The sequence below is a fragment of the Chiloscyllium plagiosum genome, unplaced genomic scaffold (genome assembly GCF_037043375.1).
Source record: "Chiloscyllium plagiosum isolate Xiang-an unplaced genomic scaffold, Cpla_swu_hap1 HiC_scaffold_42, whole genome shotgun sequence".
Lineage (NCBI taxonomy): Eukaryota > Metazoa > Chordata > Chondrichthyes > Orectolobiformes > Hemiscylliidae > Chiloscyllium > Chiloscyllium plagiosum.
The window spans coordinates 61,541,511-61,685,689 of record NW_028270180.1 but is presented as its reverse complement, the minus strand read 5'-3'; positions in this window follow the sequence as shown (position 1 = coordinate 61,685,689).

The following is a 144,179-nucleotide window of genomic DNA, read 5'->3' as shown; positions in this document are numbered from 1 at the left end:
CATCTGGAATTTGGAAGATGGCAAGCAAAGTATCCATTATTCCCATGGCCACCTTCTTTAGGAATCAGAGATATAGATTAACATTCCATGGGGATTTATCAGATTTCAGTACTCATAATATCTCCAAAATTGCTTATTTAGTGATTTGATTGCATTTCCTTTCTTTCTCAGTAGACCTAGAATTGTTTGGAAGCATTTTTTTAAAATCCTATCAGGAAGGCAGAACTGAAGTAGATGCTTCATAGTCTGCCATTTTCCTGTTCTCCATTCGTTGGTTTTACTGTAAGGAAGCTACAATTATCTTCTCCAACATTTCACCTTGGTATATTGTACATTGAGAAGATTTTACATTTCATGCTTGTTAATGTACTCTTCCAAAACCCATTACTTCCTATCTTAAGCTGTTCAATGATTGACCTTCCACAGCCATACAATCACAGAAGGATAGACTCTGTACCATCAAAAATACAGCACGATCTATATTATTCCAAATTCCCTACATCGGTCCCGTAGCCATGAATGGTATGACACTTCAAGTGCTCATCCAAATAATTTTTAATGGTTGTGATTAGATTAGATTCGATTACTTACAGTCTGGAAATAGACCCTTTGGCCCAACGAGTCCACACCACCCCGCCGAAGCGCAACCCACCCATACCCCTACATTTACCCCTTACCTAACACTACGGGATGACGTGTGATAACTGCCCCCTTAGGAGTGCATTCCAAATCCAATGACACTCTGGGTGAAGAACAATCCTTGAATCATCTCTGAACCTCAAATCCTTCCCTTTAAAAGTGTGCTCCCCTGTTCTTGGCCACTGCTGTCTATCGATCCTGTCCATGTCCCTCGTAATCTTATACTTCTGAATCACGTCCCCCTCAGCCTTCTCTCATTCAAACTAAACAACCCGATCTTATCCAGCCTCTCTCCATAGCTGATATGCTCCATCACTGGAAACATCCAGGTGAATCTCTGCACCCCCTCCAGAATAATCACATATTTCCTGTAATGTGGCTCCCAGAACTCCACACAGTATTCCATATTGGCCTCACCAAAGTGCTACATAGATCTTGTAAACTATGCCTCGATGAGTAAATGTTATGCCTACTGCTTCCATTGACTTCTTACGTAACCTTTTATCCTCCCGCGTCACACTCGAGAATGTGTGGAAAATCTCCCTATGAGCTTTCTTGTGTTACAATTCATTGCGTATTCCCCATTTAGTTCCTTCTTCCAAAGTGCATCACCTCAGTTATCAGACTTACCTTCCATCTGCCATTGATCCACCCATCTGACCATTGCATCTGTATCTTACTGTAACATAAGACTTTCCTCCTCACTGCCAACCACCCGGTCAATCTTTGTATCAAACACAGACTTACTTATCACACTCACACTCCCCCTCTACATTCACACCTGCACCATTTATGAATACCACAAGTAATAAGGGACACAGCACTTATCACTGTGGTATACCAGGGGACACTGGTCTCCAGTCACACAAACAGCCTCCTACCTCCACCTATTTTGTGCAAAATTTTCTTTAACACTGATCTGAAACACACTGGTGTATAGTTCCCTGCTCTATCTCTACAACCCTTCCTATAAAGCGTGTTCTCCTGTCCTCGGAAACCTCACCTGTGACCACATTCTGTTTAATCATTTGCATCAGCGCCTTTCATCCCTTGTCTCCAAGAGCAGCCTGAGATGTAACTGATCTCTACATGGGCATTGGTCCAATTTTATATTCGCCAATTCATCAATCCCTGCTCACATCTTACATCAATCGTAAAAGAGCTTCCCAGTCCATCTTCTTGAATTCTGTACCTGCCTCCTCCTTTTCCCAAGTAAAACAGACGTGAAGTTGTCATATAACAATCAATCAGCGTCTCCAGTTTCACACACAAATTTCCGCCTTGATCCTAGTCCAAGTCTCCTCAGCAGACAATCGTGCCATCTCAGGAATTGATCTGGAGAAAGCCCATTCAGTATATGTGATCAGTATATTTTACTTAGATCACAACATCAAAATTGTACAGGTACAGTCTCCCCAACTCTTTGTGTTACTCGTGCAGAATGTTTTTACTTCTAATGGGAGCAAATCACTGCAGAAGCATAATCTGTACTGAAACAATCACATGCTCGAGATCGCAGTTAGTCAGACAGCATCGTAAAGAGAAAGCAATCTAACACTTTGAGTCGAGTTGATTCTTCATCGTCTGTATTCGGATTCCCTTTAAATGAAGGCGTTTAAAGGGACACAGCACTGAAACCTGCGACTCACCAGCGTACACCGGTCTTCAGTCACACAAACAACCTTCTACCACCACCTATGTTCTCCAATAATTTCTCTAATGCTTACCTTCCCCCGTTTGCATATGTTCCTCTCAATACACTTTGCTTTAATGTTTCCTGCTAATTTACTGCGTGTGCTGATTAAACCTCCTCCTGAATATCTGACTGTACCACATTCACTGATTCGCCATTGTTTACAAATACAAGAGATATCTTCAAGAAAAAATTTGTAAATTATAACTTCCCTTTCATAAATGCAGAACAATTCACTTGAAATTTGCTATTGCTTTCTCAGTGTCCAATAAGATCTTCGTTACAATAGGTTGCAACAGATTCCCTACTGTGGATAACAACTAACTGGCCTGTAGTCCTCCACTCTCCCACTTCTTCCCTTCGTAATTCATTTGAATGCATTTATAACCTTCCGAAGTGAATACAGAGAAATACAGTGGCCCCTAATGCAATCAATATGTGTATTGCTGTATTCTCTGAAATTTCAGTTTGAATTATATCTGGTCTGTTAGACTTATCAATACTCATCCCAGTTCTGTTTCCAAATACTACCTCATAACTGCATGTGAATTATTTTAGTCTTTAGTTAGAAAGGTTCCGTGGTGACTTGGTTTAAGTGGACTTGTGCCTCACGACGCACTTCACATTCAACAACCAGATATACGAACAAATCAACGGAACACCCATGGGATCACCAATCTTGGGACTCATAGCAGAGGCAGTTATGCAAAGGTTAGAACAAACAGTCCTACCACAAATTCAACCCAAACTCTGGGTCAGATATGTCGATGACACGTTTGTAATCATTAAAAACACGGAAATAGAAAAAACACACCGGATCATCAACGACACACTCACAGGAATTCGATTCAAGAGAGAAGAAGAAAAGGATAGCCAACTCCCATTCCTAGATGTGATGGTACAGAGAACACCGAACAGAGAATTCACTACAAGGGTATACAGGAAAGCCACACACACAGACCAAGTCCTAAACTATGAAAGTAACCACCCCAACACACACAAACGAAGCTGCAACAGGACACTATTCAAAAGGGCCACAACACACTGCAGTACACCAGAACTGCAAAAAGGAGAGGAACACCTATACAAGGTATTCGCCAAAAACGGATACCCGCGCAACTTCATCAACAGATGCCTAAGAGAAAGACCATGGAACGAGGACATACCACAACCAAAAGGACTAGCCACACTATCATACATCAGGAGCATCTCGGAACTGACAGCCAGACTACTGCGACCCCTTGGACTCATAACGGCACACAAACCAACAGCCACGCTCAGACAACAACTCACCAGAACGAAGGACCCGATACCCAACATAAGCAAAACTAATGTAGTGTACAAAATACCATGCAAGGACTGCACAAAACACTATATAGGACAAACAGGAAGACAGCTAACAATCCGCATACATGAACATCAACTAGCCACGAAACGACACGACCAGCTCTCCTTAGTAGCCACACACGCAGACAACAAGCAACATGAATTCGACTGGGACAACACTACTATCATAGGGCAGGCCAGACAGAGAACAGCCAGGGAATTCCTAGAGGCATGGCATTCATCCACAAACTCCATCAACAAACACATCGACCTGGACCCAATATACCAACCACTACAGCAGACAGCTGAAACTGACAACCGGAAGCGGCAGGGACAGACCACTATAAACACCGGAGGAAACATCAAAGAAGCGCTTCGCAGGAGGCTCCCAAGCACTGATGATGTCGCCTAGCCAGGGGACGAAACGTTTGCAACAAAAACTTCCAGCTCGGCGAACAGAACCACAACAACGAGCACCCGAGCTACAAATCTTCGCACAAACTTTGAACTCTTAAGTTTATATAATGCAGGAAGGAAAGTATGTTGTATGCCTTCTTGATCATTCAATCGACCTGCCACTTTTAGCGAACAATGGACCTGAACATCCAGGTCTCTCTGTACATCAATATTCCCCAGGGCTTTTTCCAGTTACTGTATATTTCCTTCTCGAATTGGATCTTCCAAAATGCATCACCTCACATCTGCCCTTTCTCCACCCAACTCTCCAATCTATCTACATTCAGCTGTGTTCTCTGACAGTCCCCTCAACTTTCTGCTACTCTACCAATCATAGTGTAATCTTCAAACTTGCTCATCTGACCACCTATACCTTCCTTCAGATCATGTAAGTATATCACAACAAACAGTGGTCCCAGGACGGATCCCTATGAAACACCACACAGAACAGTTGTCCATTTTGAGAAACTCCCTTCCATTACTATTCTCTGTCTCCTGTTGCCCAGCCAGTTTTCTAATCCATCTAGCTAGTACACCATGGACCTTCTCCATCAGTCCATTTCATAAAACGCCTGACTGAAGTCCATGTATATGACATCTACATCCCTTTCTCCACTATCAACTTTGTCATTCCTCAAAGAATTCTATTATGTTTGCAAAGATGTGACCTTCTCTGCACAAATCATGGAAGGTCTTGTGTGGAGTCCGACTTGTTTTACCCAGGAGTAATACTGGTTTTATTTCCAAAGCAGGAATTTATAAATTGCCACAATGATTGTCTGCGTACAAATTGAATGTTGTTTTGAACAATATACAATCTATCCACAAATATAAATCTGCAAACGCAAATTCGCCCCTCAGATTTATAGGTGTGTCTGTGCGAGAGATGCGGAGTGTGTGTGTGTGTTTGTGTATTTTGGGTGGGGGGGGGGTGGCGTGCGAGTGAGAGAGAGAGGATGTGTATGTTTGTTTCCATGTGTGTGGGCGAAAGAGGGTGTGTGTATGTGTATGTTTAAGGATGAGAGTGAGAGCCTGTGCTCACGTTAAGACACAGGCAGATTTGGCAGATCCCTTTCCCCACACACACCCAGTCCGTGGTTTCAGAGCTTCCATGCTCTGCACCCTCTGCTCCATTTATTGTTCATGTTACAGACACTGATGCTGTAACTACAGTGCACATGCTCCATCCAGAGTTGGCTCACTAAATCCTCTGGGCTCCCTGGATGTCTAAGGTCGCTCACAGCACAACCTCCAGCAAACCATCCCCATCCCCTCCGCTAACTTTTCAATAACAGGAGACAATCAGATTTCCCTCCACTAAAAGGGAGACAGCTACTCCTTTATAATTATACTTCAGAATCCTCCTCATGTTTCTGACCACGCGATCAGCTGTGAGGGACAAACACAGGCGTTCAGTGGACAGGCACAGACCAAGTTTTTAAAGACATGTGTGTCAAAGATGCTGAAACTCCCTGTCCAACATGGAGCACCACTTGGGACACACCGGGAACTGAACAACAGCCCGAAACACAACCCCCTGTCCATGGAGCACCACATGGGATACACCAGCAACAGTCCAGCACACGCACCGCTGTCCAACATGGAGCACAACGTGGAACACACCGGGAAGTGAACAACTGTCCTACACACACACACCTCTTCATGAAGCACCTTAAGGGACACACCAGGAAGTGAATAACAGCCCGTCACACACTCCCCTGTCCATGGAGTAACACATGGGACACAGCGGAAAGTGAACAATAGCCTGACACACACCATCACATTATTTCTGAACTTCATGATACCAGCATTCGATACAATACACAACCAAAAACCAAGGTCAGAGAAAGATAGAGAGGGACAGAGATATTCACATTAAAGATAGAAACGGACAATTTATGCAGAAACAGATCATGTTGTTGAAATATGAGGAACAAACAAGGGAGTGGGTCTAACTGGAGCAGTAAGACCTTGGCGGCTCAAATCACAAGAATGAGAATATTGAATAATGGCATTGCCAGATCAGTTGACCAAATTTGTTCCACTAAATTCTGAATTTGCCTCACAGAACAAACGCAGAAACTATACACTGTGACAAGTAGACAACCCACCGTGGAGAGCTGTGCAGCTTATGCCAGTGTATTGCTCACTAAACCGGACTATCTGCCCAGCATGGGGAGCTATGCAGACTATCCCAGTGTTTTGCTCAGTTCGCTGTAATATCTGGCCAGCATGGGGAGCTGTGCAGACTGTGCCAGTGCATTGATCAATAAACTGAACTATTTGCTCAACATGGGGGGCTGTGCAATCTATCACAGTGTATTGCTCGGTAAGGTGGACTATCTGATCAGCACGGGGAGCTATGCAGACTATGCTAGTGTATTGCTCAGTAAGCTGGACCAGCTGCCCAGCATGGGGAGTATTGCAAAACTTTGCCAGTATATTGCTGCTACATTTGCATTACGTAGCTGACTCATACGGGACAATTTGCCGCCCATACTGAGATTGACAGTAAATGGGCTCCCACAAATTAATGTGTGGGAGCCCAAATTAATTGATGTTTCTTCATGCATCAGTTCGAGGCAAGGGTTTTATGTGTGCATGTGTGTGTGGTTCTGGGGCAGTGTGAGATGTGAAAATCATTGTCTAAGAGAGAGCACACATGGTTTAAATCAGTTTAAATGTGAACAACTGTTAGGGTTTGGTATAAGGAACAGAGAGAGATAGTTCATGGGCAGCTGTTAATGACGTGTTTGAGAATATTAAAGTAAAGGCATTGCCGGACCCAATAGCATTATAGGTCAGTACACACAGGAATGATGGATGGATGGGGAGTTCTGTGTGATATCAGATATGAGCTGTGGAGTATTGACTCAGATTTGTTTCTGCAGTTTTGCAGCTGAGTGTCAGCAACAGACGAATGCCATCTTTAAGACCGTATTTCACAGCTCATGGTTCAAATAGCAGATGGGATGAGCCAGTGAAGTATATGCTGGATTTATCAGTAGTTTCAATTAGGGATGGTCAGGGTGTAGTGTCAGGATTTGGTTCATGGCCAAAGTGATCACCACTGTTGTCATTTGTCTATTTTGGCCAGGGATGATATGGCGTCAGAGGAAGGAAATGCAGTTTGTAACCAGAACAGAAGATAGTGACCTCAATGCTTTCAATATTTAGATAGCAAATGCAGTGATACAACGAATCATGGTTCACAGCTGAAACTGAGCAAGTCAACATAGCAACCCATGAGTAACACTGCCAGAAGCAAGGAGGGAGAGAGTGAATTAACAATTTAGCAGTGATTTGTCAGGTGAATATCTGGATTCAGAGTCATAGCAGGAACAATAACAGTGGCAAGGAGAGCAGAGTGAATGAAAGATCAGTATTATTGTCAAACATGATTTATAGAATTAATGACTGAACAGTGAGACTTACCAGGTACACCAACAAAAGCCAGGGTTGGATAATAAAAATATTGCCAAATGTAAAGTACATATTTGATCCGCCACGATAATGACCTTCGATCATAATATGTAGAAAGATACCAAACATCCCAGTTTAAACTCCTGTCCATTCTTGGGACATTCCAGTCTAATGTTCTCAGAGTGTGATCCATTGCGGTAACATTCCAGTCTAATGTTCTCAGATTCTGATTAATTGTTGAAACAATCCAGACTCTTGTGCTCAGTCTCTGATCTCTCCCCTGTCTCTCTGGAGCTGCTGATTCCTGTTAACACTGTCGGCGATGCTCCCACAATAATGTGCGATAACACATTGAATGGAGCCCACTTATCATTAAAAGATGGAAACCGTCCACTGGGGGAATTGCAAACCATGGAGACTAACATTAATCACAGTCACTGAACAAATAGGTCCAGTTAACCCCTTCCTGACATCACCTTACATATCCCAATAAAAGGGAACATTTTCTCGGTATGGGTGGAATGGATGGGCGTTGCTGAGGGATGGACCATAAATCTTTCAATCTTCTTATTGTTTCTTACATGTATGTGTGAGTAGTGCCAGAACACTTCAGGACTGTGTATATTACATACTGTTTATAAAGGGCGACAGTGAAAAAGTAACAGACCGGTTGCATAAGGTAACTGGTGGGGTAATTTCCAGAGCCAATAAACCAGTGAATATATTTATTGTCCATTGACTTTGTGTAACGTTGCTCCTGGTTTTATGTGCACTGTTGACAAATTCTTCCATAACCTTGGGACATCATTCAGAGCATCGAGACTGCTGCGCAGGAACAGGAGGAATTAATTCTGTCCACACGCCCCTGTTACAAAAGGAAAGGGAAGGGCATTCAGGTCTCTCAAATCTGTTAGAGAGGGACAGGAGGAGGCCATTATGCTTCTTGAGCCTGTTATGCAGTAACTATTAGTTGTAAAATACTTATGGAGAAGAGTCGTCCTAATATAATTTTTAAAGTTTTAAATTGAGTCAGGCCAACTTTGAACGATTTATGTTGGCACTTTGCATAGCTTCTTTGGGGAAGCTATTGGCAGGAAAGTGGGAGGCCTTCACAAATCAGTTACTGAATCTAGCGAAAGCATGTTCCTGTCTATGAGCAGGGTAAGGCTGGTAAGTGGAGGGAATGCTGAATGGTGAGCAGAATGATAGGTACAGACAGTGGGGATCGAGTGAATCCATCGTGGAGTACCAGGGATGTAGGCTAATACCAAAGATGGAAATCAGGAGGGCAAAATGGGGACATAAGATATCTTTCGAAAGTAGGGTAAGGGACATTCCAAAGAGATTGTGCAAATATTTTAAGGTCAAAAGAGTAACTAGGGAGAGAACAGGACCCCTTAAAGATCAGCAAAGTGACCTATGGGTGGAACTACAGGACATCTGTGAGATACTAAATTAATATTTTGCATCAGTATTTACTGGGGAGTAGGATATGGAAGGTAGAGAACGTGGGGAAATAATTAGTAATGCCATGAAAATTGTCCATATTACAGAAGATGAGGAGCTGGATATTTTAAAATGCATTAAGGTGGATAAACCCCTCTGACTTTTTAAGTGAATCTTGGCTAGGCACATGGATTTTAGTACAATGAAGGTTAGTCTGACCTTAGAGTAGAATAAACTGCCGGCACAACATCAACAGCTTAAGGGCCTGTACTGTGCTGCACTGATCTATGAACTAATCAGATATACCCCAGATCCGTTGGGAGGCTCGGGAAGTAATTGTTCAGTCTCCGGCTGAGATATTTGTATCATGGATAGTCACAGGTAAGGTTGTGCAATTGTTTAAGAACAGTTGGTAAGAAAAAGCCAGGATAGTGTAGACAAGTGGGACTGACATCATTGATGGGTAAGTTGTTGGAGTGGATTCTGAGGGACAGCATTTACTTGTGTTTGGAAATGTAAATTCCGATTAGTGATAGTCAACATGACTTTGTGTGTGGGAAATTGTGTCCCACTAATTTAATTTAGCATTTTGAAGAAGTGACGAAAAAGTTTGATGAAGACACAGAAATATAACTGTGGAATAGAATATAGACTTTAGCAAGGCATTCAAAAAGGTTCTGCATGGTAAACTGGTCAGCATGGTGAGATCACATGGAATACAGGGAGAGTTGGAGGTAATTGGCTCGAAGGTAATAGACGAAGGAAATGTTTGTGAACTGTTATTTTTTTTGGACTGGAGGCCTGTGATCCGCAGTGTACCACAAGTATCTAATGAATTTTGTCATTTTATATAAATGATTTGGATGTGAATACAATAGGAATGGTTAGTGACTATGCAGATAACATCGATATTGGTGAGGTAGTGGACAGTGAAGATGGTTAACTCAGAGTAAAACGGGACGCTGATCAGATAGGCTGAAGGGCCGTGGAGTGGCGGATGGAGTTCATGTTAGACAAATGGAAGGTGTAACATTTTGTTGAGGCACATTGTGTTAGCACTTCTAGGTAGGATCTTGGGAAGTGTTTTCAAACACGGACAGCTACATAGAAATTATAGAAGCCCTGCAGTGTGGAACCAGGCCTTTTGGCCCACCGAGTCCACACTGACCCTCCAGATATCATCCAGATCAACAATCCCAAACGTTACCCCGCTAACTCTACATTTCCCATAGACAATCCACCGAACCTGCACATCGCTGGATACTGTGGATCAATTCAGTGAGGACACTAAACCTAAACTGGACATTTTTGGACTGTGAGAGGAAAACCAGACACCCAGAGAAAGCTCACGCACACACAGGCAGAAGGTGCAAACACCACACAGAGAGTCACCAAAGGGTGGAATCGAACCCAGGTAATTAATGTTGTAAAGCAGTATTGCTAGCCATTGTGCCACTCAATAACCAGCTGCGAGCGAGTCTGCATCCTCCCACATTCTCTGGATCCGTCACATCTGTTCAAATGATGTAAAATTCCAGTGCGGTGAATCCGACAAGCCTTCCTTTACCTCCACCACAGATTTCACATTCTGAATGACAGGGCCTTAAGCTGTGACTGACACATTGCCTGCTGTTCTGCCCTCACCCCTTCCCCTTCTTCCCAGATCAAATTGTCCATTAATACTGCAGCATGCAAGATAATTGCTGATCTAAAATAAAACAAAGAGCTGCATATACTGGAGATCGGAAACAAAAAGTGTTCTGACGAAGAATCCCCAAATTAAAAATGTTGACTCACTCTCTTCCTACAGAGGATTAGGAAAACGTGAATTCTGGAATGAATTCCTGATGAATGGCTTACGACCGAAACATCGACATTCCTGCTCCTTGGATGTGGCCTGACCTGCTGTTGTATTCGAGGGCCAAACTTTCGACTTTCATGTTTCAAATAGTACCAGACCCGTGGAGTTTTTCCTGCAAACGCTTGTGTATCTAATTTCCTGTTTATAACATATACATTTTTTTTCCCTGCAGTTTTTACTTCCATACACATCTCCCACCAGTGTTGGTTTCTACTTATTGTTTATAACCTCCAGTCAATTTGTTTCTGTGTAATCTGATTGCTGGCGTGAGATAAATGGTAGATTCGGTGAAATCTTTCCGGAGGCCTTTCTTGATGTCACAAAACCTCGCTGCACTTTGTTCGAACAATATATGGAATTGAAAGGCAGAGAAGGATATGTGCCAAGTGCACGGAAATGGGGTTAATGTGGACGGACATTTTGGTTATTAAGGACCAGTTTTGGCTGAATGACCTGTCTCTGTGCATGACTGCAAAGGAAAATGGTTTTGGATTTAGACAGAGAAGATGAGATTGAGAAAATATGTTACGGAAGGATGTAATCACAGGTTTCAGAATGCTGAAATATAGACATCTCAACACCTCCGGCAAAATATGCCAGTATTACCAGGAATGATGGTGAACAGGATATAGGTGTGAGTTCAGATGATGGAGAGTTTTGGATGAGGATTTGTTCTGCAGATTTGTACCTGGGAGTGGTTCAGCAGAGTCTTCAATTCATTGGGCTGAATCCAAGAGTAATTCATCTTTGTGTGATTTTCATTGAGTGTGATAGGGGTATTGTCTGCACGAGGCCGAGCTAGTTCCCTGGTGCTTTCTTATCGAACTCACCTCATTAACTACCCATCCTACCCCATGGTATCCCTCTCATTCAATGCCATCCCAATTCTCCCACCCGTCTTGGCTGGAGGTACCCACCATCGACCCTTATGCCCCTGGATATTCCATGATCCCTGGCACTGGTGCCATCTATAAAAGGACAATGGGCACACGATTGAGCTTTCCTCAGTTTGGAGCTGCCCTGTACAATTTACCCAGAGCATGGCAGATAAGGCCGATTACACCACGGGTTGTCAACAGGGTCACGGATGTCCTGGTGGATTTGTTAGTACGTCTCTTCCCAGAGTGGGCCACACCACCAGACCCACCGAGCATGGTCTGAGCTCACCACCGAGCTCCAGTGCAGTATCTGCGGTCTGAAGAATGTTCAGTAACACACGACAAGCATCAATAACCTTCCCCATTTTGTCAGCATAAGGGTCACTGTATTCTCTCTGCTTCCTTACACTCACTGTATATCTGTTATAGCACCGACCCCGAACAAGGCTCATGCTCCATCACTCTCACTCCTGCAAGCATGCACCTACCCACCTCTCTCTCTCTCCCCCTCTATTGCTTACCTTTGTAATACCCCCACAGATTGTAGAATGCTCTGGAAAATGCTGATTATGCCATGTTCCAGATAATATTTCAAATAATTCCCAGTTTTAGGAAAATGGCAGTGCCTCTTTGTGTAAAACATGAGGGGAAGAAACAGAGTATTTTTTAATCACTTGCAATTAAAATCCATAATCGGCCATTCAGCCCTTCTGTATCATTTAATAAGATCATTTAATATGTGCTGTATCATTTAATAAGATCATTTAATATGTGCTGTATCATTTAGTAAGATCGGGGGCGATCTGACTGTCTCCTGAGCTTCACGTTGCAGGAACTTTCGATCACTCACCCCCCTGGTTTCCTGTCACTGACCAAATGACACTCAGGCACTTTGATACCACGAGTTTCTTCAAGCATGTGTTCGGGAGGCATTTCCCATGGGGATGGACCCTCCAAAAAATATGCTCCATCAGCTTTTTACTTTCATGCGATGCTTAGCATTCTTCACACAGACCAATCAAAAATATACTCTTAATTTACGGTTATCGATATCTAATCACAATTAATAATTCTGGTAATTTCGCTTGTGTCACATTATTATATTCAACCAAAGAAAGCATCTAATCACCTGTCTCGTTATAAAATACAATTTCCAGCGGCTTTTTTCTTTCCTCAGCCATTATCTTGACCGACATCTGAATTGTACCTTTTCCCTTCTTATCAAAGTTTATACTTTATTTTGAGTTTGTTTTTTTCTGTCTATAGTAATTATGCAGTCTCCCACTCTATTGGCTGGCTGGCTGGCTTGTGATGCAGAGGAAGACCAACAGCGCAGGTTAAATTCCCCAAACTGACGGAGGTTACCATGAAGGGGACGTCCTCCCAACCTTACCCTGTCACCCGAGATGTAATGACCCTGAGGATAAACCACAATTTGTGGTCTCACGAATGAGAAAGTGGTCCTTTGGGACTCTATTCTATCCAGGATAACATGTTATTTTTTCAAAGATATTGTTATTGAGAGAAAATATTATTAATGCTACAATGAACCAATAAGTACCCAACTCAAAAGAAATGCAAATTGAACAAAATTACACCATTGTGCATGTACATACAAAACAAAAAGGTAAATAAACGGGCAGAAGAAAAAAACAAAAATAAAAACAAATGAATAATACAACTCAGTGTGACAAAACTTTGTCTCTCAACCTACAGGAGCATTAACTAATACACGTTCATTTGCCCGTAATTATTCCTGCCTGGACTTTAGCATCATTAGTAAAGTTTGTCATAGCTATATAAAAGTCCTTATTAGAGTAGCCGATCGGCCTGTATCTTGGTAATTCAAAAAGGGCTGCCATGTCTTATAAGAATCCTGTATTTTCTGCTGCACCATACCTTTGAAAAAGTTCAAAGGGCTATGCTCCATGACGAGCTTGCGAAAACTCAACAGACCAAGGGGGCTTTCAGGCACCAAACACAACAGAATGTTTTTCTGAACACAGAGAGCGAGGGTATTGAAGTATTTTTTTTCCGATGCACAATGGAGTAAGGTACACTGGGCAGGCCCACAAAAAGGGAAACCAGATCCATCTCCAATTCTGTCCCCAAGATCCTCTCCATAACACACCGCTCATATAGCGCTGGTGCAAGGTCAACAAGTAATGAGTAAGAGTGCCTATAGTCATTCTATGTTTGAGACATGCTCCCATTTTGAATTTTGAGGGAGGATATGGGGCCAGATAGACTCTATGAAGAATTTTCACCTACATGGCAAGAGTATTCTTACAGATTGAAATCCTTCTTGCATTTTCATAAATATCCTCCCCTGTGTCCAAAGAGATCTGAACGCCCAACTCTCTTTGCAGACCTCAGAAAGGCACAAAGTCTCGTCTGAGAGGCCACTCTCCAACAAGGGTACTGACAGACAGTGTGTTCTTAGCACTAAGCACCCTCTTCTATGTATCGGATCTGTACGGGTCTGTTAAAAGCGTGGTTCTTTTTTAAATCACATCTCTGATCTGATAAAAAGAAAACAGAAGACATCTCTGCTCGGTCGTCTATAGTTACGACTTATTTGACCAAAGAAAATCCTTGTTTCTCCCTCAGATAAATCATCAAAGCAAGATACACCGATGAGTTGCCCATAGTTTAAACATGGAATCCAGTATCCCCGGTCGGAAACACGGTATACCACGTTTTGGGATAAGAAATGAGGTTTGACTATATTGCCTTCGATCGGACACATTGCCCTCAATGTTTTAAAATTATTGATACTCATTGGGAAATGTCAATACTCCATAACAGTCCTCATTTTGTCTATGAATAGCAGACTAATAAGGGAGCGCTTTGCCTGAGAAGGTTCAATATCTAACCATTTTGACGCTGAGGCCACACTAACATCGGGTAAAGAAGAGCTTTATTGATAGCTTTTAATATCCGGGAGATCTACTCCCCGCAAACTGTGGGGTCTTTGTAATTTGGTTAACTTGATAAGGGATCGCTTATGGTGACAAATCAAAGAGCTAAATCAACCATTAAGTCTCCTAAATGTCTGTCCGGGAAACATCAAATAAGGTATTCACATGGGGGAGAGCAAACAAGGGAGGGAATTCATTTTAATAAGAGCTATCTGATCTAGCCAGGATATTGGAAGTGCCTCCCATCTTCGAAGGTCTTGTTTAAGTTTGTCAAACAAATGGACAAATTCCAATTTAAATATAAGTTCAAAGATAAGATTAATGAATACACCTAAATAGGGAATATCCCCATACCCCTGGGATCATTGAAAAAGAAATCAGGTTTCTCCATCGACTTCAGGTATTTCCCCAACATCGCCCATACACATGGCCTCAGACTTTGTAAAATTAATGGTATTAACGTGACTTCTCTCCCACTTCTGGGGCAGATAGTTTGGGGTCCCTGCAGATGGCCTTCACCAGTGGCTCAATGACCAACGTAATCAACACTGGCGAAAGGGGTCTACCTTGGACTGCCTCTTGGAATATTAATGTTATAGGATCTCAAAACATTGGTGAGAAACGTGGCCAGAGGATCGCTTTCAAGGACACTCACCCACTTCATAAAAACTTTGCCTCGACCAAACCATTCTAAGTTATAGAAGACATACAGCCACTCAACCCAATCAAATGCCTTCTCTGCGTCTAAAGGGATCACTAATACCTATATAATTTGTTCTGGACACGCTTGGACCATATTGAGTAATCTTCTAATGTTGTTGGAGTATCTGCAGCCCATTATAAGCTGGTGTGGTCCAGTTTGACAATGGAAGGAAACCCTTTTTCCAGCCGTAATGTAAGGGTCTCAGACAGGATCTTGAAGTCAACATTTAAAAGTGAGTTGGGCCTCTAAGAAGCACAATCTTCCAGTGTCTTCGTTTTTTTAAGAATAAGAGAGACATGAAACTCTCTTAAGGATGGTGGGAGTCAATCGTGACCGTGTGAGTGTCTAACATGGTAAGCATCGGCCCTGACAATAAGTTTATAAATTTCACATAAAATTCACTTGGAAATCTGTCAGGACCGGGCGCCTTTCCGCCCTGAAGCTGCTTTATACTCTTCAGCACTGACAATGGTGCATTAAGGCAAGACACTCATTTGGGGGTTACCCCTGGAAGTTCTTGAAGAAAGATTCCTTCTTAATCCTCATAATGCTCAGTTTGATATAATTCGGAGTAAAATCTCCGAAATGCTGCTTTAACATTTATGGGATTGCAGCTAAGGGTTCCAGTACCTTCCCTAATTGAGGTAATGGCTTTGTGGCTCTCTTTTTACTCGCAAGATATGCTAAATACTTGCCCGGCTTATCACCATGCTCAAACAGCCTTTATTTTGCAAAAGTAAGTTTCTTCTTGGCTGTCTGTGTGAGCATAGAATTCACTGTAGACCGATGTATTGCGATTCTCTGCAGCCGAGCCACCGAGGGTCTATCACAATATGCCCTCATGGCTGCCTTCAACTGTGCCTGGAGCAAGCGTTCCTGCTCCAGTATCTGCCGCATCCTAAGAAATAATTATTCCTTTGGCATAAGCCTTAGCCCTTTTCCATAGAATGGATGGGTTAGTGTTTGAATCTGAATTAATGGCTAAGAAAAATCTGAATTCATTACAGAAATACTAAATGAACTTACTATCCTGAAGAATAAAGAGATCCATTCGCCAGTGTCTCGAACCTGCTATATTGCCCTTAATCTTAACCAATAAGTATACTGTTGCATGGTCAGAAATGGTAATATTCTCAATTGTACAGAACACCACCGAATCGAAGATCGCTGCAAGGTGAGGAAGAGATCAACCCTAGTGTGGCCTTTCTGCGGGTTAAAGAAGAAAGTAAAATCCCTATACATGAGGTGGATCTGCCTCCAAACATCTACCAGCCACAGTTCCACACAAAATTTGCTTAGATTGTTAAGATGGTACTGGGGGCTTTTGGCCATTCTGTCCACCGTCGGTGCAAATGACAATTGAAATCTCCTCCTACAATAATGTGCTGCGAAGAAAGATAACTTAATTTGGAAAATGCATCTATCAGGAATTTAAGGCTGTGTGCCAGGGGCCTTAAACATTCAAAATACCGTTTTCAATCCCCATATATCTTTGAGGATTATGATCCTCCCGTGGGTGTCTCATACAATCTCGTAATTTAAGTGGAAGATTCTTCCTCACCAGTATGTCTTCTCCTCTAATCCGAGTATCAAAAGACGAGAAATAAACCCGATCAACCCATCCTCCTGTAACGTGAAATGTTCCTTGTCATCAAGGTGCATCTCCTGCAGTAGGACAATAACCACGCTCTCCTTTTTAAGGCTAGACCGTACCCTTTTCCTATTAACTGGCTCCCCTTAATGCTCCAGATACACCATTTAAGCATGACATTGGCCACAAAACACTGGAACAACATTTGAACTCCAGAGAGGAAGAACTCGAATTACAAATCGCAGAGCATCAATGAAAAAAAAACTCATAGAGCCTAAAAAAGACTAACTAAAGCTACTACAACTAACAAGCTCTCAAACGTTCCATAACTAAATACATACAAAGACAACAAAAAACAGGATACAATGGCTCTCAGGAGGGGCATTTATCCCCGCCCACTGGAGGCATTTGCACGTCAGAAATCTTTATCTTCTGCCCCATTGGTAATACTGCATCCAGGGCAATTAATCACAAACATCGGGATTGAACTGCCCTTAGGTAGGCATTCAGTCATCACGATCACCTTCATAACTCCCTCCAGCTTGAGCCGAAACTGACACACAATCTAAGCAAGAGAAAAACTAGTAGTAATATTTATGAAGTTAAAAGTGTGTACTCTACCCATCCCCAACTATAATTTAATAGCAGAAAGATTCAACAAACTTCCTTTAAAACGAGAGAAGCATGATTATCGATATCCATGAAAGCATCCAGCCTGCTTTATAGTGTCTACAAACTTTTCACGTCCTCTGGAGGGTCAATGGATCTACTGAAAGATTCACCAGTGCGGAGATCTATTGAAAGCATACGGAGCACTGCTGGGTTCATTAAGGAATACTGAATTTCAAGTTCCCTGAGTATTCTCTTGATATCATCAAAAGAATTTCTTTTTTGAATCACTGCCGCTGAAAAGACCTGGAAGAACATAATTCTGGAGCCCTTGTTGGATCTTTTCCCTGTGTTCTGGAAGCTTCCATAAGTCTTTGAATGCCCCTGCAACCACGTATTCGCACAAGGACAGGGTGAGGGCGTTAGTCTGAGTCTGACCTACGCGCCGTAACCCGATGAACTGTCTCACTCTTCACCCGTCCCTCTTTAGCTTCGAAGTGAAGGAATCACAGCAGCCAGTTCTCGAAAAAAAATCACTGGCTGAACACCTTATGTCTCCAGCAGACGATGATATGAACATTCTTCATTCTGCCCTGTTCTCGAGGTCGTCACCGTGTTCAGTTAAGGTACGGATATGTTTTCCAAGGGCAAGGATCCGCTCCTTAGAGGAATCGATCACAGTCTCTGCCCCTGCAGTTTGGCGCTCGACCTCATCCGTTCTGTTTCCAAGGCTTTCAAGTTGCTCGTCATGTTTTTAGAGCACGGCTGAGAGTGGTTCTAGTTTCCTGCTGAACTTTTCTTCAATCATAGCTTCAATCATTTCACGGAACTTGGTGAACTCGGTGACCAAGGCCTGGTGAGTAACTGGGTCCATCGAACGAGCAGAGGGGGTTACAGCTACAGCCTCAGGCATGCTGAAAGCTTCTGAAGTTACTCGATCCTTTCCCGTGTTTTGTCATTTCCACTTGACAAAACGAAATTAGTGAGGATTCTATAGCTCATTGTGTGTTCAATTTTAAGTAAATGACTGTGGTGGGGTAGGTTAGATTATCACTGTGATTCAGAGCCCAGCAAAGTAGACTTTTCATATCGCTGCCATCTTGTTTCCCCCTTAAAACCTTATCGATGTTATCATTTCGTTTAATTCCTAGATATTCTGGAGCCGTGCCATTCAGTTCCACTGTCTACAGTTTCCCCACAAGGCACATTGCTGCCCACTCCTCAATAATCCTTGACTTCTTTGTGATTCGTGAACCTGCCTCAAAAATATTCAATATCTCTGCCTCGAATAGTCTGCCGGAAAGAGTGTTCCAAAGACTCACTACACCCTGAGAAAATGAACATAAACCAACTCATCGATGTTTGAGATTAGTTTTATTTTTGTATCCTTATCTAAGAAAGGATATAGTAATATTGGAAGCAGTTCATATGTGCTTCCCTTCACTTATTCCATGGATGAAGGGCTGACAATATGCAGACTTTAACAGGTTACCCTTGGAATGAGAGCTGATCTTATTGAAATATACAATGCCTTGAGGTGAATGGATCAACTAGATGCCCACTGGGTGTTTGCATAGTCCAAACTTGAAGTCATTGTCATAGAACCCCTACAGTGTGGAAGCAGGGCATTTTGCCCATCGAGTCCACACAAATCCACCGAACAGTATCCTCCCCAGACCTGTCCCCCTACCCTACCCATGTAACCTTGCATTTCCTATGACGAACCCACTTAAGCTACACATTCCTGGTCACTCTGAGTAATTTAGCATGGCCTATCACTCTAAGCTGCACATCTTTGGAATATGAGAGGAAACTGGAGAACTGGGTAGAAACCCACACAGACACGGGAAGAATGTTCCAACTTGACATAGAGGGTCGGATGAGGTTGGAATTGACCTCAACCCATTGCTGATATGAGGTAGCAGTGCTAACCACAAATCCACCATACTGCTCCATTTGCCCTATTAGTTACGTGCCGCTGATGAAAGAAATCTGCCTGACTTGTTCCTGTCACTGAATCTGGCCCAGTCTAAAACCTTTATAATCGGTCATATCACCAACCTGGTTACTTTCAAAATGTGTTATGAGCAGTGGGACGAGAAAAGGAAACTGTTGACACCCTCCAACTTCAGTCACAACCGGATTCAGGAGTAATTCTCAAAGTTGGATTTCATTAAAGTGTGAATTCTCTTTCTCAGAAGTTTGGGATGGTTGAATCTTTATATTAAAGCAAGGCTGGCCTCGTTTGATTGTTTATAGTCAGGTGAATCAGGGATAATAGTGCATGGAGAGAAAAGTGCAGCTGGGAACACAATGAGATGGGCCACGACCTTGTTTACGTGTGGAGTCGTGTCAAAGGTCCAAATGACCCCCTTGTGTCCCTCAGCCCTGTGTTCTGATGCTCCATTCAGCCCTTGGGACCTGCTACACAGGGGCAGATCGAGACCACTCCAATGGTGAGGTGCAGTTTCAGAACTGTACTTAGAAAATCCAGGCTGGGCCAGAAAGTGACCACCAACCTCAATCCTTCTTAGCAGGCTTCCCCTGTCTGTAACTTTTACTCCATATGTGAGTCATGTTCCAGAACCAGATTCACAGTGAATAAAGTCACCATACCCCACCAAGGGTTAACTCAAACAAATCTTCTGCTCTCCCTGAATGCGATAGGGAGATGCGTACAATACGATTTCCAGGAAAATAACCCGTTACTTTCCAAAAACATAACATAAAAATGCAAGAAAAAAGAACAGGATTCGGCCATTCGGCCTCTCAAGCCTGAACGCTCATTTAATAAGAACATGGCTGATCGGCTCCAGGTCTGAACTCCGCTTTCCCACGCAATTCGTTGTATCCCTCCACAACTCTTTTGGAATACGGAATTTCAGACAGTCACTACGTTCTGAGAGAAGATTGAAATTGATGTTCCTTATTCGGTATCTATCTCCTTGAGTTCGAGGCTCAGGGGAAACACCTTCTCAGCATTGACCTTGTCAAGCCCTCTCTATATCTTGTACATTTCAGTAATATCACCCGTATGCATTTCAACCACAATGAATAATCGCCTCACCATTTTCGATGCACTCAATAAATCAACCTTTTCATGTCAGGAACCCGCCTCATGAACCAACCTAGCTACTTGCAACATCTGCATGTTGACGCTACGTTTCATGCACAGAAACACTCCAATCCCTTTGTACTGCTCCTTTTTTTGGGAGTCCTCTCCATTAAATAACAGCCTGAATTTTGGTTCTCAGTGTCATCCTCAAACTCGGATGTATATTGCACTCAGCTCCTGCCGTCAGGCTATCAGTGTAGATTTTAAATAACTGATGCTATCGGCCTGATATTTGTGGTAATCCAGTAGATACACCTTTCTCATGAAGATCCATTAATTCTGACTCTCCGATTTCTATGTGTTAACCCACCGTCAATCCATGCTAATATATTATCCATCAAACTAAAAGTCTCTGTCTTGTGTCAGAACGTTTATTTTGTGATACCTTGTGGAAAATCTCTGCAAAGCCTTATGTTGATCAGTTCCCTTTATCAAGGCTGTTTGTCACATTCTCAGGAGTTCCTGATGAAGGGCTCTTGCCCGAAACATTGACTTTCCTTCTCCTTGGATGCTGCCTGACCTATTGTACTTTTCCAGCATGACTCTAATTTTGACATTCTCAGGAATCTTCAGAAAAAAAAAGTATGATTTTACAGAACAAAAGTAGTTTCCCTTTCACAAAACCATGCCAACTCTGGGTTTAGCTTTTCTAACTGCCCTGCAATTCCTTCCTTACCAACAGGCTCTAGAAGATTCCCAGCAATAATGGTTAGGCAAAATGGTTCCTACTTTCTGTCTCATTCGTTTCTTGAAGGCAGGCGCCACATTGGAGGGTCTCCAGTTTCGCTGGAACACTCCTGTAATCCAGAGTGTTATGGAATATTTCCCACAGTGCCGCTAGTCACTCTATGACCACTTCTTTCAAAATTAACTATGAATTACTGCTGACCGGCTATCCTTATTCTTATCTGTTAGTTTAAAACCTTGTTACTTTTGTTACAGACAGTTCAAGAAATCCCTCCTATTACCATTTTGTTTATACCATTTAAATGCTTACAGTACTTTCCCCATGAGGAACGATTTAAAATACTGGTGTAAGTTATTTGCCTGTTCCCTGTGGCCAGTTCCCGAGTTACACCCTCCATATGGCCTCAATGTATTTTCCTTACTGTACTTCTGCCTCAGCTCACAAACATTTTTTTTTACACAGACGGAAAAGCTCGTGATGCTTGCTTTTATATTTCTTGCAAATGTATTACATCATATCTTTTCGTACATTATCCTCGCTTTCAAGATTCATACAGTCATATCGTGCACAAACAGACCATTTGGCCCAATTTGTCCATGCTGACCAGGTGTTTTCTAAACTAAACTACTTGCACTTGGCCCATATGCCTCTAAACGCTTCCCATTCATATGTTTGTCCAAATGTCTTTGAAATATTGTAGCTGTTATTGCATCTACGACTGCTCCTCTGGCAGCTCATTCCACACTAACATCACCCTCTGTGTAAATAAAGTTGCCCCTTTATACCTTTCAAGTTTTCCCTCTTTTACTTTAAAGCTATGCATCTACGTTTGAACTACCCGATCATGCAGAAAAGACCTTGACTATTCACCCTATCCATGCCTCCCATGACATTATAAACTTAGAGAATGTCACCCCTCAACCTCCTACACTCCATCTGATACTAATTTCAAGATAAAATGTTTAACAATAAGCACTTCAAATTTGAAAGAATTATAAAGATGACTGGTAAAGAAAATAGCCCAAACTTCATACTGTCAGTTTTTCTCTATGTTACAAAACTAGGGCAGATTGAAACTCTTACTAGTGCCAATATGAGGTCAATCACCTGAATTCCTTAGCGTGAAGGAGGTGATGATCTATAGAGTGAAAACCTATCTCTTGCTAGATCTATATAATACCACATGGTCAACATTCTCTCACCTGTTCTCTCTGTGACCTTGTGTGGTTGTTTTCTTTATCTTACACTCAGAGAGAACCCCCTTCCCTCATTCACATCTTAATTTAAACCCATTTTGCACCATCTTCTCGTTCACAACTGTTGATAGCCCGTTTATCTTATACCATGCCCTATTTTTCAAGTCATGCATCCCCCAATTCTGGTAAGGGATTAAAAAGCCCAGTTTCCAACCTTTTTCAGTTCTGAACAAGCCACACGGACTTGGAAGGCTAATGCTGTTCCTCTGTCTCTGCAGATGCTGCCAGACCTGCTGGGCTTCTCCAGAAACGAATAGACACAGCACAAATTTTCAATTAAAGAAATAGCGAAGGACACTGGAACTAAAAACACAAAAATTGCTGGAGAAACTGAGAGCTTCTAAAAAAGTCACTGGACCCAAAAGATTAACTCTACATTCACTACAAAAGACGCCCGCAGACCTGCTTTGTTTCTTCAGCAATTTTTGAACAAGTTCCAATTTGTGAAAGCTTCTCAAATGTCCTGTCCTACACGGAGCGTCGTACCCTGGGAACTGAACGGTAATGCTAAGTGCACATATGCATTGGCTCTGAAATTGCATATGGCTGGCATCACTGACACCACAGAGCTCTTCATCATGGTCAGGGAGAAAACCAGAGAGAAACACATTCAATTCAACCGCAGAAGGTGACATTAAGATAAAGGAGAAGATTCAGATGAATATGTTAAAGGGTTTGAGTAATGTAACAAATTGGAAACATGACACCAAGGAGAGACCCTCAGCAGAATGAGAGTAGGAAAATGGAAGTATTACCGCATCAGAAACCAGGTGATGTCACTGAGTTCACGGCTGATGGGTGAATGGGTCTCGATGTGAACTGGGGGACAGTCAGTAGAATTGAATTGCAGGAATTGCAGCTCAAACTGGGCTATCACGTGATGCTGTTGAAAACAGCAGCAATAGAAGCAGGATTGCACTCAAACATAATGGATATCATTTTCCCCATGATATTCCATCAGTCTACAATTACCACCAAGCCGAGTGATGGTTCAATGATGTGTGTGGGTGAACATGCCAATGTCAGGACCAGGAGCACCTAAAGCTGATGACAAACCATTAAAGCTACCGCACTTGAATGGTTTCATTCCAAACAGCAGAACTAACATCTGATAGAGAGGACGAAATGATCCCAAGACCAACAGATAAGATCTAAGGTCTGCAGTCCTGCCACATCCAGACATAAATGTTGGTGTACTACTAAACAATTTACTGGAGGAAAGGACTCAAGAAATATCCCCATTTTAAGTAATGGAACAGCCCTGCACATTAATGAAAAAGACAAGGGTGTAGTATCTGCACCATCCTCAGCCAGAGGTGTTGAATCGATGATACACGTCACCCTCGTCATGATGCCCACAGAATCATAGATGCCAGGCTTCAACGAATTCGATTCGCTGCACTTGACATGAAGAAACAGTTGGACACGTAGATACGACAAAGGCAATGGGCCCTGACACCATTCCCGCAATGGTACTGAAGACTTGTGCTGCACAACAAGCCGTGTCCCTGGGGAAGCTTTTCCATTCCAGCTCCAACTCTGACCACTCCATAGCATTGTGGAAAATTACTCAACTATGTCCCGTCCTATAATAGATTAATAATTACATTCTGACCATTTAACACTCCCTCAGTGCTTTCACGATAATCACATTGGTGGGAGTTCATTTTGACAGAGCTGTCAAGCAGTACAGAAATAACGCGCTCAGTGTGATTTCGGATAGGTTCCTTTGTGGACATGGTGCTGTTGTGGGAATGTCACTGGATTGCTAATCCAATACAGGATAATGCTCTTGGCAGCTGGTGGAAGTTAAAAAAAGTAATAAAATATCACGATCTAGAATCTGGTGATGGTAACAGTGACCTTGCATCCAATGTTGATTGTAAACATCGATCTCCTTCCCCAATTCAGGAAGTGAATCTCCCGTGCTTTCTTGGTCTGGCCTAAAAATAACTCCAGACACAGAGCCATGTGATAAAGTCTTCAATGGTCCCTGAAACGACCAAGCAAGACACTCAATTGTATCACACTGCTCCAAAGTCTTAAAGGATAAAACCAGACAGAATACCCAGCACCAGCCTCGATATCAAAAAAGGGAACGGGAGTCACAGTCCTGTTGATCCTGCAGAGTCCACCTTCCTAATACCTGAGAGCTTGTGACAACATTGACAGAGCTTTCTCACAGGCTGCACGGAAACATCGGGAAAGGAGTAGGCCATTCAACACATTGAGCCTTCCCCATTCTAGTTCATTGAGAAAATCTCCTCAATGCAGTTTTCCTGACACAGTGTTCATACCTATTAATATGTTTAAACATTGTGAAATATAAAATAAGAACTGTTGTAGTCCCTTCAGTCCATCAATCTTGCTCCTCGATTCAATATACAAGCAGTTCTCTGATAACGCGGGTTTATTAAACGTGACTTGACTGCAATGCGATTCCTGAATTCTGCACCTTTTTTCTATAAAGTGAGCTCCCGTTCACTGTGATGCGATTCCTTGCCAGGCACCACCTGAACAACAAAACCCAGCTTCAGGATCCTCTGTCTGCAAAATGCACCCTCTGAGTGTTCAGCCAAAACAGGAATGCAATCCGCTCTGCAAAGCCTTGAACCTGAGCCTGAAACGGGGAATTGCACTCTCCAATTAGAAGGAACTTTATTTCAAACCGGGGGAGAATCTTCAGGAGAACTGGAATTCCATGTTGGCATCACGTGGTCAGTCAGCCCTGCGCACTTTCTGATGAAGAGTTTGTTGAAAGTTACAGGGATGTAGCCAGTGAATGTATTGTGAAAGTGTTGCATTTACAGCACTATTTCATTACCATATATGATTTAAAGGTTTAATTAGACTGTGCTAGTGTGTGTGTGTTAGACGAACTTTAATTTTGGTTTTTTACTGATATTTTGCGGTTTGCCCATTATTCTGTTTTCCCCATAGACCACATTATTAATATTGCATGATTTTCTGCAATACAATGATGCACAGGAACACAGCTACCACGTTATTTGAGAGCAACCTGTAATGATATCTGATCCTCTATCTTCATATCATACCCTGCTCTCTCCCTAGCCCTTTAGTTTCCAGAAATCCATTTTTATATCCAGTGCCTTGGTTTCCACAGTCTGATCTGGGAGATAATTCCCCAGGTTCACCAGTCTCTGAGTGCAGACATTTATTCTCATCTCAATGCAGAGTGGTCTGTCTTTACCTAATACTGTGGCCCCTTCTTCTGATGTCCCAGCCAGGAGAATTGCCACCCCTGCTTCCAATCTGTCTTGTCCTGACAGAGTATTATATATTTCACTGATATCTCCACTCATTTTCCAAAAGCCCATGGAATTCAGGCCCAGCCGCCCCAGATTCTGCTCCCACAACAGCGATCAGTCTGGTTATCTTCGCTGCTCTCCCTCAATGTCAGGTTTGTCCTTTATTAGGTAAAGAGACCAAAACTGTACATAATACTGCACAGTGTTCGAGATGAGGTCTCACCAATGCCCTGTACAGCTGCAGTAAAACACCCTTACTCGTGTATTCAAATCCCCCTGAAATGAAGGCGAATACACGATTTATCTGCCTATCTGCTTTCTGCTCCTGCAATATTGCTTTCAGTGACTGGTGTACAGGGAGATCCAGATCCTTTTTCAATGTTACAGCTCCCCACTTGTTGGGTCTGTGTACACTGGTCAGCGTGCCAATGCCATTCCCAGCATTGACTTCATGATTCAGATCTCATTGCCCTACACTGACTTTGGAGGGCTGCACAGAAGAAACAAACATGCAGCTTAAGTTCCTTTATAGATCAACAGTTTTCAACCAATCCCTTTTCAAATGATAGGCTCCAGTTCTGTTTTTCCCATCAAAGGTCACAATATCACATATCCCACGCCTCCCCTCCCCATTGCTCCTAATGTGCCACGTATTTGCCCAGGCACTCCACTTGTCTCAATCGTCTTGGAGCACTTTGACATCCTGCTCACCCACTAGCAATCTGATATTGTTTAGTGCCATCTGCAAACTTGAAAATATTGTATTTGATCCACTCAATCAAATATATGATGTGTATTGGGAATAGCTGCGGCCTAAACCCCGATCCCTGCTATATCCTCCAACCCTTCCATTAGAAAAAATACATAGTTTTATTTCTACTCACTGCTTCCTGCCAACTCTCCCATTCTAAAACCATATTAGTCCCAGTCCCATAGGATTTGAATTTGCATAATAGGCTTTATCAAAAATGTGGGCAGCACGGTGGCACAGTGGTTAGCACTGCTTCCTCACAGCGCCTGAGACCTGGGTTCAATTCTCGCCTCAGGCGACTGACTGTGTGGAGTTTGCACATTCTCCCCGTGTCTGCGTGGGTTTCCTCTGGGTGGTCCGGTTTCCTCCCACAGTCCAAAGATGTGCAGGTTAGGTGAACTGGCCATGCTAAATTGCCCGTAGTGTAAGGTAAGGGGTAAATGTAGGAGTATGGGTGGGTTGCGCTTCAGCGTGGACTTGTTGGGCCGAAGGGCCTGTTTCCACACTGTAATATAATCTAATCTTTCTGAAAATGCACATATTTCATTGATTGCTTCTCCATTATTATGCTAAAGGCACTTTCTGAAATATGATTCCCATTTGTTCAATCTCTGTTGACTTTGTCTATGCTCATTACTTTCAGTTCCAATACTTCCTCTAAAACTATTAGTTGCTAATTTCATTCTATTCCCTTTTTCTAAACAGACTAATGTTCACTAGTTTTGATGGGAAGTTTTCTTTTTTGTTTCGTTTTCTTATGTGAAGACATAACTGAAGTATTTGGTCCACAGTTCTGCCTTTTCCCTGTCCTCAATTCTCTGGTATCAGACTGTAAGAAAGCTGCACCTTTTTTCCCCGTAATTTTGCCATTGACATATTTTCAGAAGAGATTACAAGTTCAATCTTAAAACCCTTGTTAATATACTCTTCAGAAACCCATCAATTCCTACCTTAAGCTACTCAATGATTGACCTTCCACAGCCATACAAACACAGAAGCACAGACTTTGTCCCATCAACAATACAGCACGGTCTACATTAGCCGCACTTTCCGACACAAAACCGTTGCCGTGAATCTTACGGCATTTCAAGTTCACAACCGTGTATTTTTAAATGGTTGTGAAGTTACCATGACAATTCTTCTCTCAGGAAGTGCATTCCTGACCCCAGCACCCTCTGAGTGAAAAACAATCCTCAATTCCTCTCCACTTCTCAAACCTTTCACTTTAAAATGTGCTCCATTGTTCTTGGCCCTTTGACTAAAAGGAACAGCTGCTATCTATCCATCTTGTCCATGTCCCTCGTAATCCTATCCTCTGAATCTCGGCCCACTCAGCCTCTCTCCTCCAAACTTAACAGCCCGAGCTTATCCAGTCTCTCTCCATAGCGACTATGCTCCATCCCAGCGAACATCCTGGTGAATCTCCTCTGAGCGCCCTCCACTACAATCACATTCTTCCCGTAATTTGGCTCCCAGAACTACAATCAGTATTCCATCTTGGCAAAAGCAAACCTCCGCATAGCTCTTATAACCTATGCCTTGATGAATAAAGGTTATGAATACGGTCCCTTATGCTTTCTCAAATTGTGCACTAACCAGTTTCGCCACATTCAGGGATTTGTGGAGAAGCACCCTCTGAGCTTCCTCGTGTGCGGCCATTCATTGAGTTCTCCCCAGTACAGTTCCTTCTTCCAAAGTGCATCATTTCATATTCATTAAGGTTACATTCCATCTGCCATTGGTCCACCCTTTGACCATTCCATCTGTATCTTCCTGTAACCTAAGACCTTCCTCCTCACTGCCAACCACTCGGCCAATCTTTGTATCAAACACACACTTAGTTGTCACACTACCGCCACCCCCGTCTATATTCACAGCTGGATCATTTATGAATACCACAAATAATCAGGTTAAAGATGACACAACACCAGGTTATAGTCCAACAGGTTTATTCGGAGGCACTAGCTTGGAAGAGTTGCTTCTTCATCAGGTGATTGTGCGCTTTGAAATCTCATGCCTCTGAATAAACCTGCTGGACTATCACCTGGTGTTATGTGATTTTTAAGTTTATCCACCCCAGTCCAACACCAACACCTCCGTATCACAAATAATAAGGGACACAATACTGATCCCTGTGATACACCATTGGACACCGGTCTCAGTCACACTAACAGCCTTCAACCACTACCCTCTGTCTCCTAACAATAAGGTGATTTCGATGCAACTTGGCAAGTCACGAATGAGTCCGACCTGTTCCTTTGTTATTCTTTTCCGCTTGACACACTTGCAGAATATCTGGGGATTCTCCCTAATCTTGCCCTACCAGCAGGTTTCTATGCCCCTGTTTTAGGCAGTTCTCACCAAGTGAAGAATTTCCTCATTATTGCGGTCTTAAATGGTCTGTCCCTGAAACTGCAATTATTTGCCTTGAATGTGGAACTGACAGCCAGGGAAACGTCCTGTTTATTTCCAACTTGGCATATGTTTTGTGAAGTTTCCAAGTTTCATTGTGACCCTCCTCTCATTCTTTCAAACTCTAAAGAACAGAGGCCGAATTTCCTCATTAGGCAATCTCGCCATCTGAGTGATTAATCTGGACAATGTCCATTGCACTTTTATGTGGTCAGTATATTCTTTCTCAGAAGGGCATGTGCCCGAAACGTCGAATCTTCTGTTCCCTAGATGCTGCCTGACCTGCTGTGCTGTTCCAGCAATAAAGTTTCAGCCACCAACACTTTGCACAATGGATGTAGGTTTGCTCGCTACATTTCCAGAAGTTTCGTTATCTTACTAGGTAACATCTCCAGTGGACCTCATGCGAAACAATGCTTAAAATTCCTGCTTTCCATTTATATGTTTGGATTTCTTTGTATTGGTGATGCTATTTCCTGTGGCGAAGTCACTTCCTGTTCCTTTTCTCAGACGTTGGTTGATGGGGTCTAAAAACTAATAGCACATCGAGTTGGACATCTGTCAGAAATACAAATGGATTTTCTCCATTCTTTCTGTTAATTACTAAATATCCAATATCACATGCTGTATAATAGATTCCAACAGTTTCCAACTTGCCGATGTCAAGTTAATTGTTCAGCAGTTCTCCAAACTATGTCTTCTTCCCTTTTTAGATGCTTGGATTCCTTCCATTAATCTATAGTGCTTGGACCACGTTTGCTAACTTCCATTTATCCACAATGGCTTCCAGTCTCTGCAGAATGCACAGGAAAATGAAAATCAATCATCGACAGTGCAATTAATATTTCTATTGCCGATTTATGTCTGACATTTTAATATGAAGTACATTAGGTTTGGCAGACTTCACATTGCTCAATCAAGTTACATTCTCAAATACCACCTTGTTACTGATATAAGTTGACTTTATGTCTTCAGTTGCACAATCCCTACATGATCACTTGGAATTTCTGGGTGATTTTGTGGATCTTCCTCCATGAAGACAGATGCAAAATAACTAGTTATTTTCTTGGCCATTTCCCTGTTTTTCACAATAAACTCTCCTCTCCCAATTACCAATTTCCATATTCGACCTTGCTTTTACTTTGTTTCCTTTGAAATACAGATTGTAGATTTATGCAGTGTTTTTGTTCCTGTTTGTTAGCATTCATGTTCTGTTTTTGATTTCCTTATCAATTTCATGACCCTTGTTTCTAGATCGTGAATTTCTCAGAATTCCCAGGTTTCCACAATGACTGAAATTCTTCCGACGCCACTTCCTATGATTAATACGTTTTCTAATTTGTTATATTAAACATCATTGTGCCACTTTCCCTTTCTTTGGTGTTTATACCTGAAATAAATAGACGTATTATTCAGACTTTGCATTATTTCTATAAATCTCCTGGTCTTGACCAGATATATTCAGGAACACTGCAGGAGCACAGCGATGGAATTGCGGGAGTCCTGGCTGATATTGTTGCATCATCGCTGGCCAACGGGTGAGGTCCCGGAGGACTGGAGGGTTGCGAATGCTGTGCCCTTACTCAAGAAGGGCTAAAAAGAAAAACTTGGGAACTATGGACCACTAAACCTAAAATCTGTAGCAGGTAGTTTACTTGAAAAGGTTCTGAGAGATAAGATATACGTGCATTAGGAAAGACAGGGTGTGATTCGGAGGAAGATTAGAGTGGTGCTAGAAAAGCACAGCAGAGCAAGCAGCATCCGAAGAACAGGAAAATCAATGTTTCGGGCAAGAGTCTATCATCTAAGTCAGCACGACTTTGTGCATCGGACACTATAGCTCACAAATTTGTTCGAATTCTTTGACGAAGTGACCAGCAACATTGAGGAGGTCAGGGTGGTATGCGAGGTCTTAATGGATTCAAGTAAGGCCTTCAATAAGCTTCTACATGGTGCGCTACTCTGGAAGGTTAGATCGCATGAAACTGAGGAGGACCTGCCAAATTAGATACAACATTGGCTTGATGGTAGGAAGCAAAGAGTAATAGTGGAAGGATGCTTGTCAGACTGGAGGCCTGGGACTAATGGAATGCATCGGGGCGATGCTGGCACCACTATATATTACATATATCTATAATTTAGATGAGAATGTACGTGCATGATTTGTAAGTTTGAAGGTGACAATAAAATAGGCGGTTACATGGAGAATGACAAAGGTTATCAGAAATTTCAGAACTTACAGCAGTACCTTGATCAGCTAGGAAAGTGGGCCGAGAAATGGTAAATGGATTTTAATGCAGATCAGTGCAAGTTCTTGCATTTTAGAAACTCAAATCAATATCGGAATTTTATGGTGAATGGCTGGGTCTTAAGGAATGTAGTGGAACAGAGGGACCTTGGAATTCAGGTACATGGTTCTCTGAAAGTTGATTTAGAGGTAGACAGGGTAATGAAGAAGACTGTTGGCACACTGGCATTCATCAGTCAGGGCACTAAGTAGCGAATTTGGGGAACAGGAGAATCCACGTTTCGGGCATAAGCCCTTCTGCGCTTTTCCAGCAACACATTTACAGCTCTGATCTCCAGTATCTGCAGACCTCACTTTCTCCTCAGCGAATTTGGGGAGAAATGCTGCAGAATTCGGGGCACTGATGAGGCCATACTTACAGCGTTATGTTCAGTTTTGTTAACTTTGCTATAGGAATGATGTTATTAAACTGGAATGAATGCAGAAGAAATTTACAAGGATGTTGCCAAAGACTCAAGGCTCTGAGTTATAGGGAGAGGTTGGAAAAGCTAGGACTTTTTACTTTTGCATGTATGAGACTGGGGAGAGGATCTTATTGAAGGGTATAAGATCATAACAGGCATGGATAGAGTGAATGCAGTCAGCCTTTACTTCCCGGGATTGGACAATCACGGACTAGAGGGCATCAGTTTAAGGTCAGAGGGGTAAAAACAAAAGGGAACCTGAGGAGCAACGTTTTTACACACAGGGTGATATGCATATGGAATGAGCTAACAGCAGAAGTAGTTAAGGTGGGTAGAGTCACTACATTTAAAATGCATTTTGACAAATACAGGATTGGAAAGGATTAGTAGGATACGGGGCAATGGCTGGGAATAGGGTTAGTGTGAATTGACATTTTGGTCGGAATGGATCAGTTTAAGCCGAAGGGCCTATAGGACTCTATGACGCTAACAACCATTGCTTATCTCCCACTGAATGTTATTTTGTATTTTCTCAATTCACTGAAATAAACTTGACCCTCTCGGCTCCATGCTTCCATCATGTTTGACCAAAATGTACAAACGTTCTATATTGTATGCTGACGACGTGTAAAATACAACATATTAATGTCACTACTCCTCCAAAGCTGCTTCAGAGCAAGGATATTGATTAGTCGTCCTGACGACACAACACTAAATCCGAAAAAAAACTTGATCTCTAGTTTGGTTCAATGCATACTCTTCAACCCACCTGATATACATTTAGGGAATTTATTTTTCACAGCATGAGCAGTCACTTAGTTAACGCAGTTGAGATGCATTTGAGACCATCCAATAAGACTGCAGTATCCATGATATTTGCATGTCTAATTTTCAGAGCATATAGCGCACAGAATTTCTGCAACAGTTTTAGTTTCGATATATAATACACCAATGTTTGCTTCTCCTTGTTATTTGTAAGCTCTTCTTAAACTGAATCTGAGGGACATGGTCTGTGGCGTTATTGGTGATAGACTTGGATAAGACATTCCAGAAGGGTCACTTTGATGCTGTGATACAGGACAAGCGTCAATAACCTTCTCCGCTCTGTCAGGATAAGGGTCACCATATTCTATCTGCTCCTTCACACTCACTGTATACCTGTTATAGCACTGACCCCCGAACAAGGCTCGCACTCTATTTCCAAATAAGGCTCAGGCATTTCGAAACTCACTATTGAATTCAACAACTTTCTTCCTCACTTTCTCTGTCACCTACACAATACCCCCTACACTAATAATACTAAATTTATTTACAACTGTCGACTGACTCATTCCGGACAGCTCATCATTCCCCCCAGCCCCACCTCCAGCAACAGTAACAGCAGGGTCACCCATTTCCACTCTCCCTCCCTCTCTCCCTTTCTTCTGTTCCAGGAGAAACTGTCTGAAATGGGACAGAAAGGGCCAAGCCGGTTGGTGTTGTGCCTGATATCTGTTCCCTCACACCCCCTTCTCTCGCCATGTGGGGAGGAACCTGGCATGAGCCGGACAGAAACAAGATGGCTCATGTGGAGCTTCTGAAACATCCACTTCCCATCAACTGAGTAAAGAGCAACATTCAGTTCTCACTTTAAACCCGCTGTCAGTTCCAACGTCAGTCCATTCACTCTCAAACAAAAACAGATACCTCACTGCACAGAGATGCAGACACTGAAATGCACAGACGTATTAGTAAACACCCCAACATACTAACATGCACAACACATTTAAGGAGATAGGCATACACACACATTGCAACACACAAAGACATATACAGTTACACACAAATAGACACAAACACAGATAGAAACACAGAGGCTGATACATAGGTACATAGATGTAGACACACAAATACACAGAAAACAAGCACATGGACACACACATACGGACACACACACACACACACATATATATACATACACACAGAGACACAAGCACTAGTGTCATTAAGACATAAATCGGCACGTTTTTGGTTTATAAAGAGATCAAGGATTCTAGGGAAAAGGCATGAGAATGCGTTTGGGGTACATATAAGAAATTATTGAATGGCATATCAGACTCGATGGGCCGAATGGACTAATTCTGCTCCTTTTTTCATGCTCATGTGGTGTTATGCTGTCAAGTATTCATTTTCTGAGATTGCAGCAGAGGCTGTATTTGATACATATTTGACTGGAAAGAGTCCGTGGGAATGTGGGACAGGCTTGGAGGGCAGAATGGTTTATGGTTATTCATAATTACTATATCCTTAAGTATGAAAAGAGGTGGTGATTTGATGTGAGGTTAGCACAGTTTTAATGTAACGGGTCCGACAATGAAATAAAGATGACCCTTTCCATTTAGTGCCTGGCGGTCTGTGGTATCCTCATCCTCAGGGAATAGGGAAGACTCTGTTATTGAGGATATTCTAGGCTGAGCTCGACTGATCTTTGCTGGACAGGAGAGTCAATGTTTATCGGGAACTGACAGGAGAAGGATGATCAGAGACAATTGGACCAACCATGATCATTCTGAATGTGTTGTTATCTCAATCCACCCTCGATGCTGTTATAGAGATATACTGCTGCCCCTACCCCATGTGTAGTTCCCTCAATCCACCATCGAGGCTGTTATGGAGATATACTGCTGCCCGGAACCCATGTGTTGTTCCTTCAATCCACTCCTCGATGTTGTTTCAGGGTAGGGTACCACCCCAATCCGTCAGACAGGATCGCTACAATGAGACAAGAGGAGACCATTCTGCCCGTCTAAGAAATTACACAGGAATATAGAATTAAAAAGTAATTCAGATCGTTGATTACATTACACAGCCCAGGACGAGGCCATTCAACCCGCCTGAACGGCTACACAGAACAGAAAATATGTCGTTAGCAGGAAATAGATAGTAGAGAGAAATGTTTACTTTCAGGCTGCAAAGCTCTAACTGATGGAGTGCCTCAGAGATCACTGTGGCGTCATCAATGACCAATAATCTGTATCAATAATTTGGAGGAAGGGGAGAGAATGGCTTGGAGCTCAATTAGCTCGTACACCAAGATGGTCATTCATTGTGTCGTCAAATTGAGATCCTGAGTCTGCAATATGCCCGAAACGTCGATTTTGCCTGTCCTCGGATGCTGCCTGAATTGCTGTGCTCTTCCAGCACCACTGATCCAGAATATGATTATAGATAGGGAAGGTTAGTCCGGAAACCGTCAGTTGAAATAACATAAGGTAAATTGTCTATTTTGGCATGAAGGATAAAATAATGGTAATCAATGTAATTGGAGAGAGATTGCAGAACTCTGTGATACACGCGGTTTCCATGTTTCTGGGACATGAATCATGTGAAGCCAGTCTGCAGATGCAGCAAGTGATTTGGAAGGTAAGTGGAATGATGCTGTTTTTGACAAATGCTTAAGGTTTAATTGCAGGAATGTTTTACTGCAGCTGTACAGGGCATTGCTGAGACCACATCTGATGCACTGTGTGCAGTTTTGATCCCCTAACACTAAAATAAAAGGATATAATTATTTTTGAAATTTTCAAAGAGGTTTCCCTTTTCTCATTCCTGGGATGGCGGCCTTTGGTTATGGGGGATAATCAGTTCTGATCTTAGCCTAGAAATAGGATTGAACCACCATGACTTTCAGAAAAGTGCATCAGCTGGATGCATATTATCTCTTGTCAGGGAGACTAAAGCTAGAGAATAAATTTGAATAAAAAGATGCATTGCTATTAACACTCATAGTATGAAGACACCTACCAGTATTTACAAATTAGACAGACACGTGTAAGCATGTCATCAAATTATAAAATGGGGACATTTTATGAGAATGAATGGAATTGTGTACAACAAGAGCAATGATGCCCCTGCATATAATCCATAATCAGATTTTCCAGAGAATGATCCAGGAGAGCACACATGGTCCAGTTTGGCGTTCAGTTGACATCATTGTATGTTTCAATACAGAGAGGGAGAAAATTGTTCCCTGCCTGAGAAGCAACAGCCGGTTGATTCCTTTCTCTTACTTTGTTCCACCAGATAGCAAATTGTCAGTCTCTAAAATCCCTGCGTTATCTTTGCCACTTGTGATGGATTCCTGGTGAGGATTCATTGGAAACTCTCATATGCCCGAAACAAAGGGAATTCAGCCAAATCCAACTGTTCCAGAAAACAATCCCACAACCGGTACCTTATTTGAACAGAATAACTTCAAAGGCAGAATAACATTTGGAGCACTCTGTCATTTTACCATTTGATATGAGTTCAACGTTCTGTGTCTTACATTTTTTTTCTAGAAAATGACCTACTCTGAGACCGATATCATGGGCCACATCATTAAACTGGTTACATTTAAGACTGGTGTAACCAGTAGAGGAGTGGGACGGAAAAGGAAACAGTGACCCTCCAACATTGGCTGGAACACAAATGAGAAATTTACAAAGGGCTGTCCAAGTGGAAATTCCCTCCCCAGAAGTTTGTGGTGCCTGGATGTTTACATTTATTCAAAGTTGTATTTATTGACATTTGACAGAGAAGTGAATGTAGAAAATGGAGTACAGACAGAAAAGTGCTGGGGAGACCACAATAACATGACCCCATAATCTTTGTGCATGGTGGAGCGGTGACAAAGTGTCTAATGGCACACTCCTGCTGCTCAGTCTTATGTTCCTATGTTCCATCCAACCACTCACAGTTCCTGCAAGGAGCAGTTGGAGGCCATGTGCTCCAAATACCTGATCCACAGTAACACAGCATTTCATTCAGTCCCTCAAGACTGTCACACACACGCGGTTATGGGTTGGAAAATGCTATTTGGAAATCCAGACTGGGTTCAAAAGACGCCTCTGGTCTCTTTGCAGAGTGTCTCCTCTCTGCAACTTGTGCTTTATTTGTTGGTCATAATACAGGCCCAGATTCACTGTGAGTACAACCCTCATATCTCACCCAGAGATGACTCACAAAATACTTTGCTGTGTCTGACTGCAACATCCAATAACAGAACGTTCAGGAAAATTACAACCATTAACTTTGTAATTACAGAATATGAGGACATAAGGAACCGGATCAGCTAAGTCGGACGGTCAAGCTATTGTCTACCATCATGGCTGATCTATTATTGGCATTAACTCCTTTTTAATGCCCAATTCTTCACATCCCATAGCTGTCTGACAGGTCAAAAATCCATCTCCCTACTCCTTAAATACTTTCAGTGATGTAGCTCCCATAACTCGCTAGCCCAGATAATTCCTGACATTGATTACCCGCTGTGAGAGGAAAACATTCCCTACACATACATCGTCAACTAATTGATATGAACGAGAGGTGAACACAGGGGCTCAGCAAACAGTGAATGGCTTTGATATCAAGTGAGTATTTGACTGAGGATGGCATCAGGACCACCCACTTATTTGAGCTGAATGGAAATCAAGTGTAACCTCCCACTTGTCTGGATCTTTCCGAGCACAAAGAAAGATGCTTGTGGTCGGTGGCCAACAGCCCTAACAGTTCCGGGATAACTCTGCAGGAGATCCTCAGGTGAGCCTCCTCAGCACAAACATCTTCAACTGCTATATCAATGCCTTTCCCCATCATAAGATCTGAAGTAGGGATGATGACTGAAGATCACATAATATTCAGAGATTTTGTGCCTCCTCAGCTCCTGAACCATCTTGTGTCCATGTGCAGCAAGACCTGGGCAGCATTCAGTTTGTGCTGTTAAAGTGTCGGTAACATTCATGTAACAGTGCTGCCAGACACTGCACATTTCCAGTTAATAAAGGAGCTCAATCAGCATCCTAGGCTGGTTGCACACTGATATGTGGAAGCCATTGAGCCCGTGGAAACTACTGAACAAGAAGAGGGACATTCAATCCACCTACCTATTCCACAGGAAGAGAAGGGGTCTGGTCAGTACATCGAGCTGTTAAACAGGAACAGGCAGGGCCCAATCAGACCCTTAAACCTGTTCCATGAGACCAGGAGGAGGCTATTCAGCCCCACGAGATAGTTATACAGAAACAGGAGGGCGTCATTGATACTCTAACATGACAAACCAATGAAACCGAGACTGCATTGAGAGGGGGCTCCATGGTGTTAATCACGGTTCCATTGTTTGTAGAACATGTGCTACCTTAACATGGTTTGCTGGCAGTGATAAGGGAAACAAAATATTTTGTGTAAAGTCTCAAGGAGGAATCTTCCATCTCCGAGAAGACACTCCCATTTGCTCTATGTAGGTCAGAAGTTGCTGGGAAGAGTTAACTCTTTTATAATGAAGGTACTGTTGCTGCTGTCGGGATTATGGATAGCATGACGTTCATTACAGGATCACGCACCAATTGAGCTGGATTAACGTTGGGAGAGTTTTTTTTTTCAAAAACCTGAACCTCTCTCTCTCTCTCTGAATCAAAATAGGGAGTGAGGGTGGTTGGGTGGAACGTTCTCAGGGGCTCTTAAACTATCGAGAATCATGTAACCCGAGTGAAAAAAAGCCATGGAATTTATCACCGTAATAGTGTCTGTTTAGAACATCATAAGTGATTGTACATCCCCCTTAATGTTCAATGCAATCACCTTATTCTCTCATTGAGCTTCACTCACTATTCATGTTGCCATCATCCCAGGGATTAGTCTGGTGAGACTTGAGAGAAAGTCTATCCACCGTACCCCAAATACTGCCTCAACACACTCAGGGATGATCACAATAATCCTTTTCTCTCACTTAGACATCGCCTTCCCTTCCTGTGTTATGAAACGCTATTATTGCTTTATGCACTACGACTGACATGGAATTTATAAGTCCCTTACATCTGTACGTCAGCATCAATAAAGCCAGCACCAGGGTTGCCTATGGAGATGTGCATCACACTCGGGCAGAATTTCAATGAGATCGAATACACCGAAAAGATGTAATGATCACCTACCTGAATAGAAATGAGCCGTACAAATACGGAAAACAGGTAGAGGAAGGGAGCTATCTTTACTTTTGTTCTTCTCTGGGAGAAAGTGAGGTCTGCAGATGCTGGAGATCAAAGTTGAAACTTTATTGCTGGAACAGCACAGCAGGTCAGGCAGCATCCAGGGAACAGGAGATTCGACGTTTCAACAGAAGATAAAAGGTAGGGAGGAGGGACTTGGAGGAGGGGCGTTGGAAATGTCTCCAAGTCCCTCCTCCCTACGTTTTATCTTCTCCTGCTGAACACTCTCTGCTCATTCCTGAAGAAGGGCCTGTGCCCGAAACTGCCTGACCTGCTGTGCTGTTCCAGCAATAAAGTTTCAACTTTGATCTCCAGCATCTGCAGACCTCACTTTCTTCTCTCACAGGATGCATGCATCCCTGGTCAGGGCAGCATGTTACGCCAATCTTAAACTGAGTGGCTGGTTCAGTTGTTCCACAGGACAGTAAAGAGTAAAGAGTAAAACACATTGCTGGGGGTTTGTGGTGTTATAACTCAGGATAAATTCTTCTGCTTAATTATAACCAGCATCACAGAAAAGATTTATCCAATGCAGTAATATGTGATAATTCTACAGTCTAAGAACTATTTAAAGTAAAAATTAACAACTTTATTTCTTAAAGTATTACAGAGAATAATAATCGAACGAATATTTACGACTTCTTCCTCTAATCTAACTTTGACCTTTCCCCCTCCACAATACGAGTCCGATAAGACTCCTAATTATGATTTACAAAATAAAACTTCTTATCTCAAAACCAGGAAGCTTTCAGTTCTTCTCCAGAGTCCTGTCTTCTTTTCTTCTGGGGGATTCTGCTTCACTGGTTACTAATCAATGAATATACTTTTAAAGGAGCTATATTTCAGGCAGTCTTTGTATGCTGGTAGCTTGGGAGCTCTCCTCTCAACTGTTCAATTTTCCATGGTCTTGTACCTCCAAACTATTGGATTGTGTCATTGGCTTTTAAGATTATCAATATATTACATTCAAACTTGATTGGAGGTGGGTCATTTGGGGTATAATTTAAACTGTTTGGCTGAATTTGTTTTTGTCTCAAGACAATGAGCTAATCGAGTTGTTCAACCAAATGTTAAATTATATCTATTTTTCAGAAGACTCGGTGCTGTCAGGTAGTTAAAAGGTGCAGTACACCCACATGTTCATCACTGAAGTCACACGGAAACCTGACTAGGGAAGGTTGACACATTGACTTACCTAAAGGACTTCAGGCAGGCAGATGGGCTTTTATAACAAATGATAATGGTTGCTTTTAAATTCCACCACTTTCCTTCATGAGATATCAACAGACTATTATTCTGTGGCTCTAGATTATGAGTCAATGACTTTATTACCATAAACTGTCTTCCTGTACGTGCAGGGAACACGTCAAACATCCTCAAGAGCAATTATTTAGTGACGGACATGTGATTAGAAGGCACTTGAAACTGTTGCATCCAGATTGAACAAAGGCAAAAATCATGGTTCATTCAGAAGTTACACTGAGACTGCAGACGAGACTGAGATATCATGATGGTGTTTTGGACATGATTGGTGAGTGGGGAGGACATGGAGATGTAAATCCGTGAAGGACAAAATGGATTATGGAGTTTGAGAACATTCTGTGTACTTCTCGCATATCAGTGAGCAATTTATAAATAGTAGTTTGATAGTTATATTTTTTGTTTGGAACTGAAGACATTGACTTGCACTTTCCAAAATTCAAATATCATGAGCAGAAATTGAGTTCAACCCAGTTTAGTAGACAAATATAATGACTTACCAGGAACACCAACTATCGCAAGGATGGGGTAGTAGCCACCTTGAATAATCCAAAGGATATCCTGGATCCGTGATGCTAATGATATCCAAGGCCGAGAAAGCCAGTAAAGACCAGAGGATAAACTCCTGTCCATTGTTGGAACATTCCAGTGTAGTGTTCTCAGATTCTGTTCCATTGTTGGAATATTCCAGTCTAATGTTCTCAGATTCTGATCCACTGTTGGAACATTCCAGTCTAATGTTCTCAGATTCTGATCTCTCCTCCCGCGCTCTCTCTCGAGCTGCTGATCCCTGTTAGTGCTGTCAGTGATGCTCCTACTCACACTATGTGATAGCACATTGAACAGAGCCCATTTATATTTCAACCTTGGGAACTCTCCACTGCCATAATTAGGATTCACTGAGATTGATGTTAATCACAGTCACTGAAAAATAGCTCCAGTTAACCCCTTTGAATTCAATAATGATTTTATTAAAATTTAAAAGATTTTTTAAAGTTTACACATTTGGCATGGGATATGTGTGGTGGGTGAACAGGAAGAAATGTTTGAGATGGTAGATTGATTGAATGTAATCATTCAATCTGCCTTAGATATGGCAGTAATGTCAAAGGATTGTCAGAACTTAAACAACTTTCTCGGCTTAGAAAGCGAAACATATAGTCTGTAACTACTGATCAGTGATTATAATATCAGTAAAATATGTAGAGAACTTTCCTAGTCCATAATCTGACAGAAAATTCCTTTTGACAACATGAGTGATAACAGACAAATGGCATGGATATGATAACAGAGAATATGATGTGACATACAATTCAGATAGTTATTCAAGGATCAGAGAGGGCAGGTAAGGATCATGCTGTTAATTTTATCAATGTCAATCAACTGTATTGAAGTGAATTTCACTGGATTTTAATTGCAGTGTGATTATGATATCGGGCCATGGCTGCTGAGACTGGAGGGAGGGAACATGATATTTCCCAACCATCAATATTGGAATTTTATTCTTCATAAATCATATGAAGATGAAATTTAAGGATACATCTCCAATGAGGAATGAGCAGAGCCAATATTAACCATACAACCAGAAGATATTGGAACAGAAATTTCACCATTATGCCCATTGAGCCTACTCCGCCATTCCATGATGGCTGTTATTCTTCTCAACCCCATTCTCACACTTTCTACCAGTAACCCTTGATCCCCTTTACAGTCAAGAGCCCATCCGTCTCATTCCTTTTCCTCCGCTACATCGATGACTGTATCGGCGCTGCCTCGTGCTCGCACGAGGAGGTTGAACAGTTCATCCACTTTACCAACACCTTCCACCCCGACCTCAAATTCACCTGGACCGTTTCAGACTCCTCCCTCCCCTTCCTAGACCTTTCCATTTCTATCTCGGATGACGGAATCGGACATTTACTATAAACCGACCGACTCCCACAGCTACCTAGACTACACCTCCTCCCACCCTGCCCCCTGTAAAAACGCCATCCCATATTCCAATTTTCTTCAACTCCGCCGCATCTTCTCCCAGGAGGACCAGTTCCAAAACCGTACAACCCAGATGGCCTCCTTCTTCAAGGACCGCAATTTCCCACCACACGTAGTCGACAATGCCCTCCACCGCATCTCTTCCACTTCCCGCTCCTCCGCCCTTGAGCCCCGCCCCTCCAACCGCCACCAGGACAGAACCCCACTGGTCCTCACCTACCACCCCACCAAACTCCATGTTCAACGTATCATCCGCTGTTATTTCCGCCACCTCCAAACGGACCCCACCACCAGGGATATATTTCCCTCCCCTATCAGCGTTCCGAAAAGACCACTCCCTCCGTGACTCCCTCGTCAGGTCCACACCCCCCACCAGGTGCCACTCAGGTGGATAGAGCTTGTAAGAAGGCCTATGGTGTATTAGCGTTCTTTAGTAGAGGGATTGAATTCAAGAGTCGTTAAGTGATGTTACAGCTGTACAGGTTAGGCCACATTTGGAGTACTGTGTGCAGTTCTGGTCGCCTCACTTTAGGAAAGATGTGGAAGCTTTGGAGAGGATGCAGAGAAGATTTACCAGGATATTGCCTGGAATGGAGAATTGGTCGTCCGACGATAGGTTGAGAGTGCTAGGCCTTTTCTCGTTGGAACGGAGAAGGATGAGGGGTGACTTGATAGAGGTTTATACAATGATCAGGGGAATAGATCGAGTAGACAATCATAAACTTTTTCCCCGGGTACAACAGAGTGTTGCAAGGAGACATAAATTTAAGGTGAAGGGTGGAAGGTATAGGGGAGATGTCAGGGGTAGGTTCTTTACCCAGAGAGTGGTGGTGGCATGGAATGCGCTGCCTGTGGAATGGCAGAGTCAGAATCATTGGCGAACTTTAAGTGGCAATTGGATAGGTACATGGATGGGTGCTTAAGCTAGGACAAATGTTCGGCACAACATCGTGGGCTGCAGGGCCTGTTCTGTGATGTATTGTTCTATGTTCTATGGTCTATGTTAACCCAACCTCCACTCCCGGCACCTTCCCCTGCAAACGCAAGAAATGCAAAACTTGCGCCCACACCTCCCCCCTTACTTCCCTCCAAGGCCCCACGGGACACTTCCATATCCGCCACATATTAACCTGCACCTCCAAACACATCATCTATTGCATCTGCTGCACCCGACATGGCCTGCTCTATATTGGGGAGACAGGCCGCCTATTTGCGGAACGTTTCAGAGAACACCTCTGGGAGATCCGAACCAACCAACCCAACCACCCCGTAGCCCAACACTTTAACTCCCCCTCCCACTCCACCAGGGACATGCAGGTCCTTGGAATCCTCCATTGCCAGACCATGGCAACACGACGGTTGGAGGAAGAGCGCCTCATCTTCTGCCTGGTAACCCTCCAACCACAAGGGATGAAGTCAGATTTCTCCAGTTTCCTCATTTCCCCTCCCCCCACCTTGTCTCAGTCAAATCCGTCGAACTCAGCACCGCCTTCCTAACCTGCAATCTTCTTCCAGACCTCTCTGCCCCAGCTCACTCCGGCCTATCACCCTCACCTTGACCTCCCTCCACCTATCGCATTTCCAACGCCCCTCCCCCAAGTCCTTCCTCCCTACGTTTTATCTTAGCCTGCTGGACACACTTTCCTCATTCTTGAAGAAGGGCTTATGTCCGAAGCGTCGATTCCCCTGTTCCTTGGATGCTGCCTGACCTCCTGCGCTTTTCCAGCAGCACATTTTCAGCTCTGATCTCCAGCATCTGCAGCCCTCACTTTCTCCATTCCAAAATATACTCAATGAGCTGGACTCGACAGCCCTCTGTAGCAGTGAATTCCATAGATTCACCGCTGTCTGGCTGAAGAGGTTTCTCCTTATCTTTTTTCGAAAAGGTCTTCTATTTCCACTGTCCCCTCGGTTACTAGTCTCTCCTACATTGGATACATCTCCCCAAAATCTCCTGTCTCCCAGTTCATTTCGTATTCTGTAATTTTCAATTAGTCCTCCTAACATCCTTCTGAATTCAACAAATACAGACCCAGAGCCCTCAAATATTTTTTATATGTTAAGCTTTTATTTCCTGGCACCATTCTCGTGAATCTCTTTGGAAAACGCTCCAAGACCAGTACATCCTTCCAGAGATTTGGGACGCAAAACTGCGCACAATAATCCAAATGTTGCATGGTTAGATCTGGGATCAGGTGGCGGGAGGGGAGATAAGGAAACGGGTGAATTTGTCCTTGATACCGTGTGTTTGGAGGGTCCCAAGGTAGAAGATGATGCATTCTTCCTCCAGAAGTCAGGTGGCTAGAATTTGGCAGTGGAGGAGGCCAAAAGCTTGCAGGACTTTGGCGGAGTGGGAGGGGGAGTTGAAGTATTCGGCCACAGGGAAGTGGGGTTTATGTGTCCAAGAGTGTTCCCTGAACCGGTCTGTAAGTTGACATCCTGTCTCGCCAATGTATAGGAGACAGGAGCAATGGACTGACGAGAAGAGGTGTTTGAATGCACAAGGATGTTCTCTGCCTGATGTGGTAGGATCCTTTGGGGCCTTGGGTGGAGGTGCGGAGAGAGGTGTTGGCACAGGTTTCTTATCTCTTGCAGTGTCAAGGGATGGTGTTGGGAGTGGAAGGTGGCTTGGTGAGGGCATGTGGACCTAACGAGGGAGTTGTGAGGGAATGGTCTCAGCAGTATGATGATAGGGGTGGGGAGCGAAGTATATCTCTGGTGTTGGGGTCTGACTGTTGGTGGCAGAAATGGCGGAGGATGATGCGTTGTAACCCGAGGTGGATGGGATGGAAGGCGAACACCAGAGAGGTTCTAATTTGTTGTCGTTGGAAGGGTGGAGTGCAAGGGCGGAGGTGTGGAAAGTTGAGGAGATGCACGAGAGCACCCTCCTGCAGCCGAACCACCTCTTCAATGCTACCTGTCCCTCTATCTATCTTTGCACTGTTTGAAAGCTTAGCCAGAATGCCCTCAGTTCCTTCATATAGATAATGAATGCACAAAGTGAAAAGTTGTGGTCCCAACACTGAGTTTTGTGGAACACCACCTGTTACTGGTTGCCATCCTGAGAAAAACACTTTTATCTCCACTCTATGCTTTCTCTCAGGCAGCCAAACTTCTATCCATGCTAGCACCTTGTCTCTAATACCATGGGACCATACCTTTCTCAATAGCCTCATGCATGGCATTTTGTGAAAGGATTCTTGCGTGCAGAAGGATAACATCTATTGGTTCTCCTTGATCCAATCTGCTCATTACTCCCTCACTGTTTTCTAGCCGGTTTGGCAGGACTGATCTCCCCTTGATGAAACCATGCTGACTCTGTCCTATTTTACCAAACACCTCCAAGTATCAGAAATCCCATCCTTCACGATGGATTCCAGGATGTTACCCACAACCAAGGTAAGACTAATCAGTCTGCAGTTTTCCATCTTCTACCTAACTCCCTTATTAAATGTGGTGTCATGTTAGCAATTATACAGCCACTTTGCCGTTTCCTGATTTTAGTCATTCCTGAAAGATTACCACTTACGCTTGCACTAACTCTTCAGTTATCTCCCTTAAAGGCTGGGGTTTACTTCAACTGGTCCAGGTGAGCTATCCACATTCAGGCCATTCCGTTTTCTAACATGCTCTTCTTGGCGATGACCACCATATTCAGGACTGCCCTCTCACTCTCTTCAATTCTTGAGAAATTACTCGTGTCTTCCACTGTGAAGGCTGATGCAAAGTTCCTCAGCCATTTCCTTGTTTCCCACTACTGTCTCTCCAGCATCATTTTCCAGTGGTCCATATTCACTTTTACCTCTCTTTTGCACTTTATATATCTAAAGAATCTCTTAAAGTTTCCTTTATATTACTGGTTAGCTTCCCCCCATATTTAATCTTCTCCCACTTTATTTATTTTTCCTTGCCTTCTGTTGGCCCCATTCTCCAGTTTCCCTTTGCCCTTCACATTGCTTGCGCTTTTACTTATATGAAATCCCTGACTTCCCTCGTCAGCCCTGGTTGCCTCATTCTCCCTGTACCATGCCTTTATTCAGCAGGTCTCTCTGCAGTGTCTCCTGAATTAATCTTGGAATTTCCTGCCATTACTGTTCCCCTGTCTTTCCTGCTAGACCCCTGTCCCGGTCAATTCTACCCAGCTTCTCCCTTGTGCCTCTCCAGTTGCCTTTATTCAGCTGAAATACTGTTTACTTTGATTCTACTTTCTCTCTCTCAAATTGCAGAATAAATTCAACCATGTTCTAATCACTGCTTCTGAAGTTTTCTTTCACCTTAAGCTCCCTTATCTAGCCTGCGTCATTAAATCCAGTGTCATCTGTTCCCGAGTGGGCTCCACCACATGATGCTCCAAAAAGCCATCCCAGAGACATTTCTCAAATTCCTTTTCTTGCGATCCACTCCCAAAATGGGTTCCCATTGCACTTGCATATTGAAATCCCCCATGATCACTGTAACTTTGTCTTTCCTACAGATCTTTTCTATCTCCTGGTGTATCTTGTACCCCCGCTCCTGACTACTCTTTGGAGGCCTGTGCAAGTCTCCAACTCTGATTGTCTTACCTTTGTGATTCCTCAATTCTACCCACGCAGATTCTACACCATCTGACTTTACTTCCTTTCTTACTATTGATTTAATTTCATTTATTAATAATGTAAACCCACTCCCTCTGCTAACTGTCTTTTCGATAGGATATATGTCCTTGACTATCCTGATCCCCTTGCAACCACTTCTCTGTGATGCACATCACGTCATACCTACCAATTTCAATCTGTGCCACAAGTTCATTTACTCTATTCCTTATACTGCGTGCATTCAGATATAACCCCTTCAATCTTGTATTAACGGTTCCTCTTCTCATTTTCATTTGTTTGTCCAGTGTGCTTGAAGTCTGATTGCTTACACTTTCCATACACTCTGTCTTATTTGCGTCTGTGCTGGAGATTTTAATAACCTCTCCTGAGCTCTGTACATTTACATCCTCTTTTCTAATTAAACCCTATAACGGACCCCCCAACCCTGCCAACACACACACACTCCTAATCAGTTTCGACCTCTGTCTACAGCCTTAGTTAGGATTCAATCGGACTCTGGTCCCAACACAAAATAAAGGGACAAAAAACAAGCTTTTCTGTTCCTACCAAAACATGAAAACTACAAAGATGCAAGTTTGTGGAGTTATATGAATTGAAATGTGAATTTAAAAACCACAGCCGAGGTTTTCAACTTTTATCAGTCATTATTTGACCCACAGCTGAGATGCTGATCTCCCCCCTGTCAGTGATCCCCCTCACTGAGAATCTCTCGCCCTGTCTCTCACACCGTGTCTAGAGGGACTACAAGTTCCTATTGGCCCAGAATATTAAAATTAATTCACCTTCTCCCTGGAACTAATCTATTGTTCATTTGGATCCTTTTCAGCGTCAGCACCCCGGTTCTGTGAAATTATTGGAGATAAGTGATCTGGGATGACAGCATAGTGCTCACAGAGTACGGCACCAGACAAAGGGCTTGCAGTCTGTGGGAGTTTCTAAATGAAATTTCTGTGTATTTCTCCTCATGCTATCTTCTGATATAACTTCAGACTCGTCTGACACCTCTTGTTCTCACTCACTCTGTGGCTCCGTGTTCTCTCCATTCCTTTTATCTCTCTTCACTTCCTTTTTTCTCTGTTAATTTTTCTCTCTCTCACGCACACACGCACAGACACAGACATTCTGTAATCTGTTGACAAATTGTGCTGCTGGAGAGCTCGTCGGTGTACAATGGGCTAAATGGCCTCCTTCAGTGCTCTATCAATTCTGAAGTTCTCTGACCCACAATAAAGACTTCAGGTGCCTGGAGAGATAGGCTGATCCTGCGAAGGACACAATGCAGAATCATCCTTTATCTCTTCCTGTTGTCTGATAAGCAGTGGACTTGAAATATCAGTTCAAAAAAAAGATAGAAATTCGAGCAGTTCACCAGATGATTTTGCTGTCAGGATTTAACAAGCAGTTCCCACATACAAAATTGGATTTGCCTGATAGCAGTCCTCCCAATTGACACGTCCGAGCTCTGCCTGATACTGACGTAATTTGCCTTCCGCCAATTCAGTAGATTCCCACAAGGTCTTGACATATCCGTGTTCATAGCTATCTTAAATCTGAAGGAACGGTGACCACTGTTTCTAAAATTATGTCTCACTGAAAGGTCAGTCACCTGTCCAGGCTCAATAGCCAGTACGAGGTTCAGTATGGTTTTTCCTCTCGTTGGACTATCTTTCTACTGCTGCAGTTAACAAATTCTGCCCCGTCTAAGCCGCTTGCTCTAATGGACTTCCAGTCATTATTGGGGATATTAAAGTCACTCACTATGACCACTTTTTTTTTAATACACCTTTCCTTAATCGACATACATATCTGTTCGTCAATCCCTCCGTGGTGTTGGAGAGATTACAGTAACGCAGTGCTTGCATCCATCTTATTTTTGACCTTGACCCATATTGCTGCACTGGATGGTCCCTCCTGTATGTCCCGTTCACGTGCAGATGTAGCATTCTCCCTGATCAGTAAAATAACTCGTCCACATCTTTTAGCTTCTTCTCTGTCTCGCCTAATCCAATGAAACCCTGGATACTTTGAACGGTCAGTCCTTTCCCTCTCTCAAGCAAGTCTCTGTAAAGCCGCAACATCAGAGACCGATGTATGGATTCAGGCTCCCAGATCATCATCCTTACCCATACTCTTGCATTGAAATAAATACACTTTAGCCAAGCTCCATCAGATCCTGACCTGATATTTGGTTTGAGTTTCCCTGATGTACATTCTCCTCGTCTATTCTCTGGTAACAGGAGATTACAAAGGACTGTCAGTAAAGCGTAAAATATTGTAAACAGACAATTTCAGTTTCCTCCCTTGTCCCTTTAATCTGTACATTGCATCCCATTCTGTCCAATTCCAATAAACTGCTGGGTAATTATTTTGCTCAAACAACCATCTCCAGCCTCTCACTGCACATTCTTCAACTCGCTCTGGACCCATTGGATTGACAGTTTTCTGATCCCTCTCTCAACCAAATCTCTAATATTTGTATCATAGTTATATATACTTATCTGCCTTGCCTGTCACACTGCTCACATTAAAATCAGCATACTTCAGACTTCCAGTCCCATTGTGTCAGTTTGTTGCTGGTCTTAGTTGTACTGGAATTAGTCTCCAACTGCTCTTCAGTCACTGTGCTTGTGGACGTACTGCTCTGGCTCCACCCTCCCTCCCCCACCGCCACACCAGTTAAAACCCTCCTGAGTGACAATAGCAAACCTGCCTGCCAGGAGATTGCTGCCAGTTCACGTCCATCCCGTCTTTCTTGTGTATTTCATACTGACCCAGGATTCCCAATGACCCACATATCTGAGATTGCTGCCAGTTCAGCTGCATCCCGTCCTTCTTATGTTTATTCTACCGACCTGGGAATCCCAATGATCCACATATTGGAAGTGCTGCCTACCCTACCAGCTGTTTGGCCATGTTTTTTAACTATACTGCCTTCCTATTCCTAACCTCACTGGCACGTAGCATAGTATAGTTTCCCCAGTATTCAAATACGCTTTCAGCACAACTCCAGCAAGACCTTTACTTTAAAATTAATAGACTTGACAATAAAAACTTAAGTGTGATCTCATTAACTAGGAAAGTGGAGCCCAACGAATCAGTCGTAATGACCATAGGATCTGATATCTGTCACCTCCACAAGACCGATGTGACAAGATATACTTATGGAGCATCTATTTGTACATGGACGGGGATAAACAGAAATTAGTCCAAAAGACCTGAAAATGTCACAACAGATGGGTGCCAGTTAGACTGTTTACTCTGCTTTGCTGTTCAATTGGATTTTAGCTATTCTGTTCCTTTTAATGGCTGGATCTTTACCCGGATACCTCGCGCGTCAGAAAGTGCCCAGTGTCTTTGTGCGCTCACTGCGTAGGGAGCATCCAGTGCCAGGCAATGGGGTGTGGGGAATCCCGGGGTGGCTCGATGAAAGGCTGCATGCAGTGACGGATGGACTCAGGGATTGAGAGAGACAGAGTAGGTAATCAGGGACATGCACTCACATACGTGGCTGGGCAAGATTCCCAAGCACTCAGGAAGCCTGAGGACCAGAGCTGCTTTTACAATAAACACGTCATATTTGCAGCAATTCTCCATCAAACACAAGCAAATATACTGTAGATGGCAGAAACCTGAAACAAACACAGAAACATACTGTGGAGAGAGAAAAGAGGAAATTCTCCCAATGCAGAGATTGCAAAATCTCCGGAAAGACAGGGTCCAGAGATTGGAATTGAACCCGAGTCCCTGGCACTGTGAGGCAGCAGTGTTGTGTCACCATGCACTCTAATGATGCACAATTGGAGTAGGACAGTTACATTAGTATATTTTCGACAGTGATTTAACAGGAATGCTCTCACGCAGCCTGACTAAGATTGGGAAGCCTTTATACAGCAGCAGAGGACAATTCAAGAAGCATTAAAGTGATGAACACGAAACATGTAAGCTAGCTTGCCTTAGAAAAGGAGATTGCAGGAGTTTTGATAAGATATATAAAAGGGGAGAGCGAAAATTGGACAACCAGAAATTGAGGCTGGCTTCAGAGAAATGGAAAACAAAGAATTGGAGAATGACCTGAATAGGTACTTTCCGTCAATCCTCACACTGGTAAATACTATGAACATTCCAGAACTTCAAGCGAGTCAAGGGTGAGGAATGGATGTAGTGATCAGCGCTGAGGAGAAGGTACTAGGGAAGCTGCATTGTTTGAAAATGGATAAATCACACAGACTGGAAGGATAACAACCAATGTTCTGAAGGAATTAGCGGAGGAGATTGTGAAACCATTGATCGCGACTGTTCAGGAATAACTATCATCAAACAAAGTCCCAGAGAACTGGGAAATGGACAATTTAATATCTCTGTGTAAGAAGGAAGAAAGGCAAAATACAGGAAATCATAGGGCAGTATGGCCTGGCATCGGCCGTTATTAGGGATTTAGAGTGCACTGCTAGCAATGAGATTGAAGAGTACCTGGAGGTGCATGGTAAAATAGGGCTGAGTCAGCATGGCTTCATCAAGAAGTGGTCCCGCTGACAAGTCTGTCAGAATTCTTTCAGAAGATAATGAGCAGATTTGACAAAGGGAGGAAGTGATCTGATTTGCTAATAGGGAGTGTGTTAAATTTGAATCTGTGTTAAATTGAATCATGTTAATTTATTGGTTGTAACTTGCATAAGCAGATGTACAAAAACAACTCAAAATTGTAAAGGAACAATTCAATTGTAGTTAAATAAAGTAAGGATGGAGGGTCGGGTGATGTGTTGTTTCAGTGGGCTCCACCACTCCCATGACATGGGAGTGGTGGATCCCACTGTGGTTCCCAGTGACCATGTCTGGAATAAATGTTGCATGCTAGAAGAACTCTGGCTCAGAGTCGATGAGCTGGAGTTTAAGCTTCAAACATTGTGAGGCATCAGGGAGAGGGAGAGTTCCCTGGATGCTGTAATTCAAGAGACAGTTACACTCCTTAGGTGAACTGACTCAAAGTCAGCCAGTGGTTAGAAAGCGGAGGGTTTGGCTATGAGTGAGGCAGGTAGAGGGATACAGGAGGTAGAGATGCAGGAGCCTCAGCAACTGTCCATGTCTAACAGGTTCAAGAAACTTGTTCCCTGTGTGGATGAGAATGGAGACTGCAGGGAGGGTAAGCTGATTGGCCTCAGCACCGAGTTGAGTGAAACTTTCAAGCGGGACAAGAGAAGATAAATATTATTGTAATTGGGGATAGTATAGTTAGACACTGTTCTCTGTGATCGCGATTGAGAGTCCTGAAAGCTGCGTCACCTACTGGTGTTTGGGTGAGGGATACCTCACCTGGGCTGCAGAGGAACTTCGAGTGGGAGGGTAAAGATCCATTGGTCATGGTCTGTGTAGGTACCAACGACAGAGATAAAACTAGGGCAGAGTTTCTGCTAAGGGATACGAAGATCTCGGAGCTAAATTAGAAAACAGAACCAGAAAGGAAATAATCTCTGGATTACGGCCTGAGCCATGAGCTAATTAGCACACGGTCAGCAGGAAAATGCGTGGCTCAAAGTTTGGTGTGGGAGAAATGGGCTTGTATCATGGGACATTGACACCAGTATTGGTGTCAACCCTAACCCTAACCCTAACCCTAACCCTATGCTTTCCTTTATTGGTCAGAGTACCGAGTACAGGAGTTAGGAGGACATGTTGCAGCTGTACAAGACATTGGTTAGGCCACTGTCAGAATATTGCATGCAATTATGGTCTCCTTCCTATTGGAAGATGTTATGAAACTTGAAAGGGTTCAGAAAAGATTTACAAGGATGTTGCCAGGGTTGAGAATTTGAGCTCCATGGAAAGGCTGAACGGGCTGGGGCTGTTTTCCCTGGAGCGTCGGAGGCTGAGGGGTGACCTGAAAGATGTTCACTAAATTATGAGGGGCATGGATAGGGTAAATAGGCAAAGTATTTTCCCTGGGGTCGGGGAGTCCAGAACTAGAGAGCACAGGTTTTGGGTGAGAGGGTAAAGATATAAAAGAGACCTAAGAGACAACTTTTTCACGCAGAAGGTGGTACGTATATGGAGTGAGCTGCCAGAGGAAGTGGTGGAGGCTGGTACAATTGCAACATTCAAGCGGCATTTGGATGGGTTTATGAATAAGAAGGGTTTGGAGGGATATGGGCCGGTTGCTGGCAGGTGGGACTAGATTGGGTTGGGATAGCTGATCGGCATGGACGGGTTTGACCGAAGGCTCTGTTTCCATGCTATAAATCTCTATGATTCTATGACTCCAAGTTATTCAAATCTCCAGCACAGACGCAGCACCATACACAGGGAGTATGGAAAGTGTGAGCCATCAAACTTCAAACACACAGGACAAACAAATGACAATGAGAAGAGGACTGGCTATTACAGGGTTGAACTGTTATATCGGAATACATGCAGTATAACGAATAAATTAAAAATGCTTGTGACCCATACACAAATTGGCAGGTCGCCATCACGGAGACGTCGCTGCAAGAGGATCAGAATTGGCAGCTGAATATTCAAGGATCTGCATCTTATCAAAAGATAGGCAGTTAGATAGAAGGGATGAGGCTCTCTTATTAGAAAGAAATGAAATTAAATCAATAATAAGAAATGAAGTAAGGTCAAGTGGTGTGGAATCTGTATCGGTAGACTTGAGGAATTAAAAAGCTTAAAAAAAATGTAGTTGGAGCTCTGTTCAGGCCTCGAAACAGTAGTCAGGAGCTGAGGTGCAAGATATACCAGGAGCTAGAAAGATGTGCAGGAAAGACAAAGTTAAAGTGATCATGTGGGATTACATGACGGAGGTGGGCTGGGAATTCAGGTAGGTAGTGGTTTGCAGGAAAAGAAATTTGTGGAATGTCGATGAGTTGGTTTTTTGGAGCAGCTTGTGCAGGCATTTTAGGTAAGGGAGTTTAAGGAGAAGGAAATAATAGGAGGCAATGATTATAATATGATTGAATTTACTCTGCAATTTCAGATGGCAAAGTTAGAATCAGAGGTAACGGTATTAGAGCTGAATAAAGGCAATTATAGAGGCATGAGAGAGGAGCTGGGTAGAATTGACTGGTAGAAGGGCCCAGCAGGAAAGACACTGGAGCAGCAATGGCAGGAGATTTTTGGAGTAATTCAGGATGCAACAGAGATTTACACCGAGTAAAAAGAGGCATGATACATGGAGAATGAGGTAACCGTGACTGACGAGGGAAGTCAGGTATAGCTTTAAAGCAAAAGAGAAAGGACGTAATGTGGCAAAGCGCAGTGGGAAACCAGAGGGTTGGGAAACTTACAAAGACAAAACAGAGGGCAAACAAAATAAAATAAGGAGGGAGATTATTAAATATCACGGTAAGCCAGCCAGTAATATAAATGAAGAAATGTAAGAGTTTCTTTCGATATATAAAGTACAAAAGAGAGTCAAAATATGGCATTGGATTGCTGGAAAATGACACTGGAGAGATAGTAGTGGGACAAAGAAAATGGCCGAGGAATTGGATAATTACTGTGCATAGGTTTCATGGTGGAAGACACAAATAATATCTCAAACATTCAGGAGAGTGAGTGGATGAGATTTCTGAATACTTGGAAGTATTTGGCAAAATAGGGCAACGTTAGCATGGTTCCATCAAGGGAAGGTCATGCCTGACAAATTTGTTGGAAATCTTTGAAGAAAAAATGAGCAGGCTCGATCAAGTACAGCCAATGGATGTTATCCACCTGGAGGTCAAGAAGGCCTTTGGCAAGGTGTCACACAGGAGATTATTGATTAAGATAAGGGTCCGTGGTGTTGGCGGCAAGGTAGAGGCGTGAATAGAAGCTTGCCTGTCTGACAGAAAGCAGAGAGTGGGGATAAAATGGTCCTTCTCAGGATGGCAGGAGGTGACAAGTGGTGGTCAGCAAGGCACAGTATTGGTACCATAACTTTTTATCTTATACGTTAGCAATCTAGATGATGGAACTGACGGCACTCTGGTTAAGTTTGCAGACGAAACTAAGATACGTAGAGGGTCAGGTCGGAGAGAGGAGGCAGAGAGGCTGAAGAAGGAATTGGCCAGGTAAAGGGTTGGCAGATGCATTCCAACGTCTGAAAGTTTTAGGTCATGCTCTTTGGCATGAAGAATAGAGGCATGGTCTATTTCCTAAATGGGGAGAAAATTCATAAATCCGAAGTGCAAAGGGAATTGGGAGTTCTAGTGCAGGATTCACTTAAGATAAGCTTGCTGGCTGAGGTAGTAGTTAGCAGTGCAATTGCAGTCATTATTGATGGCATTTATTACGAGAGAAATTGAATATAAGAACAGGCTGTATACAGCTTTGGTCAGACTACATTTGGAGTGTTGCGCGTACTGTTGAGCTCCATATCTCAGGAAGGATGTACTGTCCCTGGAGCATGTTCAGAAGGTTTTCACGTGAATAATCATAGGAGTGAAAAAGTGTATTGTATGAGGAATGTTTGAGTCTTTGGGTCTAGACTTGATAAAGTTTATAAGGAAGAGAGGAAATGTAATTGAAACATACAGAATACTGAATGACCTGAACCGAGTGGATGTTCATAAGATGTTTCCATTGGTAGGAGACACTAAGACGAAAGGATACAGCCTTAGCTTAAAGCGAACATCTTTTAGAACGTTGATAAGGAGACTTCTTTAACCAGCGAATGGTGAATCTTTGCAATTTATTGCCAGAGAAGGCTGTGGGGCCAGGTCATTGAATATATTTGAGACGGAGATAGATTTTTGATTATCCAGGGGATCAAGGATTATGGGCAGAAGGTCGGAGAATGGGTTTTAGAAACTTATCAGCGATGATTGAATGGTGGAGTAGACTCAATAGGCAAACTTGCCTAATTTCTGCTCCTATGTCTTATAGTCGTGTGGTCAAAACCTTAAGGAGGCACCTTACATCTCTGATGATATGGATTCATGCTATTCATGAAGGTCAGAAGCTGGTGGAAATAGTTGACTGTTATAGAATGAAGATATTGTGGCTGCTGCCGGGGTGGTGGATAATATGACATTCAGTGCAAGATCACACACCAACTGCACTGTATTAATGTGGGGAGAGTTTATTCAAAACCTGGATCTCTCTATCTCTGTCAATCGCCGTAGTGAGTGGGTGTTTTTGTGGGTAGGCGTAACGTCCACAGAGGCACTTAAACTATCCAGCATCATGCATCCTGAGTGAAATACAGTCATAGAACTTATCACATTCTCATTGTATGTTTAGATTATAAGGGGTGATTGTCCATCCCCCTCAAGGTTCAATGCAATCATCTCTTATTATCTCACAGCGCTACAGATGTACCTTTATTCACTCCTCATGGTGCCATCATCCCAGGGAAAAATCCAGTGAAACTCCTGTTCATTCTCTCTGTCATAAGGAGATCACTCCTTATAAAGGAGATAAAATCTGTCTACAATACCCCAAACACTGCCACAACAACGCTCTCAGAGTTGATCACAATAATTCCTTCCATCGCTTAGCTGTCTCCATTTCCTTCATGTGACACAGGAAACCATTCATTTACAATGCACTGCCACTGATGTGGAACTTAAAGCATCCTTACATCTGTAGGTTAGCAACAATAAAGCCAGCACCAGAGGTGCCTTACGAGATTGACATCCCTCTTGGGGAGAGACACAATCACAAAGAATACATCTAAAATAGTGAATGGCCACCTATCTGAAAGGAATTCAGCTGCAGGAATATGGGATACACGCAGAGGGAGGGAATTATCTTTCCTTTTGATCTGCCCTCACGGGATGTGTGCAGCCCTGGTCAGGCCAGCATGTGGTACCGACCTTGAACTTAGTGGCTGGTTCATCTGTTCTACAGGACAGTAAAGAGTAAAACACAGTGCCGTAGGTTTGCAGTCACACGGAGAGTTGACCAGGGAAGAATGACCCATTGCCTTCTTTAATGGGCATGAGGCAAGCCGATATCAACTGATTATTATTTTGTGGCTCTTGATTCTGACTACACTGTCTTCCCATCTTTCCCATCTTTCCATATTTGTGCAGAGAACGTAAACATCTCAAGTGCAATTATTTTGCAATGGATACGTGGTAAAAAGGGACTTGAAACAGCTGTCTGTGGAGATGAAAAAAAGCACAAACAATGGTTTATCCAGGAGTTGTACTGAGGCTGAGGCGGAGACTGGGATGTCACGATGGTGGTAGTGGACAGGATTGTTGAGTGGAGAGGATATGGAAATGTAAACTTGTGCAGGAGAAAATGAACCAAGGAGAACAGTCTTTTTAATCCTCGCATATTGGTGCGTAATTTGTAAATAATCATTTGCTAGTTATCATTTGTAAGGAATGGAATCTTTGATTGGAACTAAAAACACTGACTTGCACCTTTCCAAAGTTTACATATTATGACCATCAATTCAGTTCAGACCGTTTCACTAACCAATCTACAAACTGCAGATGCATCTGTCCATGACAGCATCAGTAAAACTGACCACCGCACTGTCGTTGAGGAGACAAAGTCTCACGGTCACATTGAGGTCAAACTATATTGTGTTGTGTGGCACTATCACCACGCTAAATGGCACAGACTTCAAACAGATCTCGCAACTCAAGACTGAGCAACCATAAGACGCTGTGGTCCATCGATATCAGAACAATACTCCAGCACAATCTGTCATGTCAGGACACAGCATTTAAACCACTCGATCATTACCATCAAGCCAGAGGATTAACCCTAGTGCAATAGAGAGTGAAACAATGGGAAAAAAAGTGCTCAAGTATTTTCTGTACATAAAACGCAGGACAAATTCAACCCAGCCAAATACCACCAAATCACTCTACTCCCCATCATCAAGAAAGTGATGGAAGGGTTCATCAATAGTGCTATCAAGCAGCACCAGCTCAGCAATAACCTGCTCAATTACGCCCAGTTTGGGTTATACCAAGGTCACTCAGCACCTGACCTCATCACAGCTTTTGTTCAAACATAGACAAATGAACTGAATTCCAGCACTTGAAAATCAAGGCTGCATTCTTTCAAATGTGACATCAAGGAACCCAAGCAAAAAGGATATTGTGAGTAATTACTTCAAATTGGAGTTATACCTGACAGATAGGAAAACGGTCATTGTTGTTGGAGGTCAGTCATCTCTCTTCCAGAATATCTCTGCAGTGGTCCCTCAGGATAATGTGGACGTAGGTTTGCTCCATGAGCTGGAATGGTCATTTCCAGACGTTTCATCACCATACTAGGTAACATCTTCAGTTGCCCTCTGGATGAAACCTAGATCCAAACATCTTCTGTTGCTTCATCAATGGCCTTCTCTCCATCATAAGGCCAGAATGGGGATATTCGACGATGACTGCACAATATTCAGCACCATTCGCAAGTGCTCAAGTACGGAAGCAGTCCGTGCCAAAATGCAACAAGGTCTGGACAATATCCAGGTTGGGCTAATAAGTGAGAAGTAACACTCGCACCACTCAAATGCCAGACAATGGCGATCACCAATAAGAAACAAAATAACCATTTCGTATTCAGCAGCATATTTGTCACTAAATTCCCCTCCCCACCAGCCAATCAATACACTTGGGGTTACCATTGACCAGAAACTCAACTGGACTCGCCACATAAATATCAGAGCAGATCAAAGACTAGGAATACTGCGCGAGTAACTCACCTCCAGTCTTCCCAAAGCATGTTCACCATCTACAAGGCACAAGTCAGGAATGAGATGGAATACTCCCCAAATTGCCTGAATGAGTGCAGCCACAACGATACTAAAGATGCTTGACACCATCCAGGACAAAACAGCCCAATTGATTGGCACCACATCCACAAGCATTCACTCCATTGATCACCAACGTGTGTACTATCTACAAGACTCCACCTTCCAATCCTACGAACACTTCCGTCTTGAATGATAAGGGCAGCAGGCTTTTGCGAATACCACCACCTTCAAACTTCCCTCCAAACCAGTCAACATCCTGAGTTGGAAATATATCACCATTCTTGCACTGTTGCTGGGTCAAAACCCTAGAATTCCCTCCCTCGTAGCATTGTGGATCAACGCACAGCTGGTGGACTGCAGCGGTATAAGAAGGCAGCTCAGCACCACCTTCTCAAGGGGGCAACTAGGGACGGACAAGAAATAATGGGCCCATCCAGCGATTCCCATAACCGAAAAATAAGTTTAAAAAGTTCCAAGTTGAACACCTCGATGTGACAGGTTGTCTAATTTGAACATGAACAGAAAAGCAGTGGTTCTGATACTGGACATTTTAGACCATTCTGTCATTAGATGTGTGTTCAGTGTTCCATGACATATTGTTGCTGAGTGCTGTGACAAATTGCACCTGTTTTGTTAAATTCAACAACACTAGCGTAACAGAATCGATCCTTCAAAAATACCAAACTGAAAATGACAATCATCGTAGAGACAATGTACTCCCGCCAGATGAGACTCACAGGTAGCAGCTTATATTCAACATATTACTGCGCTACTGACTGGCACTGAATTCTCCCACCGTCCAAATTACAGAGGTTACCATTGACCAGAAGGTGAAGTCAAATCAACGTACAGATACAAGGGTTACAAAAGCAGATCTGAGACTTTCAACTCTGCACTGAATAATAGACTGTATGACCATAAGGGCATGAGATATAGCAATAGATTCAGGATATTCAGCCTATCTCTTCAGTCTGAAACGGCGCCATTTTGTCTTAGTCGCTCAGACAAGTGGAAATATCTTCTTTACTCTAACTGTATCAATCTTTGCAGTAGTCGGTCAGTTTCAATCAGATACGCCACCCCCTCTATTCTTATAAATTCCATTGACTACAGGCACAGAGTCCTCAACTGCCGCTCATATGACAAGCCATCATTCCCAGGATAAATCATGTCCAACACCCGTCGATCCTTCCCCAGAACAGCTCACAATAATCCAAATGCCATCTGACCATAGTCCATTATATTCTGATCAGTTTGTCTCCGCTTTTGTATTCTCACTCTCTTGAAATGAATGCTAACATTGCATTTGCTTTCCTAACTGCCAACTGAACCTGTGCATTAACCGTACGAGAGGGCGATGACTCCAAACTGCTTTTTTGCTTCAGATTTCATGAAGCCTTTTAGAACACAGTATCTGCCTGTATTCCGCCTACTGAAGTGCATAATATCACATGTTTCCATATTGTGTTCCATGAGCAATGTGATTTCCCAGCGTCCTAAACTATCCAAGTCTTTCTGCAGCCTCTCCACTTCCTCAATATCACCTGCCCATCCAATCATCATTGTATCATCTACAAACCTAGCAAAACTGCCATCAGGTCAGATGGTTCACGTAAATGGCACCTCCTGACTACCTAAGGACTGTCCACCATTGAAAAGGCACAAAGCTCAAGATGCTTGGCTCCATTAAGGTTTAAGCAGTGGCTTGACTGGAATTACACCTGCAAAGTCTTCACTCCTTGCACCACTGGCACTAACACCCTGCCCACCATTTTATTATGAATTTACCCCATTCTGGAGATGCAGAACTTGATGGCGCATGATCCCAGTCTATTAATGGCAATTTGTCTCAATGCTGACTGTGTGGTGCTCACACCAACCAATGTCATTGTGTGTGAAGACGACAGAGGGAGGTGGGGGTGAGGATGTCGATCGTAAATGACTTTGTGACTGTCACTGAGGGCTGACACTTGCCGTGAAAGCCCCAGATGTACCTGTGTCTGTTGTCACCACTGCAGGTATGGTCAGTCTTTCAGTGAGTCAAATCAAAGAAAGTGATGGGCCTGAAGAGTGTTCCTGGCTGAGCACTCAGATCCTGTTTGCACCAACTAGCAGAGGTATTCACATACAACTTCAGCCTCTCCCTCAAGAAGCCGAAGTCGCAATCTGATTCAAGAAGGCCATCATCATCCGCGTATGTGAGAAAGCACATGGAACGTGTCCTTATAGACGATGAAGTGCTTTGAGAGGCTGGTTATGGCCTACACCAACTCCAGTCTCCCAGCCTGACCTGCTGTCCTATAATGTGCCGACTCATGTAACGGGTTCACAACAGATGCCATACCCGAGCCTGCACGCCTCCGTGGAACATCTGGACAACAAGGACACCTACACCCGATTCTGCTCATTGACTAAAGCTCCACCTTCAAAATCATTATCCTTTACAGACTAATCACAAATCTCCGCGACCTTGGTCTCGGTTCGATCATCTGCAACTGGCTCCTCAGGCTTTTGACACACAATCATGTAGATAGGTAAAAACACCTTTTCCACAATAACAATCACCACTACTGCTGCTGAAGGATGTGTTCTCAACACCTAAAAATACTCCCTCTACACCCACGGCTGTACCGTCATCCCACTACTGTCCTCCCTGTACACCCTAGGCTGTGCCCTCAGCACCTTACTGTACGCCCTGTCCACCCACGGCTGTGTCCTTAGCCCCCCCTCCACTGTCCTCCATGCACACCGACGTCTGTGCCCTTAGCCCCTTACTGTATTCCATGTACACCCACATCTGTGCCCTCAGCCGCTTACGGTACTCCAGCTACACTCACGGCTGTGACCTCAGCTCCTTAGTGTGTTCCCTGTTCATTCCACGGCTGTGCCTTCAACCAACCACTGTGCTCCCTGTACACACACGGTTGTTTCTGCAGCCCCCTACTGTTCTCCCTGTACTCACATGGCTGTGTCCTCAGCCCCTTAATGTCCTCCCTGTACAACCACGGCTGAGTCCTCAGCCCCCTACATACACCCTGTACAGCCACGGCTGAGTTTCCAAATTCCAAACAACGCCAGCTACAAGTTCGCTGATGACATCACTATAGTAGTACAGATATTAAACAATAACGCGTCAGAATCTAGAAAGGCGATAGAGAGCTCGGTGGCATGATCTGTGGATAATGACCTCTCTCTCTAATCCGGCAAACATAAAGGACTGATCACTGACTTTAAGAAGAAAGGAGGGGAACATACCCCATCTACATCAACCGTTTGAGTGAGTGCAGCGCATCAAGTGCATCGGAGTGATGATAACTCACAACCTGTCCTGAACTTCTCACATAGGTCCGACAGTTGGGAAGGTTCAACAATGCCTCTCCTTCCTGAGGTAATACAGGAAATTCAGCATGCGCTACATCTACAGATGCACCATTGAGAGCGTACTGTCCCGGTGCATAACAGCCTGGTATGGCAACTGCTCTACTCAGGACCATGAGAAACTACAGAAGGTTGGATGCACAGCTCTGACCAACAGGGACTCTAACATCCCAACCATCGATTCCATTTACATGGCTCGTTGCCGCAGAAAGGCTGCCAACATCTAGCCCAGATTACTGAGGGAAGGGAGATAGGAAATAGCTGGGGCATTAACAGATATCTTTGGAGCATCCTTGAACACGGCTGATGTCCCGGAAGACTGGACAATTGTTAATCCCCTTGTTTAAGAAAGATAGTAGGGATAATCCAGTCAATTATAGACCGGTGAGACTGATATCAGGGGTAGGGAACCTGCTGGAGAAGATACTGAGGGATAGGATCTACTCTCATTTGGATAGACAGTGATAGACAACATAGTTTTGTGCAGGGAAGGTCATGTCTTAGCAACTCAATAGAATTCTTTGAGGAGGTACAAAGTTGATTGATGAGGGAGAAACTGTAGATGTCATCTACATGGACTTCAGGAAGGCGTTTGGTATGTTTCCCCACGGTCGGGCTATGGAGAAATTGAAGTCACATTGTGCGCTAGCTACGTGGAGAAAGAACTGGCTGGGCAACATAAGACAGAAAATAGTAGTGGGAGGGAGTTTCTCAAAATGGTGAACTGTGACCAGTGGTTCCATTTAAGATGTTTCTGGAAATATACATGAATGAGAAGAGAGCTAATGGATACAGATCCTTAGAAAATAGGCGACAGGTTTAGATGGAAGATTTGGATCGGCGAAGGCTTGGACCATTGAATGGCCTGTTTCTGTGCTAGAATGTTTTGTTCCAACATTATCAAAGACCAATCACACCCCAGTAATGGTCTCCCACAACCTCTTCATCAGGCTAAAAGATATGGAAGCTTGAAAGCACAGAGCAGCTGGTTAATTAAAAATTGCTTCCTGACTGTTATTAGACTGATGAATGTACTCTCTAATCTCAGATAATGCTGATCTTGTTCATGTTGATCTCGCATCGCGCACGCCCTGTACAACGTAACCTGAATGCCTCTCAGACATGTTTTATAGCAATCGTTCTGCACATCCTTGCTTACTATGATCTGCCTGTACACCTTGGTACAGGTCATAGTAAATCCTCATCTTCCTCCCCCCAGCTCACTCCGAGATCTCGCTGTTCCCACACCCAGCACCTTCCATTCCCCGTCCTCAGCTCACTGTGTGCTTTGTATCTAACTATTTCTCTCACACTGTCTGCTTCCTTGTATTTTCCTTTTCTCTATCTTCTGTTTCTTTCCCTGAACTTATAATCTCCCCTTCTCCCTGTCCATGTGACTGTTTGTTTCTTGTTTTGTTTCCTTTCTCTGTTTTTTTTGACTGTCCTTCTGTTTCCCTCGCTGTTTTCTCTCTCTCCTTAAACGTATCTGTCTATTTCTCCCTCGTTGTGATGGTGATGGCGTCTCTATTCTCTTGAAGCATGTGATGGCTCTTTGGTTGGACGTTGGCAATAAAATAAACTCGATTTTGGTATCTTGGACATAATTTAAATTTATTGGTTAAATTTCAATTGTTGTCCAAACAGCAAGCAGAACTTGGATATCCATTTAACAACCAATTCTTACATCTAAATATTTTGGAACTACCTCCTCTCAGTGCTCTGCATACTGGCAACTGAAAGCATTCTATTCACGTGCATAATAGTGTGACGGTAACAGCTCTTCCCATGACCATAAGAAACTACAGACTGTTGTGTGCACAGCCCAGACTATCATGGAAGACAATCTTCCATCCATTTAGACTTCTCATTGCCAGCCTTTCGCTGGCATCAAATATCTCTCCAAAACTGATAATGATCTCCTACAACCTCTTCCAAAAGGGAGGAGATACAGAGGCTTGAAAACATGGACCAGCATGCTCAGGAACACCTTCTTCCCCACCGTAATTACCCTGGCGAATTGAAGTCTCTAACTTTTCAAATAATATTAATCTTGCGAAAGTCGCTCTTGCTTTGCACACCTCCTGTGCAGCTGTCACCTTGTATGCCTCACTCTGTCTAAGTGCCCTGTGAGGCTCAAGGTCTTCTCAAGGGCAATCAAATAAGAGAACTAATGCTGGCACAGCCAGCGATACCTATATCACATTAATAAATTTAAGAAGATGACGACACTCAGGGAAGACAGACAGTTGGGATCAAATCGCTTTAAACATGATCTTAGATATATATAGTTTCCCTGAGTATCTGAAAGTAGAGTGTTCCTACAAAACCTTTCATAAGCTGATATGGCGTAAAGTGAAGTAGCATTAATTTATGTGGGAAAAAAAATCATCTTTCTTGGTAAAAGTGAAAATCCTCTTCGGATTTCTTTTAGTTAGCGAAAACAGGACGTAATGGAGGTTTTTCGGAAAGCGAAGTGGCAAAAAGCGATTTTTTGAAAAGCGGGGTATACATGTACTGGCATGGGCAAGACATTCAGGAAGATGGGAAAAGCCAAAAATAAATGAGGTGAATCTCACATTTTATTTCCATTCCAGCTGATCATCATTCCTGTTGTTTGCTCTTTTTCTTCTATCGCTCTCTTTCTCTATCGATTTAGCTCACTCCTTCTCCCTTTCAAAGCAGACTTCCCTGTCACCAGCATTATTCACACAATTTTCCAACTGTTTTCAGTTCAGGAAAGCTCCTCGCACTTTCTGTTCTTTGCTTTGCATTTTTTATGCAATTTCAGATCTCCAGCATCTTCTTTTATTTGGTTTAAACTTCAAATTTGTTATTCCATGGGAAGTCGGCATCACTGCCAGGACAGCATTTGTTACTCATCACTAATTGCCCTGACTGTGAGGCCATTCCACAAGCCAATATAAAATCAAGCGCATTGATATGGGTCTGATGTCACACTTAACCAAAACCGGGTAGTAACGTTAGATTTCTTTAAGGTCATCAATGAAACAGCAAGATTTTCAGACAAAATCTGGGTTTTATGGTTGTTTTTCGTGAAATGCACTTTATTCGAATTCTTATCATTTTTATTGAAGTTCTGCCATCAGTTGTGGTAGGACTTGAAACAAGTCGCTTGAAACAATGTCTTTCGTTTAATAAGCTTTGCTCCTGAATTATATCCAGCGACATTCCTACTCTGATACATTGTCCTAATCATGAAGTAACGTCCGAGACAAGATCAATTTTGAGATTGAGATACTTGCAACTGGAAAAGTGGCCAGAAGAAAGCTTAAAATATAAAGTCTGAATTTTACCAACGTGCGGACAATGGTTTGTTCAGACACAGCACTGACGCAGAGATGGAGATTGGGGACATTATGATCTGGTAGTAGACAGGGTTGGTGACAGAGAGAGGACGAGACATAAATCAATTCAGGGCCAAAAGGGATCTTGAGGTTGTCCACAGTTTTGTTCTCAGATGTTTGTAAGGGAGTGGTCTGCAATTCAGATGAATGGAGACTGCAATTTGTGAAGATTATAGTTTCTTTCTCTGACAAATATAAATAAGAGAAATTGCAATGAAGTTCAAAATTGTTTATGGGATTAATGAATGGACAGAGGTAGAGAACACCAATAATAGCGAGAATAGGTTAGTAACACACCCTCCACCCCGCCCAGAATAATAATCAGTACTGCTGATATCCGATAAGGTAGAAATTCCCAATAGAGGGAAATGTTGAAAAGGCCCAAGGAAAGCCTCTTCTCTATTGGTGTAATTATCCAGTCCATTATTCTCAGATTCAGATCTGTCCTCTCCACGTCTGTGCAGCTGCTGATCTTTGTTAATGTTCGAGCTGATACATCTGCTCCTACACTGGGATAGCGCACTGAGTGAAGCCCCTCACCAATAAGAGAGGGAAACGCTCCAGTGACACAGTTACAATGCATGCAGACTGATATCAATCACAGTCACTGAGCAAACAGTTCTAGCTTTCAATACAACACTTTCAGTTCGCAATATAACTGGACTGGATGCTGACATCACTGGCTATTGGTCACATCTCCCATCACTAATTGCTCTCGTGAAGTCAGTTGTGAGGGAGAATGATGGATGCTTTCTTATACCAGGCTAGATGACTCTGCTCTGTTGTACGTTTGCAATGCTGTAACCATCTTACCCCGAATTTCCACCCCTCCACAAAAAATACGAAACACAATCAGGACTTGTTACTGTGCTGATCTCTTCTCCACGGGAACAAACGCCAGCCAACACATTGTCACTGGGCACAGTTGCTCTGCAAATAGACAGGAAGTGTGGACTTACCTGAATGTTCCTCCCCCTGCTCTAATAAAGAAACGTTGGACCTTCCATTCATAATATGTTTCAGTAATTAATTTATACAAATTGACAAACATCTTAATGCAGTGTTATTTGCTATAAAGCAACAATTTTTACACTTTTTTTCCCTCAGTCCAAAACCAAAAGTGAGCTTATTCTTTAAGACTTGTAAATTAATGAGTCACGTTTGGCTGGGAGATAGGACAGAATGGGGGCAGTGGCTGTGGAGACTGCATGGGGAGTACAATGATATTCCCCAGTCATCATCACTCTTAACGTCAGATAGAATTAAATATAGTTCACAACAAGGATATTTTATAATTTATATTTTATGTACACACCATTTAATCATTGGGAATACAGATTGAGTAGGGTCACCGCATCTGAAGCATAAATGTTGATTTCTCTTCACAGATACTGCCAGACCTGCTGAACATTCCCTACAAAGTCTGTTTTTGTTTGAAATTGATCATATTGTTCATATCTTGCAGGATGCTTACAATTAAAAACCGATACTAATAACAAAATGTGCAGGGCTATGGGGACAATACAGGAGAATAATAGTAGAGATATCGGTCATTCCAAACTGGAAGAGACAATGGGCTGAATTTTCACACCTTTGCTGTAATAATTCTATGTTATGCATTGAAAGCTTTTGGAGAGTGGGGAGACAAGCTTGTTCAATGAAGGACACAGAGTGTTCCATCATCAAAAATCTATCCCGATTATTTCATGGAGTTCAGCTGCCTCTAAAATGCATTTTAAAAAAATAGATTTCCAGAGATTTACAAGATGTTCAGAATTTTGTTTTACTTTCTATCTTAAAGAAGAAACGGATTTCGGCTGTAATTCTGGTGTCACAGACACACCAACTGTAATAGAAACAAGAAAGGACCACATTGTCCAAATTCCTCTGTTTGACAGGGCTCTAAATATCGATAATGTATTGTATTGTGAGAACTTGTGATGAAAATGTTGAAACAAAACAAACGTTGCTGTAAATGCTCAGCAGGTCTGGCAGCATCTGTGCAGAGAAATCAGAGTTAACGTTGCATGTCCAGTGCCCCTTCCTCAGAACTGATGGTTATACGGAAAATGTTGGTTTATATGCAGAAGGGACTGGATGGTGAGATTGGATGAGAAACCATCTCTGTTCAAGAAAATCGGGATCTGGATTCCATTCAAAATTAAGAAAAGATTTCTTGTACTCTCTCTTCTATCGCTTGATTCTTGTTCAGGTTGTACATGTACTATATATTTCTATATCTCCATCAAGTGCAGACGACATGTTTTTTTTTCTCCCCTACTGTGGTGTTTCAACATTTTTGATTATTTTCCAGTATGTATTTGCTTCCAATTCAAGGTGGATATGAGAATATGGTTTGATCTTCTGCAGTTTGCCTATAACATCGAATTTAATTGAATATTTATCCCCATCACACTCGCTGATTTAAACAAACAATGAATGAGTCCACGTCCATCCTGCAGATGAAAAATGTCTTCAGCTCTGGCTATTGCAGGGAATGTTACAAAGAACAGTGCCACGCAAAATGCACTGGCTTATCCCAAATTATTACAAGGTTTATAAATAAAACATGCAGAGAGGCAGAGTGTAAAAGGTGAATTCAACAAAGGTGTCGGAAATGCTATTTGTGGCTCCCTCATAAAATGTGTTCATTACATCACTTATAAATTCACCAAAATAGGGAAAGCAAGAAACTGGAATTGTCAAACCATCCTCTGAATAACATCTGAAGGACAGGAAGGAAATCACGGGTTGTTTGTGATATTCAGAAATGACGATTGTGAGAATGTGGAGGTGGGGATCAGTGGAATGATGATCAATGTTGTGGATGACACAAAGATGTGCTGGGTGGATCACAGTCAGGAGGAAAGTGTTAGGTTACAGGAGGATATAACCAAATTATTCAAATAGCCAGAACAATGGCCTGATGAAATTTAACACAGATAAATTTGAAAGATGCAAGTCAGAAGTAACAAGGCAAGTGAGTACTCAAAAGTGAGTATGAAAGAGGACGGCTAAATTTGCTTGTTTTTCTTTGCAGCAGGAAAGGTTGAGGAGGGAATATGGTACAGGTGGACAAGAGCATAAGGGGTATGGAGAGGATGGACATACAACAGCTGTTTTCCTTAGTCAACGGGTCAAAAATAAAGGGACTCACTTTTAAAGAGAAAGCGAGGGGTTTGAGAGAGGATCTGGGAATGTGTTTCGAACTGAGAGGATAGTATGAATCTGGAATGCATTGTCCAGGAGGGTGGTTAAGGCAGGTAACCTCTCAAACGTTTAAAAAGCCATTGGATATGCACTTGCTGGCACAGACGTGATAGGCCTGTTTTTCATTGCATGATTCTTTGCAGTGACCCCCATGAACACTCTGGTATATTCTGAAACAATAAGCAATGGCAGTTGCTGCTTTGTTCCTTTGACTGTACTCAGTCAGTAGCTATATTACAAAGCAGCAGCATCTCATGCAGCTTCAGCACTTACTCAACCAAAGTCAGCCCAGCCATCTCATCCAGGGTAATTTACATGCTCTGTGCAAGCATTGTCCAACAACAGCACTGATAATATTCCAACTGTTTGCGACCATTATTATAGTTACAGCCATAATTTGAACACAGCTTTTCCTCCATTATAATACAGATCTTTAGCAATAAGGATGTTATTTCTCTGAAATATAATAAATTATTTCCCAGGTATTCCCTTTGACAAACAGCAAGTTTTCCTGTGTTTTCTTCTGCCAGTTGTTTCTCACAGAATTCCCCACCCCAACCTCTTTCCACTTTATCATTTTCTTGTGCACTGTCTCCCTGATCTCACACACCTCACTCCCTCACATCTCCCACACTCTCCATTCTTATTTTTTAATCCCTGATAAACCTGCGCCTAATCTCGATAATTTATTACAACTACCAACTCACATTTTGGACTGATTTGATTCCTTCTCTCGGCATGGTCATTAGACTGGTCGTGTCTGATGTCCTACTCATCTCGATCTTCTACTCAGTTCCTGATCTGCTGCTTTGGTTCTCACTCTCCTGGTTTATTCAAATCCATCTGACTTGCACTAACAAACCTCACAACAAGGATGTTGGTGCTCGTCCAGTTAAGATACAACCTGTCTTTTTTGTACAGGTGCTCGTTGCCTTGCAAGAGGTCCCATTGTTCCAAACATCTGAAACCCCCACCCTTGAACTAGCTTGTTAACAATATCTTAAGCGAGACTGTCTTCCTCATCATTCCCTCTTTTCCACATGGCACGGGGAGTAATCCAGAGATTACAGAGGATTGTTTTCTTTCCCTCTCTCTCCCCCCCTCTCTCCCTCACCCTCTCTCTCTCTCTCTCGCACCAACACCCCCCAACACAACACACAGAAGACAGAAAGACAGACACCAAATTACTTTGCAGAAGAATACAAATAACCTTAAAATAATCGGAATGATAACTCGAATGAAGGATTTAGTTAAAGGGAGGATGAGAGAAATTGCGCTTCTTCTGGATGTCAGTTTACTCGCTGAGCTGGAGAGTTCATTTTCAGATGGTTCATCACTGTACTAGGGAACATTATCAGTGAGCCTCTGGTGAAGTGCTGGTGTTATGTCATGGTGCTATTTATGTGTTTAGGTTTCCTTGAGTCAGTGATGTAATTTCCAGTATTGGTGATTTTATGTCCGGTTCTTTTTCTCAGAGAGTGTTAGATGGAATTAAAATCGATGTGTTTGTTGATAGAGTTCAGGTTGGAATGCTCTGCTTCTAGGAATTCTCGTGCATGTTTCTGTTTGGCTTGTCCTAGGTGGACCCAGTCGAAATGGTGTACTTCCTCATCTGTATGTAAGGATACAGACTCACTAGATAGTGGGTCATGTCTTTTTTTCTAGATATCTGTTGTTCATGTATCCAGGTAGCTAGTTTTCTGCCTGTTTTTCCGATGAAGTGTTTGTTACAGTTCTTGCAATGCTTATTCTTCCTGGAGAAGAACAGACAAATATGTGAACTTACTGCGGTGCTCAAAAGTATGAAAAAATGTTATAGAGTAAAACAGGAATACTCTGTTTCCGTTAGTTGGCATGACAGCATCATTGATTTCTAGTTTCAATATTTTTAGCAAAAGACCCAGGTTTGAGATAAGGAAAAACTTCTTTATTGAGAGAGTTGTTAGGATTTGGAATGGACGGCCTGGGAGAGTTGTGGATGAAGATTAAAAAGAGATCTGGATGTGTATTTGGAAATATGAATTTAACAGGCTGCAAAGTTAAGGCTAGCAAATGGGAAGGGCTTTGGAGACATTCCTGGAGCCGATGCACACACAGTGGCCAATGGCCTCCTCCTGTACTTTAAAGTTTTGCACTCTATCATGTGTCTGATGTGAATAAAAGTCAGTATCCGATTATTTCCCATTGTAAATGCTCGCGCATATCTGATCATTCAGTGCAGCATAAGCATTTAAAATGCAAGTATTGCAAGACCATCTTCATTATATAGTCCAATTATTGCTCAGAACATGAATATTTTAAACGTTGTATTCCAATTACGAAAACAAATCGGTCATTGCTTTGGCACAAGTCTCTTTGAACAGGTTTGACTTTTCACTCACACGATAAAATGTGTATCGTTTTTGTTCACTGCCTGCATTTCAAATTAAATAACTTTTTTTCTAAAATTAAACGTTTTCAAATTATTGTTCACTGACATTTGATAACACAAATCATTTATTTAGTTTAATATTCACAGTGCATGTTGAATTATAGCCATTTCTAATTCGCTGGCAAATGGCTGCAGCTTGTACATTTCAGTGAGAAATTAAACTGATTGATTGTGTATAAATGTATAAGAACGCTGATTCTATTTGATTGTTCAATCGTTTGCTCACCCTGAACATTTAATCATTCAGAAGCCAACCGCTTTCAAAATGTTGGAGTGACAATGCATTGTTTTGAATCCTGACATTGTGTATGTAATTCTGATCGCCAAAAAAGTTAGATCCATGTTGGTTGTTCGATAGAAAATAAAATATACATTCTTTATTTCTGTGTCTGAAAATCTTGACTGGAGTTTATATTTTAGACCCATAAATATAGAATCAAGCTAATGTTTTTCAGAGATTATAGTACAGTCGAATAATCATAGTTGACGTCTTATTTTTGCCCAATTCACGCAACTTAGCAAACATCTGATTAAGAGATGGGTCACCCAACAGATTGTATCTGAAGAAAACAGCAGCAAATTACAAGTCAAGAATCACGTTAATAACTGAAAGTGGCGGAGCCTACCTGGTGTAGGACACCACACATAGTGTAATGGCATTCAGGTGAATGGAACAATCAACAACATAACTGGAAGTTTTGGGCTAACGCCCCTCCCCAGCTTCCTGATCTCACACACATCACCCCCTCACACATTCAACAATTGATAAGAATACACAAGCTGGGTGACATATAAAACACAGAACAGTACAGCACATTGCAGACCCTTCGATCCTTGACGTCCTGCCGATCTTTTATCCTACTCGAAGATCAGACTAACTGACATACCCAGACATGCTGGTCCGGTGACACGAACAGTGCACAGTCAGCCATTCTTACTTCCTGTTCTTTTCTGATGTGCAGCTGCCTTGAAATGTCTGTTCAAACGAAACGGATTGAATGAAATTCAAACAGTCGAGAGGACGTTCATGACTGTGTATTTCAATAAGGATTTAATGAAGGATGAGATTCCAGAATAACATAAGCAATGAATGTAAAACAAGGTAACACAAGAAATAGCAGCTGAGTACGGCATGTGGTTCCAAGTAGGTCTCCTGATATAACCGATAGGTTATCAATCCAGACAATCAGCTCTTGTTCTTTGGACCCAGGTTCAAATCCCGCCACTGCAGATGGTGGCAAATCAATTCAATAATTTTAAAATATCCCTAGAATTAAGAATCTACCTATGAGAATAGAACCATTGTCGATTTTCAGAAAAATCCATCTGGATCACTAATATCCTTCAATGAAGGAATCTTCCATCCTCACCTGGTCTGGCTGACATGCAACTCCAGACGCATAGCAATGTCATTGACTCTCAATCGCCCCCTGAAATGGTCTAGTGAGTCATTCAGTTGTACCAATCTTTACAAAGTTTCAAAGAAATGAAACCAGCTGGACCACCTGGCATCAAACTGTGCACTGGAAAAGTCAGCATTAGAAACATCACTGTAGAACCTCTAAAGTCTTCCTTACTATCATCTAAGGGGTAGTGCCAAAATTGGGACAACTGCCTTACAGACTAGTCAAGCAACAGCCTGACAGAGTCATACTCACGGAATCATAACTTACAAAATTAACCCAGCCACCACCATTACCATGCCTGGATATGTCTTGCCCCAAAGGCAGGACTGATCCAGCAGAGGGGGCAGCTCAGTGAGAGAGAGTGGGGAGGTAGTTGGTCTGGTAGCCTCCAGAATTAACTCCAGACCTAACGAAGTCCCATGGCTTCATATTAAACATGGACAAAGAATTCTCTTACTGATTACTATGTAACGTCGTTCCTCATCTGAATCAGTGCTCCTCTATGTTAAACAACACTTGGAGAAAGCACTGACTGTGGCAAGGGCACAAAGCATATTCTGGGAGATTTCAAAGTCGATCACCAAGAATAGTTTGGCAGCAGTACTACTGATCACGCTGGTCATGTCCTAAAGGACATAGATTCTAGATTGGGTCTGCAGCAGGTGGTGAGGGAAAGAACAAGAGGGAAAAAAATCATACATGACCTCATCCTTACCAATCTACCAACTGCAGATGTATCTGTCCATGTCAGTATCGGTAAAAGTATCGTGTGACGTTCTGAATAAACTCTATTGTGTTGTGTGGCACTAACAACATGCTAAATGGCACAGATTTCGAAGAGATCTAGCAACTCAAGACTGAGCGTCCATAAGACACTGTGGATCATTAATATCAGCAGAACTGCACTCAAGCACAAACTGTAATGTCACGGCCCATCATATCCCCCCTCTCAACAATTACCATCAACTCTGGTTCAATGGAGAGTGCAGGAGGGCATGCCAGGAGCAGAAACAGGAATATACAAAGATAAAATGTTAATCTGCTGAAGCTTCCAAACAGAAATACTTGCGTGCCAAATAACATAAACAACAAGGGACAGACAGAACTGAGCTATCCCACAACGAATGCATCAGATTTAAGCTCTGCAGTCCTCCTAACCTGATCATGGATGGTGGTGGACGATCAAAAAACTCACTAGAGTAGGAGTCTCCACAAATATCCCCAACCTCAACGATGGAAAAGCCCAGAACATCAGTGCAAAAGATAAGGCTGAAGCTTTCGCAGAAATCTTCAGTCAGAAATTTTGAGTGGATGATCCATTTCGGCCTCCTCTCCTGGTCCCCATCATTACAGATAGCAGTCATCAGTCAATTCGATTGACTGATATCAAGAAACAGTTGAAGGCACTGGATACTGCAAAGGCTATAACCCTGATAACATGCCGGCAATAGTCCTGAAGACTTGTACTCCAGAAATTCCCGCTTCCCTAGACAAGCTGTTCCAGTATGGTTAAAAACCGACAATGGGGAAAACTGCTCAAGTATGTTCTGTACATGAATCGCAGGACAAAGTCAACACATCCAAACACCGCCTCATACGTGTACTCTCCATCATCAGTAAAGTGATGGAAGGGCTCATCAACAGTGTTATCAAACAGCACCTGCTCAACTATAACCTACTCAGTGACGCCCATTTTGTGTTCCACCAGGGTCACTCAGCTCCTGACTTCATCACAGCCTTGGTTCAAACATAGAAAAAGGAACTAAATTCCAGCCCTTGACATCAAGGCTGCATTCTGACAAATATGACATCAAGGACCCCAAACAAAAAGGGTATCACGGGCCAACACTCCATTATGTGAGTTATACCTGACAGATAGGAAGATGGTCATTGTTGTTGGAGGTCAGTCATCTCAGCTCCAGAACATCTCTGCTGTAGTCCCTTAGGATAATGTTCTAGGTCCAAACGTCTTCAGCAGCTTCAACATTGACCTTCCTTCCATCATAAGGTCGGAAGTGGGGATTATCAAGGCTTGGGCTGACAAGTGGCAAGTACCACTCGTGCCACACAAATCCAGACAATGACCATCACCAATAAGAAACAATATAATCACTTCTTATTCAGCAGCATTATGGTAACTAAGTTTCCCCACTATCAAAATCCTGGGGGGTATCATTGACCATAAACTCAACTGGACTCGCCACAGATAAGTGCAGATCAGAGGCTAGGAATACTGCAAATATCTCACCTCCTGACTTCCCAAAGCCGGTCCAACATTTACACGGCACAAGTCAGGAATCAGATGGAATAATCCTCACTTGCCTGACTGAGTGCAGCCCCAACAACACTAAAGAAGCTTGACACCATCCAGGACAAAGCAGCCCATTTGATTTGCACCACATCCACAAGCATTCACTCCCTTTCACCACGATCGCTCAGGAACAGCAGTGTGTACTATCTACTAAACACATTGCAGAAATTCCACAAAGATCCTCAGAGAGCTCCTTCCAATTTCACGAACACTTCCATGTCGAATGACAAGGGCAGTAGACTTTTGAGAACACCACCAACTTCACATTCCCCTGCAATCCAGTCAACATCCTGATTTGGAAATATATCGACGTTCCTTCCCTTTTGCTGGTTCAAAACACTAGAATTCCCTCCTTAATCACTAGTGAGTCAACGCACAGCACGTAGATTGCACCAGTTCGAGAATGTAGCTCACCACCACCTTCTCAAGGGCAACTCGGAAGGGAAAGAAATACTGGGCTCATCCAGTGATGCCCACATCCAAAAAAGATTTTTTTTTAAAAAGTAGTTCCAAGTTGAGCATCTCGATGGGTCAGGTTATCTGGTTTGAACACGAACAGGAAAGCAGTGTTTCTAATATTGAACATTTTAGACTTTTTCTGTTATTCGAAGAGTGTTCCATATTCGATGACATATTGTTGATTAGTGCTGTGATAAATTTAACTTTTTAATTAAAATCAACAATACTGGTGTAACAGGCTCAATCCTTCGAAATGACCAGATTGCAAATGACAATCATCGTAGAGACAATGTACTCCATCCCGGTGAGACTCACAGATAGTAGCTTACATTCAACAGATTAATGGACTACTGGCTACACTGAATCCTCCCACCGTCTATTTCACAGGGGTTACCATTGACCAGAACGTGAAGTCAAATCAACTTACAAATACAAGAGCAGATCAGAGACTTACAATTATGCACTGTGCTGTTTTAGCATTGTCTCTCTGTCTTGTGGAAATATGTTCTACACACTGACTGTATCAATCTTTGCAGTAATCGATCAGTTTCAATCAGATGCCCCCCGCCATTCTTCGAAGTTCCATCGAGTACACACAGCTGCTCATATGACAAGCCGTCATCCCTCAGCAGTTCACAATATGCCAAATGCCGTCTGACCATTGCCCATTACATTCTCAACAGTATGTCTCCTCTCTTGTATTCTTGTTCTCATGAAATGAACGCGAACATTGCATTTGCTTTCGTAACTGCCAACTGAACCCGCACATTAACCATAAGGGAGGACGAGTGCTTCAAAATCCTTTTGTGCTTCAGATTGAATGGATCCTATTAGAACATAGTGTCTGTCTCTATTCCGCCTATCAAAGTGCATATTCTCACACGATTCCATATTGTGTTCCATCAGCCACATGTTTTCCCACAGTCCAAAACTGTCCAAGTCTTTCTGCAGCCTCCCCATTTCCTCAATATCATCTGCGCACCAAACCATCACTGCATCATCTTCAAAATTAGCAAAACTTTCCTCAGATCCTTTGTCCAGTTTGTCCATGTATAATACATTTCCTGGCTCCCTAAGGACTGTCACCATCTACAAGGCACAACACTCAAGGTGCTTGACTCTATTCATGTTGAAGCAGTGGCTTAAGTGGAATTACACCTGCAAAGTCTTCACTCCCGGCCCCACTGACTCTCAGTAGAAGCACAACCTGCCCCGTTTTGTTGTGAGTTTACTTCATTATGGCGCACAATCCCAGTCTATTGATGGCATTCTGTCTGGCCACTAACTGTGTGGTGTCTACACCAACCAATGTCACTGTGTGTTGATAACGATGGAGGGAGTTGGGGAAAGGAATGTCTATAATAAATAACTGTGTGACTGCCAGGTTGAAACCTGCCCCGACAGCCTCGGATGTATCTGTGCCCGCTGTCACCGCTGCAGACATGATCGGTTTTCCTGAGAGTCAAGGCAAGGGAAGTGATGGACCTGGACGATGTTCGCGGTTGTGTACTCAGATCCTGTGAGGACCAACTGGTAGAGGTATTCACATACAACTTCAGCTTCGCCGTCTTACAAGCCGAAGTGCCAACCTGCATCGAGAAGATCACCATCATCCTCGTAAGTGAGAAAGCTCATGTAACATGCCTTAATGACTACCGCCCAGTGGCTCTAACCTCAATAAACATGGAGTGATTTGAAAGGCTGGTTATGGCTCACATCACCTCCAGTCTCCCAGACTGACCTGATCCCTTATAATTTGCCGACAGATGTAACAAGTCCAGACCGGATGCCATACCCCGATCTCTGTACTCATTCATGGGACATCTGGACAACAAGGACACCTACACCAGACTCCGGCTCATTGACAACAGCTCCACCTTAAACATCATTGTCCCCTCCAGACTGATCTCAAAATTCTGTAACCTTAATCGCGGCTCCAACCTCTGCAACTGATCCTCCGGTTTCTGACCAACAGACCGCAATTAGTGAAGATAGGTATTTGCACTTCGACCACAATCACATTCAACACTGTATACCCCAAGAATGCGTCCTCAGCCCCCTACTGTACTCCCTGTACAAACACGGCTGTGTTGCCAAATTCCAAACAATGCCAGCTGCAAGTTCGCTGATGACATGCCCACGTAAATACAGATATCCACTGCTTTTCAGAAGTTCACTTTTCACCGCTTCCCTTTCCAGATGATCTACATTAGGACCTGTTTTCGCTAATCAAAAGAAATCCGAAGAGGATTTTCACTTTTTTTTTCCCCCATACAAATGAATGCGTCTTCACTTTACACCATATCAGCTTATGAAAGGAATACTGTACTTTCAGATAGTGCAGGAAACCGGTATATGTCTAAGACAATGTTTAAAGCGATTTTATCTCCCTGTCTCTATTCCCTGAGTGTGGTCATCTTCTTATATTCCTAAATGGGATATGGGTATCATTGGCTGGGCCAGCATTCTTCACTTTTCCAGCTGTTCTTGAGAAGACCGTGAGCCATTGTATTCCACGTGTTTTATTTGATTTGATTTGATTTATTTTTAGTCAAATGTACAATGGAAAGCTTTGTTTTGTGAGTCGTGCAGGAACATGATAGTAGACAAAAAACACAGCTCCTGGGGTACTTCAAGAGAGTGAGGCATATTAGGTTACAGCTGCACAGGAGATGTGCAAAGCAAGATCGCTATTAGCAAGACAAGTATTATTTGAAGTTAGAGATGTCAATTCGTCAGTCTAATTACGGTAGGGAAGAAAGTGTTCCTGAGTATGCTGGTCGATGTTTTCAAGCCTTTCTATCTTCTTGCTGTTTGAAGAGGTTGTAGGAGATCATTACCGGTTTGGGAGAGATTTTTTTCTTGCTACCAGCCTTTCGGCGACAATGAGAAGTAAAAATGGATGGAAGGTTGCCTTCCGTGATGACCTGTGCTGTGCACACAATCGTCTGTAGTTTCTTATGGTCCTGGGCAGAGCAGTTACCATGTAACGCGAATAGAATGCTTTCAGTTGCCAGTATAGAGAATAACAGTCAGAGAAACAGGTCATTCTAAGCTGGACGAGACAATGGGTTGAGTTTCCTCAACCTTTGCTGCAATAATTCTGTGATATGCATTGAAAGCTTCTGGACGGGGGTGATAAGCTTGTTCATTGAAGGACACAGACTGTTCCATCATCAAAAATCAATTCTTATTATGTCATGAAGTTCAGTTGCCTCTAAAAAGTGTTTTAAAACAAAGTGTTTTTCTGAGATTTAAAGGATATTCAGAAACATGTTTTTTTTCTCTTTTAATCTTATGGAAGAAACAGATTTCGGCCTTAATACACGTGTTACAGACACACCAACTGTAATAAGACCACAGTGTCCAAATACAACCAAGGTCAACATATGGACCTGTCAAGAAACATGAGATATAATGATATGCAAACATGCGGTACAAACTGAAAATGGTGGAGAAGCAAAATAAAAAGATGAGGAAGTATCTGCAGAGAGAAACACAGTTAACATATTGATTATGATGTGACACTTCTGAAAAGTCAAAGGTTAATTCTGTGCATCTCTGCTCAGATTGTGCCAGATTTGTGGAGTTTTGCTCCAACTCTTTCGAGCAAAGCCCCTGTCTCACTTGGATCTCCAGTAATTTTTTATGGAGATTAAATGAAAAATTACAAAGTTTCTATGTTTGACAAGGCTCTAAATATTGATGACGCATTGGATTGTGAGAACTTGCCATAAAAATGTTGAAACAAAAACAGATGTTGCTTCTAAAGCTCAGTAGGTCTGGGAGCATATGTGCAGAGAAATCACAGTTAACGTTTCGGGTCCAGTGACCCTTCCTCAGAACTGATGGTAGCTCGGAAAATGTTGGTTGATGTGCAGAAGAGGCTGGACAGCTGTTAATGGAGATAGAGGGTGAGTAATGGAAGGCGATGTGAGAACTAGGCCTGGTGTATTATTGATCGGAGAAGAGGACATTGGGGAGTTCAGGGCCGAAAGCTATTGAACTTGATTTTGAGTCTGAAGGGCTGTAGGGTCCGCAAATGGTAAATGTGGCGTTGTTCTTCCACTTTGCAATGACTTTTCCTGGAACACGACAGCAAGCCTGACTCAGAGATATTGGCCAGGGAACAGGATGCGGTATTAAACTGACAGGCAACTGGAAGCTCAGAGTCATTTGTATAGGTACACTTTGGACGTTCAGTGAAGCGGTCACCCAGTCTACCATTAGTTTCCCCAGTGTAGAGGAGACCACATTGTGAGCAGCGAATCTATTAGACTACATTGTGGGAAACATCGCTAAGGTGCTGCTTCATTGGTGCGGTGTGGTTGAGCCCTTGGACAGTGAGAAAGGAGGACAGAAGTGCGAAAGTGTTACACCTTCGGCAGGGGCAAGAGAAGTGCATCTGTGGTGTGGGGTGAGGGCGGAATAGTGGGAGTGAATAAAGAGTGAAAAAGGTGTCCTGGTCCCTCCAGAAGGCGGACAAGAGAGAGGAGGGAAATATATATCTGGTGATGACATCTTTCTGGAGGTGGGCGAAATAGCGGCTGATGATCCTCTTCATGTGAACGCTGGTGGAATGGAAAGCCAGGACAAAGAGGAATTCTCTCGCTGTTGCAGGAGGCAAGAGGGGGGTGAGGATAGAAGTGGAGGAGGTGGGTCAGACCTGGTTGAGGGCCCTGTCAAGAACATTGCTAGGGAAATCCTCAGTTGAGGAAGAAGGTGGACATATTGGAGACCACATTTCTGAAATTGACATCATCAGAAGCAATGCGATGGAGACAGAATAACTGGTGGAATGGAATGGAGTCTTTGCAGCAAACAGGGTGTGAGGATATATACTCCAGGTAGCTGTGAGCGTCGGTGAGTTATACTAGATGTTAGTGGCCTGTCGATCCCCAGAAATGGAAACAGAGATACCGAGGAAAGGAAGGGATGAGTCAGAGAAAGACTAGGTGAAAGTGAGGGAGGGAAGCAAATTGGAAGTGAAATCGATGTTTATTTCCATTTCAGGAAAGAGAGGGAAGCAGATTCCATTATATTATTTATGTATTGGAGAAAGAGTTGTGGATGGGGCTGAAAGGAACTGGAACAGGGAATGGTCAACGTACCCCATGAAGAAACGGGTTTGACTGGGGCGTATCCATGCACCCCCCTCTGTGTGGCAGGAGCAGGCTGAAGCAATGGGTCTGCCCGGGCAGTTCTGTTTGTGGATTTTCAGGAGGAGATTCAAGTGAGCTCTGCTATCAGCGGACCATCAGCTTGGGGACTGTTATGTGGGGGCAAGTAGAGTGGGAGTGACCAGATCAAATGTGGTCAGTTTATCATAGTTGATACAATGGCCTGATGTGCCATTGTAACGACAATGGTCATGGACCAGCTGGTGACATGAGGAGGTATCTGAGAGCTGGTGCTCAGTCTCTGCAATGTAGAGGTTAGTCCACCAGACTACAGCAACACCACCCTTACCAGCACAGGCTGAATAACAAAGTCAGGGTTGGATCAAAGCACACGGTGTACAGCCTGTTCAGAGTGTAATTTGTGGATTGGGTGAGGGGATGCAGAGAAACTAAAACAACCAATGTCACATCGAGCATTCCCAATGAACAGATTGAGTTCAAGCAAACACCAGACCGAAAGGTTCAGGTGGGCGGAGAGTATTGGAACTTGGCAAAGTGTCTGTGGGACAGAGAGTGGAATATTTGCCCAAAGAAATGGGCACCAAGGAGAAGACGGAGGAAGAAGAGTTCAGCATCATGCCGTGCCCGAAATTCATTAAAGTGGGGACAGAGCGGGATAAAGTTGAAACCTTTTCTAAGTACAGAACATTCAACATCAGAGTGTGGAAGGTTTGGAGGGATGGTGCAGATACGACAGCAGACAGCAGGTGCATTTGGGGGAGGGGATTCAGTCAGAGTGCAGGGCACGGGTCGGGAGGCAGGGTTCAAGGGGTCATAGGCATCTCTGTATTATTGCATCTTGTGGGCCTCATATATCTGATGAGCATGGCGAATGACCGGAGAAAGAAATAGAATTGGGGAGTGGTGCAGCCTTGAGCCAATGGGATGTGATGCTTTTGGACAGATAAAATGTTGATATCACTGGCACTGACATCACAGGATCAGTCCTCAACAAGTAACTGGTTGAAAATAATCTGAATCGTAATATTATTGTAATGCCCTGATTTCATTGGGGTGACACTCAACCAGCAAGGTCTTACTTTTCTGAGATTTTAGACCAAACTGTAAAAACATAATATATGTTGATATTATTAACAGGACAAAGTCATCATGTTTTTGGAAGGTACTAGAAGGACATAGCGTATTTGTCATTTCCAAAAGCTCTGGGGAAGGTGTCATTGCTCAGTGAGGAAATTGCCAGCACAGAATTTCCTCCGATTCCCATTGACCACAGTTTACTCAGGGTCCCTGATGCCACATGAGTCAAACACTACTTTGATTCAAGGGAAGTGACTCTGATCTCACCTCAAATGACATTGGAAAATCCTTAAAATAATAAAAAGCAAAAGGATAGAACATGGCTTGTTTGAACAGTGTGTTCACTGTCCTCACAAAATTTAAAGGAAAGCTGATACATGGACTTCTGATTCTGAGGAGAGATTGATCCTATTTGTGATGAGGCTGTTTGGTTAAGTACTGTGACACAGAGACAGAAAAACACTCCACTCTGTACCATGGGGAACAAAACCATCCTGTTCACGGTGCATCAGGCAGTGACAGAAACACACTCTTGTCTGTTCCGATTGGACATTGATCATCCCAATCTCATCATTTACTAATGATTAATAGCAGCACAGAAGCCAGCAGCTCCCATCATCCCAGTTGGAAAGCAAAAAGTGAACGCGATGGTCAGATGAAGTGGGAGTAACCGGGGAATTGGTGTAACTTACGGTGGGAGTGGCAGAAGAAAGGTATAAGGGAGATCATCAGTGGAAGAGTATGTAGCAGCAGAAGGGGTAGTGCAAGGAAAGTAGGAGTGTAAGAAAAGAGTAGGACGGAGGACGAAGAATGGCGGATGAAGTTTTAGTGACAGGGAAAAGCTTGTTTTTGAGGAAGCGGGATTGTGTGCAAAAACATCACTGTTCAGGAAAATCAAGATCTGGTTTCTATTCAAAATTAAGAAAAGAATTCATGTACTTACTTTTCTATCACTTGATTCTTGTTCAGATTGCACATGTACACTATATTTCTGTATCTCCATCAAGTGCAGACGACATGATTTTTTTTCTCATCTAGTGTGGTGTTTTTGAATTTTTTACAGTATGTATTTGCTTCAAATTCAAGGTAGACATGACAATATGATTTGATCTTGTGCAGTTTGTCCATAACATAGAATTTAATTGCATATTTATCTCCTCACACTGGCTGATTTAAAGAAACAATGAATTAGTCTGAGTCCATCCTGCAGATGAAAAGTTTCTTCTTTTCTGGATATTGCAGTGAATGTAACAAAGAACAGTGCCTCCAAAATACTAATGTTCCAGTGCAAGGTGCCAAAAACTAGTTCATCCTAAATTATTTACATGCTTTATGACTCAAACATGCAGAGGGGCAAAGTGTAAATGGTGAATCCAACTCTGTGTTGAAAATGTTATTTGTGGCTTCCTCATAGAAGATGTTAGCCACATCACTCTGCACATTGACCAAAATAAGAAAAGCCAGAGACTGGAATTCTCAAATCTTCCTCTAAATAAGATCTGGACAACAGGAAGGAAATCACGGTTGATTTGTGATATTCATAAATGATGATGGTGAGGATGTGGAAGATGTGGGTGGCCGGTGGCAGTGGAATGATAAACAATGTTGTGGATGACACAAAGCTGAGCTGGGTGGCTCACAGTCAGGAGGAAAGGGTTAAGCTACAGGAGGATAGAAACAGATTATTCAGATAACCAGATAAATGGCCGATGAAATTTAACACTGATAAATGTGGGATGATGCATGTCAGAAGTAATAAGACAAGTGAGTACTCAAACTATGAATGGGGAGGGCTAAATTTACTCGTTTTTCCTTTGCAGCAGGGAAGGTTGAGGAGGGAATATGGTACAGGTGTACAAGTGCAAAAGGGATATGGAGAGGCTGAACAGACAGAAGCTGTTTCCCTTAGTCAAAGGGGCAATAACAAAGGGACGCATTTTTGAAGTGAAAGGCAGGGAATTGAGAGAGGATTTGTGGAATGTGTTTCGCACTGAGAGGGTGGTATGAATCTGGAATTCATTGTCCAGGAGGGTCGTTGAAGGAGGTAACCTCACAAACATTTAAGAAGCCTTTGGATGTGCACTTGCTGGTGCAGACGTGATAGGCCTTTTCTTTGTTGCATGATTCTATGTTGTGGCAGCCATGAAGACTCTAATATATTCTGAGGCAATAAGGAATGGCAGTTGCTGGTTTGTTCCTTTGACTGGACTCAGTAAGTGGTGAGATTACAAACCGACATCATCTCATGCAAGTTCTCACAATGCACTTACTCAACCGAGGGCATCTCTGGGAACATTCAGGATAATTCACATGCTCGTTGCAAGCATTGTCCAACAACAGCACGACCACTTTTCCAACTATTATTATAGCGACAGCAATATCATGGACATAGCTTCTCGTTAAATATAATGCAGACTTTTAGCTATGAGGGTTCTAGTTCTCTGAAGCATAATAAATTCCTTCCCAGGTATTCACTTTGACAGAAAGCAAGCTTTCCTGTTTTTTGGAGCCAATTATTTATCACAGAATTCCCCACCCCACTACACCCCGACTTCTTTCCCCTTTAATATTTTCTTGTGCACAGTCTTCCTGATCTCACACATCTCAATCTCTCACAGCCCCCACACTCTCCATCCTTATTTGTGAATCCCTGATAAGTCTGCACCTCTTCTCTATTATTTATTCCAACTTACATCTCACAATGTGAACTGATATGATTCCTTCCCTCAGCGTGGTCATTAGACTGGCTGTGCCTGATGTCCTGTTCACCTCGACCTTCTACTCAGTTACTGAGCTGCTGTTTTGGTTCCCACACTCCTGCTTAATTAGTTAAAATCCATTCGACTTGCACTAGCAAACTTCCCCACAAGGACTTTGCTGCTCCTCCAGTTAAGATGCAACCTGTCTTTCCTGTCCTGAAAGAATTCCAGATGATCCACAAATCTGAAACCATCAATCCTGAACTAGCTTTTTAACAACATGTTAAGCTATACTGCCTTCCTAATCCTTGCCTCTTTTTCACATGGCACGGGGAGTAATTCAGAGATTAAAGAGGATTGTTTGGTCTCTCTCACACACACATTCACACAGACAGACAGACAGACAGATGCCACATTGCTTTGCAGAAGAATACCAATAAACTTATAAATAATCGGAATGATAACTGGAATGAATAACTTAGTTAAAGAAAGGATGAGAGAAATTGCGTTTCTTCTGGATGTCAGTTTGCTCGCTGAGTTGGAGAGTTCATTATCAGACGGTTCATCACTATACTAGGGAACATTATCAGTGAGCCCCCGGTGAAGTGCAAGTGTTTTGTTTCGAATTTCTATTTCAGTGTTTAGGTTTCCTTGTGTCAGTGATGTAACTTCCAGTATTGCTGATTTCCTGTCCGGTTTTTTTTATCTCAGAGAGTGTTAGTTGGAATCAAAATCGATGTGTTTCTTGATGGAGTTCCCATTGGAATGCCATATTCTAGGAATTCTCATGCGTGTCTTTGTTTGGCTTGTCCAAGATGGATGTGCAGACCCAGTAAAAATGGTATACTACCTCATCCATATGCAGGGATACTAGTAATAGTGGGTTATGTCTTTTTTCTGGCTAGTTGTTGTTCATGTATCCAGGTGGTTTATTTTTCTGCCTGTTTGTCCAATGTAGTGTTTGTTACAGTTCTTGCAAGTCTTATACTTCCTGGAGCAGAACAGACAAATACGTGAACTTATTGCGATGCTTAAAATTATGAAAAAAATGTTGCAGAGTAAAACATGATTACTCCGTTTCCGTTAGTTGTCATTACAGCACCATTCATTTCTAATTTCAAGATTTTCAGCAAAAGATCGAAGAGTGAGATAAGGAAAAACGTCTTTATTGAGAGTTGTTAGGATTTGGAATGGACTGCCTGGGAGAGTTGTGGATGAAGATTAAAAAGAGAACTGGTTATGTATTTGGAAATATGAATTTAACAGGCTGCAGATAGGGCTGGCAAATGGGAGACGCTTGGGAGACATTATTGAGCTGGTGCGCACACAGTGGCCAATGGCTGCTCCCGAATTTTAAAGTTTTGTATTCTATCATGTGTCTGATGCGAATAAAAGTCAGTATCCGATTATTTCCCATTGTAAATGCTCGCAAATACCTGATTATTTGGTGCAGCATAAGCATTTCAAATGCAAGTACTACAAGGTCAGCTTCATTATGAAGTCTAACTATTACTTAGAACATGAATATTTCAAAAATTGTATTCCAATTACTAAAACAAATCTGTCAATGTTTTGGCAAAAAATCTCTTTGAAAAGGTCTGACTTATCACTCACACGATAATATGCTCATCGTTTTTGTTCATTGTCGACATTTCATATTAAATATCATTCCTTCTCAAAATTATAATTTTAAAATTGTTGTTCGCTAAAATTTGATAACACAAATCATTTATTTAGCTTAATATTCACAGTGCTTTTTGAATTATATCCATTTCTAAATCGCTGGCAAATAGCTGAAGCTTGGACATTTCAGTGAGAAATTAAACTGATTGATGATGTATAAATGTATAAGAACGCTAATTCTATTTGATTGTTCAATCGTTTGCTCACCCTGAACATGTAATCATTCAGAAGCCAACCGCTTTCAAAATGTTGGAGTGACAATGCATTGTTTTGAATCCTGACATTGTGTATGTAATTCTGATCGCCAAAAGAGTTAGATGCATGTTGCTTGTTCGATATAAAATAAAATGTACATTCTTTATTGCTCTGTTAGAAAATCTTGACTGGAGTTTATATTATCGGTCCATAAATATAGAATCAATTTAATTGTTTTCAGAGACTATAATTCAGTTAAATAATCATAGTTGACGTCTTATTTTTGCCCAGTTCACGAACCATAGCAAATGTTTAATTAATACATGGGTCACCCAACTGATTGAAATTGAAGAAAACAGCAGCAAATGGCAAGTCAAGAATCACGTTAATAACTAAACTTGGCGGAGCCTACGTGGTGTAGGACGCCACACATATTGTACTGGCATTCAGGTGAATGTAACTATGAACAACATAACTGGAAGTTTTGGGCTAACGCCCCTCCCCAACTTCCTGATCTCACACACGTATCACTCCCTCACATATTCAACAATTAATAAGAATCCACAAGCTAGGCGAAACATAAAACACAGAACAGTACAGCACAATGCAGGCCCTTCGACCCTTGGCGTCCTGCCTACCTTTTATCTCAAAGGTCAGACTAACCGACATCCTCTCCATTGCATTATCATTCATGCGGCTATTCAATAGTCACTTAAATATCCCTAATGCAACTGATTCTACTACTGCTGCTGGCAATGTATTCCACTCAGCCACCACTCTCTGTGAAAAGAGCCTACCTCTGACATCCTCACTAAACCTTCTTCCTATCACATTAAAATAATGCCCGCTCGAGATAGCCATTTCCCGGGCGGCACAGTGGCACCGTGGTTTGCACTGTTGCCTCACAGCGCCAGAAACCAGGGTTCAATTCCCGCCTCAAGCGACTCTGTGTGTGGAGTTTGCACATTCTCCCTGTGTCTGCGTGGGTTTGCTCCGGTTTTCTCCCACAATGCAAATATGCGCTGGTTAGGTAAATTGACCACACTATATTGTCTGGTGTTAGTTGTAGGGGAATGGGTCTGGGTGGGTTGCGCTTCGACGGGTCGGTGTGGACTTGTGGGGCCGAAGGGGCTGTTTCGACACTGTAAGTAATCTAATCTAAACTGTAATCTAATTTCCGCTCTGCGAGGAAGTCTGTGGCTATCCACTTTATCAATGCCTTGCATCATCTTGTACACCTCTGTCAAGTCACCTCCCATTCTTCATTGCTCCAAGGAGAAAACCCAAGCTCCCTCAACTTTTCTTTGGAAGACATGCCCTCCACTCCAGGCAGCATCCTCTTAAATCTCCTCAGCACCCTCTCCAAAGACTCAACATATTTGCAGTAGTGAGGCGACTAGAACTGAACACAAAATTATAAATGTAGTCTCACGACAGCTTTTTGGCGCTGCAGCATAAGCTCGTAGCTCTTAAACTCAATATCCTGCTAATGAAAATACCATCCGTCTTAATAATCTTATCAACTTGGGTGGCAACTTTGAGCATCCTATGATATTGACTACACGATCCCTATGGTCCTCCAAACTGCCAAGAATTCTGCCTTTAAACTTGTATTCTGCATTCAAATTCGACCCTCCCAAATGAACCACTTCACACTTATCCAGGTTGTACTCCATCTGCCATTTATAAGCCCAGTTCTGCACTCTGTCAATTTCCCATTACTACCTACAACAGCCCTCCCCTCTATCCTTAACTGCAAAAATCTATTAAATCGTTAAACTTACTAAAGCACCCTTTCACTTTATCATCCAAGTCAATCATAAAAATCACTAAGAACAGCAGTCCCAGAACCGATTCCTGCAGGGCACCACTGGTCACCAAGCTCCAGGCTGAATATTTTCCATGTACTACTACCCCCTGCCTTTTACAGGCCAGACAATTCTGCATCCACACACACAGATTTCTCTGTTTCCCTGTATCCCACACATCCTTGCCTTCTGAATGAGCCGATCTTAGGCTAACTTGTCGACCACCTTGCCAAAATCCAAGTAAATCATATCCACTGCTCTCCTTTTATAAATGTTCTCGATCCCATCCTGAAAGAATTCAATAAGTTGCGTGAGGCATGACTTGCCCCTCAAAAAGCCATGCTATCTCTAATCAAACTATGATTTTCCAAGTAATCATAAATTCTGTCTCTTAGAGTCTTCTCCAATGTTTTTCCCAATACAGACGTAAGACTGACTGGTCTGTATTCGCAGGATAATCTATGCTGCCTGTCCTGAACAAGGGAATAACTTTGGCCACCCTCCACTCATCGGGCAATAGTTCAGTGGACAGTGAGGACGGAATGATCACCGCCAAAGGCGCAGCAATCTCTCCCCTCACTTCCCCTGGCAACCTCGGGTGCTTCCCGTCTGGTCCAGGAGACTTATCTATCTTAATGTTTGTACTTCAATCAGTCTGTACTTCACCTCAAATTGTCTACTCCCTTTCCAACCAACTGATTGACTGTTTTCCATTTCAGGGCTATATGTAGTGCTGCCTTCCTGAGAAAGTACAGTTCAAAATATCCTGTGAATCATGGAATGGAAAAACATGTGAATACATTAATGCCTTAATGATGAAGGGCTTATGCCCAAAGCTTTCACTCTCCCACTCCATGGATGCTGCCTTACCCGTTGTGCTTTATCAGCGCCGCACTTTTAGACTCTGATCTCCAGCATCTGCAGTCCCCACCTTCTCCATTACTGAGGGCTGACCCCTCCTGCACGCTGAGCAGGGAATTAGTCATCAGGAATTTATTGTATGTGGAGCTGACTGTTCAGTTCTGTAAAGTTGCATTTGATTAACACATTAATTAAATAAGAAATACCAATTCAATAATTATTCATTCAGTCCCAGAGTTACAGTTTTAGTTCATGGAAAGGCAGCTTGATCACAAACAGTAAATGACTATATAACTCTGAGGTACAGAGTATTTCAGGTGCTATATTCCAGACTGGATTTCCCTTTCCTTAATGTGGGAATATTATCAGACCGACAGATGTGATAAGGGAACGAGGTGACATGGGGAAGTGGACATTTTTGCCATCACATGGATGTGTATGAGGGAGGTCAGGGCTGAAAACTCAATATTCTGTGGTACAAGAACTATAGGCAGCAGAGGAGAGGGCTAAAAGATAAGGTGGTGTTGCATTATTAGTTATGGAGTCAATGAGTGCAGTAAGGACGGATCATATCTTGGAAGGGTTTTCAGATGACGCTTTGTGGGTTGAGGGTATGATCAAAACAATGACAGCTATATATTATAGAAACCCATGTTTCTGTAAAGACTAAAATATCCCAGTCCCATGTAAAGATCCACGCCCTGAGTTCATCAGCCTTACCTGTCAGCCTTGCTGCATTTAAATAAACGTAATTTAATCCAATAGGCGTTCCTTACTTCCAGTCGTGGTCCAGGCAGAGAGTAGATTAGATTAGATTAGATTACAGGAAACAGGCCCTTTGGCCCAACAAGTCCACACCGACCCGCCGAAGCGCAACCCACCCATACCCCTACATTTACCCCTTACCTAACGCTACGGGCAATTTAGTCTTTTTTCTTCTTATTCATAACCAATTCACCTGACCTGCACATCTTTGGAATGTGGGAGGAAACCGGAGCACCCGGAGGAAACCCACGCAGACACGGGGAGAACGTGCAAACTCCACACAGTCGCCTGAGGCGAGAATTGAACCCGGGTCTCAGGCGCTGTGAGGCAGCAGTGCTAACCACTGTGCCACCGTGTCGCCCACACAGTAGCTGGGCGAACACCAGGAATGGCGAAGGGAGTAGGCAAGGAGTGCAGGAATCCCCTGTGGCCATTCCTCTCGAAAACAAATATACTCTCGATACCATTTTGGATTCTGATTTTGTGTGTATTGGCAGATGGGGGATGGCTGTCAGGAAATGACTGTTCAGGGGAAAGCAGCAGTAGCCAGGTTGGTTGCATTACGACTGGCTCTGGGGAGCAGCAGGAAAGGATAAAGGGAAACAGGGTCTCAGGGATAGAAGAGTCGATTATTAGGGGGACAGATCAGAGATTCTGTGGCCTCAGACGGGAATCCAGGATGATACGTTGCCTCTCAGGTGTCAGGGTCCATGATGTCTCTGAGTGGCTGCTGAATGTTCTCAAGGGGGAGGAGGAGCAGCCAGAAGTCATTGTGCACGTTGGCACAAATGACCCAGGTAGACAAAAGAATTTAGTTCGAAAGAATGATTACCGGCATACTGGAGAAAAGTTAAAAACCAGGACCTCGACAGTGGTAATCTCCTGATTGCTTCCAGTGTCATGAGTTAGTGAAGGTAAGAATAGCAGGATATGGCAGATAAATATGTGATTAAAGAATTGGTGCAGGGGAATGAATTCATAATTTTAAATTATTGGGAACTTTTCTGTGACAGAGTTGACTTGTTCAAGAGGGACTGGTGACACGTGCACTGGAGAGGGGACCAATATATTCGAAGCCAGTTTAGCTAGTCCGACAAGGGAGTGTTTAAACGAGATTGGCAGGAGATGGTATCCACAAGAGCAGGGAGGCAAATATGAGGCTGGAAGGAGATACAGTATTCAGAAATAGTACATTGAAGAGACAGGTCAGGCTGGGAGCAAGGAATGTCTGTTGATTAATTTGCATTAATTTGACAGGTAGTGCTGATGAGTTCAAGGTGTTGATAGGTAATCGGTGCTGGACAGAGTATCTATTACAGAAGCATGGCTGATGGATGGATAAGACTGACAGCTTAATGTACCAGGGTAAGGTGCATTAGGAAGGACAGAGATGGTGGAATGAGTGGAGGGGAGTTGTATTTCTGATTAAGGGAAGTATCACAGCAGAGATAAACGAACTTACGAATCATCCAATGAGGCTTTGTGGGTGGAACTAAGACAAATGAAGGGGATGGTGACATTAATGGAGTTGTAATATAGACCCCCAAATAGTTAACAGGAATTACAGGGACAAAAATATATACAGAGATTAGGGACACTTGCCAGAACATTCGGGTTGTCATAATAGGGGTTTTAATTTTTATAACACAGACTAGAACTGCCAGAGCATTAAGGGATTTGATGGGATGGAATCAAGTAAGTGCGTCAGGAAACTTTCCTCAAGCAGTATATTGAGGGTTCTAATCGGGAAGGGGCAAAATTTGACCTACTCTTAAGACATAGGTGACAGTAGATGTGCACTTTGGGACCAGTGACCATAGTTCTATTGAGTTTAAAATAGTTATGGAGAGGGAAAAAGATATTGGTCCACGGCTTCAAGTTCTAAATTGGGACAATGTTAATTTTGATGGACTTAGACAGGATTTTGCAGGGGTTGATTAGAATAGTCTTCTTGCAAGCAAAGGGACCTCCAGCAAGTGGGAGTTTAAGTTCTATATGTTCCTGTGAGGGTGAAAGCAAAGTTGACAGGAATGAGGAACCCTGAATGACAATAAATGTTTAGGCTTTGACCAAACAAAATGTGGAGACGTGGCTCAGGTAGAGGCAGCTGGAATCAAGGAAATCCCTGGAGGTGTACAGGGGATATTGGAGTTTACTGAAGAAGGAAATCAGGATGGCGAATAGGGGGAACGAGATAACCTTGACTGAGAAGATCAGGGTGAATCCAAAATGCCGCTTAAAGTATATTAAAGGGAAAACATTAACTAGGGAGAGAATAGGACCTCTTAAAGACCAAAGTGGACATGTATGTGTCGTACCATTAGAGATAGACGATGTCCTCAACAAATATTTCTCCTCTATGTTTACAGTGTGGAAAGACATGAATACATGGGAATTTGAGGAAATGAGTGGTTATATCTTGGGGACAGTTATATCACAGTAGTGGAGGTATTGGATATACTAGAATGTTTGAAGTTGGAGAAATCTCATGGGCCTTACAAGATATATGGGAGAGATATATGGGAATGAACTGTAAACTCCCCACTGGTTAGAGGCATTCAGAGGACAAGGGAAGATATTTGTGATTGGTTACAGGATATCTCTGCCTGCATCCTCAAGGTAGCTTTCTTCAGCTGTTTCAACTTCTTTCCCGCATCTTACGGTCAGACGTGGAGATGTTCTCTGAAGATCACACAACATTAAGAATAATTTGTCACGTGTCAACTGCTGAAGCAAGATTTGAATAGCATCCAAACTGTGTTGTTAAAGTGAAGGTAACATGCATGTAACAGTCTTACTAGAACTTTCTCTTTCCAGTGTTCCACAATTAAATAAGAGGAGCTCATTCAGCACCTCAAGATGGTTTCAACTGAATATATTCAACCCATTGAAGCTATTGATTATGAACAGGGATAGCCCATTCAGTCCCTCCTGCCTATTACATGAGGAGGAAAGGACTGAAATCAACCAGGAGTTGCCAAGTCAGGCCTTTGAGCCTCTTCCATGAGACCAGGAAGAGGCCATTCAGCCTGTCAAGTCAAATTTGCAGAAATACGAAGATGTCATTGATGCCCCAACATGACAAACAGCGGAGAACAGTCTACAACGATACATAGCTCTATGTTGTTCCTCCTGGGTCAGTTGCCAGTGGTACACGTGTTACTTTATCTTGGTTTTCTGAAGGTGAGAATGGAAAGTGGCAGTTTGTGCCAAGTCTCAAGGAAAAAGCTTCGGTCTCCTTGAAGTCAGACTGGCATTTCGATGGAGGTTACAACCTGGTGGGACTGGCTAACTGTTTTAGGAATAAGGTATTGTGGCTGCTGACAGATTTGTGAACAGTGCAGGTTCTCACATCAACTGCATATTGAGACGGTGAGAGATCATTTTGAGCATGGAGCTGCCTCTCAACCAACATGTGGTCTCTGGGCAGGTATGTGAACTATTGCGAATCAAATATCATGGAAAAAATATAATGTTTCACATGACCACTGTCTTTTTCTTGACAAAATGAGTGTTAGTCTTTAATCTTCAAGTTTAATAGTAAAAGCCTGTTATTCGCTCCCAGCGCCACGTATTAAACATTCATTTTCCTCACACTTTCCTCACGGTACTATCAGCCCAGGAATAAGTCTGGTGAAAGTATTATGCACTATCTCAGTCGCAATGTAATCATTCCTTCTAAAGGAGAGAGAATCTGTACTCAGTGGCCGAAATACTGTCCAAGCAACACTCTACAACTGCAGGAAGTTGAATTTACTCCAACACTTGAATCATTTTATAGTGAAGGACAACGTACCATTTACTGTCCTGATTACTTGCTGGCTAGTGTGAATTGTGTAAGTGATAACTGCACTTCCCAACCTCTCATCTTCTAATAAATACAAAATCAAAAGAACTGTATTTGTTGCTCGCATTCAAATCAGTTATTTGGCTTGTGAACAACAGTTCTCCATGCACTGACACATGGGATACCCTATGTGCAATGACCTTTAGTCCAGAGCAGTATCTTACTCTCTGTATTCTCCCCATTATCTAATTCTCAATCCATGTAGTATATTCACTCCTTTTACAAGGACTCTAACGTTCTTCACCCACCTTTCAAAAGCCTCCTGAAAATTCAAACACACTCTTCCCATTGGCTCTCATTTGTCGTTGTCACAATCAACATCCTTCACAACTCCAAGTGGTTTATCAAAAACGATTTCCCTTTCTAAAATCTAGTCTGACTCCGCAAATCATATAATTATTCTCCAAAGTTGTAGTTATTATGAATTACTAAAAAAATTCTAAAATTTTCCCTCACAACTGACATCGATTTATTCATCAGTTGGTATGCTGTTTTTCATCTCGCTCCTGTTTTAAATGTTTGTGGTCACAATAGCTACTTCCAAGTCTACAGGATCCTTTCCATAGCACAAAAAGCTTTGACATACTTTGCCCTCCCTCATAGAGTTAAGGAATTGACAGTACAGATTTAGGCCATTGACCCATCGTGTCTGTACCTGCTCCCGAAAGAGCTACCCAGCAAGCACAACTCTCCAGCCCTAACTCTGTCGCCCTCGAAAGTCATAACTCATTTAGTTCAGCAACTTACAAAATATTCAATACAATGAGCTTTGTTATTTTATTCCCCAGTACTTCCTCTTTAATAATTCTAACTTCTTGCAGTATCACATATTCGCCAGTCACCATATTCCCTAACATTTCGGGAAGATTTTTCTGTTCGTTCCTCTGTGGAGACAGAACCATCATATTCACCTCACCGGACGGAGATGGCCTCTGTCACCTTGTGAGTACATGAGAGGATCACACTCTGGCAAAATGAATACTTCACCCACATCTGCCTGGAAAGTTCCAGAATCAAAACAGTTGATGGGCATTTTGAGTACTGTCCTCTCACTGGTGTGAGACTACAGTTTGTGCTGATGGAGGTTTCACAGCTCTGTGACGTCATTGCTGAAATTAACTGGCTTCACACTTTGCACAAGGAAAAGGTACAACATTGAGAAATATTTGTCGAAATCTCAGAAAGGATGGTGCAGTGTCCTGCTCCTTCCTATGCAGTCTCTGCAGACCCAGACTCTCTCCAAAATGCAGTACAAAAACCTTTTCCAGAGTGGGGAACCAGACCCTCAGGTTTCCCTAAATCATTGCAGTAGCTGATAACACAAACCCAAGGAAACCATCCAGGAAATCTCCTCTGACTTTCCAGTGATGGGAACAAGTCAAATCTCTGTATATGTCACACCCACTCAGAGTTAACAAATGGCTTTCTCGCCTCAGTTTCTATTCCTGGCTGAAAAATCATTGCAGCTCTGCACAGTCCCTGTGACCTGAAATATTACCGGTTCTGTTCTCCATGGAAGTAGTTGACAATGTAACTGCATAATTTTCTGTACCTCAGTCACAATAACGGCAACACTACCATTACCAGGATAGATGCTGGGGATGCAATGGACTAGTGCTATTATCGCGAGTCTATTAATCCAGGGACCCAGCTAATGACTCAGACATGGACTTGAATCCCCCCTCATCAGATGGTGGAATTTGAATTCAATGGAGTATTTTGATTAACAATCTAATGAAAGTTTGTCAATTGTCAAATAAAAACAAACGCCTAACTAGTTGTGTCCTTCGTGGAAGGAAATCTGTTATCTTCATGTGGTCAGGCACAGTAGGTTCGGCAGCATCCAAGGAGCAGGAGAATCGACGTTTCGGGAACGAGCCCTTCTTCAGGAATGAGGAGCGTGTGCCAAACAGGCTATGATAAAAGGTAGGGAGGAGGGACTTGGTGGAGGGGCGTTGGAAATGCGATAGGTGGAAGGAGGTTAAGGTGAGGGTGATAGACTGGAGTGCGGGTGGGGGCGGAGAGGTCAGGAAGAAGATTGCAGGTTAGGAAGGTGGTGCTGAGTTCGAGGGTTGGGACTGAGATAAGGTGGAGGAGGGGAAATGAGGAAACTGGAGAAATCTGAGTTCATTCCTTGTGGTTAGAGGGTTCCTAGGTGGAAGATGAGGCGCTCTTCCTCCAGCCGTCGTGTTGTGCGATGGAGGAGTCCTGCATGTCCTTGGTGGAGTGGGAGTGGAAGTTGAAGTGTTGAGCCACGGCGTGGTTGGGTTGGTTGGTCCGGGTATCCCAGAGGTGTTCTCTGAAACGTCCCACAAGTAGGCAGCCTGTCTACCCAATATAGAGGACGCCACATCGGATGCACCGGATGCAGTACGTGATGTGTGTGGAAGTGCAGGTGAATTTGGACTGGACTGGATTGGACGTCGACATCACGAGTCAGTGCCGAGGTGGGGGGTGTGGGGTGGGGTGATGGGGGGAACTGTTGGATGTTTTCTTTTCGCAGGTAGATGATTTTGCCGTGTTGCTCACATACAATGTTGCAATGGCTTGCAGCCCCAAAAATCACAACATCAATTTGTTGTTGTTGTGTTGTTCTCTCCTCCGCTAGAAAAACTGCCAACCAAAAGATTGTTCCTGGGCAGAGTTGCCCTGGCCTTACAGAGGAAACTTGGATAGTTCTGGACATGACTCTAACTACTGTCTGAAGGCAACACTGTAATGTCAACACACGAGTTGCGCTTCAGGTTTTTGTTTCAATTGGCAAGCAACTTATTGCTGTTTTATTCGCTTTAAAACAGTGAGATTTACATTTTTTTACTTCAGTTCAAGAAAAGAAATGCCATGTTCAAAGACCTTGTTCGTTAAAACCAATGGATTAATGAGCCAGGGACGAATAAAAATAACATTACTGAGGAGACAGAAAAGGCTGTGGAGATTTGAGGGGAATACAACGAAAATCCCCCAGTCACCATCACGCTTTCTCGTAGACAGAATGAAATGCAAAGCAGAGCAACGAAACTGAGATAGAACGCTGATTGCTGATGTGGCTCTGTGGGTCAGGGATTAGCGCTACACTTTCACAGTGCTCGGGGTCTGTTTCGATTGCAACCTCAGGCGATACTCCGTGTGGAGTTTGCATATTTTCCCCAGGTCTGTGTGTATTTCATCCCACAGTTCAAAGATGTGCAGATTAGGTGAATTGGCCAAGCTAATCTTCTGACTCAAAGCACAACTTCCCACTACCACACTTGATAGATCCTTATCTTACTCTAGTCATCTTTTTATTCCTGATATAGTTATCGAAAGCCTTCGGGTTTTCCTTGACCCAATCTACCAACGACTTCTCCTGGCTCTTCGATGCACAGAATATTCAGAATTAAAAACCACGACATGGATAACACAATGTGCTGGGCCATGGAAAGAATAGGGAACGACATCAGTAGAAATTTAGCTCATTACGTACTGATACAGAGATGTTGGCCCCAGTAACCACCGCCTTTGTTATAATAATGAAATAAAATTTTAAAGTGTTTAAATAAAACATTCGGCCCATCAGCTGACGCTGATCCTCTGAAGAACATTGCACCCACATCCACCTCCGACACGATTCCTCTATCTCCCATAGTTAAAGCAAGTTGCAGATGAACAATTTTTCATGGTCAATTAGGAGGAATCAGAAACACCTGGACGAAACACCTGCAGACACGTGAAGAATACGAAAGCTCATTACAGATGGTGGCCCAAGGGTGGAATTGATCGCAGGTTCCCAGGTGCTTCGAGACAGCCGTGCTAACCACTGAGCCACTTTGCCACCCACCCAAGTATGTCACTGTGCTAGCGTATACGAAGGAACTTTGAAATCTCAAATACAAGTGGAAATTGTTGGTGAAACACAGCTGATGATTCAGTATCTTGAGAGTGAAAGAGAGTTAACACATTGAGACGAACATGACCATGTTCTGAAAAAGTCATATTGGTCTCAGAACGTTAATTCTCTTTCTGCTCAGATGCTGCTGAACTTTTTGAAGTTTTCCAGCACTTCCAACTTCCTTTTTGTTTTGGAGTGTGGATATTTTTCTGATATGAAAGGGAGCAGTGAAGCTGCCATTTCAGTCAACTCTCATGTATTTGGTTATGGTCATTGAATGAAAAATTAAAAGCTTTTTATTTGATAGAGCCCTAAATATTAATAACATTTTCCGTGTCATAAATCACCATGAAAATGTTGAATTCAGTGACCATGAATCACATGATCAATCCTTTTTTAGTAGCCAATTGAACTAAGGATCCCAATCATTACCTCAATGTCATATCATGCTCCTGGTGTCACTAGGGTCATACTCATTCAACAAGGTCTTACATTTCTGAAACTTTAGATGAAACTGCGTAAACATGAGATATATTGGTACAGGGCATAGTCATCCATAGGTTTTGGATGGAACTAGCATTGGCAGATTTTATGTGTCAAACACAATCACTCTGGAAAAGGCGACCGAGAGCAGCCTACTTGAATCTCTTCTGTCCAAGTGATACACATACACACAGAGCTGCTTGTAGGCACATTCCAAGATGTTTTAACAACTGGTAGTGAAGGAACAGCAAATTTGTTCCTAGTCAGGATGGCATGCAATTTGGAAGATAACTTGTAGAGATTGTTTTCCCATTGTTCCCATAACTAGTGCAGAATGTTCTCTAATTCTCATTAATCACAGTTTTGTTAAGGGTCATTGATTCCACGCTCAGTCAAGTCCTGCTTCGATTGAAAGGGAAGTCTCTCTGATCTCACCTCAAATTATATTGGAAGAACAGATGAAAGAACAAGGAGCAAAAGACAAAAATACTGTTTGTTTGAACAATATCCCTCACAATATACAAAAGAAAATTGATACATGGACTTCCAATTCTGTCCTAAGATGTTTGTCCTGTTGGTGATTAGGCTGTTTGGTTAATTGTTGTGATAGAGGGACAGGAAGAAACTCCACTCTGTACTAATAGTTAACAAAGCCATTCTGTTCACGGCGCATTAGACAGTGGAAAACATGCTGTTTTCTGTTGCTGTTGGACAGTGATCATTTCAAACGCACCATTCACTGATGACATGCAGTAGCACAGAAGTCAGGAATTTTCAGCATTTCGTGTGAGAGCAAAAAACGAAAGGGAGAGTCAGGGAAAGTGGGACTAATAGGGATACACAGTGCGAGAAGTGAGAAGGGAGATGGTCAGTGGAAGGATATGTCACAGCAGAAGGGGCAATGCAAGGGAAGTAGGTGGGTAAGGAAAGAATAGGAAGGGGAGGAAGTGGTGTGTCAGAAGGACCATCTGTGGCAGGCAATACCTGCAGTTGGAAAACTGAGATTGATGGACAACCAAACATCACTGTTAAGGAAAATTAGGGTCTGGTTTCCTTTGAGTATTAGGAAAATGTTTTTCATACTTCTTTTTTTAACAGGATTCTTGTTCATATTGTACATCCACTCTACATTTCTGTATCTCCATCAAATGCAGACATTTTCTTTTCTCTCCAATTCATTAACTCAACATCATGTCATTTTATGACACTAAACAATATCCAGAACTGTGGGTGTTTTTTTTTCTATGAATTTGCTTCCAATTCAACGTAGAAATGAGAATGTGATTTGATCTTCTACTGCATGCTTATAATGCGGAATTTAATTTAATCTTTGTCCTCATCACCTTAGTTATTTCAAACAATCTTCATGAATGAGTCTACGTCCATCCTGCAGATTAAAAACAAAGTTCCCTGTGCTCTGACGCGATTGCAGCGAATGTTATAAAGAATGAGCTACAGGCCCACATAAAATGGAAATCTTGCAGTGCACAGTGCCAAAGGCGAGTCCAAGATTAATGATGTACAAGCCTTATGAATAATACATGCAGACGGCCGGAGTATAAAAGCAGAATTCAGTGCTATGTCCAAAATACTATTTGTGGCTCCCTAATAAAAGCCCTCTCCTGCATCATGCTGCAAATTTACCAAAAGAGGGAAAACTATAGACTGGAATTATCAATACTTCCTCTGCAACAACGACTGTAGAACAGGTAGAAAATCAAGTTTTGTTTCTGATATTCATTCACGTTGACGATAAGAATGTGGGAGATGGGGGTGGGAGTTAGAGCATGTTAAGCAATGTTGTGAATGACACAATTATTATTCCCGTGGTTCACAGTGAGGACGAAAATGTTAGGTTACAGACGGGTACAACCGGATTGTTCAGATGGCCAGAACAATGACCAAAAATCTTAACACTGCAAAATATGAGAGGCTTCACTTTGAAAGAACAACAAAACAAGAGAGTACTCAAGCCATGAAGATAAGCTAGATTTGCTTTTGCTTTACTTTGGAGTAGAGAAGGTTATGGGGTGAACTTGACAGAGGTGTATAACAGCAAGAGAGGTATAGACAAAGTGAACAGACATCAGTTGTTCTCCTTAGTCAAACGGTTAAATACAAGGGGATACACATTTGAAGTGAAAGACAAGAGATTGAGTGAGGGTTTGTGAAATCTATTTTCAACCCAGAGGGTGATATGCTTCTGGAATGCATTGCCTGTGATGGTGGTTGAGGAAGGAAACTGGCAAAGTACTTGTATCAGCACTTGATGGTGTCAGATTTGATAGGCATCTTCTTTATTATACGATTCCATGATATATTGTGAAGCACCACCCAATGGAAATTGTTGGTTTGTTCCATCGGATAGTGTTCAGTAAGTGGGGAGATTACAAATCAGCGTCATCTCATGGAGCATCAGTACTTTCTAAGACGAGGACAGCCCAGCCATCCCTGAAAATATCCTAGATAAGTCATATGATCAGTGTAAGTTTCGTTCAATAATCCCACCAACATTATTCCGGCTATTTGACACCATTATTTTAAGGACACCAACAACATAGAAACCAACTTTCCTTAATTATTATATAGACTTCTTGTTGTAAGGTTGGTATTTATCGGCAGAATAATATCCTTGTCACACATTCACTTTGACAAAGTGTCAGATTTCCTGCGTTTTTCTGTCAACTGTTCATCACAGCATGGCGGCTTGTTTACCAATACGTCCACCAGCAGTAGTACTTACTCCCATCTAAACTGGCACATGAGATGCATAGCTGGCATTCTCTCCTAACAGCCACTTGGATGGGCCAACACCAACGGGACTGGAACTTCTCACAGGCAATTAATGTTGGACTAGCTCCATTAAAATCCCAAATGAATTTTTGAAAAATCCAAATTCATAGTAATAATTGAACAATGTAACCTGATGAGCTTGTTGCGGCGTTTGAAAGTAGTGTGATATATTTGCAGACACCATTTCGTGAATACATTGAAAAAAAGGCCAACTGACAGCCCAGGTCACGAATAAATGCAGCATTTAATCAGCAGCTGAATGAGCACAAAATGCTACAGTAGAGTCAGCCATGCACCTTGAGGAAACTTTCATTCATGTAGTTTGGTGTATACTGGCTGGTGTAGACATGTTGCGCTGAATGGCCTGTTTGTGTGCCGTAAGACTCTATCACTTTAATTCTTGAAAACAGAAAATAGTCTCACCATTTCCATAGCTTGTGTGCATCAAGTGGTGAAGAATATAATCTCCAAGGTCGTATTGCATCCTGACTTGCAGTGAAACCCTTCAGTGTCAATTGTTCAGAATCCTGCAACTCTCTCTGAAACAAAAACGTTACTGTTCCTGTACTACGAGGAGCGCTGTGTGTATCTTGGCATATCATTATTGGCATAGATCTTTCGATGTGGTCTCACCAGTACCCTTTAAAACTTTAGAAAATATTTCCTACTTCTGAATGAATTCTGTTTCAAAAACGTTTCAACATTTGTCTGGCCTCTCTAAAACCTTGATGTACACATTTTTTTTGTGTGTGATCCAGGTGCCTGATTCCTCTGTCCCTCATTCGATTCTCTCCATTGAAATAATTCCTGCGTTTCCATTACACTGCCAATATATGTGAACACAGACACATTTTCCATTCTATGCTCCATACATCAATATTTGTTGTCCATTTTACCCACTTATATCTCTTCATATACTCGTATCTTCTTCATATACAAATAAAAACAAAATAATGTAAAAATCTTACACTGTCAATTCCACTGGAATTTGGCGACAGTTTGTGTCTTTGATCAATTATTTTGTCTGTATTGTGGAAGAATTCAAATATTTGAAATTGTCTGTGTTCTCTCAAGAAGGTTCACATGTTTGCATTCTTCCATAATGCAAACAGAATAGGTTGTCGCCACAACTCAGTGGAATCGGCAATGTCATATTTTTAGTCCATGTCTAAACTATAAATTAGCGACAATGCTAAAGTGTTTTGCAGTCCCTTCACTAGTTCCCATCACTTCTGAAATATGGACAGATGGTGGAATTGAGAAACAACAAAGGTTAGCAAAATGGCTAAGAATGCAGCAAACAGAGAGTGAGGATAAAAAATATCTTGTCAGCGTGGTAGCTAGTCACATGTGATGTTACACAATGCTCAGTGTTGGGACATCGGCTCTTTACCTTGTAAATTAATGATCTAGAGGAATGATCTCAGGGCATTCTGGTTATTTTTTCAGCTGATATAAAGATAGGTGGAAAGACAGGTAGCATTGTGGAAGGCGAGAGGATGCAGAAGGGTTTAGACACGTTAGGAGAGTGGGCAAAGAAGTGGCAGATGGAGTACAATGGAGGCTGGTGTGAGGTCATGCACTTTGGTAAGAAGAATACAGGCATGGGCTATTTTCTAAATGCGGGAAAATTCTTCAATCTGAAGTGCAAAGAGACTTCGGTGTTCTCGACCAAGATTATCTCAAGGTAAACTTGATGGTGAACTAATATTTTTAAAACCTTATATTCACCAGAAGAACTGTGAGTCGACTCTGAAACAACAATATTTGTTTATTGAACACAATTAATATTAGAACAATAAATTTTACTATAAAGTAACGAAACACACTACAAAGTATCTTATGCTTTAATTTAACTCTGTATCATCGTATGCCACCCCAACAGAACGTTGCCGGGCTCCACGCGCTGATTTCTCCTTCATACGATGGACTTGGCGGTATCTTTTGTTTTGGTGGTTATTCTCGATTTAAAGTGCTAAGTGGGGTTTTGCGGTGATTCTCATTCTTCCTAGTCTTCACCCCCTTTTGGGAAGGTATGGAGGATCTGCTAACAGAATTATCATGTTGGATTACCCTGGTCAAACAGACCCAATCAGGGGGTGGCACATTGATGGCCCAAGGGCGACATTCCATTATCCCATTCAAGTTCAACTCCAGGTTTGTATTGTAGGGTCTGTAGCTCTCAAGTTTGTTTGCAAACGGTCTGTGGGGAGCTGCAGCCTGTCTGGATTCTGCAGCATGTGGATTAGCACAGAGACTTTAATTAAGGCTAGGATCCATTTCCCAGCATGCTTTAATCATTGTTGATTTTTGTAGCTCCATGGTAATTTTTTATTATCCATCATAAGTTCTTCATTTCAGGTGTTTCGACTGGTCACAAAGGCAAATACATGATGACGTTTATTTTGAGAGGACTTGAATATAAAAGCATGGATGTACGTCTGAGACTCTATAAGGCTCTAATCAGACCACATCTGGATTATTGTGTGATGTTTTGGGCCCCATATCTCAGGAAGGATATACCACCCTTGGAGAGTGTTCAGAGGCAGTTCACAAGTATGATGGAAAATTATCCATTTACTGTGAAATTAATTATACATTTATTGTGAAATTTTAGAGAGAATGCTTTTCTTTAAATCAATGCCGTACTGACCTTTGTAAACGATCCTTTGATTTGCAGTGAGCTTATCTCTGTCTGATTTCTGTAAACATTCAATTCGACCTTTCGATAGTCGAACTCTGTGAAAGCTGAAGAACTGTTATGTCTAGGACAAGGGGATGAGAGGATAACAACTTGAATTATCCCAGTCTTTGCCCTTGAGAGTGTGATAAGGAACACTATAAGGCAGGCGTCTGTATAATGTTTCAGTACTCTTTGCGTTGAGGCATCTGACTTAGTGTAATGAGTCAAAATACTGCAGGATTTTTTAATGAAGACCTTTTCTTTGCTCTTGCTAATAATTGAGTCAAGTCGATTTAATTTCCACGACAATAAACTTGGGGGCTTGTCCGGGATCCCGCGACTTGGTGAGATTCTGAAGATTCCCAGGAGGTGTAGGCACCTGCACCTTGAAGGTCGTTCACTTCATGTTGAACACTGACTTGGCCCCTTTCGGTGAGAGTACTGTGAATCTGTGGATCACCCCAGTGACGTGGGTTCGAATCGAAGAAACTCGGGGGAAGAGTCGTGGTTTAAGTAATCCGACACAGAGAGTCATTACAAGAGAATAAATACAACAGAAAAAAGGGTTCAGTGAACTCTCGCGTGGTATTAGAGTTAAACCCCAAGGGAAGAGGATTACCGTCTCTAGTGTGTTCAGGAGAGAGCAAGTTTAAGGGTGATTTTAGACTTGGAACCACCACCGGACGAGTTGGACTCGCCTAAGATATAACGGGCAGGTGGTTTCTTGGTTTACGAAAACCAAAGCATTGAGGCGGACTCTTCGGAGGTAAAAGCAAGTCAAAAGGGAATAGATATTTTTACCACGAGAGAGACAGAGAGGGAGAGAGAGCTGAACATTTTTTCCAGTTTCACTAAAAATGGGCTCCAGCAAGAGCAAACAAAGGGTGAGTACACACAGGACTTGGAATGGGCAACCAAAAATAAAATACATGCTAAATAATTACTGCCCAGAATGTGTAAAGCAGTTAGAATTGTTGGTCAAGGAATGTGGTTTTCCAGAGGGAGGAATTTTAGTAAAAGACAGCTGGAAATGTTGAGCTTGAGGTAGGAAGAGAGAGAGAAGGAAAGAAGGAAGAGGAAAATAGAACCTATGAATTGGAGTGCTTATAACATGTGGAAGGCTGAGGTTGATATCAATGAAAGGAAATCTCAAGTAAAGGATAGTTCAACCACCAGTGCACATGCAGACGCGTGCGGAAAACAACCTAACGAAGCTGTACAGCGTCATAAGTCTGTTTCAGATCTTGACCTTAATGACTGCCCTCCGAGACCTGCAGACCCCTATGGGATGCACCTGATGGAAGTTCCACGGCAGCCGTCTCCTGGGACGAAGTCCAGGTGCCGATGTCAGCAAAATCAAGTATACTTGGCCAGCTGCAAATGTCAATACCAGAGTAGCCAACCCGCAAGCAGAGCAGAACAGAGACGTTAATGCTTTTGTTGCAGCGCTGGCAACCGCCTGTAGGGAGGCATTCCCAGTGGGAATGGACATGACCAAAGTAGCAATGTATAAACAATGGGAAGGTGAGACAGTGTCCCAGTACCTTACGCACCTCACAGAAATCCATAATGCCCATAGTGCACTGAGACCACCTGACGAGATAATGGCAGCAGAAATCACGCCGAATGAGGCACACCTGAGGAACAGTTTCATCAATGGAATGAAGGAAGAAATAGCGAAAAAAGGTAAAAGACACATGTATTACCTGGGATATGGGAAAGCTGAATTTGATAGAACAACATGCGATACATGCTGAAAAGTTGCTTTTCCAGGAGAAGGATAGGTGGAAACTAAAGATTGAACAGCAAGCACAAAAAGCTCAACCTACCATGATGCAAATGGTCACCCAGTCATTGGAGGGAGGTGCTGCAGGAAGAGAGAGAGGCAGAGGTGGAGGTCATGGAAGAGGAAGTGGTCGTGGGAGAGGTCACGGACGAAGCGCTGGCAGAGGTAGATCTGGCAGGTGCTTTGTTCGCAGAGCAATCGACCACTTGGCGAGACAGTGCCCAAACAGACAGCGTCACTCGGCCGTGGAGGCTGGACGCAGGGTGATTGACAGGGGAAGGCTGAGGTGGAGATGGGCAGCCCACAAGGCACACAGGTAAGCCTCTTTCCTTTATACTTGGCAACGAAGACTCGCTTATGCTAATCTCTTCTACTAACCTTATGGGCACTGAGACATGTCGGACCTCTACGTTGAGTGCTGTGATTGCTAAGCGTGTGCAATATGTTCAATAACACAACGATGCGTATAAGTCAATGCCCACTTCTATGTTATATATGGAAGGTAAATCAGTTACCATTTTGGTAGATACAGGGGCAACATATTCAGTCCTTACAATCAGCCACTTTAGACAAACAACACAAATAAAGATGAGTGAAAGGTTCCTGAACACAATGGGTGCATCAGGAGTCGTGGTGCGGGTGTGATTTTCCGCACCCCTATTGTGCGAAACTACTAACAGGGAAACTTGGCAATTCTCCTTCTTGTTATCAGAATTTTATCCTTTAAATCTGATGGCTCAGGACTCGTAGGGAGTCTGGGGTTGGACTTGCTCAGTAATTCAAAGGAAAGATTGACCAGTGCAGGCTGTAAAATATGACCCACGAACCCTGATGTATGCCTATCAGTGGCGATTAAGCCAGAGAGTGATAAGTTCAGTGAGCGATTCACTTGCCCTGGAAGCAAGTAACCATGTTAATCCTGTTAACACCGATTTTCTTGCTGGATATATGCTGCACTGCCCAGCACACACACATCGCGATGGCCCTGACGAACCATATGAGAAGGATTCGTTCAGGAGTTTGGTTAGACCAGATCACTTGTTATTTTGTGATTTTTGTTGGAGTGATGACAGATGTGCAATCAGCGTGAACTTAACTAAGGTATCTGTAACAGCAAGTAGACCCTGCCTTTTCAATATGGAAGGCTCCGCTCCTCACTGGTGAAGGCGTCTGGTGACATGTGACAGGATTTGGGAGCATGGGTGCTAAAGGCACAAAGAACAAAAAGTTGGATCTTGAGGGACGATGTGGGTATCTGGTTCAATGCAGATATGCGGACGTATAGGAAGGAACTAAATTGGCTAACTCAGGCACATAGGACAGTCCAGGTAACTCGCACTAGCCCTGAAAAACCTAGGGGGATATCCTGGCGTTTCCCTGAGATGGAAGTCTCAGAACCAAGATTAAAAATGGTCCCTACTGAGCTGTGGGCAAAGTGCAAACATGATGTGGGGCTCATACGGGGCTGTGAGCCCATAAGGATAACGCCGAAGGCTGAGTATTGTCCTTGCAGAGCTCAATACCTGTTAAAACCTGAAGCCATACAATGAATTGCTCCAGTCTTTGAATCCCTCCTAGAGGCTGGAGTGATAATTCCCTGTGAAAACTCACCGGTGAGAACCCCCATTTTTTCGGTCAAAAAGGCAAACATTCCCGGTAAACCAGAGGAATGGAGATTTGATCAAGACCTGCAGGCAATCAATAACGCTGTTATTACGCCCCCCCCCCCCCGAAGTTCCCACCCGCTATACTATATTGGCTCAAATTCCACCAGACAACAACTGGTTATTTGATGTGGATATAGTAAATGCCTTGAGGTCTGCAGGCTGAGCCCTCGGGGCAAAACAGAAGACAGCCTGTGGCCCAGAACACTGCTTCTGTAAGGACCTTGGGGAATAGTTGCGGCGCTGCTAGTTGTACTGTAACGTTCATTGTCTTTGTGTGTCTTGTTTTGTTTACAGGTCATTGTTTACGATTCCGTGTTGAGGCGATCGGTTTGCGAGTATCTACGGGAATGAATGAAGCGCCGGCCTCCGGGACAGGGCAATCCTGTTCCGTTGTGCAGACCAGACACCGTCCTTTTGCCCCCCTCAGGACTATCGTGAAGCATCATGGTAAACAGGCTGCACAATCCCAAACCCAAAAACCTTTTGAACATTTACAAATGGCTTTTATTGAACTAAAGCCCAGCGAAAGGAGAATGTATTGTCTGGTAATAGTTGATATGTTTTCCAAATGGGTGGAAACATTCCCCACGTCTAAACAGGATGCCAATGCAGTAGCCAAGGCTTTGCTAACTGAGATAAATCCGAGATGAGGCATTCCTGAAAGGCTTAGTAGTAACAATGGGACACCATTTGTCAATAATGCCTTACAGCGGGTCAGTGATCATTTGGGAAGAAGCATGGGATAACACTGTGCCTACCACTCAGCGAGTGGTTGGAAAGTGGAAAGAGAAAATGCTACATTAAAAAAATTGACAAGATGTTGAGGAACTAGGGGTGACATGGACAAAGGTACTTCCAATTGTGCCAATGTATATGAGATCTAGGAAGAGAGAAAGAGCTATTCTGAGCCCGTTTGATATTTTTTTTGCTATACTGCCGAACACAGGAATTGGCACAAGACCAAAGGTAAGACAGATAGCGAGCCACTGTAAAGATAAGATGTTGTGTTACGGTAGAAAACTCTCTGCACGTTTGTCTGAATTACAAAATCAAGTAAAAGCAACTGTACCCCAACCAGCAGGAGGGAAGCTGCGTGATCTAGAACCTGAAGACTGAATAGTGGTGAAAGACTTCAGGAGGGAAAAAAATAATTGGAAGGTGAAGAGATAGCTGGGACCGTTTCAAGTGCTCCTCACAACACAGACAGAGTTAGGATCGCAGAAAGAGCCAAGTGGATACACACCAGCCATTGCAAGCGTGTAGTTGGCCTGAGGAGACATCAAATAGCACAGGAACCAATTAAGTGCAAGTAGTGATTAGAAGTCTCATACGAATATGGGCCTGCTCCAGCTCACACTTTTAGCAAACACCCTAGCAGGACTAGTTTCGTAAGGGCAGGGGCATTGCGTGGATCCCTCCCTACCATAGCTGTGACGAATGTGACGTGTGAACATGGGCTGTGTACGGGGCACACCAGAGCAAGTGACGAAAGCACCACAAAGCTGTGTTCCGGGTAGGTGGTGCCTGAGAAATGGCCTGGTGTTTCTTAAACATTTTCTGATGCATCACTATTACCGCTCTGTATTTCTTTGTAGTTGTTGCTGTAGTCGTCCTTGTTGTCATAAAATGAAATGAAATGGAAATTACCCATCTACTGTGAAATTAATTATCCATTTACTGTGAAATTTGAAAGAGAATGTTTTTCTTTAAATTACTGCTGTACTGAGCTTTGTAAACGATGCTTTGATGAAGGTTTACAGTTAGCTTATCTCTGTTTGACTTCTGTAAACATTCAACTCGACCTTGCAATCGTCGAACTCTGTGAAAGCTGAAGAACTGTTATGTCTAGGACAAGGGGATGAGAGGATAACATCTTGAGTTGCCCTTGAGAGTGTGATTAGGAACACTATAAGTCAGCCGTCTGTATAATGTTTCAGTACTCTTTGCATTGAGGCATCTGACTTAGTGTAATGCGTCAAAATCCTGCAGGATTTTTAATAAAGACCATTTCTTTGCTCTTGCTAATAATTGAGTCAAATCAATTTAATTTCCGTGACACAGGAATGGCCTCCTGAAGAAGGGCCTGTGCCCGAAACGTCGAATCTCCTGTTCCCTGGATGCTGCCTGACCTGCTGTGCTGTTCCAGCAATAAAGTTTCAACTCAGAAATGAAAAGCCTAACGTATGACGTCTCTGGGATTAAACTGGCTGAAATTGCGAAGGATGAGGGGGCTCTAATTGAATCATACAAAATACTAAATACCTGGTCAGAGTGTATGTCAAAAAGATGCTTCTATTATTAGGAGGGAAAGGACCCAATGGCATAGCCTTAACGTTAAGGGAAGATATTTTATACCGGCGATAAGGAGAAACGTCTTCAGCCAGAGAGTGATGAATCTATGGTAAGGATGGAAGTTTCCTTCATTAAAGGACATTAGTGAACCACATGAGTTTTATCTTACAATCGATTCAAGATCACTATCAGTCTCTCAATTCCACATTTGATTTCAAGCTCCATCATCTACCATGGCAGAATTCAAATCCAGGTCATCAAAGCATCATCTGGTCTCTCGCTTAACCGCTCAGCAATAACACCACCAAGCCTGTAATGCCTAGTCCTCCAGAGTGTGACTAACCTGTGTAATATGTTTTGCCCGAGACTTTTCCCTCATGCTCTTATTGATTTCCTTGACAAATCATGGATGACTTTTCTCCACGACGCAATTCCTCTTCCTCTCACCAATATACTTTAATTGAGAGGTCATTTCGTATCTCCTTGCGTCTTTGCCTTTTTTTTAATCTGTCCTGCCCTTCATTTTCCTGGCCTGTCCCCCCAAGCCAAATCCTTCCTTCGCCCAACATAATTATCATTGCTCAACACTAAAACCGTCATATGTGACTCTGTCCTCTTGTTGCGGTCAATGCTTCCAAGAGGATCCTTAACTGAAAGATCTTTTATCAATCCTTCCTTGTCACATAAAATCAAATCTGAAGTAACCCGTTCTATGGTAGAATCCATGACATGTTGCTCTCAGAAACAATCCTTCATACCGTCTATGAATTGTTCTTCGAGGTTACATTTGCCAAGTTGATTAATTGAGTCAATATGTATGTTCATTCCATTGTTGTGCCCTTGTCACCAGCCGTCATTATTTTCGACCTCAGAAATATTTGGGGGGGACAGTAGCAAAACATTACTCTTCCCAAGAGGTTTCTTCTCTTGCTTTTTATTTACACCTGGACTGATTTAAATCTCATTCCATTGTGCCAATATCATTTCCTAATGCAGTCTTGATGTCATCCTTAACCTATGCATCAATTCCACCTCCTGCTCCTTCTTGTCTAACATTCTGGAACAGTGAGTGCCCTCGGATATGTCACTGCCCAGTCCTGATCTCCTTGTAACAATGTTTCTGTAATCCGCACCAGGTCAGACCCATTTGTCTCTGCATCTATTATCAGCTCATCGATATTTTTCCAAATACTGTGTTCTTTAGGTACAAAGTTTTTATGTAAGTTTTATTGATTTGTCTTTCCCTTCTAATACGTTTTTTACACTAGCTTCCTGATCTCACACTCTTCACTGCCTCACATCCCCCAAACTGTCCAACCTTATTTGTTAATCCCTGATAATTTTGCGCCTCATCTCTATCATTTATTCCAATCTCCAACTCACATTTTGAATTGACATGATCCATCCTTCATCATGGTCATGAGACTGGCCATGCCTGCTGTCCTATTCACCTCTACCTTCTGCTCAGTTTCTGACCTGATGCTTTGATTCCCAGCCTCCTGGTTTATTAGTTTAGATCCATCCAATTTGTACTAGCAAACGTCCCCAAAAGGATGTTGGTGCTCCTCCAGTTAAGATGCAACCTGTCCACTTTTTGAAAGCTCTCACCTGTCCTGGAAAAGATCCCAATGATCCAAAAATTGAAACCCTCACCCCTGTACGACCTCTTAAACCACATGTTAAACTACACCACCTTCCTAATCATTACCTCTTTTCCACGTGGCACTGGGAGTAACTCTGACATTACAGCAGATTTTTCTATCGCTCTCTCTCTCTCTCTCTCTCTCACACACACACACACATGCACACACACGCACACATGCACACACACACACACACACAAACAGACGTATGCGCGCACACACAAACAAACACACACCACATTACTTTGTAGAAGAATACCAGTAACCCTATAAATAATCAGAATGACAACTGGAATGAACGATTTAGTTAAAGGTAGGATGCGAACAATTAGGGTTACTCTTCATTAAGCAGAACGGACAAAGTTGTGAACTTATTGCAGTGCTCAAAATTATGGAAAAAATTACAGGCTGAAATGCAAATACTCTGTTTCTGTTCGTTGGCATTTCAGCGTCTAGGAGTCTTGGTTTCAAGGTTGCCAGCACAAGAGCTAAGAGTGACATAAGGAAAAACTTCTTTATTGAGTGAATTGTTAGCATTTCGAATGCTCTGTCTGGGAGAGTGGTGAATGAAGATTCAAAAGGGAACTGATATATATTTGTAAGCTACGAATGTTAAGGGCTACAGAGACCGGGTGGAAAATGGGAGGTTTTTGGGAGACATTTCCAAAGCTGATGCATACACAGTGCCCCAGTAGCCTCCTTCTGTGCATTGAAGTTCTGTACTCTATCATGTACAGACGCAAGTCAACATCAGTATCTGATTATTTCCAGTTGTAAATGCTGGCAAATATTTGATCATATTTGCTGCAGCATAACCATTTAAAATGCAAATATTGCAAGGTCAGCTTGATGATGAAGACTAATTAGTACTCAACACATGAACATTTTAAATCTTGTATTCCAACTATTAAAACAAATTATTCTCTGCTGCGGCACAAAACACTTTGTAAGTGTTTGACTTTTCACTCATACGGAAATACGTTCATCGTTTTTATTCACTAACCAAATTTTGCATTAAACGCCATTCATTCTTTAAAAAATGCAAGATTTCAAATTATTGTTCTCGACAATGTAATATCGCAAATCATTCATTTAGGTTAAGATTTGCAGTGCATGTTGAATTATTGTCATTTCTCAATTGTTGGCAAATAGCTGAAGTTCGTTCATTTAAGTGAGAAATTAAACTGATTGCTACTTAACTATATAAGAACGCTATTTCTATATAATTGTTGAATCATTTTCTCAATCTAAATCTATAATCGGTCAGACACCAACCACTTTCTAAATGTTGGTGCGACAATGTATTTGTTTGAATACCGACAATGAATATGTAATTGTGATCACGTCTATAGTCAGATAGCATATTCTTTTTTCGATATAAAATAAAATGTACATTCTTTATTTTTGAATCATAAAATGTTGACAGGAGTTTGTAATTTAGTTCCATAAATATAACATCAAGCTAATTGCTTTAAGAGTGGATGCAATTATTTTTCGGTTGAAAAATCATGCTTCACATCTCATTTTTGCGCAATTCATGAAACAGGCTAATATTTGATTATTTTTCGGATCACTAAACACATCACCTTGCAATCATAACCTTCATTGAAAATAGATTTAGAAGGATCTGAATTCAGGCAGAGTGTTACTGAAATCATAGCTGCCTGTGCACTTCGTGAGATACTGGCCTGCACCTAAATGTATCCAGAGCATTACCACGTTGTTCAGGGCAGTCATTCAAGCATTATTTCTCACAAAAAAAAACATTTGGAACCCATGTTGGGCCATGTGGAAAATAGCCAACAGGCTATCACTGGTCTCTGTGTAAGTACAAATGCTGTCCAAATTGGACATCAATGACTGGCTAGCAACCATGCTTTACAAATTTATTTTCAGTCTGACCCTGGCACAGAGAGCAGATGTGTGGATATGGAATGTCAGAAGCACATCACACAACTTACTTACGGGGATGACATCTGGCCTACCTCCCAGACTCCATACATTTGCAACCTCGACAGGCATTGAGTGGAGCCGTTAACAAGGTGAAAGAGAAGACAGCAGATGCTGGAGGTTAGAGACGTGAGGGTAGAGCTGGAAAAGCACAGCAGCTCAGGCAGCATCCAAGGAGCAGGAAAATCAACGTTTCGGGCAAAACCCCTTCATCAGTAAAAAGACAGGGAACCAAAAGGGTGGAAAAATAAATGGGAGCGGTTGGGCTCGGTAAAGGTAACTGAGAGTGTGATAGTTGGATGGAGGTGTGGGTAATGATAATATATCGGAGGGGAGGGTGGAGTGGATAGGTGGGAAGGAAAACGGACAGGTGGGCACGGTAGCTCAGTGGTTAGCACTACTGGCTCACAGTGCCATGGACCAGTTTCGATTCCAGACTCAGGCGACTCTCTGTGTGGAGTTTGCACGTTCTCCCATGTGTCTGCATGGGTTTCCTCCGGGTGTTCTGGTTTTCTCTCACGTTCCAAAGATGTCCAGGCCAGGTGAATTGGCCATGCTAAATCGCCCATAGTTATAGGTGCATTAGTCAGAGGGAAATGCTTTACTCTTTGGAGGTTTGGTATGGACTTGCTGGGCCAAATGGCCTGCTTCCACTCTGTAGGGAATCTAAATGAAGTACCCTTTCCCATTTTGAATAAAAAGATTGGACAGGTCGTGAGTGCGGTGCTAAGCTGGAAGTTTGGAACTGTGATAAGGTGGGAGGAGGGAAAATGAGGAAACTGGTGAAATCCAAATTGATACCATGGGGTTGTAGGGTCCCGAGGTTGAAGGTGTGGTGGTAAGGGAGTGGCGATGGAAGAAACCCTGGGCCTGCATGTCCTCAGCAGATTGAGGGGGAGTTGAAGTGATAGGCCACGGGGCAGTGGGGCTGGTTGGTGCGGGTGTCCCAGAGATATTCTCTGCAGTGCTATGCGAGTAGATGTCCTATCTCACCAGCGTATAGAATACCAAATTTTGGAGCAACGGATACAGTAGCTGACATGTGTGGAACTGTAGGTGAAACTTTGATGGATGGGGAAGGATCTTTGAAGCCTTGGTGGGGTGGGGGGGGGAGGTGTGGGCACAGGTCTTGCAATTCCAGTGGTGGCTGGGGAAGGTGCCTGGAGAGGAGGGTGAATTGTTGGGGACCTGACGAGCACAATTACCTTGTATCCTGTATTCTGCATTCAAAGTCGATTGTCCAAGATGAAACGCTTCACACCTTTTCAGGCTGAAATCCACCTGTCTCTTATCAGCCCAGTTCTTCATTCTGTCAATGTCCCAGTGCAAACTACAACAGCCCCCACACTATCCACAATTCTACCAATCTTCTTTTTTACATCGACAAATGTAATAACCCACTCTTCCACTCCCCTTTCAAATCACTGATAAAAAAACACAAACAACAGAGTTTCCAGAACTGAACCCTACTTTTAACCGAGCTCCAGAGTGAATAGATTAGATTACTTACAGGGAGGAAACAGGCGCTTTGGCCCAACAAATCCACACTGACCCGCCACCCACCCAGACCCATTCCCCAACATTTATCCCTTTTGCATGGCCGATTCGTTTATCCTGAAGATATTTGGACTGTGAGAGAAAACCAGTGCACCTACAGGAAACCCACACAGACACAGGGACAACGTGCAAACTCCACACATTCAGTCGCCTGAGGCGGGAATTGAACACGGGTCTCTGGCACTGTGAGGAAGCAGTGCTAACCCCCACTTGTGCCACCGTACCGCCTACTTCCCATGCTGCCCATTTACCACTGCTTTGTGTCTCTATGGGCCAGCCAATTCTGTATCCAGACAGATAGGTTTCCCTGTATCCTATACCTCCTTACTTTCTGAATGAACCTACCATGGGGAAAGTGATCAAACGCCTTGTTAAAATTCATGCACACCGCATCCACTGTTCTACCTTCTTCAATGTGTTTAATCTCATCCTCAAAGAATTCAATAAGGTTTGTGAGGCATATCTTGCCCCTCACAAAGCCATGCTGACTATGTCTATACAAACTAAGTAATCATAAAGTCTGTCTCTCAGAATCCTCTCCACTACTTTGCGCAATACTGGTGCAAGACTAACTGGACTGTAATTCTCAGGATTAGCCCAATTCCCTTGCCTGAACAAGGGAGTAACATTTGCCACCATCAATCATCTGGCACCACTCCAATGGAGAGTGAAGACGCAAAGGTTATCGCCAAAGGGACATCAATCTCTTTCCTCTCTTCCTGTCGCAACCTAAGGTGTTTCCCCTCTGGCACAGGGGATTTATCTCTCCTCACGTTTGTACTTCAATTAGTCTGCACTTCACCTCAAATTGTCTACGCCCTGTCCAAGCAACCAATTGACTGCTTTCATTTTCAGGGTTATATACCGTGCTGCTTCACTGAGCATGTGTGGTTCCCAATATTCTGTGAACCATGGAATGAAAAATATGGGAAGGCACGAATGCACTCCTGATGAAGGGGTGAAGCCCAAATCTTTGACTCTACTGCTCCTCAGAAGCTGCCTGATTGGCTGTTCGTTTTCAGTACCATACGTTTCGACTCTAATCTCCAGCATCTGCTGTCCTCAATTTCCCTATTACTGACGGCTATCCCACTTGAACACTGAGCAGGGAATTAATCAGCAGAAACTCGTTGTATGTGGAGCAGACTGCTCAGTTCTGGAAAATTGCATTTGGTTAATGCATTTATTAAAAACTAAATTGCATTTCAACAAATACTAATTCAGTCCCAGAATTACAGTTTTGGTTCATGAATTGGGCAGTTTGATACCGAACACTGATTGGTTAAAGAACTCCGAGGTACAGAGGATTCCAGGTGCTACATTCCAGGGTGGATGTGCTTTAGCTTAATGCTGGGAATATTATCGGACAGACAGATGTGATAAGGTAACAAGGTGACATGTGGAAATGTGACATTTTTGCAATTACAGAGATATGTTTGAGAGAGGTCAGGGCTGACAACTCAATATGCTGTGGTAGAATACCTATAGGCAAGACAGGAGACGGGCAAAAGAGGAGGTGGTGTTTCATTATTAGGTATGGAGTCAGTTACTACAGTAAAGAGGGACAATATCTTGTAATGATCTTCTATTGAGGCTTTGTGGATAGAGCTCAGGAACAAAACCATTTCAGAGGCACTACTGGGGATATATTATAGACCCCGGGATAATATAAAGTACAGGAGCAGATATATAGTCAATTTACTGAAGTGTGTAAAAACAATAATAGGATTGTTACATACAGGCATTTCATTTCCAAACATTCATTCGGGAAGTGATAACGTTTTAAGAGAGAACAGATGCCTTGAAAGTTATTCCAGAGAGCTTCTTATATCAACATGCAGTAGATACAACAATGGGCGGGTCTCACAGTGGGGAACAAAGCCAGTCAGTATATTGCAGGAAGGATTAGTAGAGCATTATACGGCCAGCGACCGCGACGTCATACATTTTAAGTTTGTTAAGGAAAAGATAAACAAAACACCATCTGGAAAATAAAAGATTAATGGACTGGGGAGACGGAATTTATGAAAAAAAAAGACAGGATATGGCCAAAGTGCAGTGGTGTCTGGGTGAAACTGTAGCAGAACAGCCTGTGGCGGGGCCATGGGAGATAGGTTGATCAAAATGGAATTAATGAGAGTGTCCGCCCAACATGTTACACAGAAGATGAAAATTTGGAAAACAAGCCCAGAGAACCTCGGATATCAACAAACATTCAGAACAGAATTAAAAAAACGAAAGAGAGACTAATAGCAGGTACAAAGCAGAAACATTGATGCAATAAAAGAATATAGTAAGTCTGGGGTAAACTTAAAATGTCAGTAGAAGAGCAGAAGGGGAATCGGCATAAAACATTAGTGGGTAAGATTAACATGAATCCAAAGACATTTTATCAGTTTCGTAAGAGGAAGAGGATAACACCAGGGAGCCACAGAATATGTTAAACACGGGCTTCATATCGGTCTTCAGTTTAAAGAAGCCGTTCCTGCCTTCAGGGAGAATGACCGCATGACCCTTGATAAAGAAGCCAAGGAAGAATTGGAAGTTTATGCATGGTGAACGGTGGGAAAATCTCCAGATCCGAATAAGCTGCATCTTAGGCTGATGTGGAAGATGAGGGAGAATATTACAGGCTCTGACATTTTCATTTTTTTGCCTCTAGCCACAGAGAAGTGTGATAGGACACGATAACATCTAATGTCGGCACAATTCAAATGAGTGCTAGAAATAAGGCATGGGATTAAAGACCACCAAGTCTCCCAACAGTGAGAAGGAAACAATTGTAGAAATTCCTGAGGGCTGTTGAGGCTAGATCATTAAATATGTTGAAGGCTGAGTCAGACTGATTTTTAAACAAGGGTTAGTTATGGGGGAAAAGGCATGAAAGTAGAATGGGGAATTAAAAGAATAAATATAACCAGATTGAACAGAAAAGCAGACTCAGTGAGCGGGTAGGCATAATGTTGCTCCTACGTCTATTTTTTTTTTTTTTGCAATAGCCCTGTATTCGAACATCAACCTCCCTCAATCGACGGATTCAAGGAATTTATAAATGCAGTACTAATAGACAGAAAGGACCAGAAGACTGTGACAACGCAGATTGGCTGTTGGGGTGAAGATTTGCATCAGCACAATCACCTCTACCAGGAGGAAGTACTCAATAAGGCCTGCCCTGGAGAGCAGGTTATCATGGGTTTGGTGTCAAGGAGTGTGTAAGCCACAAACATTACATCACTATCGTGTCTCCCTACTTTGCTGACTAAAAGTAAATGTGGTGGAGTAGAGAAAATGCAGTTGATAGGAGAGTAATTAGCATTTCATTGGGCTGAGAGGCTTCAGATAGCAGCAGCTCAGCAAAAAGTACAGGCAAGCTCAAATAAAGTTCTGTTAATTTAGTATTACAGCAGTCGAGATGGCAGTTAGTCCAGTAGCACGTTCCTCCTGTGGGACGTTGGAGCTCCGGGAGATTGCCACCGTCCCTGATGACTACTAGTGTGGAAAGTGCACCTGCCTATAGCTCCTGGGAGACCATGTTTGGGAGTTGCAGCTGGATACACTCAGGATCATCGGTGATGCTATGAGCTTCATCGATAAGTGCCTTACTGTGGTGGTCATGCCCAAGACCCGCCCCTAGCCATGTTTCTGTAATGACTATCATGGCCCAGTCTCACATGAAGATGCACATCCTGAGTTCATCAGCCTTACATGTCAGCCCTTTTGCGTTTAAATAAACACAATTTTATTCAGCAGCCAGTCCTTGCACCCTGTCGTGATCCAGGCAGAGAGTATGTTTGGAATGGGAAAGGGAGTAGGCAGAGAGTGCAGCAATCTCTTATGGCCATTCCTCTCGAAAACAAGTAAACCATTTTAGATACTGTTGGGGGGAAAGACCGTTCAATGGAATGCAGCAGTAGCCAGGTTGTTGGCAATACCACTGACTCTGGGTTTCAGCGGGAAAGGGTAAATATAAACAGGGTCTTAGAGATAGGAGAGTCGATTGTTGGAGGAGCGGATTGGAGATTCTGGGGACTCAAACGGGAATCCAGCAAGGTGTGTTACCTCACAAGTGTCAGGGTCCAGGAATTCTCCGAGCGGCTACAGAACGTTGTCAAGGGGGAGGGTGAGCAGCCCGAAGTCATTGTGCAAATTGGTATAAATGATACAGGTAGAAATAGGGATAAGGTCCTACAGAGTGATCACAGAGAGCTAGGAGAAAAGTCTAAAACCAAGACTTCGAAGTGGTAATCTCCTGATTACTTCCTGTTTCATGAGCTCATGCAAGTAAGAATAGGATGATATGGCAGATACATGGATGACAAAAGAAATGGTGCAAGGGGTAGGGACTCAGATTTTTAGATCATTGGAGTCTTTTCTGTGACAGAGTTGATCTTTTCAAGAGGGACAGGTGGCACATACACTGGAGGGCGGACCAATAACCTGGCGACCAGGTTTGCTGGTGTTCCAAAGGAGGGTTTAAACGAGATTGGCAGGGTGTGGGATCCTCAAGAGCAGGGAAGCAAGTGTGAGGCTGGAAGGACATACAGTAATCAGGACCAGTAAAGTGAAGACACTGGTCAGGCTGGAATACGATGGGGATCAAGGAATGCCTGCTGGATGTATTTCAATGCCAGAGGGCTGACAGATAAGGCCAATGAACTCAGGGCATGGATAGGTACGTGGGAATGGGATATTAGAGCCATTTAATAAATATGGCGAAGAGAGAGACATGACTGGCAGCTTAATGTGCGAGGGTTTAGCTGCTTTAGGCAGGACAGCAACGGTTAAAGAAGGGGAGGGGAAGTTGCATTTCTGATGAAGGGAAGTATCACAGCAGTAATGAGAGATTAAATAACTGAAAGATCAAACAGCGAGGATTTATGGATGGAGCTAATAAATAGGAAGGGGAATTGTGATGTTATAGGGGTTGTACTATTGGCCCTCAAATATCAACAGGAATTAGCGTAACAAATATACATGCAAAGTGGTGGGCATGCAGGAGCAAAAGGATTGTCATAATTGAGGATTTTATTTTTTATAACATAAACTGGGACTACCAGAGCGTTAAGTGATTTGGTGGGATCGAATCCATTAATTGCGCCAGGAACATTTCCTCAAGCAGTATATAGAGGGGCCTACTCGTGAAGGTGCAAAATTTGATCTATTGGTAGGAAATATGATAGAACAGGTGATGGAGGTGATAGTGGGGGAGCACATTGGAACCAATGACCGTAGCTCTATTAATTTTCTCTTATTTATGGAGAGCGACAAAACTGGTCCACAGCTTCAAGTTCTAAATTGGGGCAAGACGAATTTAGATGGAGTTACACAGGAGTTTGGAGGGGTTTATCGGAATAGTTTGCTTGCCGGCAAAGGGACCACTGGCAGGTGAGAGGCCTTTGAACGTGAGATACTAGAGTTCAAGGTCTATTTGTTACTGTTGGGGTGAAAGGAAAGTTGGCAGGAATGCGAACCCTGAATGACAAGAGATATTTAGGTTTTAACCAGAAAGAAAGGCAGCTCAGTTACAGGCAGCTGGGATCAAGTGAATCCCTGGAGGTATATAAGGGATACAGGAATTTACTGAAGAAGGAAATCAGTAGAGCATAAAGGGGGCATGAAAGAACCTTGGCTGAGAAGATTAGGATGAATTCAAAAAGGTACTTTAAGTATATTATAGGAAAAACAATAAATAGTAAGAAAGTAGGACCCCTCAAAGACCAAAGTGGACATGTATGTGTGGAACTGTAAGAGACTGGCGATGTCCTCAACAAATATTTCTTCTCTGTGTTTAACATGGAGAAAGAAATGAATACTTAGGAACTTGACGAAGTTCGTGGTGATTTCTTAGGGACAGTCCATATCACAGTAGAGGAGGTACTGGACGTACTAGAATGCTTGAGTTTGGATAAATCTCACATTCCTCACCAGATATGTTCAAGATCAATGTCAGGGGCTAGAGAAGAATTTATGGGGGACCTGGCTGATAAGTTTACTCATTATTAACCACAGTTGAGATCCAGGAAGACTGGAGGTTAGCAAATATTGTGGCCTTATTTAAGAAGGACTGGGGTGGGGGGGGGGGGGGGGGAAAGCCTTCGAACTATGGACCAGTAAGTTTAACATCTGTGGTAGATACCTTTCTTGAGAAAATTCTGAAGGATAAGATGTACATTAATTTCAAAAGACAAGATTTGATTAGAAATATTGAGCATCGCTTTGTGCGTGGGAGATCATGCTTGACAAATCTCTTAAAGTTATTTGATGACATGACCAGGGAGGTAGACTAGGTCGGGGCGGTAGACGTCAAAAAGTGTGGCACTGGAAAAGCACAGCAGGTCATGTAGGAACAAGAGAATCGATATTTCAGGCATAAGCCCTTCATCACGAATGTCCAAAACATCGATTATCCTCGGATGTTGCCTGAACTGCCACGCTTTTGCAGTGCCACACTTGTCCACTCTGATCTCCAGAATTTGCAGTGCTCACTTTCTCCTCGGGTAGTAGATTTAGTCTATATGGATTTCAGTTACACCAGGACAAAGTAAGGCTTTTCAGCCCCTGGAGCCTGACATACAGCTGCAAGACGAGGTCAATCAGCCCCTCGAGCTTATAACACTGGACCCAGAGTAGATCATGCAGCATCAGTATCCTGTTATGCAGAAACAGTATCAGTGTATTCAGCTACTTCAGATCAGTAACACAGGAAATGGAACAGCCTACAAACTGACTGGACTCTGGGTATACTGGAATAACACGAGGCTATTTATCTCCTCAAGCCTGCCCTTCCATTCAGTAAGGTCAGGGATGATCTGCTGTTTGCGGACATTTCTCTTTCATGCAAATTCTTTGTAACACTCGACTCTCCAAAAATCCATTGACACGCTCCTCACCCCCTCCCAAATATTTCAGTGATGCAGCTGTCTGGGATAGAGATGCCCCAACAGTCACTATCCTCTCGGAGAAACGAAACACTTCCCACACATATACCTTGGCCTATTGACATGAAAAAGAGATATTAACACAGCGTCAAAGTGACTGGTCCTGACATTACTGAAAGATTTGACTGAGCAATGTGTCAAAGGGTTTGCACAAGATTCGTACTTAATGGGAATCTGTAGTAATCTCTCCACTGGTTGAGTCATTCAGAAACAATGTGGCTGTTGGTTATTGATCCTCTCAGTCCCTGGATATCTCTGTGGGCTATCAACAGGGTAGCTTCCTCGGGATGAACATTTTCAGCTGATTCATCAATGTCTTACCTTCCATCATTCGACCAGAAGTGAAGATGTTCAGTGAAGGTAACATAAAGCATCAAAACCTGGTCAATATTCAAGCTCATGATGTCAACGTGTAGGTAACATTCGTGTGATCGCATTGCTGGACACTGCACATTTCCACAGTATAGAAAGAGGAGGTCATTCAGCATCTCAAGCTGGTTTCACTGGAATGTGAGAAAGCCATTCAGCCCATCAAAATTATTCTGTAAGAAGAGGCACAGCCTGTTCACTCTCTGTTGCTTCTTACACAAGAAGAGATTTTTTTTAAAAAATCTGCAAATGTTGGAATTCAAAGTAGACAGGCAGGAAGCCGGAACAACAAAACAAGAGAGGCAGCTTCAGGAGGTGAGAAGCCTTGTGTAAAAGCCTTCTTCCGGACTGAGGGTGAGGGATAAGGGGGTCTACATTTAAAGAGGTGGGGTGGGAGAGGAGGAACAAGGGTGTTGAGGTGAGGATAGGTGAACACAGGTAGAGGGTCGATAGGAGGAATGAATCTAGTTGATAGTTGGCAGAAGGGCTGATCAGAGGAATGGAAGGGAGGAGGAGGGGCTGGGAATCTATTTGGGGGATTGGAAGGGCGGTAATTTGAGACTGGGGATATCAATGTTAGGTCCCCCGGGCTGTAGGCTGCCCAGGCGAAAGATGAAGTGTTGTTCGTCCAATTTGTGGTTTATTTCAATGTGGCAATGGAGGACGTCAAGGATGGCCACGTTGGAAAGGGCGTGAGAGGGGGAATTGAAATAGGCAGTGACTGCTAGGTCATGTCAGTCCTTACATTCCCAACTGAGATGCTCAGCAAAACATTCCCTTAGTTTACAATTGGTCTCCCCGATGTGGAGAAGACCACATCGGGAGCACCAGATACAGTAAACTGGGTTGGATCCCATCTCCTTGCACATCTTCCACAAGGACCATTCCCTTCGCTAATCTATGGTTCGTGCCACACTTTTCACCAAATCCTCCAATCCCCACTGGCACTGCCGCTGCAAACTGAAAATGTGCATTACCTGCTTGCACGCCACCTCCCTCACATCCATCCAGCGGCCCAAACCTGCCTTTCCTCCAACCTAGTTTACTGCATCAGGTACTCCCAATGTGGTCTTCTCTACATTAGGGAGACTAAACATAAACTAAGGGTACATTTCTCTGAGCATCACAGCTGGGCACAAAGGGGCCGACCTGACATCCCAGTCACCATTCATTTCAATTCCCCTTTTCAATGTCTTTCCAACATGACTATCCTTGCCTTCCTTTATTGCCGCTGTGAGTCAGACCGCAAATTGGAGGGACAGCACCTTATCTTCTGCCTGGAGGACTTAATATTGAGTTCTCCAATTTTTAATAAACTTCCCAGCAATACCCCTGCTCCCTATCCCGCCCCTCCCCCTTTCTTCTATTCCACCTGACGACCCTGCCTTCCAGCTACCAAACGGATTCATCCCTCCCATTGACCAAGCAGGTTGCATTCACTACTTGTGTCCACCAATCCCTATCTCATCATCCCGCTGCTCTCTCCAGCCCAACGTCTCCCGTCCCTCTTTATCGGGAGCTCCCCCTACCTCCACCACAGTCCTGAAGATCGGTTATACCTGAAATGTTGACTTCTCCACCTCCTGATGCTGCCTGGTTTGCTGTGTTCTTCCAGCCTCCTGTTTGTCTATTATTACACAGGAAGATAAGGAGTCCAGTCAGCACAACACGCTAGTAAGCAGGAAACATGGGTCTCTCACTAATGACCCTATTCTCTAGGACCAGAAGGAGGATATTCAGCTCCTCGAAACGCTGACTCATGAACACAAGACGCCATTCAGCCCCTCCAAACTGTTATACTGCAATAGGAGGATGTCATTAATGCTGCAACACGAAAAACCAATGAAGCAGAGACTGCACAGACAGACTACTCCATGTTGTCCCTAATGGCTCCATTGCTAATGGTACATAAGTATTACATTAACGTGGTTTGCTGATGGTAAGGAGGCACAGCAGATGGTTTGTACCAAGTCGCAAGGAGGCATGTTCCATCTCCAAGAAGACAGGCTAGTGTTCTGCATGGAGATCAAAAACTTTTGGGAATGGCCAACTCTGATAGAGTGTGGCTACTGGCCGGTTTGAGAACAATGTGATTCTCAGTGCAGGGTCTCGGTCCAACTGTACATTGAGATGGTGAGAGTTTATTCAGAACCTGGAGCTCTCTCGCAAACAATATGGGGGCTCCACAGAGATATGTAAACTACCATAGTTTCATAGAATCCTTCAGCGCGGAGACAGGCCCTTCAGCCTAACTGGTCTATACCGACCAATATGTCCATCCTTGCTAAAACCATTCCCTTACACTTGGCGCTTATCCTGCTCAACGTTTCTTGTCCATGTATTTGCCCAAATATGAAAACATGCATTGCGGGAAAACACGTTATATTTCATGCCATCAATGTTTTGTTTTGGTCCGTAACGTTCAAGTTTTATTGCAATCACTTTTTTATTTTTTTGTAGCATTACAGATTAAGTACTCATTTTCTTCACACCGTCCTCATGGTGCCATCAATGCAGGGATTAGGCTAGTGCAACTCCTTTACACTGTCTCATTGTGACAAGGAGATCATTCCTTAAAAAGCAGAGAAAATCTGTTCACAGCGCCCCAAGTACTTTCTCAATAACACTCTACAACTGCAGGAAGGTGTCAACGTTCATATGCTTTAATCAATTTGCAATGAAGGACAGCACATATTTACCGTGCTGATTAATTACTGCTCCGTATGAATTCGGTTAGTGACTCATGACCAAGGACATCCAGGTCCTTTTCATCTAGAGCGCTTCCCATCATCTCGCCTTCTCACAAATACAAAATGAGAATGATGGTATGTTTTGCCAAATAATTTCTTTGCTTTGCAAACCGCGATGCTTCAAGCACAGCCACGCCAACTGCAACACCACTATTACCATTGGAGATAGTTGGAGATGCTGAGGACGTAATGGCCTAGCTCTATTATTTCTGGACAATTAATCCAGGGACCCAGGTAATTACCGAAGGGCCTAAATTTGAATTCCACTACAGCAAATGCTGGAATTTGAATTCCACAAAATATCAGGACTTAAGTGTCCAATGAAACCATTGTAAATTGTCAGAAAAAAACCCTACCTGGTACCCTAATGCACTTCAGGGAAGGTAATCTATCAGCTTCACCGAGTTTATATGTAACTCTAGATCCATTGCAATGTTTTTAAGTCTCAGGTGCCGTTTGAAATGGCCAAACCTGCCGTTCAGTTGTATCAAAGACCAGAATGTCTCAAAGAAATTAAACCAGACAGAACTAAGCACTGACTACTTACAGCCCACCGACAGAAGTGGTCAGGAAAGGCAGCTCACCAATGCCTTTCCTGACCACGTCAGGCAGCTCAAGTGCAATGAGGAAAGGAAATTAAATGTTGTCCCAGCATCCTATTAACGATAAAAAAGAAAATGATTATACTCAGGGAAATGACAAACGGACATTACTCACTTTAAACCGGGGCTTTGATGTACACATAGATGGCATGAATTTTGTTAATATGCGACAGGAGAAAAATAAAGAAGACTAAACATGATTTATACTTCCATCTCAGTTGATCATCAACGATCCCCTTGTTTGCTTTGTTTTTCATCTCTCTCTTTCTCGATCTATTCAACTCAGTCCTTCTCCTCGTCACAGCAGACATCTCTGTCACCAGCAGCAATTACACTATTCCACAGTCATGTTCAGTTCTGATGTATGGTCAGTAGACTCGAATTGCCTATTCTGTTTTCCCCTCTATCCGAGGCTGACAAATCTGCTCAGTTTCTCTGGCACTTTCACGTTCTTTTTCATTCCGATTTCTTGCATCATTATTAGTTGTATTTACCCTTTAATGTTGTTATTAAATGGCATCGCTGACAGGGGCAGCATTTGTTGACGTCACTAAATACCCTTTCCTGTGAGGTCATTCTCTCATGAAGTCTCGAGCCAAGCACATTGCTGAGTCTGACTTCAGTCTTAAGCCCGACTAGACAATAATGTTAGATTTCTTTAACAAAAGATAACAAAGGAACAGATAAACTTAGCGACAAGGTTCTGGCGGTGTTATGGTCGATATTGGTGAAATTCACTTTTATTTTTAATTCGTGTTATTGGACTTTCATTTCTGATATCATCTGAGGTAGGATTTAAGCAGTGTCTTTAGTGTAGTAACTTTGGCCACGGAATTACATGTCCAGCAACATTACTTCTCTGACACACTGTCCCTGTCATGGATTTACTTTAGAGACAATAACATTTGTGATAGAAACATTTGTAACAGAAAGAGTGATTAGGAGAGAGCAGGAACCATGGAGTCTGAATTTTACCGAGGCATGGATAATGGTTTATTTAGCAACCACACTACTGTCAAGCTGGGGACTGGGAATATGATGGAGCTGGTAGTGGGTAGCTTTGGTGATGGAGAGAATACCAAGACATAAATTAATTCAGGGCAAATTGGTACTTCACGATTGTGATCAGTCTTGTTCTCGGATGTTTGTGAGGGCAGGGATGCAGCCAGTCCTGAAATTTGCGGTAATGAATGGATTTGCATGTGAAACTGAAGACAATAGTTTTCATTCTTGTCAAATATAGATAACAGAAATAAAATGAAGTTCACCAGGGCTTATGGGATTAATATATAGATAGAGATAGAGAGACTTACCAGGAACACCAACAATAGCGAGCATGGGATAATAGCCCGCCTGAATAATCAGCAGTACACCGAATATCCGATATGATAACATGTGCCCAAACCAGGTAAAATAGAAATGAGCCAAGGATAAACTCCTGTCCATTATTACCGCATTCCAGTCTACTGTTCTCAGATTCTGATCCATTGGTGGAACATTCCAGTCTATTGTTCTCAGATTCTGATACATTGCTGGAACTTGCCGCCTATTCTCAGGTTCTGATCTCTCGTTTCCCTGTCTCTGCAGCTGCCGATCCCTGTTAGTGTTGGAGGTGACGCATCTGCAGCAATAATGGGATAATGCATTGCAAGAAGTAACTTACTAATAGAAGAGGGAAACCGTCCAGTGACACAATTAGGATCCATGGAGACTGACATCAGTCACAGTCAATAAACAAAGAGATCCAGTTAACTCCTTTCAGTATGGTACCTTCTGTTCACAATAAAAACGAGATTGAATTGAATGTTGACATCGCTGGCTATTGGTCATATTTCCCATCACCGATTGCTCTCCTGAAGTTCGTTGTGAAGGACAATGATGGATGTTTTCTTACAGCAGGCTGGATGATTCTGCAGTGTTGTCCGTTTGCAATGCTATATCTGCCTGAACCTCCCACCACGACCACCCACAGAAAACACAATCTAATTGGTGTTAGTGTGCTGATATCTCCTCGACTAGAACAGGTACCAACCAACAAATTCTGAGTGGGCATACTTGCACTCCAATACACAGGAAGTGTGGATCTGCCTGGGCATTCCTCTGCTTGCACTAATGAGACAGTTTGGTATTTTCAACACCCAATGCGAGTCAGCACTGTTTTATGTAAACTGAAAAATACCTTAGTACATTTTATTGGCTTCAAATCAGTAGGACCTAAATGTTTTGAGTGCAGTCCAAAACCAAACGTGGCATGTAGTCACAAAGTCTGTCCTTTTACAAGTTTACGTTGTTTTTGTTTTTTTTTCCTTAAACAGGACCTAAATAACCCAAGGTTCCAAGGTGCCAGAATTTTGAAAGATTCATTGGGATCCTTTTGTTTATTCATAACAGATAATGTCTCAGCTACAAAGCTTTCAAGTTTTTAAACAGAAACTTGTATATTCAAGCAGACCTGGCCAGCTCTCTGGCTGGACATGTCGGTGCAGTTCTGGGGTTAGTTTAGTCAGGGTCATTGTTGTAACTGGATGCTCTCCCACTCCTTCTGCTCTTCTGAATTTATAACCTGTTCGCCTTTTTGTCAGTTTTATTCTTTGTGCAAAGCTATTCGTTTACTGGGATTGTTGCAAGTATTTTGGAACAGTTTCCTTAAGACGTGATAACCTGTCAGGTTTGGATAGGATAACATATTCAGGTATTCTATTTTCTGTTCCTTGTGTTACATTTTATAATTTGTTAAATAAAGTCTGTTAGTTCCCAACTCGGCATCCTGACCAGTTAATTCACTCTGGGAATATCCACTATATAATAACCCTCAACAAATAGCGAAGTTATGGTAAGGGATACCTGCTTTAAAATGTTTTGAAGGGTCGGGCCTGCTCCATAACAGATCTGGGGCCCTTTGTGGGATTTCGGCGGTGAGTGGCAAGTATTAGTGTGTTTTATTTCGTGTGTTGATTTAGTGGGGAAACAGAACTTAAATAGCAATGGCTCTTGCAGTCACCAAGGACGTTTTGGAGATGGAAGAATTGACCTTGGGGGGTTTTTACAAAATGCACATAAGTTCAAGCTGCGGGAAATAATAAACGAGCTGGAGTTGAAGCTACCTCCAAATGTGAGGAAAGATGAGATGATTGCAGCAGTAGCTCAGCATTCAAATTTGCTGGAAACTCCATCAGGATCTGTGGCGATGACTAAACCTCAACCGCAAATGAAGCAGTTTGAGTTAGAAGCAGAAATGAACCAGTTTGAGTTACGACTAGAATCAGAAGAGGAAGAAAGACAACGAATAGTTTTAGCAGAGGAAAAAGAAAAAAATAACAAATGGCTTTCGCAGAAAGAAAGAAAAGGAGAGTCGTTTGACCGTCAGAGATGGGCACTTCGAATGGAAAGTCATCTTAAAAGGATGGAGATGAAGGCTGAAGGTGAGCTTAGTAAGGAGCAGAGTGAGGATGACCGAACCCATGGTAGTCAAAAGCCTGGTGAGAAACATTTTAAGTATATTCACGCCTTGCCTAAAATGGACAAGGAAATCTTTTTCATTTAATATGAAAAAATGGCTAAAAAATTGTAGTGGCCAAGGCCTTGCGGGTATTGTTGATCCAAACCAACCATTATAGCTAGAGGTCGTGAGGTATTCACAACACTATCAGACGAGAGATCTGGCGAGTATGAGGAGGTAAAGAAAGTGCATATGACCTTGTGCCAGAATCCTACAGACAACGTTTCAGGAATCTAAGGAGGGATCCTGGTCAAACCCATATTGAGTCTGAAAGGATGAAACAAAGTAATTTTGGTGGATGGATAAGAGCTTTAAAAAGAGAGCAAACCTACGATGCTCTTCGAGAGACAATTAATTTGGAGGAGTTCAAACATTTGTAGCTCAGCTAAAGTAATTGAGTTACAGCAGAAAGATAAAAGGTTAAAGCAATTATATCGAAAAGCATATGCATTCGGAATTTTGAATGCATCCATGAGTGTTATTACCCTTAAAATGATGTCCTCATGAGGAAATGGAGACTATCACATATTCAAAGAGATGATAATTGGGCAGAAGTTCATCAAATCGTATTGTCCATGGGATACAGAAAGGAGGTGATGCGAATGGTACATGGGCTACCAGCTAGAACGCAGTTAGGAGGGAGGAAAACACAGGGTTAAATACAGGGACATTTTTATTGGCCTGGACTGCAAAAGGAAGTAGTTGAATTTTGGCGGACGTGTCATACATATCAGGCAATTGGAAAAACACAAGTGATAATAAAACCTGCACTTTTCTTAACAATTACTGCATTTGAGGAGCCTTTTACAAAGTTTTAATTAATTGGCCAGCTCCCCAACCTCAAACCAAACAAATGGGCAGCGGCATTTTATAACAATACTGGATGCATCGACTAGATTTCCAGAAGCTATCCCAAAATGCAATATCACAGCTAAAAGAATTGCAGAGGAATTACTCTGTTTTAAAAATAGATAAGGACTACCAATAGAGATGCAGTGAGATCAAGGTTCAAACTTCACATCCAAATTATTTACTATAATGTCTTTGGAATGAAGCAATTCAAATCTACTGCGTACCATGCAAAATTGCAGGGAGCGCTCGAAAGGTGACATTAAATATTAAATACCATGTTGAGGACTTATGCTCAGGATTATCCAGATGATTAGCGTAAGGGAATTCCATTTATGCTTTTTGTGATCATGGGTGCACCAACTTAACAGAACAAATTCAGTCAATTTGTATTAGTTTTTGGCATTAAAACCGATTAAGGAGAAAATAGTAAATCAGCATTTAAAGGTCACACTTTAAGGAATGATTAATAGCACTGGGGAATTGTCTAGACAGCATTTGAAAGTATTGCAGCATGTAATAAAACAGAAAGCTGGCAGGAAATCAAACAATTGCAATTTTGCGATCGGGGATAAGGCATTACTGTTACTTCCAGCGATAGGTGAATCTTGAAAAGCAAGTGGAAATTATGAAATACAAAGGATATTGAGTGAGGGTAATTACTTGGTAAGAACTCCAGACAGAAAAAAAACTCTCACAGCGTTTGTCATGGGAATACGCCCAAAAGATATTTTGATAGGGAAGAAAGCAAGAGGAGAAGCTTTTAATGTTTGTGTCACAGAAGGAAGAACCAAGTTCAGAGGCTTCTGAATCGGACATTCCTCAAATTAAAGTGGACAATGAGGTAGTTGCCTAAAATTGAGATACATTATTGAGTTACTTTCCTGACAAAAATTGAAATGACCAGAAAGAGTTATTATTATCACATGGGGAGATATGCAGTAATTAACTTGAATGTACTAACCCAACTGTGCATAATGAAGCTATAGGAGTTGCTGTTATGATTAAACAACATCTTTACAGACATAATCTTCTAATGTTGGCACAGGCGTAGAAAGAGATTGAATGCATGCTCTGAGATGACAAAATCAACATGCGTTACAGTTATTGGAGCTCTCCCATACACATTGTAACAAAACCAAATGGCACCCAACGGTAATGTGTGGACTATCATACATTCAATGCAGTTAAAAAGATTGATGTATACCCAGTTTCAAGTTTGGAAGACTGTGTTGAGAATTTGGGACAAGCAGCTTACATTTGGTGTGAAACATGTGCCGGCCACGATTCAGGGACTAACCAATAAGTTTCCAGATAGCCAACGTGTGGTGTACATTGATGACGTAGTGGTTTTTAGTCATTCATGGAAAGAACACTTACAGCATTTATCAGACATTCTCTATCGACTTCAGAAGGCAGGCTTGGTGGTAAACCTAGCGAAAAGTGAATTTGCCAGAGCAAAAGTCACCTTCCTGGGCCATGCTATTAGACATAGGTAAACGGTGACATGGGATGTAAAAGTGAAGGTAATTGGGGAATTTCCCATACCGTTGACAAAATGAGCAGCATTATGCTTCCTGGAACTGTGTGGATTTTTTCGAAGGTTTGTGCCTCATTTTCGCAACATGACTGTTCCGCTTGTTAAAGAAAGGGAAGAAAATTCACTGTACAGAGGACAGTCAGACGGCATTTGACAGCATGAAATATGTCCCAGTATCAGACACACCTGATTATGCAAAACCACTCAAGGTGGCTTTCAATGTGAGTGATCTGCGTATCGGTGCTGGACTACTGCAAGAAGACAGAAGACAGAAAGACCTATTGAATATTTCTCCAAGAAGTTGAACGTTCATTATTCAACAGTTGAGAAAGATACTGTGTGCTTTGTGTTGGCACGACAGCATTTCAGTGTTTATATTACCAGCAACACATCTGAGGCAACCATGTACACTGACCATAACCCATTGAAATTTTTGGAGAAACTGATGTACAAACGTGCTAGACTGTTTAGCTAGAGCCTGTAGTTACAGCAATTCAATTTGAAAATTGTGCACGTGGCAGGTCTTGAAAACATGATTGCCAATGTATTTTCCAGAATTGAATGACAGATCAATGAATGAATTCGACAATCGGGGTCATCGATTATATATCCGGTTGCTGGGCCTTCATGAACGGGAAGAGGAAGGCCATCTGGTAGTTTTTTTTGGAGCAATGGGTCCCCTGAAATATTAAAGCTGGAGTTTGGACCAGGCCAGACGTGGATTAATTAGGCTCACCGGTTTGCTATCCGCAGGCCCGGTTTGGACCAGCACCAACACCCGCTTCTGTTCTGGCTCCAATGCTATAGAGAGAAGCAGATGCTCCTGGAAGTCTCTATAAGCGTGGGAAAGGAGCCCCAGGCCATGATGGACAAGGCGTCTAGGATTATGCTATTTCAGGATTTTTCTCCAGCTTGCTCTGCAAAAGAAAGGCATTTGATGAGGTGAAGAAGCGTCTGAGAGACTTAAACATCCAATATTCCTTCTGTTCCACAGCAACGCTGCGCTACAGCCGTGAAGGATCCATTTATAACTTTTGATCACCAGAGAAGGGTAAAGAATTTCTGGACTCTCTTAAATAGACTGTAAGAATTAAACTGTATGGTTAATTATGCTATTTTCCACCCCCCATCCGGGTTTAACTTTTTTTCCCTTTTTATCCCCCTTATTATTTAATATCGCCTCCAGGGAGTAGGGAGGGGGGCTTATTTGTTATCCACTACGTGATTTTCTTACTTTTTACAGGCTGTGTGGCTTAGTTGATGCATGTGGGGAGGGGGGGGGGGGGGGGGGCGTTTGCTGAGTCCTTCCTCATTTCTTTTTAGAGCGGTTTTTTTTTCCTTCTGTAATTATACTTAGTTATTTATTACTTGCCAGGATTGTAACTTTATAGTTTTTTATGTTTATACTTTGTATTATATTTACTAAACGTATTCAAGTGTTGGTGGGCATGGGGGGTGGGGAACTCACTTTTAAATCTGGTTTTAAGGCACACGTGAATTTATTTACCCTATTATGTGGTGCCTAGGTCGAGGGCGGGGCTCTGGTTGGGAGAGGATACGGTGGGTTTATTGACAGGTGGTGATGCCCCTGAGAACAAGGCGGAAAATATCCTTTTAAATGTGTTTTATATTTTTCTTATTTAGAAGTAGATTTTGTCGTTAAGGTGTTAAAGAATTTCTATTTGTGGAAATTTTCTACGGTCTGAGCTCGGGGTGTTTTGGGTGGGGTTCTTCCTCCCGGGGGGTCTTGGTATTGCCTGGACAATCATGGTTAGTCCTTCGATTAGCTGGTGCACCTGGAACGTCGAGGGGAATAATTCACCAATCAAAAGGTAGAAAATACTATGAAACCTTAAAAATGAAAGGGTTGATATAGCTCTCTTACAGGAGAAACACTTACTGGATAAAGAGCACTTCAAATTCCAACAAGAAGGATTTGATCAGGCCTTCTTTTTATCTTTTAGTTCCAAACGTAGGGGAGTTGTCATCCTCATTCGGAAGAACCTTCCTTTCAAAATCTTAAGTCAGATAAAAGATGAATCTGGACAGTATATACTGATTAAAGTCCACATAAATGTAGAGGAGTATGGAATTTTGAATCATTGTTGTTCCCGAGCACATCCGTTCAAATTTATAATGGAAGCATTCTCCAAACTGATGGCTTTTGGGTCTCATCACACAATTACAGGCGGAGATTGTAATTGTACTATGGACCCAGAGATAGACAGGATACTCAAGTGTACTGCGGGTATATCTCTTAGATCCAGACAATTGGCAGATTTGAATAAGGAGCTAAGGTTAGTAGATGTGTGGAGGTGCCTTCATCCGCAGGGCGGAGTCTTTACATTCTACTCTAACTTACATAAGTGTCATACCAGAATTGATTTTTTTAGCTCCTTCGACCTTTCTGAACTCCATATTATCCTGCAAAATAGGTAATATAATAATCTCTGATCATGCTGCAGTATATATGGAAGTTAATACTAGGGCAGATGAGACAAGCTCCCGACATTGGCATATTAATGCTTTCTTAATGAAGGATAGTAAATTCCTAAAATATTTCTCTCAAGAATTCAAATCCTTTTTGGAAATTAACTCAGGCACGGCCAGTAACCCGTCTATGATGTGGGAGACCATTAAGACTAATGTGTGACGTCTCATCATTTCATACGTGGCGACCCAGAAAAAAAAACAGGAAGAACAACAGCGTCTACTCGAGGCTCATTTGAAGGCAGCTGATACAGCATACGTTGATAGGCCCTCTATTGCCAAATTACAAAGAATGACAGCCCTTCAGGCAGCTCTGAAGACTGCACTTACACAAACAGCAAAGAGGGAAATATTATTTGCAAAACAAAGACTACATAAATACAGCGATAAGCCTGGTAGATAACTAGCATATCTCGCAAGGATAAAACAGGCTCCTCAAGCCATCTTGTACATTCGGGAAAGTGCTGTTACTTTGCCTCATGACCGGAAAAGGATCAATACAGCCTTCAGAAAGTTTTATTCTGATTTGTATAAATCACAAGATTGTGAAGACAGAGCTAAGAAGATGGAGTCCTCTTTTAAAAGCCTGGCCTTTCTGGACTTAATCCCGAAAGAGGTGTCGGTCCTTAATGCTCCCCTGGTAACCCAGGAAGTACTTGATGAAATCAGGTAACTTCAGAGTGGTAAAAAACCTGGCCCAGATGGATTCCAGGCTGGATTCTACAAAGAGATGGTAGGGGTACTGGCTGGTCCACTTATACACATATATAATTATTCATATAGTCAGGGCTGCCTCACGCCTTAGAAGAGAGAAGGAACTATTTCTCTCATCCTTAAAAAAGGAAAGGCCCCAGAAGATGGCACATCATACGGACCAATATCTTTGCTAAATGTAGATTTTAAAATTCTTCCTAAAACATTAGCATTAAGGCTGGAGAGGGTTTTACCACACATCATAAAAGATGATCAGACGCGGTTTATTAAGGGCCATAGATCATCTAATAATATTAGAAGGGTTTTAAATGTGATCCAAGTCTGTCATCAGGGAAGAATACCGGGGATAGTCGTCTCTTTAGATGCGGATAAGGCATTCGCTCAGTTTGAATGGTCATATCTGATTTACACACTGGAAAAGTTTAGTGTCGGAATGGTATTCGCCAAATGAGTCTCAATATTGTACAACGACCCCAAAGCAGCCGTGATTACTAATCGTTTATGACCGGATAGCTTCAGCGTGGGTAGCAGCTGTCGTCAGGGATGTCCTCTCTCACCGTTATTATTCACGCTAATAATTGAACCACTAGCAGAAGATATACGTGCTGATTCTAATATAATGGCTCTGAGGCATGGTTCGGGTAAACATAAAATTACCATTAACACAGATGATGTTCCCTTTTTCCTAGTAATCCTTTGATATTCGTGCCCCGCTTGATCCAAGTAATTAATTTATTCAGTGCGTTCTCAGGTTACTAGGTCAATTTCGTAAAATTGGAGCCATGCAAATGGGTGGTTTCGCGAGTATGTCCAACTTATCAGATGGATCTTGCTTTCCCTTTCGGTTGTCTCTGGAGAGTTTTTATATTTAGGGATTTTTATCACCTCAGTATTTGGACAGCTGTACAAAGCCATTTTTGTGCACCTATTAGAGAGGATCAGGCAGGAACTTCAACGCTGGGGGATCTCCCAATATTTTGGTTTGCCAGAATAGCACTAATTAAAATGAATATTTTACCTCGTCTCTTATACCTTATGCGAATGCTCTCTGTGATGTTGCCCAGGAATCCAACTATACGGTTGGATTGTTTTTTTTTTAATTTGGAATCATAGATGGCCCCTTATTAAATTAAAGATGCTGCACCTTCCACAAGCAAGGGGAGAACTGGATTTTCCAGACTTTTGGAAGTATCAGCTGAGTTCTCTATTAAGCTACATAGCCGACTGGGTCTCGTGTGACTCGCAATCAATCTGGCTGGACATTAAGGGTTCTCAAGCAAAGTGTCCCCTCATTACACTCTTATTTTTAGATAAGATGAAAGTCATTATGGATCATTATAAAATCCTAAATACAATTAACGCTTGGAAGATAATGCGGCATGACGAAGGTAGTTCACAAAAAACTTCACCGTATACTCCTATAGTGGTAGCATGGGATTTTCAACCGGGGTACACAGACGCTACATTTAAAACCTGGAGGTCCAGGGGTATCTCTTGCTTAGGGGATCTGTTCGATGGGGAGGTTATGATGTCATTTGAACATCTGCACTAGAAAATTTGGACTGCCTAATTGTGACCTTTTTTGAGATTTCCAAATTCGAGATTATACACAGAAGAATACCACATTATTGGATAACTCTTCTAAAATGGATAGGGAAAGAAGAGTGTTATGGCCAATGGGTCCACGCTCGGCCATTACTCTTTATCACTCATTACAGAACGAAGTATCAAAAGACATGGAAAAATTGTTTAAAACATGGAATCAGGAATTGGGGTTGGAAATCCCTTTCGAAACGTGGGACGACATCTGAGAAAATGCCAGAAAGTTCTCCATTTGTAATAGAACCCGAGTTTTTCAATTAAAGGTACGCCAAAGGACTCATATACTACCGGAATGACTGGTAAGATTTAGGGCAGGAACATCTCCAATGTGTCCTCAATGTAAAATAGAAGTGGACACTCTCACACACTGCTGATGGACATATCATAAGTTCCTTAAATACTGGACCAGAGTAGCAAATGCACTGACAGAAATCTTGGGAGTGGAAATTGGAGTAGATCTAGTATCGCTTTTCCTGGGCTTTTCGAAGCTGTCTTCCCTGGATGTGCACGGGAGGAAATTATTTCCCATTCTCTCATTTTGTGCAAGTAAAGATATCTTAGTAAATTGGGTAGCTGAGGGCACTCCAGGAAAATGGGATTTGCACAGGTTAATCATGGAATGTGTTCCCCTTGACTTATTTACGAATATGGTGCACCATAAAATATGGCAGCCCTTCCTGAACAAATAGATACAGATATTTCGGCCATATAATCAGGGGATTTTATCTAGGTGAGGTTGTGGTTCTGGCTGGTCCGGGGGCTCCCCAGGAGAGACATCCCGTATGAATACCGGTTTTATTATGACTTGATGTTAATTCATTCTGAACTTGTACTTCATTATTTAATGACTATGTCATCTTTTTTTGAAGTAACCTAAGATATTCTATTATATGCTTTGGTTATTTGTCGGTTAGATTAGTTCCTAGTTGAGTGATTTTTTTTAAATTTCTGTTTTTTTATGTGTTTGTTGTGTTTTGGTAATTACTTATTTAATATTTAGTGATATGTTAGTATTTATATTTGTTTGTGGTTTTTTGTAAGTTTGTAAAAAAAGTTTTAAAAATGCCTTTTTATTCAATAAGAAGATCTAAAAAATAGGCCTGGATTTATGAGTCAGTGATGGAATAAATATGATAATGGCTATAAGACAGAAAGGACTGAGGCCAGTGACTGAAGAAACCTGAGGAAAGTTCAGTAATATCTCACAGTCATGAGTGTTCAACCATCAGTCTTTCTGACAAATGGAATGAAATGCAATGCAGAGCAAGAGAACAGATGCCCTTTTATACATGGAATGCTGAACGAGAATGTGAATAGAACAGAACAATTTTAAGTGTGATGAGCAGAATTTTATTTCACATATAGACTAATTAATTACATTTTATACAGGTTATTAATATTGTTTATAACTGCTCGGGATATTCAGAAATAAAAACAGACACAGATAACAAAGTATGTGGAGTTACAGGGAGTTACAGCAGAGTAAGAGTGAGGATACAGCTCATACTGAGCTGATACAGAGATGATGGGCTGCATGGCAACCCTCTTTGCTGAAATTATTCAGAGAAACGCATTGAAAATGTTCAGAGACAGAGGAGACAATTTTGGTCATAAAACGCGCAGTCAATATCATAATTAATAAACTATTCCTATTTTTTCTTCAAGTATAGTTGTACCTCAAAGGCCTTTTAAATCAAAATAACTTTGATGAGATCCACGCATTTTTTTTTTCAGAACTTAAAGAAGGAACCGAATCCAGTGTAATACACGTGTCACTGGTACAAGTAATGGGAACAGGAATGGAGCATATTGTCCAAATATAACCGGGTTCAACATCTAGCCCAATCGATCAATAAAGCAAAATATTAGGGATAGTGGAAATCTGAAATGCAAATGCAAAATGATGGATAAATGCAACAGATGACGCAGGATCTGGGCAGAGACACAGAGTTAACATATCAAATCTGATATGAACCAGTTCTGAACAAGTCACATTGGACTCAAAAAAGTTAATTACATTTTTCTCTGCCCCGATACTGCCAGAACTGTGGTGTTTGTCTCCAGAAATTTCAATTGGTGCAATGTCAGGAAACAGAGAGTAATAGTGGGTAGTTGCTTTTTGGAATGGAGGCTTGTCTCCAGCAGTATTCCACAGCGGTTGGTTCTCGGTTTTCATGGTTTGTCGTTTATATAAATGTTTTGCATGAGGATATGGAAGGCATAGTTAGTACGTTTGCGGATGACACCAAAACTGGTGGCACAGTGCACAGTGAAGAAGGTTTTCTATAATTACTAAAGGATCTTGATCAAATGGGGCAATAGGCTGACAAATAGCAGAATGGAGTTCAATCTGGATGAATGCGAGGTGCAGACAATAGTGTGTATTTGCTGCTGTCTGATGCACCAAGATTTGTATGATTTTATTCCCCATCTCTTGGGTTCAACACATCATATCCTTCATGATATTTGAGCGGCTTTACCCCCTCCGTGGTTACCCTCTTGCTCTTAATGTAGTTGCACAATTTCTTTGGACTATCCTTAAACGTTTTGGCCCATGCTATCTCATATCGCCTTTTTGCTTTCCTGATTTCTCTCGAAATAATGCCCGACGCTCTTTATATTGATTAACTTTATTCAATTGAATGAAGTGTCTATATCTAAAGTAAGATTTTCTTTGAATCTTGAATAAAACCTCAATAACTGTAGATTTCCATTGTTCCTTAACCTTACCAGCCTTATCCTTCTCTCTAACAGGAACATAATGCCTCTCACCTCTCGTCGTCACACTGTTGAAAGTCTCCTACTTGTTAGATGTCGTTTTACTTCCAATATTCTACTCCAATCAAACTTGGAAATTCCTTGTCCCATGCCATTAAAATTTATGATATACCAATTAGAACAAAATCATGAAAGGCTTATTCTTTTCCATAACCATTGTGGAACTAATAGAGTTATGACTGCAATACCCAAAGTATTCCCTCACATTTACTTCAGTCACTTGCCCTGCTTATTGCGCAAAAGTTGGTCTGGTTTTGCTCCTTCTCTATTAGGATCATCTACATATTGGTGAAGAAAACTTTCGTGAACACATTGGACAAATTCTTCACCATCCAACCCGTTAACACTGTTGTAGTCCCAGTCAGTTTTTCGAAAATTAAATCCGCCGTTATTATAACCTTATTAAGCTTACATATATCCGAGATTTCCCTGTAAGTTTGTTTCTCAATTTCTTTATTACTGTTGGAGAGCGTATGGTACAATACCATCAACGTGCTCTTTCCTTTCTTATTTTTAATTTCTACGAATATATTTTCACTGGACAATTTGTCACATATGCGAATTTTGTGCAATCTCTTCAAAGTGATATTTAATTTCTTATGTTAATACTACCCACATATTTTAACTGGATGATTTTTCAGAAATATATTTCCCAGTTACAGAAATAATTTATTCTTTCATCAAAAATGGTAGTCCTCCTCCTTCCCACCCGCTGTATGACTTTCTCTCTCTTTTCTATGATAATTACTCCTGGAACGTTGAATTGCCAATCTTGATCATCTCTCAAGCGAAAGTGAGGACGGTAGATGCTGGACATTAGAGTCGAGAGCGTAGTGCTGGAAAAGCACCGCAGGTCAAGCAACATCCGAGGAGCAGGAAAATCGACGTTTCAGGCAAATGTCCTTCAACAGCCCATTCCTGATGAGGGGCTTTTGCTCAAAACGTCGATTTTCCTGTTTCTTACATGCTGTCCGACCTGTTGTGCTTTCCCAGCACTACACTCTCGACTTGACCATCTCTCAACCAACTTTCTGTAATAAGTATGATGTTGCAGACCCATGTTCTTAAATATGCCCTGAGTTCGTAAGCCTTACCTGTGAGACCCCTTACATTGGATTAACTGAAATTTATTACTTCAGAATTACTATTTACTTTTGACTCTCTCCTCTTTCTTTTCTAATTGACGTGCTCTCCTCACATTCATAAACTTCCCCATCCATCCTAACATTTGTAACGCTACTTGGAATATCTCCTTTGCCGTCTCTATCAATATAAAGTCTCCCTACATAGAAGGAGCAAATATCCCTGCTAAGATATTGGTTGCTTTCCAGTTTAGATTAGATCAATCCTTTCTGAACAGGTCTTTTCTATTTTAAAATAGATTCCAATCTCCCAAAAATCTAAATACTTCAACACACAGTAGCTCTTCAGCTATCGATTTTTCTCCTTTAACCTTTTGCTCCCTCTCGGCTCAGTTTGGCATTGGAAATAAACCAGAAATTACTACTTTCAAGATTTTATTTCTAATCTTCGACCTCACCTCTTAAGTTTACTCTGTACTGCTTTAATCTTTCCCTAAGAATATCATTCCTACCAATATCTACTAGAACCGTTGACTTGCTCAATCTCCCCTTTAACAATGTTCTTGAAATGTTTGGAGACGTTCTTAGTCCTAGCACAGGGAAAGCAACAAACCATCCTAAACCTATGGTCACTGCCACAGAATCTCCTGTTAATGCCCCTGAAAGAAGAGTCCAATGTAGCAATAATTCTGCTAAATCTTCTCAAACGCTGCCGAACATGAGAATCATTCCAAGTGTCCAAAAATTGATTGCTCTGCCATTTTCCTCACAGGGACAATCCCCTTCAGCAGTTCTAAAAACTGAAAATAATTTTGACAGAGGAATAGCCACGGGAGATGTTGCAGGGAAGGTTTAAGTGGTTGTTACCCGGTATGGAGGGTGTTAGCTGTGAAGAGAAGTTGAGTAGGTTAGGTTTGTTTTCAGTAGAAAAAAAGGAGATTGAGGGGGGGACCTGATTGAGGTTCACAAAATCATGTAGGATATCGACAGGATAGATGGAGATAAGCTTTTTCCCAGGGTGAAGGATTCAATAACGAGAGGTCACACTTTCAAGGTGTGAAGTGAAAGATTTAAGGGGGATACACACGGCAATTGATTCACACAGAGGGTGGTGGGTGTCTGGAATGTGTTGCCAGCAGAGGTGATAGAGGCAAGCATGGTAGGTTCATTTAAGATGCGTCTGGACATAACAAAAAGATGGGTACTGGGCTAATGGTCGGATACTTGGTAGTGTGGATGAGCAGAGGGATCTTGGTGTCCATGAACACAGATCTTTGAAAGTTGCCACTCAGATAAATAGTGCGGTGAAGAAGGCATTTGGTGTACTGGCTTTTATTGGTAGAGGAATTGAGTTCCAGAGTCCTGAGGTCATGTTGCAGTTGTATAAGACTCTGGTGCGGCCGCATCTGGAGTATTGTGTGCAGTTTTGGTCGCCATACTATAGGAAGGATGTGGAGGCACTGGAACGGGTGCAGAGGAGGTTGACCAGGATGTTGCCTGGTATGGTAGGAAGATCGTATGAGGAAAGGCTGAGGCACTTGGGGTTGTTTTCATTGGAGAAAATAAGATTTAGGGGTGACTTGATAGAGGTGTACAAGATGATTAGGGGTTTAGATAGGGTTGACCGTGAGGACCTTTTTCCACGTATGGAGTCAGCTATTACGAGGGGGCATAGCTTTAAAATAAGGGGTGGTAAGTATAGGACAGATGTTAGGGGTAGGTTCTTTACTCAGCGAGTCGTGAGTTCATGGAATGCCCTACCAGTAACAGTGGTGGACTCCCCCTCTTTATAGGCATTTAAGCGGGCATTGGATTGGCATATGGAGGATAGTGGGCTAGTGTAGGTTAGGTGGGCTTGGATCGGCACAACATCGAGTGCCAAAGGGCCTGTACTGCGCTGTATTCTTCTATGTTCTATGATCTATATGCATGAATAAGTGGGGAGCAGAGGGATACAGATGCTTAGGAATTGGGCGACAGGTTTAGACAGTACATTTGGATCGGCTTAGGCTTGCAGCACCGACGGGCCTGTTCCTGGGCTGTAAATTTTCTTTGTTCTTTGTTCTTTCTAAGTATTGGTCTTTGGATCATTGTTGGGAAAATGTATCTGTGTTTCAGCACCTTGGCGAGTTGAATGGGATAACAGTGCATTATTTCAATGAACAAACTGCGAAACTGAAGCATGAGAAACTGGGAACCTGGATCACAAAACAAACATGTGCATCAACATCACATTTTTGGGGAGGCAATATAAATCTGGAAATATTTGAAAATCAAATACATTTAGAAATAGGAAAGTATTTTGTACAATTTACAGATTAATGATCAGACCACTTTCAGAGTTTTTATCCCTCCTGCTCTCTCTTGACCCCTCCCTCTCTCCTTCCCCCTCTATCTCTCTCCCCCTCCAACTCTCTCTGACCCCCCTCATTCTCGCCCCCTCTCTCTCTCAGCCCCCCTTCCTTTCTCTCTCGCAACCTCCCTCTCTCTCACCCCACCCTCTCTCCCTCGCTCTCTCGACCTCTCCCTCTCTCTCACCCCCTCCCTCTCTATCTCTCGCCCCCTCCCTCTCTATCTCTGCCCCTCCCTCTCTCTATCTCTACCCCTCCCTCTCTCACTCTCACCCCTCTCTCTCGCCGCCCTCCCTCTCTCCCTCGCCCCCCCTCTCTCTCTCGCACCCTCTCTCTCCCTCTCGCCCCCTCCCTCTCTCTCTCGCCCCCTCCCTCTCTCTATCTCTACCCCTCCCTCTCTCTCTCGCCCCCTCCCTCTCTCTCTCTCGCTCCACTCTCTCACCCCTCCTATCTCTCTCATCCCTTCCCTCTCTCTCTCTCGCCCCCTCCCTCTCTCTCTCGTCCCCTCCGTCTCTCTCTCTCTCGCACCCCTCCTTCTCTCTCTCTCCCCCTCCCTTTCTCTCTCTCCGCTCCCTCCCTCTCTCTCTCCCCCTCCCTCTCTCGCCCCCTCCCTCTCACCCCTCCTAACTCTCTCGCCCCCTCTCTCTCTCTCTCTCGACCCCCTCCCTCCCTCTCTCACCCCCTCCATCTCTCTCTCTCACCCAATCTCATTCTCGCGCCCCCTCTCTCTCACCCCCCACTTTCTCTCTCGCACTCGTCCATCTCTCTCTCTCGTCCCCTCCCTCTCTATCTCACACCCTCCCTCTCTCTCTCGCCCCCTCCCTCTTTCCCTCGCTACCTCTCTCTCTCTCGCTGCCGCCTCCTCTCACCACTCCTCTCTCTCTCGCCCCCTCCCTCTCTCTCTCTCTTTCTCTCGCCTCTTTCCCTCTCTCTCACGCCCCCTCCCTCTCTCTCTCTCGACCCTCCTTCTCTCTCTCTCGCCCCCTCCCTCTCTCTCTCGCATCCTCTCTCTCACCCATTCATTCTCTCGCCCCCTCCTTCTCTCTCTCGCCCTGTGCCTCTCTCTCAACCCCCTCTCTCGCCCCCCTCAGTCTCGAACCCTCTCTGTCGTCCCCCTCCCTTTCTCTCTCGCACCCCTCCCTCTCTCTCTCGCACCCCTCCCTCTCTCTCTTGCCCCGTCCTTCTCTCTCGCCCCGCTCTCTCACCCCTCATCTCTCTCTCGCCCCCTCCCTCTCTCTCTCTCTTTCTCTCGCCTCCTTCCCTCTCTCTCACGCCCCCTCCCTCTCTCTCTCGACCCTCCTTCTCTCTCTCGCCCCCTCCCCCTCTCTCTCTCGCCCCTCCCTCTCACTCTTGCCCCCTCCCTCTCTCGCCCCCTCCCTGCCTCGCCCCATCCCTCCCTCTCTCTCGCCCCGTGCCTCTCTCTCAACCACCTCTCTCGCCCGGCTCAGTCTCGACCCCTCTCTCTCGTCCCCCTCCCTTTCTCTCTTGCACCCGTCCCTCTCTCTCTCGCCCCTTCTCTCTCTCTCGCCCCCTCCCTCTCTCTCTCTCGCCCCCTCCCTCTCTCTCGCCCCTCCCTCTCTCTCTCGCCCTCTCCCTCTCTCTCTCTCGCCCCCTCCCTCTCTCTCTCGATCCCCTCCCCCTCTCTCTTTTGCACCTCGCTCTCTCTCTCACACCTCCTTCCTCTCTCTCTCGCCCCTCCCTCTCTCTCTCTCGCCGCCGCCCTCTCCCTCTCTCGCCCCCTTCCTCTCTCTCTCTCACCCCTCCCCCTCTCTCCTGCCCCCTCCCTCTCTCTCTCTCGCCCCCATCCCTCTCTCTCTCTCGCCTCCCCTCTCTCTCCCCACTCCCTCTCTCTCACGCCGCCCTCCCTCTCTCCCTCTCTCTCTCTCGCCCCCTCCCTCTCTCTCTCGCCCCCTCCCTCTCTCTCTCGCGCCCCTCTCTCATCCCTCCTCTCTCTCTCGCTCCCTTCTCTCTTTCGCCCCGTCCCTCTCTCTCTTGCCCCCTCCCTCTCTCTCGACCCCCGCAGTTTCTCTCTCGCCGCCCTCTCTCTCTGAACTCCACTCTCCCTCTCGACCCCATCACTCTCACCGCCCTCCCTCACTCTCTCTCTCGTCCCTCGCCTCACTCTCTCTCGCCCCCTCCCTCCCTCTCTCTTTCTCACCCCTCCCTCCCTCTCACTCTCGCCCCCTCCCTCTCTCTCTCGCCCCCTCCCTCTTTCACTCGCTACCTCTCTCTCTCTCGTTGCCGCCTCCTCTCACCACTCCTCTCTCTCTCTCGCCCCCTCCCTCTCTCTCTCTCGACCCCTTCCCTCTCTCTCTCGCCCCCTCCCTCTCTCTCTCGCCCCCTCCCTCTCTCTCTCTCGCACCCCTCCCTCTCTCACTGGCCCCCTCCCTCTCTCTCTCACCCTCTCCCTCTCTCTCTCGCCCCGTCCCTCTCTTTCGTCCCCCTCTCTCACCCCTCCTCTCTCTCTCGACCCTCTCCCTCTCTCTCTCGCCCCTTCCTCTCTCTCTCGCACCCCTCCCCTCTCTCTCACTACCTCCCCCTCTCTCTCTCGACCCCTCCCTCTCTCTCTCGCTCCCTCCCTCTCTCTCTCTCCCCCTCCCTCCTTCCCCCCGACCCTCACTCCTCCTCTCTCTCTCGCCCCCTCCCTCTCTCTCTCGGGACGCACTCCCTCTCTGTCTCGCCCCTTCTTATCTCTCTCGCCCCCTACCTCTCCCTCAACCCCCTCCCTCTCTCTCTCGCGACGCACTCCCTCTCTGTCTCGCCCCTTCTTCTCTCTTTCACCCCCTCCCTCTCTCTCTCTCAACCCCTCCCCATCTCTCTCTCGCCCCCTCCTTCTCTCTCTTACCCCTCACTCTCTCTCGCTTGACCCCCCCTCTCTCACCCCCCTCTCTCACCCCCTCCCTCTCTCTCTCGACCCCCTCCCTCTCTCTCTCGCCCCCTCCATCTTTCTCTCACACCCCTCTCA